This window comes from Leptinotarsa decemlineata, unplaced genomic scaffold (genome assembly GCF_025532065.1).
Source record: "Leptinotarsa decemlineata unplaced genomic scaffold, Ldec_3_MD MMD2_tig00026340_RagTag_RagTag, whole genome shotgun sequence".
NCBI classification, from domain to species: domain Eukaryota; kingdom Metazoa; phylum Arthropoda; class Insecta; order Coleoptera; family Chrysomelidae; genus Leptinotarsa; species Leptinotarsa decemlineata.
The window spans coordinates 364,219-508,397 of NW_027412694.1; the positions used below are offsets into that span (position 1 = coordinate 364,219).

The 144,179-nt window shown below is 34.0% G+C and overlaps 4 protein-coding genes across 4 annotated transcripts; 1 reads left to right on the forward strand and 3 right to left on the reverse strand.

Moving 5' to 3' along the window:
- Positions 1–9,379: 9,379 nt before the first annotated feature.
- On the reverse strand, positions 9,380–98,283 carry LOC111506814 (midasin). Its single transcript, XM_023162020.2, is given in 39 exon segments — positions 9,380–10,512; positions 10,571–10,778; positions 15,122–15,502; positions 15,556–16,202; positions 16,410–16,560; positions 16,932–17,174; positions 19,441–20,460; positions 20,514–20,676; positions 21,357–21,571; positions 21,637–21,822; positions 21,907–22,492; positions 24,399–24,625; positions 24,711–24,877; positions 24,935–25,359; positions 25,411–25,599; positions 33,983–34,482; positions 36,243–36,810; positions 38,916–40,904; positions 41,314–41,525; positions 42,188–42,411; positions 53,158–53,302; positions 60,833–60,961; positions 61,017–61,645; positions 61,740–61,968; positions 71,986–72,346; positions 76,300–76,446; positions 77,543–77,876; positions 77,944–78,079; positions 80,566–80,861; positions 82,302–82,554; positions 82,616–83,128; positions 83,182–83,407; positions 84,781–86,454; positions 86,505–86,535; positions 86,538–86,667; positions 86,777–87,311; positions 87,423–87,647; positions 97,785–98,029; positions 98,090–98,283. Coding segments are annotated over 39 exon segments (15,678 nt in total). The 5' UTR covers positions 98,168–98,283; the 3' UTR covers positions 9,380–9,451.
- A 22,289-nt stretch (positions 98,284–120,572) lies between these two features.
- Positions 120,573–124,100, forward strand: LOC141485964 (uncharacterized). Its single transcript, XM_074183727.1, has 2 exons — positions 120,573–122,714; positions 122,784–124,100. Exon 2 carries the CDS (start codon positions 122,835–122,837, stop codon positions 123,786–123,788), a length of 954 nt encoding a protein of 317 aa, XP_074039828.1. The 5' UTR covers positions 120,573–122,714; positions 122,784–122,834; the 3' UTR covers positions 123,789–124,100.
- A 15,807-nt stretch (positions 124,101–139,907) lies between these two features.
- Positions 139,908–142,014, reverse strand: LOC111513724 (trypsin). Its single transcript, XM_023169954.2, has 2 exons — positions 141,281–142,014; positions 139,908–140,264 (listed from the first exon to the last, which is right to left on the reverse strand). The coding sequence occupies exons 1-2, from the start codon at positions 141,794–141,796 to the stop codon at positions 139,920–139,922; spliced, it is 861 nt and encodes a 286-aa protein (XP_023025722.1). The 5' UTR covers positions 141,797–142,014; the 3' UTR covers positions 139,908–139,919.
- Positions 142,015–142,521: 507 nt separating this feature from the next.
- LOC111513725 (trypsin-4-like) lies at positions 142,522–143,877 on the reverse strand. Its single transcript, XM_023169955.2, has one exon. It carries the CDS (start codon positions 143,862–143,864, stop codon positions 143,025–143,027), a length of 840 nt encoding a protein of 279 aa, XP_023025723.1. The 5' UTR covers positions 143,865–143,877; the 3' UTR covers positions 142,522–143,024.
- Between the last annotated feature and the right edge of the window lie 302 nt (positions 143,878–144,179).

Below are 144,179 nucleotides of genomic sequence, written 5' to 3' on the forward strand. Positions count from 1 at the left end.
GAACCAAGGCAATTCATATTTTTTAGATCTACGTGCGTAGAGCAGATGGAAAATTATTCAGTTTGCTTTATTTTAAAACTTGAATGGTCCATGTGAATTATTCAATTGTTCTTCAATCATAAAAATATAAGTTTGAGACTAGTTAACAATGTTTCATGGTGAATTTTATTAATTCGAACCCAAGTTACTTCACGTTTCGAGTGTTAGTATCCATAATCGTCTTCGGGTGATAACTGGATTATTCCTCCGAAAGATGACTATTTACAGGTCATTCGAGCTTTTTCACCTATCCCCTCTTCCTTCCCTGTGCTTCACCGCTTTAACGAGAGTTAACCGATTTTCCGCTTTTTTTAAGGACAAAACACAAGCACTACAGAAAAATCCTTAAGGCGCTCAAAGAGCGGTGCTTGTGCGAATGTGGCGATTCATATTGGATTTGAATAGCTGGAGATTAAATCAATTTGGATTTATGAAATGAAAGATTTCTCAAACAGTAAGTTCGAAGTGTACTGAGTTGAATCTCAAAACGATGAGCAGACACAGTCCGTCACGTATTTCTGATATGTAACGCTCTTGGAGGAATCAAATGTGCCAAGTCACTTGAATACATCTCGTGAAAGTATCTATAGAAGAGAGACAAAGCACCAACCGTTCTTCAATGTTTCAGAGTATCAAGGTTGCAGGTGATGTTCCTGTTTCCAATCAGGCACATGGCGCTTTTCTGGTTTCTTGGTTTTATCGATGAGTCATTGATATGCAAAAAATAGGGTTGGAGAGTGTTCTGTTTGCTAATGATAAAGAAAATATCTCTCATTTTAAAGGATTTTATTTCATAAAATGTTCCTGAAATCACATATTGGCTCGAAGTCGAGGTACTCCATAAAAACAGTAGTTTTTTTTATATTTACGGTCGAGTAGCCAAACAGAGTGGTAGTCGACAAATATGCCAATATACAGGCTGATTCACGGTGGATGGCACATTAGACGTTTCTGGTGAACCAGACAACGGATCACTTTGAAAATTTAATGGAGGGCATATTCGGACATTCTCTAGCCAACTAAAATATTTTCGACAATGCGGTGTTGCCGCTTCTATTAGAAAGCAGTAGCAACTTTGATTTTTCAAATGGAACACTCTGTATATAATATTATTTTTAGAATCTCCAACAATTGCCCGACAACTTTTCTTGATATTTCCCTATACCTATCTGTTACCGTTTTTTAAATAAAAATCAATTTCAATTTTTTTCTTCGAAAATAATGATTTCTAAAAATGCCGATATCTTTTAGTTAAGAAGTACTATGATATCGAAATTTGCTTTGGAGTTAGGTGATACTTGGACACTTCCCACACGTCAGCCTAATCTCCGTTACTTCAATACAGGGTGGTGAAAAAATACAGTTTTTTCGTTTGCTTGAAAAAGTTGCTGAAATTTGATTATTTTAAATGGAACACCCTGTATATTATTGAAAATTCGGAAAGCTGCTGAAACTTGCTTTCTTTCTATGTATATCATACCTATACCTAACTAGTCAAGTTTCGGACTTATGAACATTTATTTGTGAAAATGTCCCTTCAGAATGGTATTTCCATTCGGTATTTGGTAAGCAGGCCATGATTACTATTTGACAGTAGCGTTGTGACATTCTCCTAATAATATCGACATTTTCGTCACTTCAGAAGTTGCAAATACCTTCAAAACGATGGAACAAAACTATTCAAACGAAATTCTTATGAATTTGTTTATTATTTTTGGACAGTGTGACAAAATTATCAGCAGAACATGTAGAAAGTTCAATGAAATGTATCCGAATCTACCGCCAATGAACCTCAAGAAATTTATACGAATTCAGAACAATTTCAATATGTTTGGATAAACTTTAAAAAAGCACCAAGGAACTTGAAATTGGAAATATTGATATGAATAATTATAAAAAAGTAAAACAATCATGTGGAATATTTCAAAATATGTTCGAATCGCTGGCCGTTCACTTCCAAGCACTTTAAAATGCGGGTGTTGACTGCTTTCGTGGTGGCAGATCTGATTTCATTGGGATCCAAATCTTCAAATGTTTGGGCAATCCTTTCTAACAATTCATCTTTCGAACGCACGGGTATTTTGTAAACTTTTTCTTTAAACATTCCCCACAAATAAAAATCTAATGGATTAAGATCGGGTGATCTCGCTGGCCAATTCCATGGTTCCAAGCGCCTCATCCACCGATCGTCAAATAGTCTATCCAGTTCTGCGCTCACTTCTCTTGTGCAATGTGCAGGAGCTCCGTCTAGTTGGTACCAACAGTTTCGATAATCTTCGAGTGGCAGATTATCCACGAAACTGTCTACAGTATTCTCCAAAATATTCAGGTAGCTTCTGGATGTTAATGACTCCTCGTATATCACGTACCTCAATTTGTTGTCCATCAACATGCAGAAGACATTAAAACTAAATTTTTCTTGAAATCCGGCTTTTTTTGTGACGTGAGGATTTTCACTGGACCAATAATGACGATTTTTTCTATTGAAAATACCTTCGCTCGAAAATTTCGATTCATTAGTCCAAATAATTTTATTTAAAAAAAGTGGATCTTCTTGAATGCGTGTCAACAACATTTCACAAAATTCTACTCTCTGTTGAGGATCTTGAGGCTTCATTGCTTGAATTTTGGTGAATTTATAATCATGCATTTTATGTCTTCGCAAGATTCTTTGAACCAATGAATATTTTATACTCAAATCTTCTTCAGCACTTCTTATCGATGACTTGGGAAATGCGTGAAAATATGCTAAGACATTAATCTGGTTGTCTTCTAAAGTTACGGGTCGAGGCAAGTTTCTTGGTGCTTTTAAAGTTGATCCAAATGCATTGAAATTGTTCTGAATTCGTATAAATTTCTTGAGGTTCATTGGCGGTAGATTCGGATACATTTCATTGAACTTTCTACATGTTCTGCTGATAATTTTGTCACACTGTCCAAAAATAATAAACAAATTCATAAGAACTTCGTTTGAATAGTTTTGTTCCATCGTTTTGAAGGTATTTGCAATTTCTGAAGTGACGAAAATGTCGATATTATTAGGAGAATGTCACAAGGCTACTGTAAAATAGTAATCGTGGCCTGCTTACCAAATACCGAATGGAAATACCATTCTGAAGGGACATTTTCACAAATAAATGTTCATAAGTCCGAAACTTGACTAGTTAGGTATAGGTATGATATACATAGAAAGAAAGCAAATTTCAGCAGCTTTCTGAATTTTCAATAATATACAGGGTGTTCCATTTAAAATAATCAAATTTCAACAACTTTTTCAAGCAAACGAAAAAACTGTATTTTTTTACCACCCTGTATTGAAGTAACGGAGATTAGGCTGACGTGTGGGAAGTGTCCAAGTATCACCTAACTCCAAACCAAATTTCGATATCATAGTACTTCTTAACTAAAAGATATAGGCATTTTTAGAAGTCATGATTTTCGAATAAAAAAATTGAAATTAATTTTTATTTCGAAAACGGTAACAGATAGGTATAGGGAAATATCAAGAAAAGTTGTCGGGCAATTGTTGGAGATTCCAAAAATAATATTATATACAGAGTGTTCCATTTGAAAAATCAAAGTTGCTACTGCTTTCTAATAGAAGCGGCAACACCGCATTGTCGAAAATATTTTAGTTGGCTAGAGAATGTCCGAATATGCCCTCCATTAAATTTTCAAAGTGATCCGTTGTCTGGTTCACCAGAAACGTCTAATGTGCCATCCACCGTGAATCAGCCTGTAAAACACCTCTTCCCTAAATTTTACAGATATTTACAAAAATTATTTCTCACCAATGAAACACAAAATAAAAAATATGTGCCAAATATGACTGGTTTTTTTATTTGACTACGACGCCTTAAAGTTTTTGGTGAAAATGTGTTCGTATTAGTCATTTCACAATTTTCATTATTACAAATTCCACTAGCTAAATTATCACTCATCATAATGTAACTATTTACATTTCCATTATTTACAAATTCATTACTTGGTCGAAAATCTCTCACCCATACCTTATCGTTTTCCTCGAAAAATGTATCTTTCTTTGTCTTATAATATTGTTTTTGCCTATTGTTTTTCCCTGACTATACCTTTTACTGAGGGCATTATCAAATCTAATTTTGAACGTAATGTGTGGCCCAATAATAATCTTGACGGTGTTTCTCCCGTGGTAGTATGAGGTGTATTACGGTATTGAAAAAGAAATTGGTTCAAAATCAAATGTATATCAGCATTTTGATCATCATTTTTAGCCTTGAGAATACCATTTTTCATTATTTTCACCCCACTCTCTCCCAAACCGTTCGTGGCCGGATGGTAGGGAGCTGCAGTGGAATGTTTGATTCCGCTGGCTCGCAAAAAATTCTGACTCTTCCGATGTGAAAGTTTTTGCATTAGCTGTGCATATTCCAAAGGGTAACCCAAACCTGGAAATCATTTACTAAAAATTTTTATGGTTGTGGAAGTGGTAATATCATGAACTTCCACATACTCAATCCACTTGGAAGTTGCATCTTCCACAACCAAAAAATTATTATTGAACAACAGCCCAAAAAAATCCGCATGCAACCTTGTCTATGATTCTACTACAGGATTACGTTTTTGCCTTCATTTCGATTTCACTATCAAGTGAGAGCCACCACACATAGGATCGAGCCAAGGTTTTCATTTTCACCATACCCAGTTGCCTACTGAGTAACTCATCTGATATATTTCCGGCATTTTTGGGGAACTATTAATCGATATCCCCACATGACACAGTCCCGTTTAATTGCAATCTCGTTTTTCCGTAAAAAGTACGGCTTGAAGGGCAAACAATAGGCCAGCCAGTCCTAACATAAAAAATAACCTTGCTTAAAATAGCATCTGTGGTATTTTTGAAATTTATTGGTAAATTTGAGTCTTTTACAAATTCAATATACGAGGTGTCTGAATCTGAATTCAAATAATTATTCTTCCTAATCTCGTCTTCTGGATTATGTACCGGGTTTCTAGATAAAAAATCTGCAGAATTATTTTCGGATTTAACATATTTTATATCATACATGAAGGCTGAAAGAATATGAGCCCACCTTTGCAATCGATTAGCAACAAATATTGGTAAACCCCTTTTATCCCCGAATATAGTCAACAACGGTTTGTGAGCCGTATACAAATGAAATTTTTTTTCACGCCGAAAATTATTGCTGCTGCTTCTTTTTTGAATTGAGAATAATTAAGTTCGGCTTTGTTAAGTAATCGTGAGGCGAAAGCAATTGGTTTTTTTAAATTATCATCAAATATGTGACTCAATGTTGCTCCAAATGCGTATTGTGACGCGTCCACAGTTAATTTAATTTTTTTGGGGGGTCAAAATGTGCTAGTACGGAAGAGGATATTAACATGATTTTAGCTTTATCGAAACTTTTTTCTGACACTCTTTTGACCAAAACCACTTCGTATTTTTTTTCAAGACACTATACAAAGGCTTCATTAAATCTGATGCATTTTGAATGAACTTGCCATAAAAATTAATCATTCCCAAAAATGATTTCAATTCTGTGACCGTTTTGGGAGACGAAACATTTTTGATAGCTAACACACGTTCATTCGAAGTGTGTAAGCCATATTCATCGATTATATGACCTAAATATTTCACTGATTTCTGAAAAAAGCTACATTTATCTTTTTTTACCTTCAACCCACAATATTGAAGCCGTTTCAGAAATTTTTCGAGTTTTTCAAGATGTAATTGATCATTTTCTGGAGTTATCAAAATGTCGTCTAGAAAACAGACAACTCCTGGCATTACAAACAACTGTTCCATAATATTCTGAAACAACGATGGAGCTGATGTGATACCATAAGGAAATATTGGTAAAAGTATTCGAGAGATATCCATCGACGGCCACTTGGAGGTAACGTTCTTTTAGGAAGCTGGACAGCTATATACAAAAATGATCCGACAAGCCATAGCATGGAAGTTTGTCCAGCAAACCCTCATGCTGCACACGGTCAATGGCCTTAGAAATATCAAATATGGGTGACATACGATAGAAGGTCGCTTGTTGACCCTTGTTTCCGGAAGCCATATTGATGATCGCTCAAGATGTTGAATAGTTATTTGAGAGACTTTCCTTGCCCTTATTGTGAATAGGCTACATGCCATTCAAAGTCTGCAAAATACTGGTGGGAGTTCATTTGCGCACTTTTTAAGTACGAAGACGAGTAGGTACTTCATTAGGACCGGACGCCTGGTTGATATTGAGCTGTTTCAAAATTCGCCTGATTAGATGTTGTCGAAAAGTAATTTCCAGCATTGTGGATTCTAGTGTGGAAATGGGTGGTGCCTTTCACAGAAAATCGACTTTGGAGTGGGACGCAAATTGTCCAGCTAGTAGATTTGCTTTTTCTATGGCTGTTGTTGCAATTGAACCATACGCTTGTGTTAGTGATGGAATTGTGGATTTTGTAAAGTTTTGATTACAAGCTTTAGCTACCGTTTTCGTTTATTCTCAAGTTTGCAGCTATTGCGAGCATTAATAAACCTAGTTGGTTTTTGGCACTGGGATTTTTGCGCCACTGTCGGTAGGCGAGATTTTTGGAGGCCACAGCTTGCTCACAATTTTTGTTGAACCAAAGTGCGTAGTTGTTGAACCAGGAGTTCGTTTCATTGAAAAAGGAATATATGCATCCATGGATGATAGAATAACTTCCGTGACTTTAGAAGCACAAGTTGTGGTTCATTAGAGCCAAAACAAACATCTAGCCAGGGGAAATTTCGGAAATGGTCTTGAAGATGCTCCCACTCAGCAGATCTGTAATGCCAAACTTTGCGCGGCTTAGATTGTTCCCCAACGATTAGTTATCGCTAATTCACTCAACAATGAAATGATCTTGTGGTCGGAAGTTCCCAATGGAGATCTTACGGTGACTGTGTAAATTTCGGGATTGGTTGTTGGGTATAGATCCAGAAGATTAAGCATATTCTCCATCACGGACAGGAATACTGGTTGGCTCATTTATAATCTGAGAAAGTCCGCTGCTTATTGCAAAAGCCTCAGCTTCGCGACCTTGTTCGTCGTTGATATTTCAAAATTTGAGCCATTCACTATTGTAGACATTGAAGTCATCGGATATGGAAATTTCGGCACTGGGATAATTGATTTGCAGAATGTCAATAATATTTGCAAGTGAAGAAAATAGTGCCCTATATTGTGAATCACTTGGTGGTCGACAAAGCATATGAATTTAGTGATCTTTTGTGATATTATTTTAAACCACATAATATCAAAGTTTTGGGCTTCCTGCATTTCCTCTCTTGACAGGAGAGATCGCTTATGATAAAAAGAGATAGTCCAAAGTAATGTCTGAATCGGGAGTGGAAATCATAGCCGGGATATAGAAAATTGACGGGATTTGTTGAAGCACTGACTGGTTTCTTTAAATGCAAGAATATAAGGACTATTTGTTTGCAGATGTTGGTGTAATGGTTGTAATTTGAGTTGTCCTCTGATGTTGCAGAAATTGAAGTTGCAACTGCAGTTGCTAAGAATTGTCAGAAATAGTGGTTTTCGAATAACTCCTGTAGGATGATGCCCTCGAATCAGCTTCCACCCGGAGATCCGATTGGGGCGCTACGAAGGATATTAAATGTTTGTTTCGTAATCAACTTATTATGTCTGAAGGATACCCATTACTTTCAGGTATTTCTTCAATAATTTTCTTCCTTATGTTGTATCTTTGTTTAAGGGAAGAATGATCAACCGACCAATGTACAAGAAAATGTAGTATTGCTTTTTTCTTGTTGACAATTGTGATAGCTGTCAGGGATATATCTGATATATAAATCATATTATAAACCCTCATCATCATTTTATAACCAAAATATCCAGGAATAGTAGCTCTTCATTGTTTTCAATTGCATTCATAAACTTTGTATTGTACATATTGTTTTCAAAAATGCGAATCAAGGTGGGTCGTGAAATCGATAGGGTTTTGAACAGTTTTTCCAGCTATATCCGGCCATTTTACATGTAGGAAAATCTATAGCAGAGATCTGTCTGTTTAAAAAAATCTGTTTTTCCGTTAACCAGCTGTCGCACCCCTACGAACGACAACCCTCAGAAGTCGAAACTTGTGCGAGCTAAGGATTAACGAGGTCTTACCTTTTAACGTGTGATTCCTAACACGTTGTCTTCACCAAATCGCCTGGAGTGTGAATTTTTGGCAGATTGAGGATTTATATATTCTGAATGTATTGTTTGCTTCTAAGACCATCTTGAGCAGCGAATTTGATATTTTATTTCAAGGGCCGTTTTCAATGTCACATAGAAGACATCTTTCTCCTTTGATTTCTTGATAATATAGCTGTTTTCATTGTTTTGTTGTAAGCTTTGCGACAAAAATTAAATATTACTCTCAAAACAAACCATATCTTTTGATATTTCTTTCAGAGAGACCCAATCAAATTTCAAAACCCAGTTCAGGAGATGGGTGGAGAACTTTGCATCAAGTATCAACAACAGATCTATGAATACAAAGTATAAATTGAAAAATAAGGATATCTCAGTAAAAAAAAACATCAATGAGGGTTCAGTATTTGATGGATATAGAAAGAATACTAACACTTTTGGATATATTTCTGACAACACCCTCCATCATCCACGACAAAAAATGGCGAGACTACATTTTCGTATTTGTAGGTTGATCACGTTTCCTGTAATGAAAGAAGCGGGTTTCAACAAAACAAAGTCTGATCACCAACACATAATACCTAAATTTGTCTGATTAGCCAAACCAGTAGGATCGGAGATGACTTTAGAGATATATCTGAAAGTGATAGTATTCTTCGTGTTGTTTCTGTTGAGCATGGGCTCACCAGTGAAGTGATAAAACTGAAGACCCAAACCTTGCACAATGTAGTATGTGCTGTGAAGACAACTAGAGTCCATCATCTGTTGGCACATTATTTTTGATAATGCCTAGCATAGTTTTAAACAAACCGTCAGGAATAAAAAATCTGCAGACCAAGGTCAACAAACCTAGAAAATAACTCCTGACACAATTATTTCTGGGCGTCAAAGCTTACATTCTTTGAAACTATCGACTCGAATATGACATAAGGCAAATTGTTGAAATCATCACAGATACATCTTTATTGGGGGAAATGCCCAATTGAATGAATATCTATTCTTTTATTTAGTAGTACAACATATATTTTATAAAACACATTGAAACTTCAATGTTCAGGTTGTCCAAATGAAGCATCATTCAAAAATTATATACTTCTGACCATTACATTTCGGAATATTCATCAAATCTCTTTCCTCTTCCTCTCAAACTTGTTTAATTTATATCAAAATTATAAATTTTCAACGTTTATTTAAAATGTTATATTAAAAACAACTTGATAAAAGTAAAATACATTAAATAACTAATATAAATTTGAAACAACTTCAAACCATTGCCTCAATGCGTCACTTAAGACATTAGGCAATGAATTTATGTCTCTTAAAATAATATAAAATGAAAATGGGAACACATCCATATAACTCTGAATTCTAAGCAACTTCCCATCTTTAAAAACTGGCATTTTTATATCTAGCACAGAGTTCTTGTTCTCAGGATTATCAATAATCACAAACACCATGAAAATATTGGAAAGCTTTGCTCGACGCACGGCTTGTTTTACGTAAAATTCTCCTTGTGAAAAAACGCCTCTCCCATCACTGACAATGACCAATAGTTTAGCATTCATAGCAGTAGAATGGATTTGTGATTGATTGAACATTTCTGTAGCAAAATCCACTAGATCAGCAATGCAAGTTTTATTTTGAATAAATTGAAATTTTTGCAATAACTTGATACCACTTTTGTCAGTAAATTGATCTGTTAATTTATGGACAACTTCAGTTTTCTCTCCGAAGCTCAAAACCGATAATTGTCCACTTTCTAAAAGTGTTAATGCCTTTGAAATCAAGGCAACACTCTCAAAAGCCAGCTCTTTAGAGTGATTATCTGCCATACTGGATGAGTCATCTATAGCCATAACAATCTGATATTCTCTTTTGGAAGGTTTAGTTCGCCTCAGCCAGATTTTGTCTTTACGAAATTGTGAGGCGATATAAGGAATGACCTTTCTCATGTTGATTCGTCTACCTGTTCTGAAATCGCCCTTCAGCCTACTTGCTTGAGTAGGTTCCAGAACTAATCTTAACTGTTCAGAAAGATCCTGAGCCAGAGATGATGTAATGGAGGATATTTTATGCCAAGCTTGTTCTGCTTCAGCTGTGCTCGGAGGCTCGTTCCATGCAAGTAGTTGCTTTTCAACATCTAATCTTAGATTATCTATTTCCTCTATTGATAGTCTAGTGAAAGTGGTTTCTGGGATTTGGAACCGTGTATGATGGAATGATTCTGAACTACGGGGAACTGTGAGCGTTTCAACAACTTCACCTTCTATATCTATATCTTCTATATCTTCCAAAATATCACCTGTAATAAAATAAGAGTTATAATTGAATATCTCCAATTTTCAATTGAGAGTTTTTACCTTCAGGATGATGTTTCTTGTTAGATTTGCTTTCTTTGGTTTTTTTCATCTTTTCGGGTTTATCTATCGGTACATCTTCGACTTCTAAAGAATCTTCTTCCTCTTCACTCGGCAATTCTTTGACAGATTTCGTTTGTTCTTCTTTTTCTTCCTTACTTTGGGCTTCTTTCTGACTTTCTGCTTGTTCTTTGGTGGCTACGTCCAGTATCTGTAAGTGAATATAACCTATTTTTAGTTTTCATTTTCAGGTTAGCATTATTATACCACTTTCATTTGCTATAAGCATATCAATCAAATTTGAAAAATAGCGTCATCGTACCATTTCTATATCAAATTTAATGAAAGTTGCTAAAGTAATTGCATTGTTTGACGATTTCTTAAAACTTCAAATATAAGAAATGAATGAATCTATTTAATTCTATATTTTTTTCTGATTTTCATATCTCAGAAGTAATTTAATCAAAGTCCAATAAAAATATGTTCCTTACTTTGTCTTTTCTTCAATAACACAGGTCAACAGTGTTTTTGTCAAATGAACTTTGTGATGTGTTTTGTTTATGTTGGCTTACCCCGATTATAAATATATAATAATTTTGTTTCAATCACATCCAGTTTTTTGTGACAGCTGTATATTCATTTCTGAGATAATATACGTCATTTAGACGGCTGTATAGCTATTGCATCAACTAACATACATTTTATTTTCGTTAGGTACATCGCAAATATGCAACGAAAGTGTTCTACTAACCCTGACTGTTTTGTTGTGTGTGAAGAATCAGCTTTTACATTCCAGCATCAAAATTTCACCCCATTAATTGAACAGTGCTTTTAAAAATATTTTGGATTTACTGTGAAGCATCAAGATAAATTCTGGGTCTCAGATAAATTTTGTGTAACGTGTGTGAGACTCCTATTAGGTTGGGCTTTCATTTGAGTCAAACAAAAATAAAAGGCATTACAGCGAAGTCCAAACATACTATCCAATATCCAAACTCCGGCCAACAGACTCATCCTACATAGTGTCGAACTGCTTGTGCCGAAGCCTACAAATCGACCAGAAAGTCGGAATTCTAGTCCGGCAGAACTTGTTCGCATGAGGAATATGAAGATAGTGACCCAAGTTATGAACCGCAAACTTCAAAAGAACCGCACTTATTGACACAAAGTGATTTAAACGATTTAGTACGTGATTTGAATTTGTCTAAATAAATAGGCTGAGCTTTTGGGGTCTAGATTAAAGGACTGGAATTTACTTTCTCCTTATACAAAAGTTTCTTATTTTCGACATTGTGACAATGAAATAAAACCTTACTTTTCTAAAGTCCATTATAATAATATTTATGTTGTGATGAATTTATTGAATTTTGAATGTGATCCAAGTCACTGGCGACTGTTCATTGACTCCTCAAAAACTAGTTCGAAAGCAGTGTTGCTGCATAATCAAAACGAACTCACTTCAGTGCCGGTTGCTCATGGTTCTGATATGAAAGAGACTTACGAAATATGAGATTTCTTCTTGAAAAAATTAAATACAGTGAACACACTTGGAAAATTTGTGGCGATTTGAAAATTATTTATTATTTGCTTGGACTATATGTTGATTACACAAAATTTTGCTGTTTTATTTGCGAATGGGACAGCAGAGACAGAAGTCACTAATAAGATAAAATGTGGCTCATACATGATTCACTTAGTCCAGGCCGTAAAAATCTTAAAAGTGAACCTTTAGTGAACCCTGATGACATACTTTTACCACCGTTGCACTCGGTCTGATGAAAAAATTTGTAAAAGCTATTCGCAAAGATGTCAGTGGATTTTTATATCTGAAAGAGAAATTCCACAAACTCAGCGACGCGAAAATTGAAGGGAGAATATTTGTAGGCTAACAAATACGACAACTTATGAAGGATAAGAGCTCTGAAAGAGAACTAAATGACAAAGAAAAAATCACCTGGAAATGTTTTGTGAGTGGAAATCATAAAGCGGAAAACACAAAGACTTAGTAGAGGAACTAATAATGTCAGATAAAGCTTTGGGGTGTAATGTGTCCTGAAAAATACGTATGTTTGCCTCTCATCTAGATTTGGATGCTGTGAATGACGAACAAGGGAAGAGATTCCATCAGGACATTTACTTAATAGAGAAGCTTTATTAATGGAAATGGAGCCCAGGAATTCTAGCAGATTATTGTTGGAAAGTCAGGAGGGACCTACTAGAAGACAAGTTTCGCGAAAAACATAAATATTTATTGTACAGTGAGTAATAATTTCTCAGAGTATAGTTGATTTTTGTAATTACCACCATAATATTATGCTCTGATGTCAAGACAAAAACCTGTTGTGTCAATTTTTTTCATTGATACAATATTGGTTAGTGACTAGAGTCGATTGAAAGTTTGATATAAGTTTTTATGTGACAAAAACAGTTAAAATTTTGTTGTCCAGTGTAATTATTAAAAAAGTATTTCATGTCGTCAAAATATATGAAATGAAACATAACTATACAAATTATTTTTCATCAATTAATGATACTTTATCGTGAGATTTTCACAAAACAATAAAAGGTACACTGTACAATAGCCTCTTCAAGAGCGTTTAATAGAGTACTAAACATCTTCGAGGAAGCTATGCTAGTAATAGAATACGCCAGTCAAATGGTACAAACAATATACATCGCAACATTCAATATTTTCGACTGATTTTTTATTATGAGTGATTTAACTGAGTGATTATTTTTACCAGCAAATCTGGAGTAAGACGAATGCCTTGAAAAATCACAAGAGATCGCGACCATTCATTGTTGAATTTCCTAATATACATCTGGGATATACTGAATTTTATTCAATGTGATATTTTGCAAACTATTTCATATTGCCAAAGCTGCATCTATGCACCTCTCATTCCTATATGTTATGAAACTCAAAAAAAAAGTAAAAATGTACAGTACGGGTATGTGTACAAATTGGATGATTATATCAAACGCATTCACTTGCATTCAAGTATTCAAAAAAATTGAAAAACTTAAGCTCAGTTTCGAAAAATCCTTCAATTCAATTGCTCTAACAATACATTTCAAAAATACACCATGTAACTATTGATGAATCTAACACAGACCACAAAAGTTGAACAATTTTTTATCAATTTGGTGCCGTCAGTAAACTATCAAAAACAGTTACAGATAATCTTTTATGAATTTCATTAGTTCGGACTTTTATTGTCTGATATATAAAATGATTTGAAATCCCTGAAAGAACTAATAAAAATAATTAAAAATCACTCGCTGAAAATAAAAATTATATTAAACAAAGAAACCTGAAATGAAAAGATAGTGAATTAAAATTCAAGTAAAAATAGAACAATTGAACAAAGAATAAAAAGTTAGAGATTTCAAGCCAAGTTACTTCACGACGTTTCGATTGTTAGTATCCGCAATCGTCTTTGGGTGATGACTGGGCTAATTCCTCCAAGAGATGACTATTTATGGATCATTTGAGTACTTTCACTTTTATCTCCGCTTTTCTTTTTCCGCTTTACCGGTTTAGTGGGAGATGAACATTTGGGGGGACTTGGCCATTTTTCGATATAGGATTTTTTTTCTATATCGGTGAAACTAAGAGGCCATTAAATGTTCGCATTGCCGAGCACAAGAAACACACACAGCAAATCAGGAATAGCAGAGAATGTTTGGACCCATCAACATAACATCCAACAATGTATTCAGCCAAGCTAGCGTAGAGATACGCAACATATGGAAACCCATAATCAAGCGAAAAATGGCCAACTCCTGCCAAACGGTCATCTCCCACTAAACCGATGAAACGGGAAAAGGAAAGCGGAGATAAGTGAAAGTACTCGAATGACCCGTAAATAGTCATCTCTCGGAGGAATCAGTCCAGTCATCACCTGAAGACGATTGTAGATACTAACAATCGAAACATCGTGGAGTAACTTGGCTTGGAATCTATTAACTTTTTTGTTCAATTGTTCTATTTTTAATTTTATTTCAATTCATTATCATTTCATTTTAATTATCTTTGCTTAATATAATTGTTATTTTCAGATATTGATTTTCAATTCTTCTTTCTTATTAGTTCTTTCAGGAATTTCAAATCGTTTTATATAATATCAAACAATGGAAGTCCGTATTAATGAAATTCATCATGAAACATCTGTATCAACACCGCAAGAATGTTGCGGTTCGGTGTATTTGTTAAAGCAAAAATGAATTTGTGATACAGATTCAAGATTGTAGAAATAAAAACAAAGAGGCTCCGAAATAAGTGAGGTATGCTAAAGGAAAATAAAAATTCCCTGAACATGATTTCAGTATTCTGTTGTGTTGAGAATGTGTTAAAATAAATAATTATTAGTTAACAGGAAACAGGGCCACTTTGCGCTCAATCTAAAATTCTTTTTTTGTGTGAGGATATGTCTTTTTTTCATATCACTTTATATTTTTTTCGTTTTTTAGGTTATTTTGGAAAAAGATAAATAATTGGAGACCTAAGTCAGAACATGATCAAAACTTTTTTAATACCATTCAACTAAGTACCTGAGTTTCAGCTTCATTTGCATCTTTAATGTGTTGGAATATTTCAGAAGATTCTTCTTGCCTGTTTTCTTCATTTTCTGTGATATCTTCTACATCTTTTTTGATATCCACAGTTTTGAGTTTTTTCCTAAGTCGTTCTTCGGTGTCACCCAAACTTCTTTTCGAATTAGATTCACCAGGTTTTTGTTTTCTATATTCTTTTTCCTCTGGTTCTTGTCTAGTACTCTTTGTTTCTGGAAGAGCTGTAGTTTGGGCAGTGTGACCCGAGGTACTTTCCTCCATCTGTGATTGCCCAACACCTTCTTGATCTGGTCTATCTTCTTGACAAAGTTCCTCAATTGGTTGGTTAGATTGCTGATTTTCCGACTGATTGGATCGAGTCTAAAATAAAACAAATATTAATATATTTCCAATATTAGACTTTTGAAACATACATTATCTGTGGCTTCAGCATCATCTACTACCATGGCTTCAACATTTTCTTGACGACTTTGTGTATGATCCATAGCAGTTTCCTCATTATTTTGTTCCTCAGAGTCTTGCTCATCTGTATCTTCATTTTTGTCAATATTTTCTTTAGTTTTGTCCTCTTTTTCCTCACTGCTCCCTTCGTCTAGCTCTGAAATATCTGGTTGTTCCTTATTAACATCTTCATCGTCACTGCTAAAATCTTTTTCATCATCATTTTTAGGCTCTTTATTATAATCATCACCATCTTCTTTCTCGTGCTTATCTTCAAGTAGATTGTCTTCTTTCATCTTGTCTATATCGAAAGGATTTTCTTCTTGTGTGTCATTATCCTTTTCTTCACCATCGTCTAGCTGCAAATCATCTGGTAGGTCCATAGGTTCTGGCTCGGGCAATTCAGGTTGTTTTCCATGATGACTGTCCAATTGGTCATCATCAATTTCAGACTCATCTAGTTCATTGATATCCTTCTTGTTTTTTTCTTTCTCCTCAGAATACGCTGAATTTTCTCTCATATCTTTATCTCGATTAGTGGTATCATCTTTCGCATCAAGTTGATCTTCTCCTTCTTTTTCTCCGTGTTCACCTTTTTCATCTTTTTGCTCTGAACCACCTTAAATGATTACAGTTAGGGTATGAATTGCAGTTCAATTTCTTGACAAATGAAAAATCGAAATTTTTGTTATGTTTTGTTATTATAAATATGTGATAATTTTATAATTATAAAAGAACTGTTCAGTACATTCTTCTTGATCTTCGTTATTATGATTATGTAATAAATTTGTAATTATCAGAGAATAATAAAAGAACTGTTCAGTACCTTCTTCTTGATCTTCGTTAACATCCTCTTGGTCAGAACCCCATATTTCCTGATCTAATTGATTTGCCCCCTTTTCAGTATCTCCCATCTGATCATCTGCATCTGAATCTCCAGAGCTGTTTTCACTATCATCTTCCTTCTTTTCTTTATCCTAAAGTTATCGAAAGATTCATATTGTATTAATAAATCAACAAAGTTCGTATTGATTATTGAAAAAGGTCAGAACATGTCGAATATATTTGTTTCCTTTCATATAAAGAAATATTAAATGGTGTTGAATCCGAAACACAATGAATTTTTGTAATGTTGGAAGACAACCAGGTAATAAGTGAATGCTTCTAATAAAAATTCACAATAATTGCTCTGACTCATAGAGGGTGTAATTGTAAAAAAAAATTTTCACATTCTCGAAAATTAAAAAAATTATATTCTCTGAAAAATGTTAAAAATTGGCATACATTAAATAAGTGATTACTTCCATTGGAATAAACATGATCAATTTCTTCTTCTTTATTTTCATACCTGTAGTTTGCTTTCAAAGTCTTCACTCATTTCAATACCCTTATCCTCTTCTTTGCAGTCTTTTTCCTCATCTTTTTCCTTTTCTTGGCCGGCCGGTTGAGCATCATCGAGTTGATCTTCTGATTCAATCCTGTCTGAAACGTCTTTCTTTCCTTCACCATCTCCCAAACCAAGGCCGTCTGAAGGCTTACCGACTCCCTCACCTTCAATCTCATCTGAAAACTCTGGAGGAATGCAGAATCCCTTAAAAAGAAAAACACTCTTTAACTGAAACATACAATAATAGACTAATTGAATATTTTTGATTCAAAACTCATTGTGAATTCTATTGGAAGCTAAAATACTGTAGTGAATTTAAAGAATTAACTGTCTTAAACAAATTTATTCCCAACAATATTTCAATAATCAAAAACTAATTTATTACAACACTTAGCAACTGACACTTAATTTATTTCCACTATTTGAATTTCTTGTTTAGCCGCTCGATTCACTTTCTGAACTGCCCTCTTGGGTCGAGAAGACGGGCTTATATTGGTAAATGTCCTTTCGAGAATATTGCAGACGATTCGGTACTCGACTAGAGTTTTACCTGATAACTTTTGACGCCTTTCTGATAAATTCTAGGTGGACGAATTCTCAGAACGAATCCCAATAGAAGTGAACAGGGATTATGATGGATTATGGCAAACATTATTGCATATTCCTCGATGAGAGTTTCAGAAATGATCTTATTTAAAAGATACTCAAGAAAAATTATTGTAATGCAGTGATATTCTGGTTACATCATCTATTCTGCATATTCATGTAATATCCACATTTGCAGTAGGGATCTAGTATATCTGAAGAAAAATTTGACATGTAGAGGCAGAAAGACTAATTTATATTTACATCAAGCTTGGGAGCAAACTATTGTAGGATAGGATACACCTAAAGAGATTGTGGATAATTGGCAATTCACTAACAATCTTGGAACTCATGTGAATTGTTCCAAATCTAATCCAAAGCTTAACTGCAAAGGCAGGACTCAGTATCAATTCTAGCAAAATAATGCAGGTTTCATTCATCACGAGACAAAAATATGGACCTGAAGCTCTCAGTTCAAATGGAACTCAGATTTTATTTTTCAAAGATGTTACAACTCAGGCCTGATAACCAATCAAAAACTGATTTCGAATTATAGTAGACTATTTGAAAAGGCCTTTGGTTTGAACTGAGTGAAGACAACTGGACATACCAAATGGTCAACAAACTCATTCATTCATGGTGTCAAAAATATGAAACATCCATCAACACAGATCTCACAGGAAACATGTCTACATACTCCACACAGCTTTAGATGTAATGCTTTTTTCACCATTACACTATTACAATAATCAAGTTTTTTGAAGGGAACAATTTCATCATCTTGGAGCACAAATAAGGGAGGGTGGATTGTGAGTCTCAAGAAATGTAAACAGAAGGATCATTAATTTTCAATGGCAGCATACGTGCACAAGCTTAGATAATATTATATATATACTTTCTAATATTATGTGTACCAGTTAAAAGTGTTTAGTGGTAACAAATGAAAAACATGAATTCTCCTGTCTTAAAACTTGTGACATATGACTTAATACATTACATTTTTAAATCTGTTTAAAATATGTTTTTTCTTTAACCAGCTGTCGCACCCCTACGAACGACAATCCTCAGCAGTCAAAACTTGTGCGAGCTAAGGACTAACTAGGTCTTACCTTTTAACGTGTGACTCCTAACACGGGTTGGACGATAGCAAGTGAAAATCGATCATTCAGTCTGGGGTTTGAACCACCGACCAACACGGCGGTCGATTTGAGTGAGTGAACAAAGCACCCACGTCGAACCGACCGGCTACCGGCATACATACATTACAATTTACTATCTTATGAAAAGAGAAAATGTAAATAAAAAGCAAATAAATAAAATATAGTTCAGTCAGATAAGCACACATCATAACAATAACTTCTTTCTTGAAAGGATTATGAATCTCAATTTGGTAATGGAAGAATTTGATAGCTTCAAAATGATCAAAAACTGAAAATATTATAAAAGACAATTTATATTTATAAAAATAATTTCAATTATAGGAGATATTTTGTGTTTTCAAACTAATAATACATTTCTTGAAATTTTATCCAAAGTTAATTCAATGATATCTAATGTTGAGTTTCCAGTAAATGTCTAAAATTTAGATGTTTCACTGTTTTTGCAATTTGACCTTTTTAGCTTTCTTTGGCAGACAATCAATTCCACTCAGTAGTGTTATTAATTTTCATCAAATAACAGGTCTGTGTATTAAGAAGTTAAATTTTTATGTCAATGCAAGCACAATTATCAAATTGTGATGGGCTATCTGATTCAGCTGAGAGAATGTATACATTATAAATGATAATTTTTATTTGAGTATTAAATTAGATCTCATAAACTTGAAAAATAGTGGAAGTGAAGTTTTCTTAATGTTTTTAACTTTTTCTCAAGAAGGAATACTTACTTTTGATGCCAAATCAATAAAAATGTTCAACAAAACACAGTTCATTTTACAAGTCACCCGATAGACAGAAACTTGTTGCGTGATGAAGTACTGGTAAAGATGAACTAGTTGCTCCAATAGTGGTAATGATTGCGACACGATGGTTTTGAGAGTATCAACACATTTAGGGGATGTAGTCAACAGAATTCTTGCTATTTTATGTGTTTTTCTTAGAATATTTTTCATTTCCAATGTAGCAATGTCAGAAGATAAATTTTCTACTAACAACTTCTTCAGTTGTTCTTCCTTCAACTGATCTTCTTTTGCTTCATCTACCAATGCTATCTCATCGGTTGAGCTACTTTCCTCATATTTTTTGTAAATATTCTGCATCACAACTAAAATTTGTTCTATGAAATTCTCAACATACTTCTTGAATTGGTCTATATCAACGTTTTCTACAGGGTTTTCTTCAAAGAGCTGTTGTTTGATCAGATCAATTTCAGTATTTAGCCAAGAGATACTACAAGTAACTGCACTATTGCCAAAAATGCGTTTGAGGTTATTCATATCTTTAGATAGGCCAGTCAGCTCATTTTCTACCAGATTAATATCTGATACCGAGATGTATTTGGGCAACAATAATTCAAAATCTACTGCCGGAACACACCCTTTACACTTGAGGAGATATGTATTGAGTTTATTTGATGAATTCAAAATAGTGTTTATCAGATTCGAAGCCTTAGTCCACAATGTATCATATTTGTGCTTTATGAATTCTTCCATATCAGATATCAGAATAGGAATCTCACTAGTTTCGCTGCTGAAGTTTTGTTCTGCTGGGCAAGTATTCAGAATAATTTTGTATTGGTTCATAATAATTGTCAACTTCTTCAACAGATCTAATAGGTTGTTAACAATTGATACACACAAAAACTGTTTTGATTCACACAAGTCGTTCATTTGTTTTGCATAATATCGTAAATAATAATATAAGCGGCTGGATTCTACCAAGTCGTGCTTCTGCTTCTGAGTAAACATCTGAAAACCTTCTAGTCAATAAAAGTGTTCAATATTGGAATTGACTTTCTTACCATCAGGTTCATAGTAAAACCTTTACATCTTTCTATATTTGGCAAACCAAGATCTTTTGCGGGATTATTCATTGCTGCTTCTAAAACGTCTCCCCTCATCATTGACCTCACATAGTAGATTTCACATGAATCCCATATTGTCAGAATTTTTTCTTCCTTCGACCTAAAATACAAATCAACAAAAAAATCAATTTTAGAATTGACATATAATATCCCAGCAAGAATAGTGTCCCAATTATAAAGCAGAAATTTGAATTATTGTTAGTCTTTGAGAAATACAAAAATATTTGAAATATATAATATAGGAAGGTAAATCAATTGCTCAATAACAAAGGTACATCTTGTCAAATGTACTGATTTCTTTGAGAATTTTGATATGGTCCTGCCCACTAGATGCCAAGAAGGTAAGAGTGCCCAATTTGTAACGGCTAGTTTAGCGTTACAACAAAATGAGCATGGCTATTCAGGAACACCCTGTACTAGCCATTGAACAAAATGAATTTGTGGTTGTCTACCGACAGTTAAAGATTGTAGGAAGTTCGGCAAGCAAAACATTCTACGTACTCCACAAAAAGTGGAGTGCGTAGAAATATATATATATATATATATATATATATATATATATATATATATATATATATATATATATATATATATATATATATATATATATATTAAGAAACAACAATAACAATATTAAGAAACTTCAATTTCTTTGTTTTGAAGAATTAGTGTTTTGAGTTGTAACACATTATTCTTGCCGGAGTGCGATATTATTCTTTAGACAGAGTTTATAGTTACACAGAACAATATATTGAATGAATAAGTATCCATTATGCCTACCCGTAATTTATGTGACTGAAGTTGGCATTCAAATCCAAAGGTTTCAACAAGAAATCAGAAGTAGGATTTTTTATTTTACTTTCTATTATTCCACTCCTGAAAGATAGTCCTATTTTTGCAAGTGCTTTAAACAGATCCGCTAAAGCCCTGTGTTTTTGTTGCAAAATACTCCTAGCTTGAGATTTTTGTTTTTCTTTTGATAGGCTAGTATCAACCTGAAAAGTATGAAAATGTAGGAAATTTATATAATTTTCACAACAAAATGAAAGCAACAACTTACTTCAAGTTTCTGTAAATGGGAACTAGTTTCAATGATTTCTGTCACAAATCCATCAAGGCTACGCACTAAACTTGGATATTGTGTAGCTAAAATAGTTTGTTTACACAGTTTTCTAGATTTCAAGAAATATGATTCAGCTTTGCTCAATATCGTCTCATCTGTTGGAACTTCACTCGATGAAAATTTCTGAAAACAAATTTCAATAAAATAATAGATTCAACTTTTACTTATTATTCATTCATTTATTTTTTATTTTAATTTGATACACACCTTCACTAACGAAAGTTTGGCCATATAAGCCTCTGGATCTAATGTATAATGATAATTCTTAGGACTGTGTCTTTGAGGCCTGTCCCATATTCCAACATTTTCCCCGTCGTTATTGGAATTTGTATTGCTTAGACATGACAATACAGGTTGCTGTAATACCTCTTTGAATTCTCTCATATATTTATGCAGAGTTTTATGTGATTTATCTACAGTTTCTTTGATTGCCCAGTAATTAATATCTTTCCAGCGAACAATTTTCACATAATCCTTCAATTTTTTTTCTATAGGAGATCTCAAGTCTTTGATTTTATTTGAAACTGCGAGAGTAAACTGTTGGAAATAAATATATATATTCCAAAGAATGCTTATGAATTGCTCCGACTTTTTTGTTTTATCCAAATAAGTGGCGTGACAATGGAAAGTGAAAATTAGATCAAGTCTGCCGTGGAATTCTGCAAGATTCGATTTGGTGATGAAAGTTTGCAGAGTTTCGATGAGTTCTCGTTCTGTGAAATCTTTTTCTAGTACGAATTGTTTCATTATGTTGAATAAATATAGCCACCACTTCGGTAGAGGTTCATTCAAACTGAAATAAAAAATTATATTTTATTAATCTCAGTAGTGTTATTCTTTGGATACTTCTCAATATGTCTACCTCAAAATAATATTTATTAAACAGTGGACACTTGAAGTAAGGAACAAATTCATTATCTGGCACATGTCAATCTATGTGACGACATATGTTACGACCTTGTGATTCACTGTTTGGAACCTTTGGTATAGTACAGATTAAACTCAGTTTAATCATCCTCTTGAAACTCACTTTGATCTTCACCTTGAAGATGATCATTTGGTGATCGAAACACGTGTCGAGGTGTTGTAAATAACGATTTGGTGTTGGGATAAAAGTCCAGTAATATTCACATATGTTATGGTTGTAAACTGAAACTTTCATGGTCAGAAATGAAATTTGAACTTTTTCTATCTGGGCTGGGTAGCTGTGTTCCAAGAGAAATTAACCCCAACAGTTTCATCCATGAGTACGCTGGGCATCTTCAGCAGTGGTTGGCAGCAATTTGTTGTTACTTCGTTATTGATATTACAGAAAGAGTAGTGAGCAGGGCCCTACTGATTGGCTCTGGTGGTGTCGGATTTGTTCGAACATCCGATTATAGTTGTAAAGTTGTAAAGTTATATCTCTTTATTAGCAAATAATACTCTTCATAGTACAATCAGTCACTTATAAAATACAAAACAAATAAATATAGTTTGAAAAAACTAAAAAACACGATTTTAAAGAACATCGAACTAAAAAGTTAATTTTTTTTTTGAATAAGCTTAAAACAATAACGATCAAAAAATACTAGTATTATTGTGAAAAAACCTGGGCGCTAGATATACCGAAAATATGGCACAAAGCGCCCACGCTTTTGTCACAATAATACTAGTATTTTTCGAACTTGTTTCAAGTTTATTTAAAAGAAATTATTTTCAACTTTTTAGTTCGATGTCCCTTAAAAGCGTGTTTTTTAGTTTTTTTCAAACTATATTGATTTTTTACTTTTAAGTTTCATATGCTATAAAAGCGTGTTTTTCAGTTTTTTCAAACTATATTTATTATTTTGATTTTCTTTTGAACTTATCAAGGAGGTTACATACAGCGCCATCTGCCCGCGAATAGAGCAAGCACAAATGCCGATAATTCTGTCAATACAGATCCCGAGCTTGAGAGTTACAAGCAAACATGCATACAAACAATCATACATACATACAGGTGAAGCCAATATCAAGCGTGTAATGTAAAAATAGAGACAAGTCACATTGTAAAAACAAGAAACTAGAAAACAACATAAATTATTGATCACTATCACTTGAAATATATTCAATAAATTTTTTTAACCGAATTTAACGAATAACAGCTTTTTATGACTAGGCAAATTATTGAATTTATTAAATAATGTTTGAATAAAAAAACCCAATAATAATTGATATAGTAGATAGTACAAACACAATAAGAAGTAGTTGAACAGTTGAATATTAGATACCCAGATGGGCCCTTCAGCTGTAAGCAGAGTAGAGAGAGTTTTGAAAAAATAATAACATTAGAGAAGCTTAATTAAATGTTTTGCTACCTATGGAAAAAATCTACACAACATCCTCAGAACAATTAGTTGAAATCAAGATGTCCCACTTAAGAGCTGCATATAAAATTCTCAAATTGTGAAACTAATTCTAACCTAAAAATAATAATTCACATACTTATCTAATTTGTTTATGATTTTTCTTTTCCAGATAATGAATTCATTCCTTGGTTAACGAACATAATTCATAACTTCCATACCAAATTTTGAATCTATTCAAAAATCTAAGTTTATCCTATTGAATAATATATTAGACAGATGATCCTACTCAATAATATATTAGACATTAGGGATATAATTCTCAAGTATTTGATTTTTATTCCATTGTTAACACGATCCTATCAAATTTACCTATCATAAGTTCTATTCAGAAGATCCTTCCACATGGTTAGTTCTAGTTTCCTCCATGATATGATTTGAGCAGTTAAACCATGATAGTGTTGGCTTAAACTAACACCTGAATGAGCAACCTGTTCCCATTCATGACACTTAGTGAGTAATATTTCAAAACCAGTAAGAAATCTGGATATTGGACTTTTTATATCAAAGTTGGATATTCTTTCTATAACAAGGATTATCTGAAATGAAAATAATTATTAAAACTATAACATACTTGATGAAACAAACACGGGAAAACTTTCAAGAGAAGGTAAAAACAACTACCGTTTTTAGAGTTGGTTGTTCAGGCCACTCATTCAAAAGTTCATTTACTCTCATCCTCAATTCTTCCAGTATGTGATAACAAGATTTGACTTCTTCCACATTTGGATCTTTATAAAAATCACTGGTTTTCTTATTGACCATTCTAGAGGGAGATGAAGTTTGATCAGCTGAAAATTATTAATATTAATCATCATTTTCCAGACATAACTTCTGAAAGTACTTACATAATTCATGTGTATCACCATACTGTTTAGTTATAGCTAAAAGCACATTCAAACTTCCAATTAGTCTATCGTCCATAGTGTAATCTAAACTGTGTACTGATCGATCTAGAATTTGGGTAAATGATTTGAATTTTTCCATGAAAGGAACCAAAAAGTCATGAGTGACTTGTTTATTTTTAGAAGGATTTAACCACTCATTTCGGGTAAAGTTCCTCATTAACGTAATATGTAACTTTACGACTTCAGCTAAATCTTTATAAGAAATGATTTCGTCAAATTTCATATCTGATCGTAACTCCTCAGGAGGTTCACTCAGATTTGGGTTCTCCTGGAAATCTGTAAAGTCTATGCTGTGGTAATTTGGGAAGAGATCTTTCAGGTCTTCCTCAATTTGTTCTTCTTCTGTTCGATCCTCAAGTTTTGTTCTGAAATAATAATATAATAACTGAAAGTTACCTCAAACAAAAATAACTTACTTTAGTTTATAAAGGCTTTCTGCTTCCTTCTTCTCTAGTTCTTTCTTTTGCTGTTGTTTGTTATAGGCATTGACAAATGTGTTGATTATATTACTGAATTGCAGGAATGGGTTTTTATTCAGTCCGTCTGCACTCTTTGCTTCTATTAAACAGTAGTTGAAAGTTTCTTGGATACCACATTTGAGAAGTCTAAAAAATGAAAACATTAAATATAAGTAACAGAAACACCTGAAGTAACTTTATTACTTCCGGTATTGCCAACAATAGTTTACAAACTAATAGTAAAGTATTCTGGGAATATCACAGGACTCATCAAATGAACATTTCAAAAAAGGTTACATTGAATTTGAAATAAAATTCAGCTTACTTATTATTGTATAGTTTCTGTTAACCAAAAACTGGAACGAGCGACATCAACAAAAATGTTCATGAAGTCAAATTGGCAGACTAGATATTAGTCAATTGTCCGTTTGAAGTCTAAAATTTCAGTCCAAATTGATATATTTCGAAGTAGAACCCATGTATATTCACTGAATGCATACCTCGAAATATCATATGGTTGTAAGAGGTCACTTGGAAGCATTATAATCCAGATAGTTTTTAAAATTCCAGTTGACGTTAACATGTATAATTCTCTATCATAAACATGTTATGTTTCTTGAGAATAAAGCATCTTTATGAGTACCGAAATCTTTGGAATTTTGTTTAACAAAAAAGCGACGAATTAATTGTATACATTTATATTTTTCAATTTAATGATTCTATGGTTTTATGTTGATATAGTGTCAAATTCAATCGTTATGTTTTGCTGAAAATAAAAATAGTTATAAAAGTCTCCATAAATTATTATATTAAAATAAAGTATCTTTGAACAGGTTATGGGCCCAGATATGTATGCGACATTGTCAACATTGTCAGGTTGAACAGTAGTAATTATCAAATATGGAAATACAAGATTGAAATGTTTCTACTGAAGGAAGAACTACTTAGCACAGTTACTGAAAACCCACCTGAACCAAGAAACAATGATTGGGAGGCAGATGATGGAAAAGGGAGAGCTACGATTGGTTTCTTATCAAAGATTCTCAAGTAATTCATGTGAAGAATTGTGAAACATCCAAAAAAGCTTGGGAATGTTTGAGGAAACGATATGAAAATCCAACTCACACCAACAAAGTTTTTCGCTGAAGCGTTTTTGTAAAATAACATTACCCGAAAATGGTGACATGGCTAATATGATGAGCATTGTCGATCAGTTAGTCACATTGGGAGAAAATCTAGCAGATAATCTAGAAGTAGCAATACTTTTATGCAGTCTTCCAGAAAGCTATGAGAAATGGTAACAGCATTAGAAGCAAGGCCAGAGTGTGATCTAACTCTAGAAATGGTAAAAGGAAAATTGATGCAGGAGTATCATAGACGAAAGCAAAATTCCACATCAAGTGAAATGGCTCTAAAAGTTTACAAGAAAGGGCCTGTTAAAAAGGAATTCGAGCACTGCAACTCCAAAAGTATGATATGTCATTTCTGTAAGAAAATGGGACATATGAAGAAAGATTATTTTCATTTTAGAAATGAAAAAGAAATTGAAATATAGCAAATGTAGTTTCTACAATGAAGAAACTAACGGAAACACCCATGTGTGCTTTAAAGTAGGTGATAAAGCTCAAGCTCACGAATGGTATATAGACTCTGGAGCAAGTAGTCATATGACAAACAACGAGGACTTTTCGAGCATTTCAAAGATTCGCTAAGTGAAGTTGAACTAACTGACCATAGAAAAGTTCGTGCTTATGGTGTAGGAAGTGGTCAGTTAACTTGTATTCTTGATGACAATAGGAAAACAGAAATCACAGTGAAGGACACCCTTTATTTACCCGAGCTCTGTACAAATTTACTTTTGATCAACAAATTAACACTTCTCGGACTCAAAGTAGAATTTGAGAAACATCATTGTTTCATCACATCAAATAATAAAGTTGTTGCTCAAGCAACGCTGGTTTGATATTTATACAAACCCAATCAGTATAATTCAGCGATAACTGTATGGAAAGGCTGTAGTGACGGCTGCATTCATTTATGGCACAAAAGGTTTGGCCACCGTGATTCCACCATTATACGAGAAATTACAAATGAAAATATGGTGAATTGAATATAAATTGAAAATAGTGGACGTTTACTGACATGTGAAATTTGAATTAAGGTAAACTGTCGAGGAAACAATTTCCAAAGAAACTTCTGACAAAATCTACTATTGTACTGAACTTAGTTCATACTGATGAGTGTGGTCCTATGTGTACTATACACATAGTGTATAACACTAAACAAAGATGTGATTATGAATGTCAAAATGACAACAGTGAAGTTGAAATATTCATGTATTCCAGCACAAAATATTGAATACTCTGTAGAAATGACTGATGAAGAGACTGATATCCAGTTGAGTAAAGTATAATTTTAAAAGAAAGTAATGCAGAAATCAAAAATGAAGTTCACAATTTGGGAAGGTCACAAAGAATAAATAAAGGTGTTCTAGCCAAAAAATATTCTGAAGAATTTTCAATGAAAAACATTCAAACCGAGCCTAAGGGTAGAAATGAAGCTTTACAGAGGAGAGATGCGAACAAATGGATCGAGGCTATGGACGAGGAAATATGTTCCATGAAAGATAACAATATTTGCACATTGACTGAATTATCATCAGAAAAAACGGCAAATGGAAGCAAATGGATTTCTATATTTAAAACCGATAATCAAGGCAATATATCCAGATATAAAGCAAGGACTGTTGCTCAGGGTTTTTCTCAAAAATATGGCTTGATTATGATGAAGTTTTTGTTACAGTCATCAAACAAACATCATTCCTAAACGATGAGATTGGAACCTTTGGTGTGAAAGTTGAATAACTTTTTTCGAGATCAATTGCCCTAACACCAAACTGAAAATAGTTATTAAACATCATTCCGTCTTCTCTTAACCATTGCTGGAAGAAAGTGCACGTTCATCATTATGATTTCAAAACGGCTTTCCTTAAACGCGGGTTTGAATGAAAAATATATCTGAAACAACCCCAAGGCTATATAAAGAAGGACAAGAACATTTGGTCTACAAATTGAATAAAACTATATATGGATCAAAACAATCAGCCAGAGTGTGGAATTAAACAATAAATAACTTTCTTACTGATATTGGTTTCAGAGGGGGTGATTATGATCACTGTCTCTATACTAAAAAAAAAGAAAATTTCATATACATGCTGATATATGTGGATGATATTCTGATAGTTTGTGAAAGCATCACCATTATCGAGAAAACCGCCGAAGTGGTACAGAAAACTTTCAAAATGACAAGTTTGGGACACATTGAAAATTATCTTGGAATACAAGTGGAAAGAGATAGTGATGGACTTTATTATACTCATTAACAGAAATACATTTCAAAATTATTGAAAAATCTCAAAATGAAATCTGCCAAACCAGCTAGCATTCCTTTGGATACAGGATACTACAAAAAATATTTCATAATGAACATGTTTACAGAAGCATAACAGGAGCACTATTATATCTGTCTGTGAATACAAGGCAAGATATATGTACTGCTATGTCAATTCTTGAAAGAAATGTTTGTATACCTCACAAATACGACTGGACAAAAGTAAAACGCATCATAAAATATCCTAACGCAACTCTGAACATAGAAAGCCAGTTGGGAAATCTTTCCAAGGAAGTAATATTTTATACGGTTTTACTGACGCTGACTGGGCTGGACACAAGACTGACAGTGGGTCAAATAGTGGATATTTATTCAAGTACATGGGAGCGATGTTCGATTGGCAATGTAATAAGTGAACTTGCTTAGCACTTTAACACGGTAAAGTGCTACCAAGGTAGAATTCATTCCCCGGTCAGAAGCTTGTCAACAGGCCATATATTTGACAGGACTTCTTCAATATTTTCAAATCGAGATCTCAGAGACAATTATTGTCGAAGATAATCAATCATGCCTTAAAATGATTAACAGCGGCAAAATGAGTGACAGGACAAAACATATGAAAACGAAATACAATTTTATCAAAGATCTAAAGCAGAAAAACAAAATTAGTTTTCAGTATTGCCTGACCAGTTTGATGTTGGCTGATTTTCTGACAAAAGTACTTGGTCCTGAAAAGTTGTCGACATCAAGAAGATTGATTGAACTGAAGACAGAAAATTCATTATTGTTGAGAAGGGGTGTTGCGAAATTAATAACAGAAATGAATTTAGTTGAGCCATATTATGTTTATGTTCTTCAATTTAATGTTTCTAAGGTTTTATGTTGATATATATTGTCAAGTTCACTTGCCATATTTTGCTGAAAATAAAATTAGTTATAGTCTCCATAAATTATTATATTAAAATAAAGTATCTTCGAACATTGACAGTTAGCTATATTTTATATGCGGCTGTAAAATGTAACAAGACTAACCCCACTGTGGGCAGAGGTAATGGTTAACTTTCCACCATTACAAAAGTGGGCCAATTCAGAATAGAAAACTCATTGGGCTACAGGAGATCGGTCACAACAGAAATTTTCAGAATAGGTGCAGGAATAAACAATAAATAAGTTTATGGATCACATGGCATAAAATTACAATTTCGACAAAACTTTACAGTTGAAATCAAAAACTAGTGGATTAAGAACAATGACAATGTGACAGGAGCTGAAATTAACTAGTTTGGTAGAAATTTACATTATAGATACTGCTTGGTCAATTATACATTTGCCTTCCAGTCAGAAGTGTATAAAAATAACAATTTGAGGCATTGGCTGAAAGAGTAGACCAAAAGTTTTGAAAGCAGCTATGCTTCATCGAAAATCTCATAATTGACAATTGGGTTGGTCTGGGAGTGAAAAAACTGGTAAGTGTGTTAGATATACATGGATTAATAACAAGAAACTTGGGTAGTACTTGGAAAATATACACGGCAAAATCACAATCAAAAGAAACTGAGAACATATCAACATATTGGGAATCGACTCAGAACAACCAGAGGACTTTGTCAAACCATTTAAAAGACATTTGAACAAAACTGAACGGTAAACAGAGATTTTGACTGAATAAAGGGACAGATAAAGCTTGCCACGATTACTGAGAATGTGAAGTATTGGCTTGCAGGAGGTAAACAGGCTAATTCAAATTTTATTATCCTATTTAGATACTATTTGAGACAATGATGGATTTAAATTTAGTTCTAGTCAAATTTCAATGGAGTTGTTCTGTTTTGGATTATTGAAGTTGATTATGAGTTCAAGTATTTTAATTTTGTTATAAAATTATTTAATGAATATAACTGGAGTTTTTTCTTGACACCAAACTATTATTCAACACCTCGACACGTGTCTCGATCACCAAGTGATCATCTTCAAGAGGATGATCAAACTAAACATACTTAAAATGTTATCATAATTTATAACATAAATACCTCTTCTAGGTACCTGCGTATTACACGTCTTAAATTGATTTCACAATATTGCCTTATTTACTAGTCTTTTTGCAATGTGTCCTTGTGTAATACTCAGGTGAATCTAATATTCAAAATATTATTTTAACAAGCTATATAGTATAGAATTAGGTATTGGTCCTCCATCGTTATTTATTTCTACACTCTCATAGGCATCTAGATGCCTATTGTTGTTAACTTGTCCAATGAATCTTAACAAACTAAAGTCTTTGCAATGATTTTGTTGCAAAATATGATGGGCGACTGCTGATTTTTCAGATCTTCCATATTTCAAGTGTGCTTCGTGTTCCTTATATCTTATTTTAATAGATCTTTTCGTCTGTCCATAATATTTTGCATCGCAGTCCTTACATTAAATCTCGTAAATTCTAGACTTTTACGAATTCTCGACTTTGCCTTTTGGATTTCCTAAGAGGCTCTCTAGTGTATGACTTGTTTTAAAAACTACTTCCATACCTAGTTCCTTGAAAATCTTTCCAAAGTTCTTCGTGTATTGGTGGTATGGAAATTAGATATATTTATCTTGGTTTTCGTCGTTTTTAATAGTCGAGATTTCGTTCATTCTTAACCTATACTTTTTCTTCCTTATTATATCATTTAAAATACCCCTCGAGAAACCGTTAGTGGCTGCTATTTCCTGTTTTGTATGTTTTTCTTTTGTGAACCTCTCATGTGTGAGAGGAAAAGTAAAAAGATGCACTGAAAAATTCAGTCCAGCACATTTGTGCTGCCCACAGTGATGTGAACTGTCAGGAATACACCTGTACGTGCTTGTTTCCTTTCTAAATACATTGTATTCTAGCCCTCTATATTGGCTCCTCATTACCAAAACGTCAAGAAATGGAAGTTGTCCTTTATTTTCTTACTAATACATGAATTTTATTGATGAAAATATGTTAAAAGCAGATAGTTATTGGTTCACAGATGGATCTAAAACACCAACCGGTTCTGGTGCAGGTGTTTTCAGTCGCAGATCCAGGAGAGAGATATCAACCTGCCTACGCGACTAAATTTCAAGGGGAAATTTACGCTATTGAATTGTGTGCCGAGAGATTGGTAGAATCCAACCTCATACACAAGTCAATAAAAATATTCTCGGACAGTCAAGCGGCGTTGGAAGCTCTTGGCTCCTACCGAGCAATGTCTAAATTGGTAGCAAGTTGCCAAAAACAACTCTTCTCGAGAGGAAGACTTGACAGATTGTTTCTGGTGTGGATTCCCGGCCACACTGGTCTGGAAGGCAATGCGGCTGCTGACTCCCTTGCAAAGGAGGGTGCTGCAAGCAGCTTCATCTGACCTGAACCCATCATTGGCATCGCTTTAAGCTTCACCAAACAAAAATTGAACACCTGGATGGCAAGAAGATTTATGGACTTCTGGCAGAATCTTCCAAGATTGATTCACTTCAAGGCATTTATTCACCCTTAGAAGCTTGATACCAAACAGTTGTTGGACTACAGTAGGGATGAACTACAATGTCTAATAGGCATTCTTACAAGTCACTGTCATATGAATCATTATATGCAGAAACTCGGACTTTTGGAAGACAGTGTGTGTCGCCTCTGTTTAGAAAATGATGAAACAGCAGAGCACATACTTTGTGTCTGCCCCGCTGGGGACCGAATCAGGTTTTTAGAGTTTGGCAGAGCCGTACTCTCACCATCTGACCTGAAAGACCACCCACCATATAAACTAATCGGCTTCGTTAAGAAGCTGAGTTTACTTGGTCGAGTGTGACTAGGTGTGAGCTACAATAAACCCTTGCGGGTTGCGGTGGAGTTCAAATAGACCTCACTTTGGATCTAACCTAACCTAACCTAACCTACACAAGAGTGTAGAAATAAGTAAATATTATGAATAACGATAGTGGATCAATATCTAATAGTATACTAAATAGCTTGTTAAAATAATATTTTATTTGTTAGATTTACCTGACTATTAGGCACATTGTAAAATTTATTTAATACTAGTAGATAAGGCAATATTGTGAAATTAATTTAAGACACTTAAGACGCAGGTACCTAGAAGATATATAAATAGAGATAACATTGAAAGTATGTTCAGTTTGATCTTCCTCTTGCAGATGATCACTTGGTAATCGAAACACGTGTCGAGGTGTTAAAATAACGGTTTGGTGTTGGGAAAAAACTCCAGTAATATTCATTACTACACCAAAGTTTCCAAACAGTGCACCACAAGTAGAAAATTATTTTTGAACATTTGATGTAGTTCATATAAAAACAGTTATAAAATTATTTAGAAAGAATGAAGATTTTCCGAACAAAATTGAAAATATTTTTGAATTAATTTTTGCTAAATTTTTGTGACCATTATGTTTCTTCATATCATGTGGATATTGATATGCTTGAAAGCGTCCAAAATATTTTTTAAGGTACTCTGCATATAAACTGGAATATCATATTGGTAAATATGACTATAAAATTATATTGGACATTCTTAACTTGCATACTCTGGCTCATAGAAGATTAGAATCAGATCTTACACTAATTCATAAAACCCCGGAACTTGTCGAACTTATAACTTTAAATGTGAATCCAAGGAGAAAAAAAATTCGGAAATCTTCAAAGTACCTTTTGTCGCACCAACTATGGCCGGAATGAATCTGTATGTAGAATTTTGAGACTTGCAAATACATACAATGTAGATTTAGAATTTTTTAATCCTTATTTGGAAACATTTAAAAAGACTGAAAAGATTGCAATTCATTATTTTTCGATTTTTTTTAATTTATTTTATATGTTTTCCTTAAACCCAGCTTAGATTACTGTTAAATACGTATGTGTGAACTTGTTAATTATTTTGTAAAAAATAGGCATTTCCGAAAATAAATAAATAAAACTGTCACTGCTCGCACTTAACTAGTCCAATACAAGCTCAAGTTTGCATTAGTTTATTACATAATGTCAAATTTGGGAAACAGCATTTTTATGAGTTTCACGGAGCATGAACATTTCCTGTAAGGAGTTTCAGATTATTTTATTCAATGAATTCAGAAAGGATTTAGTGAATACTTACAGGAATCCTAACAAATTGAATTTTAAAAGACCTACCTGTAATTTTCTTGATCCTTAATATACGGTTGATCGGCATCTTCAAGGACACAGTCGAGGAAATTATTGATTCTTTTGTTGGTGAATTTCTCAAGGTAAGAAGTGTATTCGCTTTGTTTTTCGTCTATAATCGGTAACTTGACCAAGTTGAGAAGGTCTTCATTGATGTTGATACCACATTTCATGTACTTGTATTCAGCCAAACATTTCTTCAATAATGACAGTTTCATTTTCAGCCCATAAAAAAATTCGGCTATACTGCTCAAGAGTGGTTCTATGATGTCAGGGTAACTACTTTCATAAAGACTCCATTCATGAATAAGATTTTCATAAATTACAACTGAGGTTTCTTGTCGAGCTAAATCACTGACAACTTTATAATCAATATCAGCTTTCTCTGAATGAGCTGTCAATATTTTGAGAATTGAATGGTTCAGTGAAGAAATTGTTTTGGTCACATTATCTTCACTCAAAATTGTATTAAATGCGTGTTTCACAACCTGAAATTGGGATAAATTATTAAAATATTTGGTCAATACATTTAATTTGTTTTCTAATGATTTCTATGAAACTGTAGATACAGTTTCAATAACTGTGCAGAACTGATTAGTGAATGTTTGTCTGAAGGTGACTGACAATGTTTCATGATGAATTTCATTAGTTAAAAAAGAATAGCTGAAAAATAACAATTATATTAAGCAAAAAAAAAAACAAAAAAACCCTGAGATAAAATAACAGTGAAATAAAATACAAGTGAAAATAGAAGAAAAAATAAAAAAATTAAGAGATTCCAAGCCAAGTTACTCGAAAACGTTTCGATTGTCAGTATCCACAATCGTCTTCAATTGTTCTATTTTTACTTGTATTTTATTTCAGTTATTTGATTTCAGGGTTTTTTAGTTTTTTGCCTAGTATAATTGTTATTGTTCACCTACTCTTTTTTTAATTTTCTTCTTTTTCATTAGTTCTATCAGGGATTTCAAATCATTTTATATATCAGACAACGGAAGTCCGACTAATGAAATTCCTTATTAGTGAATGTTTTCGTATGCCTATTTTCTGACTTATTAAGAAAAATCAGAATATAGTAAATATGATTGACGAAGTATGAGATTTAACTTGCGTTTCTGCACTATCACATGATGAAATCAGTATCTACTTGTGCATGCCTTATAAATAAAGAATATTTGATGTCGAAATCACTTACTTCTTTTCAATAGTTCTAGAACTTTTAGAAAATTGTTCAAATGTTAAAATGTCAAATTAGGAAAATCAATTCCGGAAATGGTGGAATATTTTGAACATTTAAAAAAAATAATGAATGTGGAACTTGGGTTGTTGAGCTATTTAACCAATCACATCCTAAGAGACATCTTCCTTGGAACATTTTTTGGGTATTGATGGCACAATTTTAGGAAACTAGATCAGCTCAAAATAAAAAAGCATGGTGGAAATTTGGTACATAAAGGAACCATAGGGAATAGTATTGGGAACCAGTATTGGAATAAATTGCAATGGATAGTAAGCTAAGTATAAGAAAAATTGACCAATGCGATGGATATTATTCATAAAAGCTATCGACCTATCATTATCATTAGGAAAGATCTTGTATAAACCGAAGAAGAAATTATGTTTCAAAAAGACAGTGCACATTACTTACAATGACGGCTTTTAAGGTCGCTAGATAAGATCTAATCGTTTTGTGGAGACACATAAAAAAGTATATCTCACCCCGCCTGACTCATTTGAAAATCTGCCAGGATGGAACATTGATGTATGCCATGAAATGTTGCCGCAAGTGCTCCAAAATATATGACTTGAACTGGAATTATTGTATGGAGGTTGGCAAACAATATTTCCAGCATTTATTTGATTAAGGCAGTAAATTCTTACTGAAACGTATTTGATTTTTGCATTTTCTAGTCAACATATTGTTGGTATTTTGAAGAGAAGCCGAAATGGATAAACAATCGAAAGCTTTTTCCAATAAGCTATAACTCTTTCCCATTTAAAACAAATTTGACACCCCCCCATTTAGAGGGTTGAAGACTTTACAAACGAGTTTTTGATTTTTTTCTGAAAATTCTTCTCCAAAAAAATTATGAGTTGTGATACAAAAATATGGAAAAGAACTAAATTGTACCTATGAGGTGATTACACTATTAGTTTTTATTGTATTTATATCTGATGTCATAGAATAATGATTTCTTATTGATATGAAGTGGAATTCATACTTTTTTATTAATAGGATAGGACTTACCCTAAAAATTGATTCATATGCAACACTTTCTGGTCGCACTGCAACATATTCACTCAATTTTTCATTTTTAATTTCCAATTCTCCGATCATTGCCTTCAATGGCTCGCAATAAGCATGTATTGTTTCAACAGAATTACTATAAATTTCATTCTGCCATTCATAACATTTTTTCATAGATTCGAAAACCTCTGTTGCTTTCGTACAGTACTGTCTTTTCAAAATTTTCTTCACCAGGGGGTCAATCGGAGATAATTTTGAATTGAGGATAGCTTTGAGAAAGCCCATTTCCATGTAAAGATCAGAAACTGTCAATATTTTTTCATTGTTGCTGATGCTGTTTTCAAGCTTCTTGAGATTCATGCAACAGTTTTGTAAGTGATTTGTAAATTTATACATTTCCTTGTGATCAGAAGGTTTATTCATGCCTTCCATTTTCTTGAGGGATTCAATCAGTTTTAAGGTTGAACTATGTGAAGTATCATCCTGGGCAAGGCCAATTTTGAGAGTTCTCGATACTTCTTGAATGAAATGGTTGTGAACTCTTGTGATATTAGTTATCTCACAGCGTCTGAAAAAGTAAAATAATGTAGCTAAAGTGTCAAACAGAATATAAAGAATAGTTTAGTTGAGAAAAAAGTTTTTTGGATTTCTACTTCATCTTTAAACAAATATTTTGGGAAACTTTTGAAGAAAGTTCAAAATAAACTCTCTACAAAGATACAATGTTTTTTTCAGGTACAAACAGGAAGAAAAGGCCTACTTGAAACAAATACGTTGGTGTTAGAGGCCCGTGTTTGGAATGGATACATTCATATCTGTCAAATAGAAATCAACAAGTAGAAATCAACGGGGTCCGATCCGAGCCGATTGAAACTAGAATAGGCATTCCTCAAGGATCATGTTTGTCACCAACCTTATTCAATATATTTATAACTGATCTACCCATGGAGGTAAATAAAACAAGCTATCCAATTATTTATGCAGATGACACTAATTTAATCATCACTGGACAATCAAGGGGGGAAATACAGGACAAAGCTGACAAATCTATCAAAAACATAACCCAATGGTGTGGTAATAATAACATATCTCTGAATATAGACAAGTCAATAGCTGTTTACTTCAATACAAAAAATGCCACTGTGAACCAGAGCATACTACTTAAAACTGAAGAAACATCATTAGAAAACTCGACCTGTACAAAATTTTTAGGGGTCCACTTGGATCAAAAACTCACATGGAACGATCATGTTGAACATACATCCTCAAAACTGAGCTCATATTGCTTCATTATTAGAAACTTGCGTAACACAGTGTCAATGGAAGTACTGAAACTACTATATTTTGGCCTTATTCAGTCATGCCTGTCATATGGTCTGATTTTCTGGGGAAAAGCCCATAATAGTGGTCAATTATTTATCACTCAAAAAAAAATTATAAGGTGCATGCTGAATTTATCTAGCAAAACATCTTGTAAAAACCACTTTGTTGAGCTGGGTATTATGTCATTACCAAGCTTGTACATTTACTCAATAATTGTTCACATCATAAATAAACATAACTCTCTCAAAACAAGAAAGGATGTTCACAATCACAATCGGCAGAAGGACACCATCAATTTATGTTTCTCTAGATTATCAATCGGACAGGAGAATCCCAATTATATAGGAATCAAATGCTACAATAAAATATGTGAAATTAAGAAATTTAGAGAACTCAGCACAAGTTTATCTAAAAATTATCTAAAAAAGTTTTTAGTACAGAAATGCTATTATTCAGTTCAGGAGTTTTTGAATGAAAATTTTGACTCGGACTACATGAAACAGTAGTCTATTGATTCAAATTTTTAATAAATAATCCTAATTAGTATTGATAAACTTATATTTCATTTATTAATTTTTAAAGTGTGTACATGTACCTATTTATTTATATTAATTTATTTTATTTTATGACCAAAAAGTGAAATTGTAATATCATTATATCCTATTTATTAGTGACGATTCCCATAATGTATGGTACTTGTATTGTAACATTCAGTGGAAAATAAATTGTCTTGTCTTGTCTAAATATAACTCTATACTGCGGCTAAAAGGTGGTTGTATGAAGTCAAAACTTTTGTCCATTATAAACAATGTGTTTCTGAATTTTTTAAATGATTTTAATTTTTTTGTAAAACAGACAACAATTTAAAGAAATTGATGGTAGTAAAAGCTGTACACAATGTGTGTAGTAGAAGCTTTGTGTAGATATTTATTGTATTTTGTATATTTTTGTCCAGATTTTTTACTTTGTCAATGATATATATATATATATATATATATATATATATATATATCATGATGAAATCTCTATTTGTATATATATATATATATATATATATATATATATATATATATATATATATATATATATATATATATATATATATATATATCAATCAATTTATTCATTGTAAATGAAAATTTGTTTTTCTTATAACTCAATATGTTGGAAAGTACTTGTTATAAATGGACTTTCTTCTTTTTTCTGAAATTTTTCAATTTTTAGGTATGAACATGGAGAAGTACAAGGCCGAAAAGTTTTTTCCCAAAAACTAATCTCCCGTAAAAAATATAATCTTATCAATTAAGTTTATTTTCTTTCAAGTTTTTGTAACAAAATGAAAATACTTACAGATAGTCATATTTCTTCTCAGAGAATTGGTGAAAGTTTCTCCATAAAATAAAACTCAGTGTGTCATGCTGCTTCATTAGTGCTCTAAAGTTTCCCAGTGTTATACTGCCTGAATTCTCAGTCTTCTGAATGTCAACTAATAAAGTGGTTATGAAATATGTCACTTTTGGATTGAAACCACTCAAAGTAATTTCTTTGCCATCAGTTCTGCTCAAGTATTGATTTGGTCTGGCACTGGCAGAATTTATCAGATACAAATAATACAACTTTGTTAGATCATGAAGAAGTCTAGTATCTTTTGTGTGCTGGTACAATGCTACTGTTCCACAAAAATCTGTAGGAACTAAAATATTATTTTCAAATGTATTTGCATGATTGCCTATTTCTTCAGATTTGATTTCCAGTTGTGTGAGCACATCCAAGACTGGAACAAGTTCCAATTCAAATCTGGAAATTTCCTTTATATTCTCCGATATACATTTCTCATGCTCCATTTTCAATAGATCAATGTCCTCAGAAACATCAGTGAAGTTGTACTTTAACTTTGATCTGATACCGACAAGAAAATTTCGAAGTTTTTTATTAGATTTAAAAATAGCCAGAATATTGGCAACATCATTTCCTTTTTGACCCAAATCATAGCACCGTTTTAAATTATTATATTTCGATACTAACTCAAGCTGGTAATGGCTTATGAAGGGTGGGGTTCTACTGGTATTTTTCTGGTAATACCTGCCGAATTTTTGCAATACTGAAAAATGCTGATCTAGTTTAGAATTAATTGCTTCTACAATTTCCTCCAGGTCGTTTGGCAAATCAACATTAGTTATCTTCACAAGTTGTCGAATGGAATATTTATAAAACCATTTGTAATGAATAGACAAGTTTACCAGGACACCATGCTGTTTGGTAGGGGATAGTTTTTTGATATTCTTCAAGGAACATTTATGGAATATAAATCTCCAAAAGATTAGATGCATTATGCGAATTACTTTTTCATCAGTAATGTCAGATATTCTAGACGGAAGGTTCCATAAATAAGTATCAAATCGTTTGATTAACGTAAGATAATTGTTGACAATTATATCGTTGAATTTGTCTTCAATTGTTTTTTGTTCCTTTTCGAGCATGTAATCTAGTAAAGCTACTGCCTTCTTATTTGATTTTCTTCCTTCAACTTCAGTCCTTTCCAAAAAACTATGTGCAGCCATTAAAAGCATTAAATTTAATTTATTACTGAACAACGAATTGTTTCGTTGGTACGATGTATATGGAAGCCAATTATGATCTAGTGGAAGCGATGAATTGCTCTCGTTCTTTAATTCAGATATAATATGACAGAAATTTTCAATCAGATGTAAATAATTTTTATCGACTAACTTGGATTTAATGTAAACAAGTCTGGTATCCAAATCTTCAAGAGAAGTAATTGAAAAGAAATTCAGTAGTGAATGTACTTTATCAAAATCAGTGCATGAACTGTTTGACAAATAAGTCAAAATCATTGTCGACTGCTGCTTAACTTTTTCGATTGTGGAGCAAGTTTCAATGTTCTGCGTTTTCAAAGTTATGGCATTATCAAACATATCTGTATGTGCCACTTTAGTAGAAGACCCCATGATATTGTACTCAACAAAATTCTTCTCAATTTCTTCTTTGATAGCAGTGACTGGATCATTGGAATCAAATTCCGTGGGAGATCTCGTTTTAAAATATACATCTATAAAGGTGCCAAAGAAAGTTTCAAACAAACTTATGTTACAAGTCTGTTGTTGGGCAATCAAAGACGAAACTTGCAGTAGTTCTTTGATAGTAGGTTTTTCTCCTAAAATCAATTGAGAAATGAAAGTGTGGATATTCATCAGGATCATTATCTGGTTCGTTGACTGTAATCCTTCGTGATTAATTAGACTCATTATGTCAAATTTAGAGTTGCTTGATTCATTTATGTCGAACATATAAATTTCAATGCCTCTGTTCCTCATAGCCCTGTGAATGGAATAAATTTTTTCAGTAGCGTGCAAAATAGATATAAGAGTAATGAAATTTAAAACAAAATTACATGTTTGTTTAAAATATAATTGAAAATGTTTTGGTGATTAAGACCCCCACTACAAAAAGAGTAAATCATTTGAAAACTGAAAGTGTAAAAGAAAAAAAGTAAGACTTGCGAATATACAAATATTGTCAAATCTTAAAAATACATAAATTATGTTGTGAGGACGAAAAAAAATTGATAGTATTCAAAAAACCCAAAAATGAAAAAAACACATTTTGAAACTCCTCGATTATTTGTACCTATACTCGTCAGCGATATGGCATTTTGGTACTATGAATGAATTTCGGAAATTTCGAAAACCTTCATAAACATAATATGAGAAAAAAAATTCATATATACCTAGATATCTCTCCATTTTTGGGATCCATGGTGAAAAACATTCGGAAATCTTTGTGGGGCCTTATTTCAATGATGTTTCCACTGGAATCGACGCCTCTTTCAGAAACGGCCAGAACGCCGTTAGGCTCTAAGAGAGCATTCAAACGATCTAGTACAGCTGAACTGCACAAATTTACATTATCCACCAGTAACCAAGAACCATTTTGGAGACACTGAAAAAATATTATATTTCCAATTATATTGAAATAACTGATTGGCAAAGAGGCAGAAAAATACCCTATCCTATTTACTAAATGCATCATGAGGTGTTGTGATTATGTAGAAGGCACTTTGTTAAATTGGCTATATATCAGTATTATTTCAGTATTATTAATTTTTTGGTGAAGGTGTATTGGCAAATCTCATCCTTCGCCATAATTTACAACATGATTGGCCGACTGATAACTGATTTGTTTCAAGATTAATCAGAGCCCCACTTGCTCATTTGTAAAATTATTTTTATGGAAGTCAGAAATAGTGATTTTCGTCATGAAATGTTAAGTTGAAGATTCAATTCCAATTATTATAAATACAGATAGTACTTGTTTTAAATAAGTTGAGGTATCCTAAGTTACTACTTTTTCATTAGCAGATTCAATTGTAATAAATGCAACATATATGAATTAACAAAAAACTATTAATTTCATTTGGTTCTGACACTATAAAACAATCTAATATTGTGTTTTCTTCTATAATCAACAATTTACTGAATGCAACTATTCAAATATTCATAACAATCGATTAATGAAACAGAAATCATTAGAAAAAAAAGAGTGCTTTTCTATGGAAATTTCAAAGTTTAACTTGTAATTCACTAACAAAATTTATATTTTACCTTTACGAGTACCGAATCGACCCATTCAAATTTTCCTCCAGCATTCAGAGATCCTTCGCCCTTAACTGCCTTTGTGACTTCAGTCAAGTTTCCTTGCAAATACTCATATGTAGTTATGGTTTCCAGTGAAGCGGTTTTTTTAAGAATTTCGAATATATCCTGCAATTTTTCAGATTTTCTGTGGAATAGTTTCGTTTCCTCTTCCAAGGTATAATTTTTGGTATCTGAAAATAAATAAATATCAATACACTCTTGGACCGATAAATGGGTTAGGGCTTTCGTGGCCGAGGTTTTCAGTGTCACTATTTTTCGGGTTCGAAGGCCGTGGATTTTTGGAATTTCTTCCTGACGTTTCGCTGGCGCGAGTGGCTAGCTTCTTCAGAGGTTTATACATTCTGGATTACTATCCGATTACTGGAACTTACGGTTTCTTAACACGTATTTATGCTGTATCATGTAGTTTAGAGTGCTAATACCTGAACCTGGATCAGGTAATTTCTCGTTAACATTCATTGACTCTTTTCTACCTGCCGTCATGCTGATTGCTATCCTTGAACTTCTTAGAATGGGATTCCATATTCGATTGAGGTTCAGCGTTTCTTCTTTTCTGTTGAAATTATCCGTGTGTTTGTGGATCTCTATTGCCTTCTGTACCACTCGGCTATGAGATCCCTGGTTGGGGGCAATGAGTTCTGTGTTTTCAAACAGAATCTTGTGGTTTCCTTCACTGAATACGTGTTCTGCCACAGCTGACTTTTCTGTTTGACCCAGTCTGCAGTTTCTTTCATGCTCCTTCAGCCTTGTTCCCATGGATCGTTTGGTGGTTCCGATATATACCTTTCCATAAGTGCACGGTATGCAATATACTATACTATAATTACTATAAAGTGTTTAATCGTCCACCAATGCAGGCTGCCGTTTTTTCAACAGTCTGCCGAATGAAATAAAAGATATGAATTTTAATGTTGTTATGAATCGTCTTACATTTTTTTATTGGAATAATATTGGATCATTCCGTATAATTATTAGTGTTAATATGTCATATTGAATATTTTGTAACGTCAAGATAAACGTCATAACAAACCAGAACGTTTTAATTGATCCTAGTCTCAGAAGCTATTCCATCCCCATATTAGACTTTTTCACTCACCAGTTAGGTGTTTTTCGAAAACGAACATTTTGATGACCTTGACAGGACAAAGTTTTTGCTGAATATGGAGATGGTGAAGAAAATGCTAGAGGCTCAGAAAGGGTCCTTTACTCGAATTTATGATGCTGTGAGTAAACTACTGAAGGATGGAAGCCCGAATGTTATTGAAGTTAGAGAAAAAGTACGGTTATTAAATCAAAAAGTTAAAACAATGAGTGATTTCGACAAGCAGTTATTTGATTTATTGTTAAAAGAAGATCCCGATTCTTTAAGTGAGGAGATTGGATTGGCTGATGAATACATGACCAGATATCATGAACTGAAGTGTATTATTGAAAGTAATTTAGTGAATCTTTCGATGAAACTGACAGCATAACGTCCAACTGTTCTCACTCCAAACCTAAGTTGAAGCTACCAACTATTGAATTCCAGAAATTTGGAGGTGATGTGAAATACTGGCTTCCATTTTGGAGTCAATTCAAACGTATACACGATGATATAGATCTTGCAAAGAAAGACAAATTTCAATATCTTCTTCATGCAACCATTCCTGAGTCTCGTGCTCGTCAGTTGGTAGAGAATTACCCACCCAGTGCAGATAACTATTCTAAGGTAATAGAAAGCCTTGAAGGCAGGTTTGGAAGAACATATCTCTTAGTGGAGGTGTAAGTACGAGAACTGCTAAAATTGGTTATTAATGGCATTAAGAATAAAACAAAACTGACTTTCTTATATGATATGTTAGAATCATAGTTGAGATCGTTGGAAACTTTGGATGTTAAATCAGATACGTGTGCAGCCATGTTGTATCCACTCGTGGAATCCTGCCTTCCTGAAGATCTTATCAGAGTTTGGCAGAGAAGCAGTGGCTATGATGTCGATTCTACTTTGAAAGCTCGTTTGGAGAACCTAATGACCTTTTTTAGAAAAGAAGTACAAAATGATGAGCGAGTATCGTTGGCAGTCTCTGGTTTTGATATAAATGTAAAAACGAAAAAACACTTTGACTTTACTTCAAAATCTATGATTTCTACTGATTCAGGATTATTGAACAGCAGAGACCAAAAGAAATGTAAATTTTGTAATGACAGACATAAAACTGAAGACTGTTCGGAAGTGAAAAAGTGGACTCTATCAGAGCGAAAGAAGAGATTGATTGATCACTGTTGTTGCTATCTATGTCTCAAATTTGGACATATTGCTAAGAAATGCAGAGTCAATTCTATATGCTCGATTTGCAATGGCAGACATGTTGATATTATGTGTTCGAAAACTGAAGCACTTGTATCATAGTCTAAAGAAATAAATGTTTAGAATGTTTTGTTAAATAATACCTACTCCGAAGTATTTTTACAAACATTAAATGTGAAAGTCAAAGGATCCAGTAAATCACGGGTGGCACGAGTTATTATCGAGACAGGTTCACAAAGATCATATATAACTCAATCTGCTGCTGCTGAGATGCTATATGAAGCTGTTAAACGTGAAGAAATGGTGCATGCTTTGCACAGTTAATCACTTCTGTTACCGAGTTCGAGTGAGCAATCTCAATGATGAATATGCTTGTAACTTTGAGGCTTTGGATCAAGCGATAATCTGTAATAATGTCACCTCCGTTAGACAAGGATTCTAGATGAATGAATTTCAGTCGTTGTGAATAGAAATTACAGATTTGAAAGGAGGTACCATTGATATTCTTAATATTTGAATATTACTGGAGTTTTTTCCCAACACCAAATCGTTATTTTTACACCTCGACACGTGTTTCGATCACCAAGTGATCATCTTCAAGAGGAAGTTTTATCTTCCTCTTGAAACTCCTCTCGAAGCGAAGCAGTAACTCGTCTTGATAATGCCATCTGAGATGATGGCGAAACGTCGACTATCGAATAGTACACAACGGATGAACACCCGGAAAAACAACACATCATATTCTACCATCCGTGAAAACCTACATTGTAATATATATATATATATATATATATATATATATATATATATATATATATATATATATATATATATATATATATATAGAATATAGAACAGAAAATAGAATATAGAAACAGAAGGTAATAATCGGACATAGCACTCAAGAAAGTGGCAAACCATAGACACGTGTTTAGGGCTTTTGTCCCATCATTAGTATCGAGCAGCCAAGTGTAAGGATGGGCAACACTTGGTTATCAACAGATAGAAATACAAATGCACAGAGCCACCAGCAGGAGCCAACCGCACATTTGTGGTTTCAGTTGATAGATCTTGTGTTTACAAGAAAACTATCAAAATAACCACGGAGGCAGCTATAGCTACCTGTGTGACATCCGGGTCCAGGAAATTATACGAATATGATATAGAAACAGAAGTTAATAATCGGACATAGAACTCAAGAAAGTGGCAAACCATAGACACGTGTTTCGGGCTTTTGGCCCATCATCAGTATGGTGCAGCCAAGTAAGGATGGGCAACACTTGTTTATCAAAAGATAGAAATACAAATGCACGGAGCCACCAGCAGGAGCCAACCGCACATTTGTGGTTTCAGTTGATAGATCTTGTGTTTACAAGAAATCACAAATGTGCGGTTGGCTCCTGCTGGTGGCTCCGTGTATTTGTATTTCTATCTTTTGATAACCAAGTGTTGCCCATCCTTACACTTGGCTGCACCATACTGATGATGGGTCAAAAGCCCGAAACACGTGTCTATGGTTTGCTACTTTCTTGAGTGCTATGTCCGATTATTAATATCTGTTTATTTATGTATATATATATATATATATATATATATATATATATATATATATATATATATATATATACAGAGTGACCCATTTGAAAGCGGGCCACCTCTCTAAAACTGTTATTTATTATCCGATTCAGAAGTTTTTTTTTTCAATAGATAGAGCGTCAATAGTTCTATTAGAGTGCTGTGAAGTCGAAATATAAATAAAATTTTCAAGGCCTACTTCGAATTTTTTTCAAGGTCAAAAATCCAAAAAACATACTAGCGATTTTTTTATATGAAATTTGACGACGCCACTGGATTTGTGATGCTTTCAAATGGTTGTGACTGAAATTTCAAGATAAAATAATGTTTTTTAACAGAAATATGGCATAAGTAAAATATACCAATCACTGTCAAAATAATTCAAATAGTTGTATATTAAATAACAATTTTGTAAATAATATGGTTTGAAATACTTCTTCAGAACATAACAACTTTATGTGCGATATAGTTATCTTTATTAGCACACTGCAGTTTGTTGTCAAAGAATAGAAATACACATCTTTATATCATAATATAATTATCAATATTAAAACCATAAATGAACCACTACAAAAGAATGTATTAACATGACAATGCCCACACATTAAATTTTGGACTGTTCCACCAAATCTCCATTCAATTCGATACATTTATCATATCGTTTTCTAATGTTAACCAAAACATTCAATAATTGATTTGGGGTGATATCTCTGCAAGCCTGTCTTATTCTTTCACGCAGTTCCTCTTTGCTCGTTGGGCGAGTTTTGTATACTGTTTCCTTAACGGTGCCCCATAAAAAAAAATCAAGTGGAGTCAAGTCCGGGGATCTGGGGGGAAACTCAATCAGTGAACTATTTCGCCCTATCCACCGATTAGGAAAATTTTCTTCCAGCCAATCTCTAACAATCCTGCTATTGTGGATGGAACAGCCATCTAATTGAAATAGAATATGGGCCTCTTCTGCTAGTGGAAGTTCATCCATAGCGTTGGAAAACTCGTTTTTCAAAAAATTCAAAAAAATTTGACCATTCAAATTGTTTTCAAAAAAAAAGGGGCCAATTATTCTGGTATGTAATATTCCGCACCAAACATTTATTTTTTGGGAGTACTGTCTTCTGCAATTTATTATCCAATGTGGATTTTCTTCCGTCCAGTACCTTGAATTTTGAGAATTAACTGTTCCATTGGTTGTGAATGTTGCCTCGTCACTGAACAAAATTTTTTTCAGAAAATTCCTGTTATTTAGATATTCTCCTTGAGCCCATAAACTATACTCCATCCTCTTTTCATTATCGCCTTCTTCTAAGGTGTGAAGAAACTTTGGTTTAAAGGGCTCTTCATATTATTATATTTCCTAAGATTTCTCCTTATTGTTTCACGCGGTAAGTTGATGTCCAAACTTGCAATTCTCACACTTGTTTTCGGATTATTATTAAAATAATTTCGAATTCGTTCAGAATTATTTCGTCTCTGCCTTTGTACAGTATTAATATTCTTCAGGATATGTTTACTAACAGCTCCATACTGATTGAAAATTTTGTTTACTCTTCCAACTGTAGCTCTGCTAATATTTCGACGCTCCGGATGCATGTTATTGAAAATTCTACATACTTCCCTTTCGGATCTGTCGTTGTTACCACGAAGTTTTACTATTTCAATTTTCTCCTGCAAAGTCAAATTATCTGCCATACTTCTTTATTAGTGTAGGTACTTGAAGAGTTATAAACTTCACTATTAATACTGACAAATTTGTGTCTTTTCGTCTTTTATTTTAATGACTTGTCATCTCCACGGCAACTTAACTTTCAAAGCCTTCTAATAAAAATAATATTTTCGAAATGTGGCATCCCAAACATGTTTGAATGAAACCAAGATATGTAGATATTCGGAATAACTGACAACCACCAAAGAGGAACTGCGTGAAAGAATAAGACCAGGCTTGCATAAATGTTACCCCAAACCAATGATCGAATTTTGATCGAATCTTATGATTAGTTAGCATTAGAAAATGGTAGAATAAACGTATCGAATTAAATCGGAAATTAGTTACAAAGTACGGAAATTAATGTCTGGGCACTCTCATCTCAATCCATTTTTTTGTTGTAGTTCATTTATTTCATCAGTATTGGTTATTATTGATTATTGAATATTGATTACTATTTGATGTATAGATGTATATTTCATTTCTCTGATGACAAAAAAACTGCAGTGTTTTGATGGACATAACTATCTTCTATACTTTATGGAGTTGAAAGAAACATAATTTGACACCATTTTGAATAACTGCTGTTTACAAGCTCGACTGCTAACGACGTGAAAGAGCATTTTAAACGATATTATTAATAATATTGTGATTTAATATGACGACAATTCGAAATATTTAGATAAAGTGATAAAAATTTTACTTATGCTATATTTCTGTTAAAAAAACATATTTCATCTTGAAATTTCAGTCACAACCATTTGAAAGCATCACAAATCCAGTGGCGTCGTCAAATTTCATATAAAAAAATCGCTAGTATGTTTTTTGGATTTTTGACCTTGAAAAAAATTCGAAGTAGGCCTTGAAAATTTTATTTATATTTCGACTTCACAGCACTCTAATAGAACTATTGACGCTCTATCTATTGAAAAAAAAAACTTCTGAATCGGATAATAAATAACAGTTTTAGAGAGGTGGCCCGCTTTCAAATGGGTCACTCTGTATATATATATATATATATATATAAATTAACGGGGTCTCTCAGACAAAAAATTAAGAATCAAAACTCTGCTTTACTTTGCCAAGCTTTCGCTTCTAATGGGAAGCTTCTTCAGGGCCTATAATTTATTGAGTTGTGCGTTTTTTTTGCCAATGAATAACATTACAATTCATACTTTTAGTAAAAATGAGTGAAAAACAATGATTCGAACATATAAATCGACGAAAGAGAGTTAAATATTGATGGATTTTTCTTTGGTTTGACAAATGTCATACCTTCACATAAATGCCATTTTTCAATGGGCATGATGATTTGATAATCTTTGACTCTAAAGGGAGAGTTGATTGATACAATTTTCATTATTATCATTGTGTTTTTTGGTGTAGTTCCAATAAGTTACTGTATATACTGCTGAGATTATCAATGTCATTCTCTTATTCATATAATCAGAAGACTTATTGATTTCAACCATTTCAAGGAAAAGGCGTTTGGAAATGTTTTTTTCTGAATGTAAAACTTTGATATTGGAGTAATTTGGTTTATGTCCTGTTTCAATAGAATGTTGCGCTAATGCACATGATCACTTTTATGTGAAGTTATTCTATCTTTAATAATTCTAAATGTTGTTCCAATATAATCCAAATTACAATTGTTACAAGGAATCTTATAAATCACATTTGACTTTTTTGTAGTATCCGTTTCATCTTTCAATTTGGTATTCAAATTCTTGATAGTTTTGATATTTTTTTGGCATATTTTGATATTTTGTTCATTATGAAAAAAGTTTTATTATATTTGAAGATAAATTTACAAGATTAGGTATAGATTTATGAGAAAAATTGATAGGGGAAATATTATTACATAAATTTCTGTTGATTATATCGGAATTTGTATTACTGCCAGTATTGAAGAAGCTTCCCATTAGAAGCGAAAGCTTGGCAGAGTAAAGCAGAGTTTTGATTTTTTGACTGAGAGACCCTGTTAATTTATTTTACTGTACATATCTCCAGTCGCTAAGATTCTCAAACTTCATGTCATGTCATATTTCTCTATTTTCAAAAAAAATATATATATACGATTTCTTCACTTTCAAGTGGATTTTGCTTCCTTTTGCTTCACTATCTATATTGATTCCTTCCTGTACATTTTGTTCACATGTCCAGCACTTTTTTGCATCCGCAAATGTACCTATATTATTTGTACATAACAATTATTTTGCATCCGCGATGTTGCCAAAGAATCAAATCGTAAGATACCAATTGAAATTTAGATTTCACCACTCTCATTCATGTTATGTCTTTCCCGACATATGTTAAGACGAAAATGAGCAGCTTTTATGAAAATTTTGTGAAAAAGTTATGAACAGAGATGAAGCATAATTTTTAAAAAGCAATCCAACTTCCAAATTCAGTACAAAATTTTATCTAATTGAGTGAGCAAAATTCTTAATAGTCATGTCAATAGTTAAGTTATTTGGATCAATGAAGGAAGTGGTCCAAAATATTCAGCTGAGATAGTTACAAAGAAATACTTATCAAAAATGGGAAGAGAAATGAAATTAAATGAACAATTAGAAGGGAATTGAAAAAATATCAGAACACTCAAATACGTATGTTTAAAATAAGTTTTACCGTTATATAAAAAATTAAAATGAAATACTCATCAGTGTTCATTTGAGGACGATTGCAGATAATAATAATTGAAACGTGTCGTGAAGTAGCTTGGTTTGAAATCTCTGCTTTCATTTTTTCGTATTTTTAGTTTTTCATCTAAAATGTAAATTAAACGTAAGGAAGGAATAGCGATAAAAATTAAAGTAATTGTAGGTAAGACAGTTCGAATAATTTCAATAGTTTGCCCTTCTAATAAGTATGGATTTGAAAATTTATTTAAAAATAATATTATAATTAACTGGGCTACTAATGCAGTAATAATAATTGAATTTTCAAGTCATCATTTCTAAAGAAAGTTTAAACTTTATAAATGGGGTTTGAATCCAGTGCACTAATCTGCCATATTAGAATTTAGAAGTTAGATAAGGTAGTTCTGAGTAATCATGTTTGACAGGAGGAAAATTCTGTAATCATTCAAGAGATGATCCATAAATTATATAAGCCCCCAAATTTTTTCGTTAAAGGGTAAATGATTCTCATAAACTTCTGCACCTTGGTCTGATTTCCTCTCCAACTAAAGATTTTGAATTTATTCCTCATTTAAAATATTCAAACAACGACGATATACAAACTAAGAAAAAAAGTAATTTGAATCGAGGATTACCAATTACAGAACAGGTTCCTCTGAATAGACTAGAATACCACCAAAATTTTTAATTTTCAAGAACTTAACTATTACTAATTTAATTTTTATTTTCTACATTTAAAATAGTAGGGTATCTAATCCTAGTCTGTTCATTGAATTTTCTAACTTCATTATAACAAATAAATTTCAATAAAATTTAAAATTTCACCTTATAAATTTATTTTCAAAAATTTTTTTACACCAATTCATTATTACTAATTAAATCATATTATTTGTATAACCGCAACTGCTGGCACAAAATTTGTTAACATTATTTTTATTATCAAATCAAAATTTCTTCAATATTTAATATTATTTATTGCAAATTATTTTTATTTAAAAAAATTATCCACTTCACATTTCAGAAATTTCTATTTTTTCATAAATTTAATATTGAATTCAGCCCTTCTATTGAAAATTGGAATAGCAAAAATGGCAATTACTCTATTAACTTGGCAAAAATTAAGTCCTATAGTTATTTTAACATATAATCTTAATACAATTTATTTTTTTGTTTTTATTATCATTATTTCTGCTATAGTAAGAAGAATTTTAGGATTAAATCAAATTAGATTACGAAAAATTTTAGCGAATTCAGCCCTTCTATTGAAAATTGGAATAGCAAAAATGGCAATTACTCTATTAACTTGGCAAAAATTAAGTTCTATAGTTATTTTAACATATAATCTTAATACAATTTATTTTTTTGTTTTTATTATCATTATTTCTGCTATAGTACGAAGAAATTTAGGATTAAATCAAATTAGATTACGAAAAATTTTAGCGAATATTAGCAAGAATTTTATTTATATAAATAATTTGATTTTGATATTTTTGTATTTACTTTCTAATTTTAATAGACATTATTATTGAAAATAATTTTTTTAGTAACTTTTATTCTAATTACTTTTACATTAATTCCTTTGTCCTTTTATATTCGAATAACTTCCTCAATGTTAACTTTTTAGGAATGAATTAATTTTGATTAACTCCTCGAAATTTAATTTTTGAATTATTTTATTAAATAGATTTACTTTAGTTGAATTATTTAAGGTAGTACAAACTTTTAACCTTCAAAGCCGACAATAGATTTTTATCTAAGCCTTAAAAATTAATTTTACCTTTAAATTTGCAATTTAAAATCATTTTTGACTATAAGACTGGCAGACATTTTCATTTAGAAAATAAATTAACAATTTATTGCTTATTCTCAGCCATTCCACCGAACAAATGGTTATTCTTGACTTATCATAAAGATATTGGAACTTTATATTTTATTTTTGGAGTATGAGCAGGAATATTAGGTACTTCATTAAGAATTTTAATTCGAGCAGAACTGAGAAACCCTGGAACTTTAATCCGTAATGATCAAATTTATAATGTTATCGTAACTGCTAATGCTTTCGTTATAATTTTTTTATAGTTTATCAACTTCAACTTTTCAGACTTCAATACAAATATATGGAAATTCTGATCTGGGAGTCCCGAAGTCACGTTTAATGGGTATTACAGGGTTGCCACGACTTTTGGACAAATAGGAGTCAATTTAATGCGTGAAGTGAAATGAAAATATACATTATGTATATATGCTTGCGCTCCCAATCGGATTTATGATGAACTAAAAATGAATATTTACTTTCATTTTTGGCACTAACTTACTTCCATTGAATTGTCTATTACTGACATCTGGTAAGGAAAGAAGGAAAATTAACTGAACCAGAAACAAGCCATGAATATATCCGTTGGGAATCTGTAATATGGTTGGTTTCAGTCGTTTATCTAGAGAGATATTTACGATGACTATTTTGCGTCCGATATACGAACGTAAAATACTCACGAAAGGAAAATGTAATGTACCGAGCCTATTGATGGACGCAAAATGATGCTTCCTGTGAAAAGCCGTGTCAAATCGCTAGTAAAAAATAAAAATATCACGGTGCGACGCCTTTTAGGCTAGGGCCCAATTAGCTTATGTATTAATCTGGTTCTGATCATAATTAGCAACGTGCTCCGAACACAAACAAATTAAAATTACTTCATGAAATACCACTCACCTTTCAAGTCTCGATAAGCCTCCCATTGAGAGATCAGACCTATCGCCTCTTCCGTCCTCTTGCCTATAAGTAATTCCTGAATGGCCTCAAACGATAGTCTTTCTGCTTCTTTGGCGATTTCATCCAAGTGTCGACTGTAATTGGTCTGAAATGGCGATAAAAAAAATAAATCATTATTTTTCAGCATTTCGCTGAGCGAGAGATATGTAAAAGTAATTGATTGGTATGTTGGAACTGGCTGGGAAGGTGCCCAAGAGAAGATGGTCTAATTGATATCAAATATTTTTTTTAACTATCTAGTTGATCTGAATTGGAAAACACGGAAATCGCACGTTATTGAACACGATTTTTTTTCAAAACGATATTACTAGGATTGGAGTGAAAATACACAAGATGCTTTCACTTTTGGGTTATTTTTCGTTTTGAATACATTTTAATACATATAACAAATGTGTATTTGACTGCTGCCACTGTCTGTACTTGAAAGATATTTGAGAAAAACTATTATTGGGGACTTTTTATTAACGTCATAGAACTTAAAATAATAATTTTTTGTCTGTTTGTTTATCTGAACGAATTTGCGGACAACAGCTAGTCACTACATAGTATTAAACAAAGTCACTTTCCGCTGTCTGTCCCTATGTATGCTTAGATCTTTAAGACTAAGCAACGGATTTTGATGCGGGTTATTTTATTAGATAGTGATTCAAGAGGTAGGTTTATATGTATATAAAATGTATAATAGAGTAGAGAAACACCGATCATTTTAAAGGTTTCTAATGTGATGTCATAATCAAAACACTTTTTTGCGCTTACATTGCAAACGCTGGTTGAGTCCTACGAAATAGATCAAAATATTATACTACAGTAGGAGTAGCGCGGCGGTACGCGTACCACTGGTGGTACGTTACAGGTGGTACGCCTGAGTGGGTGCTTCAGGTGGTACGCGTGAGGAGTGACGGCTCCGGGGGTGGGGCGACCGAGATGTCTTCCCCGTCTTCCGCCACGCCAACATTCTTCCGCCTCACAATATTGTCACACTGTCAAAAAACGCAATAAAGAAACGAATTGCCGATATGTCTAATAATATTGAACTACAACTCGCTTTAAAACTCAAAAAATGCACTTATTTTGCACTTCAAGTGGACGAAAGCACCAAGATGTTACAAACATGGCGCGGCTACTTATTTTCATGCGATTTGATTATAATGAAGAGGTGATGGCAGAATTTTTGTTCTGCAAACCACTTGAGCCAAATACCACAGCGGAACTCATTTTCAAGGTAATTGATGAATATGTTCTCAAAGTAGAATTCCTTGATCCAAGTGTATTGGCTTGTGTACAGATGGGGCTAAGGCTATGTCAGGAAGATTGACGACAGGGCTAGCAGCAAAAATGAATGGAGTTGCTCCTAAATGCAACAGTACGCATTGTGTCATCCATCGAGAAGCGTTAGCTGCTCAAAGTATGCCGGGAAATCTTAACTCAGTTCTATCAGGTGCTGTGAAAGTTATTAACTTCATAAAGGCATTAAACACAAGATTCTTCTCCATAATGTTTGAAGAGGTGGATGGCAAGGTCCAAACTTTACTCCTGCATACAGAAATGAGGTGGTTATCTCGGGGGAAAATTTTGATCCGTCTCTTCGAACTGAGATCAGAAGTTTTTGTTTTCAAATGAAAAAAAAACATGACATAAAAAAATTGTTTGCTGATGAAGAATGGTTGTCAAGATTGGCTTATCCAGCCGACATTTTTGACAAACTCAACACACTGAACTTGGGACTTCTGGGACCAAACACAACAGCCTTCACAGACAGTTAGAAAATAAACTCCTTCAAGAGAAAGTTAGTCCTGTTTTGTTCACAAATACAGGAGGAGAATGTATCTGCATTTCCCACTCCATCATCATTTTTTGAAGAAAATGAAATATTTCCAACGCCAGATATCGATGCTCCTTCGGAAGGCCTTCAAAAAAGTATTTATCTGAAGAATATTCAAAAGTTGACTGAATCAAATCTTTTTTCGGGAGCCTCACTTATTGAATTGGAACTGAAAAAAGTTTTATTGATCTTACAGAAGATAGTTCCATGAAAGATTATTTTGAAGATAAATCTTGATGTACTTGTGAAGCACTGTTTGGAACCTTTGGTGTAGTAATGAATATTACTGAAGTTTCTTCCCAACACCAAACCGTTATTTTAACACCTCGACACATGTTTCGATCACCAAGCGATCATCTCCAAGAGGAAGTTTAATCTCAATAAGTTCCATTACTCCTAATGTTGATATTTTAATTACAAGCAAACAACAAGTTTCGCAGTGAACACTATAAAAGTATATTTTGTATGATTAATTTTTTGTTGAGATTGCATTAATTTTTTATTTGTATGTTTTTAGATCTGTAGGTAATAGATGGTAGATGCTGGTCCCACCCGGCATCGCCTGGTGAGATACAATCGCAAAGGCTTAGGCAGTGTGAACTTGCTTTCAGACTAACGTTTCGTTGCTGTGCCGCTGTTTCCGATTTCACGGGTTACAAAATACATATATCTCAAAAATTGCATCCAGGTGATCCCAAAAGGCGATTAGAATTTTGTAATGGGCTAATAACAACTGATTTTCCTGTTTTCCTGGAAAATGTAATTTGGACAGATAAAAGCACTTTTACGAATAGTGGGATATTCAACGGAAATAACGAACACATTTATAGTAAAACCAATAATGATTGAGAGTAAAGCGCGTTGTCATATCTAAATTATACGTTACCAGTTTATAGCAGAATCAAAATATAGTAAGCAGTAGAGTTGTAGGTTGTGGCAAATTATAGATAATACACAATACTATTACGATTAAAAGGTATCATTTATGACAAAAATCAGTAATGAGCTTGTAATGAGTAATACTTATACATTTCCTGATTACTGATCAGTTAAAATTCATTATTTTCTGTATAGTGTTAGATATTTATTACAACTAGTGGCAACGCTGTACGCAACGATATTTCTGTCTTTGTCACTTTACCGTAACTTCCATCTCATCATTGCAGTCCTCACTAATGTACTTGCAGCCATGAGCGTATCATTGGTTTGTGAATTATACAGCGTGAATTGTACGTTTTACAGTTAAGTTAGTCAGCAATCGACGTGTTGTGATAACAATTGGTGAAAATAATAGTGCTAATAAGTGTTTAAGCGTTACATAATTATATTTCTACACCGTTCTCAAACTACTCAAAAAATGGGAGACATGGTCGGGCCTTCCACGTCGAAAAAGGTAAAACGGTCGGAGTCTCGGTCAGTAAGAGAAAAACAAATTGTACTGCGAGTATTTCACTGTCTTGAAAGAGATCATCAGCCACCAAAAGATGACTTTGTGCATATGTGCTGTAATTCGACGTGTGTACCTCCGAATAACCAACCGGGCATTTCTACATCATTAAGTTCCACAATTACAAAAGATAAATTAGTTGATATGTGTTCTGATGATACCGGTGTACCAAAATCATCAATATACAAAATACTAAGAGAAGCAGAAATTCATGGGGCCGTACAAACGCCAAAAACTAGTAGCGGACGAAAAAAAATCACAGTTGATGAAGAAGCCAAAACCAGTATACACAGAACTATTCACAGTTTCTTTTTCAGAAATGAGCTACAAACAGTTCTGGAGGCACTTAGCGATCATGAATTGGTCCCAAAAATGGGTAAAGAAACGTTTAGGAAACTTGTACACGAAATGAAATTTACGCACGGAAAAGTTGACAGGAAAAGCATTCTCATTGAACGTCAAGAAATAATAGCATGGAGAAGAAACTATCTAAGAAAAATTGACGAATTTCGGAAGCTCAAAAAAAAATTGTACTTCATGGTCGAGACATGGGTTAACCAAGGACATACGGTCAAAAAAGTATGGCAGGATGGTAATATAACAAGTGCACGACAAGCCTTTATTGAAGGTTTGTTAGTTGGGTTAAAACAGCCATCTGGAAAAGGTAGTCGTCTGATAGTTACGCATATAGGAAGCGACAGTGGATTTTTACCAAATGGTGAATTAATATTTAAATCTAAGAAAACAGGCGACTATCATGAAGAGACGAAGGCGAATGTGTTTGAAAAATGAGTTGAAGGCATCATTCAACTTGTGGAACCTGGGTCTGTCATCGTCATGGACAATGCCCCATACCATAGTCGACATTTAGAACCATTACCGAAACAATCATGGAAAAAAGCAGCAAATCAAGAATGGTTAATTAATAAGAACATCCAATATAACAAAGATAGTTTGAAGGCAGAACTACTTCAGCTAACAAAATTACACACAAACAAATATACAAAATTCGCAGTGGATGAAATGGCTTTAAGTCTTGGAATTACAGTTTTAAGGTTACCACCATACCACTGCGAATTAAACCCAATAGAATTAATCTGGGCGCAAGTAAAAGGATATGTGGCACGAGAAAACAGAACATTTAAATTTGTGGACGTGCACCATCACCTACAAGAAGCTATTCGAACTGTTTCTGCAGAAGACTGGAAGAAATGCATGCAGCATGTTTTGAAAGAGGAGCAAAAAATGTGGGACGTAGACAATTGTAGACACTTAGACACTTAGACACTTATCAATTGCTGCAACCCAATAGTGAAAAAAAGTTTATATATATATATATATATATATATATATATATATATATATATATATATATATATATATATATATATATCGCTATGGACCATCAGTTCCCTCACACCCCCCTACGACTGAGAGGAATGAAATTTGAACTGGCTAACCCAATAACCATTGAGGTTATCCGGGTATACATCCAGTGGGGTCCAATAACTAATTATATATTGTGTTTTTTATTAATATTGTTAATTTATTTGGTACCTACTATAATTACCACGATTATTACTCCGATTTCATAAGCCCCACCTAATGACTACAACGATTAGGTAAATTACGATATTGCAAAGTTTTAATGAAATAAATGAAAAATGTGTATGAATATTTTAACTAATTGTACTAAGAATTTTTCTTTCATTCTTAACCCTCTCAAAAATTAATAAGCACGCCACCGATTTGCTGTCAACTGGGCTTACCTTCTACTCTCAATCATTATTGGTTTTAGTATAGGGCATAAACAACCCCAGGCAGTTCCGAGAAATTCGACCTCAAGGGCGATTTATTACTAACGCATGGGTAGGAATTTACAAAGATAAAATTTTGGGTCCTCATTTATATGATGGAATTCTGAATGGAGAAACCTATCAGCAGTTTTTAATGTCGATTTTCGAAGAATATTTGAATGATCTACCTTTGGCTAACTATAACAACATCTGGTTTCAACATGATGGTGCTTTACCACACACTACCAGATGAGTATCTAATTACGTGACTGACAGGTTTGGTGATAAATGTATAGGGAATAATGGGCTGGTGAGGTGGCCAGTAAGGTAACGATCTTCGTATCTCTCATAGTTTCCGAGATCCCAATGGTGAGGCTTGAATGTGAATATATATAATTTTCAATTAATACTCGTAACAACGTGAAATTGAAAGTAGATATTATCTATGGTCTTTTCGGATATAAGATTAATGAAATCGAGACTGAAATTATTGTGCCCAAATGTATGTTTGCCAATAAAATAAATATTGTACATAATATAAGATTACCATTTTATGTAAATGAAATCAAACTAATGTAAAAAAGATATATATAAAAAAAGGAAATTATATTTGATATTTTATGCATTTCAATAACTTGCACAAAAGTCAGTTCAATTTGGAAAAAAGATATATATATATATATATATATATATATATATATATATATATATATATATATATATATATATATCTATATATCTATATATATATATATATATATATATATATATATATATATATATATATATATATGATGTTTATTAAAAAGACATTTTTGTTTTATTTTTCCTTTTAGAACTTATACCACAGGAAAACTTTAATGAAATGGGCATTCCAATAATGTAGATGAAGTTTCTTTATTTGCTTTCTGAAATTATTGAAGAAATAACTAACTGTGTTCCAATATATTCAAGAAGAAACTAAATATATTCAATGAAAAAAACGTAGAAAATACATAGCAGTGTCTCCAATGGTACTGACAACCTCTCTAATCTACCACAATCTGAAACTTAATATAGTTTTGTTCTTACCGTCAAAGAGAAAGACATAAGTTTGCCCTCAATGTATTTTTTTTTATTAATTTCATTCGGTAGACAATTTTTATAAAATACAAATTACTAACTGAGTGAAATTTTCATGAAGCCTTTATTACACTACAGATTTTCTGTTGATCTGCAGAAAAATTTAAAAAATTGACAAAATCATTTCCCAAGAAATATCCATAGTACACGGATTGTTATAAAGCTATCTGTAAAGTTTTTTTGAACTATATTATATACTGTGTTATGTCGAATTATAAATACTTTGTGTGACTGTTAAACAGTTTTCAGAGTGGGTATTTTTTTGGTAGTAATTTTTGGTGTAAAATTTATCATTTGGTTAACTCATTTAATATAATAGAGCAAAGCCGCATTTAGATACTTTTATTTGTATTCTGTATTTATTGAATAAGTAATTATTCAATTATTTTATTTTGTTACTCAGAATAAACTTATTGAGGAAACTGATATCTTTTTCTGTTCGATTTTGCATTTCATTAAGGGTTAATTCAGGTGTTTATTGAAAATATAGAAGTTTCTTTGAATATACGTGAACGGAAAATAATATATTCCCAAACCATGATGAGCTAATTTTTCGTTTTATAAAGATATAGTATTGGAAATTTGGACAGATTCAGATAGTCTACGTGCTGTCAGAGAATATTTTTCATATTATGTAAAACCAAGGAATTATGTAATTTTGAGCTGAATTGAGACACCATCAATTCTATATTAATCATAGGCTGAAAAATTACATTTGTCAAATTTAACAAATAATGAAGCTAGAATGATGCACCCTGGTGTAGCTCAAAAAGAAATCATGTCTTTTTACAACTGTCAAGGTAAGTTTGTCGTTTCTGTATTTATTTGTAATTGACACAAAAATATGTGTAGTCGAGTGATTTGCAAGTCACAAGTTTTGCCATAAATGATAATTTCTTGAAAGCACCAGAATGTAGTGGACTGTAAACTGTATTATTACTCTTGAGTTTCTTGCTCTTAACACATACTAGCTGAGTGTTGACATAAAAAGATTGAAATATAATTACTATACACTCCTTATACTAATTATTTTGACACTGAATGTACCATAACTAAATGCATCATTAGTACGATAATAAGTTCATGTTTGCCAGATTGTGAAAACTACATCTGTGTAAATGTTTTTGGGTCAAGTTTGACATTTCTGAATTAAATTATGAGATCAATCCAATGTATAAACAATTCAAATTAGAGGTAGAAATACATGTTCGTGAAAAATAATAAAAATTAAACAAAAAGGTCTGTTCTTTATGGTATCAAATTCAACCAATATTCACTAAAAATCAAGCCATAATAGAAATAAAATATCTGCTTTCAATATGTTGTTACTTTCTTCCAAAATTACTACTGAATAACAAGAAAATAACTGAAAAATAATGTACACAATAAATGAAAAGGAAAACGAATATTTTTAACAAAAAAAAATACCTGTTCAAAACCTCCAAGAATATCAGTAGTGTCCATTGCTGATGTAACTGGAAGTGTTTTCAACGTCTTGCCAGCAAGAACTGCTAAAGTTTTTACCACACTACTTTTACCACATCCGGAGTTGCCAACCTACAAGAATATTCAAAATCAAATACCCTACAAACATTATACAATATCAACTCACCAATATTGTCATCCAATTTAAATTAACACAATATGCCAAACTTCTCAAAACACTCAACTGAGACCTCAAAACCAAACCAGTTTTTTCCTGCTTCAAAACATTAACGTTTACCCCCCTGTTAGACCGTTCTAAACAGACGTCCCCAATGTACAGATCACGTTTACTGACATACAGTATGGGACATGATCCGCGTACTTTACAACTGAAAACTTCCATGAATAATTCTTCCACTCTAGTTTTATCCAAAACAGTCCTCATTCGGTTACCATATATCAAATTCATTACACTTTCTGGTTGATATTGTCTATTAGAGGTAGAATTCAATTTGAAGTGATAAATCATCGCTTCACACCATCTTGTTAAATCACGTAAATTACATTCCCACGGTGCCCCTTTGTTACCGAAAGAATGACTATTGAGTTCATTGGCAATTCTTGTGTTAAATTCGATCATCTTCGTGATGATTTCCGATGGCAAGTGATTGAACTGATTCGAGAGAATATGATGAAGGTCTCGGTCTGTCAAAGAATTGACATAGACTTGGATGAATCTATTGAGAAATGATTGAGGCAGACCTCTACGACAGCCTCCTTGTTTCAGGGGGTTTTGGCACCCAAAGAATTTCGTACCTAAAAAAAAAAAGCTTTGTGAATATCGATACTTTTGGTAAGAGTCATAGAAAAAACTTATTGACGCAAGTCATGAGTTCTATGAAATATGTACCTGGTTGAACGAAAAATGTTTTCCCAAGTTCAGGAATATAAATTTCTCCTCGATGATCTAAACAAGCATTAAGGCCCTCCAAAACCGATTGTGAAGCTAGATTCAGTTCATCTAGTAAAATCCAACTTCCATTCTTCAATGCTTGAAGAAGGGGACCATCCCTCCATGAAAAGTGGCCACCAGTTCCACCTTCCGCTGGCAAATCAGCACCAAATAGGTCGGAGATGTCCTAAAAAGATTGAAAGTTTTGTATTAATGAATGTGATACCAAATATGTGATTTCTTATGTACTTGTCAGATTATCATTTGATGAATTTAGGCAATAATTTCAATTCACCATTCAATTTAATTAGAGTAACATTTTATTGTGATTTCCACTAAACAGTTTATAAAACTGCAACACATGTTTCGCTATACAATAGCTTCATCAAGCTTATTATGATAATAACGATTTATCTTCCCAAGAAACAAACAATGTTTATTGCAGGGAAAAAACAATAATTCAAAAACTAACTATAACACAACTAAGTACGAACAAAGCACCAAAAAAAAAGACGAATCAGAATTGAAACATGAACATCAACATCAACTTGATAGTCAACATGCAAATAAATGCACTTTATCAGAGAATACATCTATTTAAACAATAAATATTTTTTCAAAGTGATCGGGAATGTTTGTTTATTAACATTTTTTAAAGCATTCAGTAACTCATTGTAAAACTTGATATCTTTAAAATAAATCGAATTTTGCCCAATACTTGTTTTCTTTTTAATTGATTTTAGATTGCCTGAATATTTTGTAAAATGGTTGTGTTGGTCACTTTTGTGCTCATTGTACTTTTGGATCAGTTTTTTCTTGGTTTGGCCGATATAGAATTTGTTGCAGTCCGAGCATTGTATACTCTATATTCCGTTTTGGTCTTTGTCGTCGTCTTTTTCATAGTTGTTTATTTTTTGTGTTATCTTCGTGTTTGGCTTGTATGTGATGTTGATGTTCAGTGGTTTGAAGACATTTGTTAGATTTTTGGTTTGGTGTCCTACGTACGTAAATGCTGTCCATCTTTGTGTTGTTTTGTCTGTTGGGGTGGCTTGATCCTTGTTCTGTATATTTAGTTCAGTTTGAGGAATGTCTAGAAGATGACAGTACTACCAACTGTCGAAAGCGCTCGCAGATAATTAATAGAAGATATAAAGCTTCAAATCCTTTTTGTAAAATTTAATATTGAAATACTGGAAATAGGAAAATTAGTTGCAATTTTCAATATATATATATATATATATATATATATATATATATATATATATATATATATATATATATATATATATTCTGGCCTCTAGTATTGTATGTGCGGATTTGGTTTACAGTTATAATAAACTTACCTATGTATGTTGGAGTCAGTTCATGTATCATTTTATAGATATAGATCATAGTTAAGTACGTCAGTCTTCGCTCCACAGTAAATAACTGTAAAGTTTCCAGCATCAATGATATAGGAGTTGACCTACTACATCGCAATACTGTTCTCATTGCTCGATTTTGTAGCTTTTGTAATTGGGATATTTTATTCAGATCAAAGCAGTATAGAAATGTAGGGCAATATTCAAAATGAGGTTGAATGATAGTCTTATACATAGTTATTCTGGAATTCAGACTTAAGTTTTGGGACACTCTAGAAAAGAAATATAGTTTTTTCAAATTTTTTTTTTATATATTCAAAGTGGCTACTGAATAATAAATGATTATCCAACATAAATCCCAAATGTTTTAATTCCTATACAATTCTAATTTTTTCGTTGTTTATTTCTATGTTAATGTAACTACTATTTACTTGTTTATATTTATAAGGTCTACTAATTATCATTGCCTTACTTTTACTTACATTTAACTTCAATTTATTCATTTTCAAATATCAATCCATATTTTTCAGCACATCATTTATTTTGATCACTGCTCTATTGATATTCCCATCACTTACTGATATCAGATTATCATCTTCGAATATATGAATGAAGTCACATTCAACATATTTTTTCATATCATTAATATACATTAAAACAATAGAGGGCCCAAAATACTACCCTGAGGAACTCCATGATTTACTGTAATAGCTGACGACATTACATCACAAATTTTTGTTGTCTGTTTTCTATTTGTAAGGTATCCTCTGATCCAATTGAATACTCTACCCTCTACACCATATTTATTTAGTTTTTTTTAATAATATCTCTCTATTTACTGTTGTAAAAGCCCGTTTTAGATCTAGTGATATTGATATAGTGTACAGATGACTACTCATTTTTCCTTTCATTTAGTGACAGTGAGTTGTATAGCTGATTCACATGAGTGCTTTGATCTAAAGCCAGTCTGATTAATGAATAGCAAATTATTTGAGTTAATATATTCTAATAACTGTTGATAAACTACTGTCTCTAATAGCTTTTCTTCAAATGGCGAAGAATTGATTGGTCTAAACTCACCACTTTTAGTAGTATTTGCAACCTTTTCGATAGGTGTAACACTGCTGGTTTTTAATTCCTCGGGAAATGTGCCATTTTCCGACGATACATTCACAAAGTGAAAACACACTTGACCAATAACATCAAAGCTATTTTTCACAACTTTACTGTTTAGTTCATAAATTTGACTTCCTTTATTTTCTAGATTTTTCATAATTATACCTAACTCATGTATAGATATTAATTTAAAATTATTGAATTTTTTTCACTCCACTGTATATTACAAGAAAACTCCATATCTTCAATACTAGACACCATATCATCAATACTATTGACAAAGAACTCATTAAAATGCCCAGAAATCTCTCCTTTATCTCTTACACAAAAAATCTGACATTTTTTTTCGAATTGCACGCCATTGCAGAAATCATTATCAATTTGTTTAGGGTTTATTAATTTTTTTAGCGTTTTCCACATTAAACGTGAATCGAATACCGCGAAAATATCATCCACATACCTTAGCCAAATCCTAGGAAAGTACTTTGACTTTTCTTTAGTTTCCATCGAATATCGAGGACTTTGTTTCCTTTTTAAATAATAGATGTCCATCAATAAAATTCACGTATGAATTAGAAAATAAGGGACAATTACCATTTCTTGACGTTTTGGTAATGAGGAGCAAAGATGGAGGGTTAGAATACGATATATTTAGAAAAGAAACAAGCACGTACAGGTATATTCCTGACAGTTCACATCACTGTGGACAGCACAAACGTGCTGGGTTGAATTTTTTAGTGCATCGTCTTTTGACTTTCCCTCTAACACATGATAGGTTCACAAAAGAAAAACGCACAATACAGGAAATAGCAGCCACTAACGGTTTCCCGAGGGGTATTGTAGATGACATAATTAAGAAAAAGAAGTTTAGGTTAAGAATGAACGAAATCTCGACTTCCAGAAAGGACAAAAACCAAGATAAACATCTTAGTTCCATACCACCATTATACGAAGAACTTTGGAAAGATTTTCAAGGAACTAAGTATGAAGGTGGTTTTTAAAACAAGTCATACACTGCAGATCCTTTTGAGAAGTCTAAAAGACAAAGTCGAGAATTCGGAAAAGTCTGGAATTTACGAAACTGAATGTAAGGACTGCGATGCAAAATATTATGGACAGACAAAAAGATCTATTAAAGTGAGATATAAGGAACACATAGCACACTTAAAATATGGAAGACCTGAAAAACCAGCAGTCGCCCATCATATTTTGCAACAAAACCATTCCATAGACTTCAGTTCTATAAGATTAGTTAGACACGTTAAGAACAACAGGTAACTAGATGCCTATGAGAGTGTAGAAATAAGTAAACATAATAATATTATGAACAACGATAAAGGACCAATACCAAATACCATACTATATAGCTTGTTGAAATAATATTGTTGGGTTTACTGATTACTACAAAAAAGACACATTGTAAATATATTTAGATAGGCAATATTGTGAAAATAACTTTATATAGCTGAAAATTGTTCTATATATAGCTGTAACATTTAAACATACATAAGGACATATTGTAAAATAATAGAAAGGCCAATTGTAAAATTAATTTAGGGTGATACACTTGTATGGGTGGTATTACTGATTACCTACCTGTATTATGTACCTGAATAGCATAAATAGCTTTAGTTTTGAGAAGTTTCTAGTTTTATCTTCCTCTTGAAGATGATCACTTGGTGATCGAAACACGTGTCAAGGTATAAAAATAACGATTTGGTGTTTGGAAAAAACTCCAGTAATATTTTTTCTTTTTTTGTTAATGAAATTTTTATTTTTTTCAATTTTTCACAGCTTTTATTAATATTTCAATTTCTATTTGTTTGGTTGTTGTTGTATGTTATTTCTTTGTAATTTCAGTTTTTTGTTTATATTTATATCATACCAAGGTAGGTCGTTTTCGCCATATATTATTGTTTTCACGGGTGCGATCTTATTAACAATTTTGCCTACCATGTCCTTAATACTGTTGTAAATGTCGTTAACATCTATACTATTCAGTAGGAATTGACTATTAATTAAATTTAAATTTGTGGTATGCAGGTTTTCATATGTTAACTTTCTAATCATTTTAGTGCACCTCCCTGCTGTAGTAGGTCTCACATTTTGAAAACATTTAACAGTTATTATGGAGTGATCAGTGATCTTGGGCTCATCCAATACTTTAACTTCCAAATTATCCTGATTTATCAATACATAGTCTATTAAACTCTTACTGGTGTTAGTTATTCTAGTATATGTTTCCACATTTTGATGTATACCATAAGCATTGAAAAGATCTTTAATTTTTTTAACATAAAATTCATTAGACAAGAAGTCTAAACTAAAATCACCAGCTAAAATCACTCGAGGATTCCTGCAAAATATTTCTTCACATATTATTTCCATTTGATCGAGAAAAGCTGCATGACTTCCACTGGGTGAATGATATAAACTTCCTATTATCCATTTTGTGCTGCCGCTGGTTACAGATATTAATTTACACCAATAATTTCCATTTTGCACATAGGTTTTACCGTTTGTAAATTTAATATCTTTTCTAATATAAGTAATTACACCTCCTGTGTGTCTTGAGTTGGAGTCGCATCTTATAGTTGAATAGCCTGATATTTCAATTTCATGGTTATTTATTTCGCTTGTGGTTCGGGCTTCACTAAGTAAAATAATGACAGGATGGTAACAAACAATGTTATCTATCAATTGAGTTTTGTGAGCTAATAAACTTTCTATGATTAAATAAACAATATCGACATTGAACTCAATTGACGTAAATTCTCTCTTTTCTGTGGAATGATTTAGTTTTTTGTATTGTGCTTATTCACTATTTTTGGAATTCCATTAGGATATTTTATAGTTTTAGAATTATCACCTTCAGCTATGATGTTATTCAGCTTTAATTTTTTATTTTTTGTAGTACTCTCGTTGAGCAATCGTTTGATCTGCAAATATTCTGATAGAAGGAATATTATCATGGATTTTTTACGGTTTCTTAGTATATTTACTGCTGCATCATTAGATTCCAAGATAACTTTTATAGGATATGTTTTTCTTCCATCATATTTTCCTATCCTAATTACTTTAAACTCATTAAGAGCAATGTCTGCATGCTTCAAAACTTCTTTCACCGTTTTTTTTTTCATCTTCTATTCTATCATTCCTATTTACAGCATTCGATTCATTAATATTTAACATCATTATGTTGTTTGATCTCTTTTTTCTTTCCGCTATTTAATTCATGAACTCCTCCATATCAAAGTTGGTTTCACTACTCTCAATTTTCATTAAGTTTTCTTTTAGGAAATTATTTTCATTTTTTAGAGCTTTAACTTCTTCTTTCAATTCTTTAACATAATTTCTGATATCCTCCATTCGTCTTATTAGTAGTGGAACTTTCTTAAATGCCATACGACATTCATTATAAAAGTATATTAGTGATCTGTTTTGCAATATAACAGCCTTAAGTTCAGATGCTGCCAAATTAGTACAGCTTTCATTAGCATGTGAAATAGTATGGCAACTAGCACATTTTACCAATTTATCCTTATCACTCACATTATTTTTGCAACTTCCACATTTTTCTCCAATTTTTATATTTAATCCAGAACGCCTCCGTATCCTCTTAATGTGATTCTCAAGCTTACCCCTATCCTCTTAATATTGAAAATCACATTTTGAATGTTTGAGCTTATTTTTGACCAAATGAATGAAGGTACATAATTTGCATTTATGTAAGGATGACAAATATAATAGTTTTTTTAGTTTATAAAAGTTGACTATAGGCTCTTTGTGGTTCAACTTGAATATACACCTTATAATTTTGTTATGAAGTTTCAATAAGGAATTTGTAGCCATTCCCCGTACTTATATTAGATATTAAAATTTTGGAATTTACTAATGAAAAATTTTAAAGGTATTGTAGGGGCACAAAATTTCTTATTCTGAATAAAATTCCAATTATGTGATATACGGAAATTTTTGTTGTGGGTTCTCTGTAAAACAATTCAAAAAATTATGAAATTCTGAAGAAACGAACTATGATGCATTATCAGAAATTAAAATGTGAGGAATACCAAATCGTGCAAAAAAACTCCTTAAAATTTTTATTGTACCAGTTGAAGTTATTTTCACTCACCATGAAAGCCTCACACCATTTTGAAAAAGCATCTGTTGCCACAAAAATATGTTTTATTTTTATTGGGCCTTGATAATCTATATGGATTCTTTCTCAACAATCATTTGGGTATTTCCAATTTATCAATTTGGCTTTAGGGGGATTATTTTTTAAACATGAACACGATTTCCAATTTTTTACCATTTTTTTCAATATCGATATTTAGTCCTGGCCACCAAACATAGTTTCGTGCTAGACTCTTCATTTTGACCATTCCTAATTGTGATCTATGAATTTCAGCCAAAATTTTATAGGAATATTTTCGTGTTGTGAAATATATTAAATCATAAAGGTTCAGGTTCTGCCGAATTTGTTGGAAGCGATAATCGTGAAAGACAATCCTCATAAGTATTTTCAGATTTCACATATTTGATTTCAAATTGAAAATTAGCCAATATGAGAGCCCATCTCTGTAGTCTGTTTGCAGTAAATATGGGAATTTCCTATTTAGTGTCAAAAATAGCTACTAATGGCTTATGATCGGTCAACAAAGTAAATTTTTTTGCAAAAAATAGCCAACGCCTCTTTTTATATCTGACTGAATTTTTCTTCGCTTTTAGTTGAATTCCGGGAAGCATAAGCTATTGGACGTTGAACTCCTTTCATACAGTGCGTTTTCATTGCCCCTATTCATGTTTGAGATGCATCTACTGCCAGTTGTATAGGTAACTTTGGATCAAAGTGAACTAGAACTTCAGCGGATGCTAATATTTTTATATCAAATGAAGTCTTTTTTTGTATTAAATTATAAAGAGGTTTCAACACCATTGAACTGCTCAGTACGAATTTATGATAATAATTAACAAGACCTAAAAATGATTTCAATTGTTTGACGTTTGTTGGAAGCGGTGCATTCAATACTACTTCCACTTTATCTTCCATTGTATGGAGACCCTCTTTGTCAATTTTGAATCCCAAATAAGTAACACTTCCTATGAAAAATTCACATTTTCTTTTTTTCTAATGTAAAACCGACCTCTGCAAAATTTTTCATAACTGATTTTACTCTAAGTATGTGTTCCTCTTTGATGGCTCCAATAATGAGCACATCATCAAGAAATTAAGCAACACTCTCTAACAAACGTGACATAATTTTCTGAAATATCATGGGACCTGAATGTATACCGTATGGTAATCTGTTATAACAAAAAAGACCTTTAAATGTTGTTATTGTTGTTAATATTGAATATTGAAAAATTAGCATTTTTGAATTCTTTTGAAATCGCACTTATGATGCACTGTTTGGAACCTTTGTTGTAGTAATGAATATTACTGGAGTTTTTTTCCCCAACACCAAATCATTATTTTAACACCTCGACACGTGTTTCGATCACTAAGTGATCATCTTCAAGAGGAAAATGAAATCGCAGGCACAGAGGCACCAGTATCTAACTCAAATTCAAAATAAATAAAATTTATAATAAAATCTACCATAATGGATTCAAATTTCTTCAAATTCTGATTGAGATTGTACAAATCAAATACTTCTTCAGATGATTCTAAATAAATATTTCCATTATTTCTAAATCCAGATATAGAACTACTTTTAAATTCATTTTACTGCAATATGACCCTTAACACCACTTTTTGACAAAAACAATTTTTGTATCTGCATGGTGGTGTATGTACTTTACCACAAACTTCACATGATGTTCTTCTTTTGGTAATCCACATATGAATCTATCACGCTTTACAACTGTGAGTTCATCTTTTTAATCGCATTTTCCTGCTAACTGTCGTATTAGTGCTGCCCATTCTGGTACCGTTTCATATTTATTTTTCGAAGCAGAATAAAATATTTCTCAATCTGGAAAAACTAACTTAGCTGCTGTGAAATGCTTGTCAAAAAGCGCTATCAATTCTTAGAATGGTTTCTCTGACGGTTTGTTCGGCAAACATGTACTTATTAGCTGATATGCCGTTTCGTTGCACATATTTAACAATAGCCCGCGTTGTTTTTCTTCCTTCTTTATTCCGTTTAATACAAATATATTGTAGATTATTATAGATATTATAGATTCTTCAATCACATTCACTTGGATTAAAAACCATCAAACAGACTATATATGACATCGCCAATTTATGTGTAAACAGACGTCTTGTTCAATTATTTTCTGTTTTAACCAATTCTGTGATTCCTATCAGTTTATTATTACACACGTTGTCGCTACTGTGATGAATGGAACTTTCTGTCGTGGGTTCTGTATAACAATAAAGAAAGTAGTCCGAATACCCGGCACTCGTTCCATATCCGAGTGTTGAAACTCCCTCTTAACCAATACATGCGCATGATATTCATATATTTATTTATTTACGGGCAAGCCCATTTCAAGTATAAATTACAATGTTAAATTATAATTGAAATAAAATCAGATAAGGTACTGAATTACAAATTCCAACTAAGAATAGCTTGAAAGGGGTAAATTTAAAGTTTGAAAAGGGTTAATTTTAGAGTATAAAATGACAAAAAACAATGAACGACAATAAAACATATACTACATATACTACCATAAACTATGCACTAAAACATTAAAGCACAGTATTCCGTAATTCAGTTTTAATATGATGCAATAAGATGTTAAACATCTCAAAATGAACGTTACTATTGGCTAATCGCAAGATTCTTGGAATGCAGTTATTGAATTTGTGGTTCAAACGATAAAACGGTACGTAAAATGTTTGTTGCTGTTGAGTTGAGCGGTTTTGAACATGTAGATACATTTTTTCTAGGAGTTTAGCACCACTGAATTTACTGTTAATATTATTGAAAAGTAGTGTCAGATCTCTCTGTTTCCTCCTAGTTTCCAGGGAGGACATGCTCAGAGATTGCAGTAGCAACTCATACTCCTAACGAACACCTGATTTATATGCTATGTATCTGAGGAAGTTGTGTTGGACATTTTCGATGTTCTTAATATAAGTTACACAATGAGGGGACCAGACAGAAGGAACAATACACCAGGTTTGGACGGACCAGGCATATATACAGGGTATATAGGTACATATATATTACAAATTATGAAAGCTTTTTTTTCTTATTTGTAACAAGCATAAGAGAATGTTGAATTGCGATAATTTTACTTCAATGTATGAATTTTCAGGATCTATTATGACATTTTCATATTCCATATTTCCTTCCAAAAATATTCCTACACCACCCCCACGTTTCAGCTTCGAGGTATAAATAGACTTGAAATTCTTGGAATTATAAAAGAGTTCTTTGCCTTCACACTCAATAAAGCATTTGTTTTGATAGTTTTCTAAACTGTCTAGTGGAAATCTTACAATAAAGTGTCACCAAAATAAGTTATGGATTTTCATCAAATATCGTAGAATTCCATCAAATACATTCAAATTTAGTTTTAATATTGATGGATGTAAATGAAAAAAATTGGATGTCCAAGGATACATTCTCGAGGTGGACCATATAAAATATTTCTCATCAGAGATATGAAAAATTTCAAAAAACTCTCTTTTCTTATTGCTTGATATTAAGCTAAATATTTTCTCTGTTACAAACCTTTTTGAAAAAACTTTGAAAAATAAATTTACTTACTGTCTGATCAGACAAGTTCACTCTGTATAATTGATGTCCTGTGAACTTAGCCAAAGCAGTCACCAAGCTCGTTTTCCCTACTCCTGGGCTTCCTTCTAGTAATATTGCTTTATTCAGTTGCATTCCTCTTAGCAATCTCAACAAATTGAACAATGTGGTAGGTGCATTGAAGGAAAATTCTATTGTAGTTGGACTTTCAGGGCCAATGTCTACATAAAATGGATTGATGCCAAACTTATTTCCAATTTTCTCAACAGTCAATTCAGTTTTCAGGGAAGTACTTTGAGTTAAACCAAGATGGGACACTTGGTTGGTAAGAAATTGTTGGCAATTGTTTCTAAATAATTCCAAATGCTTCAAACTGAAAAAAATAATTTTATCAAGTCATCACTTATCACCTAAATTTGATAATAAGTTATAATATCACTAGTATCTGTTCAACTATTAAAAAACACTTTCATTCTGAAAATTATACTTCACAAATATGGCAACATGAGTGAAGACGAAGTAATGGCTCGTGAATTAGATAAACTAAAAGAGAGTGACTTGATAGAAATTCTCACTAAAAAAAAAGTGCTCAGTGATTTGAAACTTAGTGAGGAAGTTAAAAAAATCATCGGATATGGAAACGGCGAACCTTTTGACCCAAAAGATTATCCCCAAATGTACGATGACGAAGCTAGGTTAGGTTCTCTTCAATCACTTAAAGAGAACAAAAGTGTATGAAAACTGAACTATCCTATCTAAAACGACTCAATCAAGAACTTGAGAAGGCGATATTAGACAAAGATTTCAAAATTAAATTGCTGAACGACAAATATAACCAAAACTCAGTAAACTACAACGTTGCCACTATAACCTCGCAGGCAGAAAATAGCAGATTTTCAGAGTATGAACATTCAACATAAAAAAATGCTAATGGAAACAAAAATATACCTCAACCATGTCCTACGAAAGCAAATACTACTAATAAAGATTCATTGAAAGACACAGCCAAACTGAGTGCCTCAAAATCTATCACCAAGGAACAATTAGCCCCAAAATCTATCACCAAGGAACAATTAGCTAACGGCATGAAAGAGGCACAAAAGCAAGTGAGCGATTCGACCATCATACATCCTTCCACAAACTCTGTAAATGATGCACATAATCCAAGATGGAACCATGTTAGCTACAATAGAAAGAAAAATCCGATTGTAGGGAGCAAAACTAGTGAAACCAATACATCGGTGAGAGGAGTTCCTAAGCCAGCAGTGCTTCATATCTCAAGATTAAGCCCAAGCACTACCCCTGAAAAATTTAGTGAATATCTAGCATTTCAGTTCCCAGAAGTCATTTGGTCATCCTGTCCTTTCCAGGAAGGTGGACAGGTCACTGGGAGACATCTCCTTTATATCGGCAGGACTCGCCAACACACACTCTCTTATCGACGATAACTCCGGGCACTCGCACAGGACATGCCTGACAGTCTCATCTTCCTGTTCACAGATCCTGCATAGAGGTGTGTCCACTATCCCCATATTATGGAGGTGTTTCCTTAGTTGACAGTGGCCAGTCAGAAATCCTACTATTAGGCGTAGATTTTTCCTGGTCATCGCCAGATATTTCTTTGGCGCCAGATATTTCTTCGGCGCCAGATATTTCTTCGGCGCCAGCTTCCCAGGGTCGCCCAAGGTGATCCTGGCAAGATTACATCCTTTGATTGGCTAATAGGGCTTGTCTGCTGTCAGTGCAGATTGTTATGTTTTTGCCAGAAATTCCTTTAGTGAATGATAGGAGGTTATTAGTGTTTGGGTGCTCAGAACTTTCCTCAGCCTACGAAGTAGATAAAGTTGGCTGGATAGTTTTTTACGCAACATTTCAATGTTATTTTCTCATTTGAGTGAATCATCGACAGTTATGCCAAGAAGTTTAACATGATTGTTATTTGTTAAGCGATTATTTGATGATATAATAATATTTTGGTTTTATCCCTATTGAGCTTCAACTTGTTTCGTGAGAATCATTTTTCCGCCCTTTCTTCCAGTTCTTGGTTTACTTTTAATTAACATTAACGCAACCTCCTTAAAGTACAGATCCAGAGGGGCCAGATCGGTGATTAATAATTCGATTGCCGCGGTTGTTGTTGTTCTCATGGCTCCTGTGATGTTTAAACAAGCCAGTCGCTGTATTTGATATAATGTTAACATAGGTATTATTATTGCAGTGTAGATCCAGGTGACCACACAGGGTGAAAGATCCCATGCGCGTCCCACTGTCCTCCGACATTGCTCATAAGCCACGTATGCTCTTTTTGCTCTACTCTGTAGATGAGAGTTACATGTTAGCTTCCTGTCGAGGATAGTACCAAGGTATTTCACCTCTTCAGAGAAGTTTATTTTGAAGATTTTGGGAGGTTTTAAGCCCGTTAAACTTCTTTTCCTGGTGAAAAGAAAAATCTCAGTCTTCTTGGGATTGATCCACAGTGAGTGTTCCTTACACCATGTTTCTTTAATTTGAGCCCATCCTGCGCTTTATCGCACAGTGTGTTTACAATTTTGCCAGTCTGCAAGATAACTATGTCATCTGCATATGCAATTGTGTAGAATCCATTTTTGTTAAGGTAATTAATCAGGGTATCCCTACACGGCGACAAATTAACCTCCTTGCCGTATGTGGACGCTCAAATGCTTCTACTAGACTATTACATGTCAATATTCAATGTCTATCGAACAAGACGGAGCCTCTAGAACTATTTTTGAACAAAATCATTTCAGTGTTACCTATATGTTTTGTGGCATTGTGTTGAAACCTCTTAACGTAGCTATAATCATGGTGTACAGCTCTTGCAGCCTTGGTAAGTTCGAAACTTTCATTAACACATTCATTGACATGATGGACTTTGTGACAGATATATATAGTAACATAGTTGTGACAGGAGACTTCAATATAGACTTGAATAAAGAATCTTTGCACTCTCAAATTTGGAATAAAGTTATAATTTTCTACGATCTCAAAATTAATATTTCAGATGCTACTAGAATATCTTCCAAGTCATCTAGTTGCATTGACAATATCCTGAGTGCTCTCACCTTTGACGTGAGAAATGCCGGAGTGATAGACCTTTACATCTCGGACCATTTAGGTCAATACATAGATATTACGTGTGAAAGAGATAACCAGGATTCCCCTCGAGTTACTAGACCAGTAACCAAAAGTGGTATTCAGAAACTTCATCGAAGTCTCATGGAAACTGATTTGGATTTTTCCTCAAATACAGCAAAAAAGTCAGCAAATTATCACACCAGATTATCTCATCAACACTTTACACACTTTGGTATGCAAACACTTTCCAGAAAAAAAAACGAAAAATAGTGAATAAACCACCTATACAATTTTTCAATGACCATCTCAGGGAGCTAAAGAGACAAGTTCAGGCCATAAAAGTTGTTTAAGATTGCACAGGCACTGATTGCTTGCTTATAGGAAAATTAAAAATCACTATCTTTCAGAAATTACTGCAGCAGAAAGAAATGTGTGAAATGATGAATTAAAGTGGAATAGCCAAATAAACCATCTATGCAATAAACTGTCTAGCTAACTATTTTTGCTGTGTAAACTGAAAAATATTGTGAACAAAGATGTGCTATTGACTACATACCACTCCCTCTTCCATTCGCATATAAGCTATGGTACCATTTTATGGGGAAATTCTAGTCAGGCAACAAGAGTATTCAAGTTGCAAAAAAGGGCATTGACAATAACTGAAGGTACGCGCTACGACCAACCTTGTAGGCCACTTTTCATCAAAAATCGAATAATGTCCCTTCCTTTCTATATACATCAAACCCTTATTGAATTGCACAGAAATAAGGGAAATCTAAAGTTGAACTCAGACTTCCACAACTATCCCACCCGAAATACTGAAGACTGAAAATGTCTTCTTCTAAATCTCCCAACTTGAATTTGTACAATAAACTTAATGAAGGCCTAACAAAGCTCAGCATGTATCTTTTTAAGAAAAAAAATTTAAAAAAACATTGACTGAACATTGCTTCTATTCAATAGAATAATACAAGAAGCTATTGTATAGCGAAACACGTGTCGCGGTTTTTGTAAAATCCTTATAGTGAAAATCATAGAATAAACTCTGTTGATTAGTTTTTTTTTAAATATGGATTTTCATCAAGTATCGGCCAGTTCAATTCAGATACTTTTGTGTAGGAAACCTGAGAAAGATGTTTCATTTTGAATCTCAATTCAAAATATGCATTTTCTTGGCGTGTACATTTCTCCTTGAGACAGTCATCAGACTAATTTGATTTTCTTTCTTACCTTTCTATGCTCGTTGTTCCGGAACCCAAACTATCCAAGAATGTTAAATATGCTCCATGAATATATGCTTCTGAGATGTCCATTTTGTCAACACAAGTATTCAAAAATGTCACCCAAGTCAATATGTCTCGAATACTTATTGTTAATCTGTAAGAAAATATTAAATGATTGAAAAGTGCAGTTTTGTCAAAAATTCTTCAATAAAACCTGATGTGTTTGATAAAATCTCATTTTATAACCTTCAATCGATATGTGAAATGAGAATATAAATTTAAAAGAAACTCAGCTAAAAACTAATTGGTTAACACTTTAAATAATAAACTTATTTCATGATTGTAAAATTATTTCATAAAAATTAAATTATTGATGGAGTAAAATAACTTCAAATATAACAGCCAAACATGCTTCATGCAGTTTCTAACGAAAAATCTGAATAGGAATTCTAATTTATCAATAAGAGTAAATCATAGTAGCATTGAGCAGATTGATGTTGCTCGCTTTCAGTTATATTGGATAATAAAATGACATGGAAACATTATATAAACGAAACAATCACCAAGCTGAGTATCTGTTTTGTAATAAGACAACTGAAATTGGCATCCTATGGATTGGTTCAATCAGCACTCAGTTATGGCCTAATGTTTTGGGGTAGCTCAAGCTACCTAAATCAAATATTTATAATACAAAAAAAAATCATCAGAAGTATGATTGGAGTCAAGCCTAACACATCTTGTAAATCAATTTTTCCAAAGATAGGTATTCTCACAGTGTATTCACTATATATATTTCAAATTACTGTGAATATTAAAACACAAGAAAATTCCATTATTGAAAATGGCAGTTTACACAAGTACGATACAAGAACATACTCAAGATTAATCATTGGGCAAAACTCGCACATATATAAAGGTATTCTCTGCTATAATAGATTTATAGATTTGTTTAATAGGAAAATTGATCTTGCCGATCTGAGAATTTTCAAAAACTCTCTGTACAAGTATTTACAATCCAGGGCATTCTACTCGTTAGAGGAATTTCTGGAGACATGAACTAATGTGTCGTAATTAGGTATAATTTTATATATGTCTTTATTTTATTTTTTATACTTCTTAACGTGCTGATTTTTATATGTAGAGTAAATTCTAAATTTATATCATATTTTGTGATGACTCCAATAAGTTATACATTCTGTACTCCTTCTTGTAATAACTTCAGTGACGAATAAAGTTCTATTCTATTCTACCTCTTTCCAACCTCGGTTTTCTCAAACCATTCAATAAAATCCATTATAGCATTCCCGACTCCGCTAGAACCATCTTGCTGATTACCCATGGATATTCCAGATCTAACATTCTGTTCGACAATGGCCACCAAATCCACTCGGATCCTGCAAGACTCACACCAAATCTCTGTGAAGCGATTCCTAAGTGCAGGAGACAATTCTTTTTTACCAAAGTCACCACCTGGATTCATAGTTCCGATAAAGTGAAAGTTTGCATTAGCAGTGATCAATTCCGAGTTTTCTGGATTGTTTAGATCAATGCCTTTTTCAGCAAGCAACAAAGATCTCTCAGGTTCTGAAAATAATTTCAAATGGATTGAAAAAATTATCTATTCAGTTAATAATTTATAGCCCTTCTTTACCTAGTAGTGAGTTTAGTCTTTCTAATACACTATCATCTGCCAATGAAATTTCATCTACCAAAAAGACCTCTCCCTGTATCAGAGCATGTATCAAAGGACCATCAACCCATTCAAATAGTTTTTTTGACGCTTCATCCTGAAATAGATAATTTTGCAGTTGAAACAGGTAAATAATATACAAAGTGAATCTTGATTAATTATGTTGGTCGTTCCTGCTTTCTGTAGATGTAGATGACTATATAACCCCAAAAAATAACAAAAACATATTTACATAACGTCAACATAAGTTCATTATTTTTCTGCCTCTCATTTCTATAATGAGCAAACATTTCTCTACGATTTTTGTTGAGAAATTTTGGATGTAGCTCAACCGAAAAAAATACTTTGCTTGCAAAGTAATATTTTCATTTCCCTTCAGTAATGGTGAAAATAACTGGGTAAGTTTATGGGGTAATGTAGACAGTTAAAGTAATTCAAAAAGATCAAAATTATTTTTTCTATTGCGTTTTTTCAAAGATATTATTATCTACCATCGTTGTAGGATTCTTAAAAATGATACTGTTTTATCCATTGAATGTTAGAGCATACTTCAATATAAAAATTTGTATTTCACAAATCTTTATGTAATTTCTTTTGGACGACACGTGATGTGACGAATGTCTTTGATTGTTTCATTGTGTAATTTTATAAATGTAATTTTACAAATGTCATGCTCAGGTTTGAAACATGAAGTATTTCGGGTAGGGAGAATTCTTTAGCTGTGCGTTCCACTAAGCGTTCACAACGCCTAAAATACTCATTCAGGCGTTCCACATGGCGACCGCGATCGTTGTGGTCGCGGCGAAAACGTCATTAATGACGTCATTTATGCTCACGCCTAGCTCACGACGACCCATCTCAAGAGGTGGGTCGATGTGAACGTTTTGAGAAACTGAGCGCAATTTTTAAAACTAAAAGCAGCAAACATGGCGACAACAACAATATCGTTCTATTGTGCCGAACGAGATGGTGTTGTGGATCTCAAACTTTCTCCTGCAGACGCTGAACGTGCGTTAAATAAAAAAAGGGTTTAATTTTATACTTATGAATTATGGTATATAATACTAAAATGGTTAATTTAAAAAAAAATTAGCCCATAAGAATCTGATGTGGCCATTTTCCAGAGAGCTATCATCAATTGATGACGGGAAGGAATTGTAGGACATCCGGGAACACGTCGGACTAAATCTTCTTGTATTAGCTCATGTAAATAATTTAATGTACATCTTGAAAGTCTAAAGAGATCAATAAAGAATTCCATGAGTAAAATTTTCAAAATCTATAGTGTATTAAGTAATAAAAAATAATTTACCTGAAATGACTTTTAAACTCTTCATCTGAATAACGAGTAATTACATTATCGTAATCAATAATACGTGGTCTAAAGTTTTCGTTTTTCACGATTATATTTTTGTAAAATTGTATTCCATTCTTCATCTGAGCTGGACGAACTAGTACTTTGTGGAGCATTATTTCGACGCACCAACAAATTTCCAACTGCCGCCGTAAAAGGCATTTTTATTATATATGAACATGAATTAGTTGAATACTCCTCTAAAATTAAAGTATATACATAATTTTTGTTTAATAAATCATGTTAACCAACAATTAATAGAACTTATTGATACCACTTACAAATTGTAACATGACCTCATCAACTTTTTGTTTTTTTAAACGCGCCATGTGAATTATTTAAATGAACGCTCAAAACGCTCCAAAATCCATTCCACTCGAGTAAATGATTGTGACGCCCAGAACCAAGTGGAACGGCAAAAACTGTGGTCGTGTGAGTGCTTAGTGGAATGCACTGTAAGACAATCAATCCCAGTGATGTCATAAACGTCAAACCCGCCAGTACCACTGAATATTAACACTTTGACCGTCATAACATTGAAACCTATGTTAATTCCCCCCAAGGTCTGTTCTGCTGGATGGATAAAAACATTTACCATTCAGATCACGGTAGACAAAGATACTTTTATAAGTGCGGTAATGACTCTCATTAACAACTTATCAAAATATCTCATTTTTAATAAATTATTCACAAAAAAATGTCTCGATCACACATACTGAGCCGGAATTTTTCAATACTTTTCAATACTGAAAACTTACAACCCTTCATTTTTGCCAGCTCAGTCAGTCTGTATTGATAAATACATGGCAGACCGAGCAATGGGTGTGTAAGATGTGATTTAAATATCTGAATCCCAATAACCCCAAACACAACCCTCTGGTTTTATCCCTATTGAGGAAAGACTACCGATACTTACTCAGAAGTTTGTTGGAAAAGACGACAATGTAGAAATCATTAGAAAGCATGATGTGACAAGAAACCCTAAAGTATGACATCGCCACCCAACAGAAACATTGTTGGAAAAACTAACACAGATTTATCAATGACATTGTTTTATTATTTTTATATTCATATAAGATTTTTTTGGTGTAATATTGTAAAATAATCTTTGAAATTTTAAAGCAATTTTGTTACACGAACGGAAGGACTTCGGTCAATAGCCAGTTGAGCAAATTGTAATTGTTTCATTTAACTACAATTATTATTCATTTACAAAATACACCACTTACCGAGTGATCTCGGACAGGCCTGAGTCCACCAATAAAGTCACTACTTTCTGTATGCATATGACAATTCACAGTTATGAGTTGCTGACCATTGTTTTCAGCAATGAGTTTACAGATTGTAGTTTTACCTCCGCCTGTCTCTCCAACTAACAGAACAGGTTCCTTGAATTCCATTGCCTTTGAAACCATAACAGCCAGTTGTCTCATATTGTATGTCCACACAATATTTCCATACTCGGCTTTTTTCTGGTCTATCTTTTCCAGAATATGTTTGGTTACAGTGGAAGTTGTAGAGGATACTGGAAACAAGTAAAAGGTTCAAAATCATACAAAAAAAACAGTATTATGCAATGAAAGAAATACAAATTTAATCAATACTAAGAACATTTCTTTCATTTAGTTTCTTTCTCCCTTAGTGGGGTATTTTTGAAAGGTTAAACAAAACATATTTCATAATAGCGAACTTTTGTCGTTCAATATTTTATGTGTATAAGTTGATTGTCAATTGTGAAATGTTTTAAAAACATGGTTTCAAGATTATTTTCTACGAGGAAAGCAATACATTATAATATTTAGAGTATACTAATCGATCAGTTGATCAAAATATACTTCAGTGGTTCGAAATTTGAAAATACTTAGGAAATAAGACTGCTAACAAACAGCACACTACAAATTCAGTAATTATGATAAAAAATCTCGGTCGAATTACATTAACAAAAACATCAAAATAAGTAGGTATTCAGGTCTTTAAAAAGCGCGATTTTTCGGGTAGCCGGAGAGCTTGAGTCTCAATAAGTTATTTATGAATATGTTACATATTTTTTATTTTTCAATTGATTGGTCCTCTCTTATTTGATAACATATATCAAAGCATGGTGAAAAAATTATATGGTGGCTGCAACAGTAAGCTTTGAAATCATCATGTATTATTACTACAAAAAAATAAGAAATTATGTAAAATGATTGAATTGGTGATGGTCAGTATAACTTTCTTGTCAAAGATATGCAAAAAACAAAAATTAAGTTGCAATCTGTTGCAATATTGTTTACTTAAATAGTAAAAGTAAAATCGTGTTTAATAGATAAAAAAATCAAAGAATGCAATAAACTAAAAGTTCATCGAATGGATGGAACAGCAAAAGGTAACAGACACAGTACTTGCTAACCGGCAGAAAATATCGGAATAGTACATGGCGGTAACTATCCATTCGAAATTGTAATGATTATTGAGGATAAGTAAAAGGGTCGATTTAAAATTATTTTGTAAAAGACATGCGTTCATGAAGGCATAATTTGTATTCAAGAAAGACGATTTGCAAAAGTTTTTCACTGATTTCCCGGACATTACATTATATTATTTTTGAAGGTGGTAGCCAGTTTATGCTTATATGATATCAAGGAAAAAGGAAGCATATTGTTCATTACAATTTTACTATCTAAGACAGTGAAGGTTCAATAATTTACTGTTGACGACAGTGATGCAATTATGTGCATTTGGTGAAGCAAAATGTTAAGTACAAATTGAGTTTAACAACGATGAATGCACCAATAAAGTGTTTGGCATTAATACTTTTGTAATATGCTCCTTGCATGGGATATGTGTTTCCACTTATGTTTCCTACCAGTGTGCGGCCATTTAATAACTCATTGAATGTTGTTAGTACAAAACGAAACTATCAAACGATCCAAAACATGGAATAGATACTCATTAGTATCAAATTAATAGAAATAATACTTACATGTAAAGAGATTGTCAGGTACAACCTTCCTCTTCAAATGCTTTTGCAGAACTTCAATTATCTCGTGTTTCTCTTCAGTTTTTCGCACCCTTCCAGCTAAAACCAGATAGCCCTCATCAGCAATATGTTGATCCCAATCATATAAATTGTTTTTGTTTTGAGCAAGACGATACCTCTCACCCCACCTGAAAAGATCCCTCAAAGTTATAAAACCCTGTTTTCCTGCAAAGGCAACAGATCCTCTTCGTCTCATCTGAAACATGCCAAAAATATAGTTTTTACCATAAAATGTAAGTTTCTACAATATAACCAACCTGAAGATCAGTCATTACATTAATCATCTTTTTGGCATGGCTGGAACCCATATGACACCTTTTATGCAATATAAACTCCAGTTCTTCAGGAGGTATCTCATTGAAATGTAACTCAACAAATCTATTTCTGAATGCTCTGGACAACATTTTCCTGCCTCCATATGATCCAGGTGGGTTCTGAGTAGCAAACAACATGAAGTTAGGGTTAGCCTTAACAGTTTCCTGTGTTTCTGGAATGAACAGCTCACGATTATCATCAAGAACTCTGTTAAGAGCTTCAAGAACATCTGAGGGGGCTAGATTGAGCTCATCTAAGATGATCCAGTGCCCCTTTCTCATGGCCTCTACTAGCAGACCTTCTCTAAAGACCAGCTTTCCTTCAATATCTGCTACGTAGGAGCCAATGTATTCCTGGAGATCAGTATGTTCATGATTGTTGATTCGGACACACTTATTGCCACTGGCTTTAGCTAAATAACTTATCAGACTTGTTTTTCCAACTGAGGTGTCACCCTAAAGAGAATCAGATTTGTTCAAATAAGTATATTCAATTTCATCAAACTCACCTGCAAGAGGACAGGTAGTTTTCCAATAGATACAACTCGAACTAAATCTTTCAAATTTCTTCTAACTAACTTAGTCAAAATGTAGTCCTCGGGAGAAGATGGTTCATAAGATCCGGTTTTCACCCAATAACCCTCGAACTGAAGGAATTCATTATTTTTACTATTTGGTTCTGGGATTGGTTGATTTAGAACAGCTTTGATAGTCTTGTCATCTCCAAGTAGATAACTATAAAAAAGCAAATGAAATCAGTTTCCAATAATACATAGACTCTTTTTATATTAATTTAGTGATGAAAAGTATAATTCAATTTATTAACATATCATAATGTGTTGGTAACATACAATTTTTAGTCACATCTGAATGCATTACCTTGAAGCACTTTTCATTGCGGGTGAACAATTAGCAAAAATTTTACTATAATGAATAAAATATATAAAACCAATTTAAAATAATATAAGACTATTTCATAATGTTGAAGATAGGTTGAGCACTGTTGGTTTTTACAATAGAAATTATATCACCTCTTACTATAATCCTATATTACTAATAAATAAGTGTAGTTTTCCAACAAATATGATGCACTATTTTGTATTATCAATTATATTTGATAATACATATTAAAAATATTTTCGAGGGTTTCACCAAACAAACTACAAAAAATACTAGAATAAGTCGTGAAAGAAGTGTGAAAGTGAAAGTATTAAAAATCAATTGATATTTTGAAGTATGCTTTTTGAATTTTCTCTTAACAAATAATTATATTTGAAGTTGAATTTTGACTTTTGAATATATTTTTCAAACAATTAATTTTTATTATCGTGTTTCAGTATCTACTGGTATTTAAATTATGTGACTTTTTTAACTTTTTGTTTAATGTTTAAATTTGGCTCTGAACTGTATAGTTGAAAATGTTCAGGAAGTAGTAGATCATATGTACTTTTCTCTTCTATGCATTCACTTTTCATATTTTTATGCTTTATAGTTTTCATACTCTTATATCTATATTTATATGTTGCATGAGAATATTCATTATTATTTATTTCAATGTGTAGCATATATATTTTTACTTTCTGACTACTTTTTCACCCCAAAATTCTGAAATCACCAAATGTTCCTCCTTTTAATTAGTATAACTTATATTCTTTAAAATAGTAACACTTTGACAATTAGATTTTATCTTCGACAATATCTTTTAAGTTGTGATTTTATATTCTTAGAATAGTAACACTTTGTCAATGAGATGTCATCTTCGAAAATAAAGTACATTTTGATTTGATTTAAAATTATATTTTATATTCACATTCATAAATGTTACTGGTAATATTCAAATCATTAAAATTTATCTAATGATTGTTTAAAAGACATCAGAAATTTTGAAGAGAAAAACAATTGCTAAGTGATTATTTGAATGCTTTTTTCTGTTAACTAAAAGTCCAGACTTTTGATTATTTAATAATTCAAACAAAGCCTTAACATTTTGTCCAATGATGAATGCTTTCATAATAAAAATATTACGTGATGGCTGAACTATTTTAATAGTAGTCATTACTTTTGTAGCACTTAAAGAATTAACCAAGAATTTATCCACATGCACTTACCTGGAAATCATTTTTTCCACAACTTGATATGACCTGCTATCTAGTTGAGTCAGAAAGCTGAGAGAAAAAGCTTCATAAAGACTTCTCTTGAACATTCCACAAGGATTTTTCGATGCTATCATCAATGCTCTGCACAAAGACCTCAGAGAAAAATGAGGCCTATGTCCTAAACCATCAGAAAGATTTGTTACCATTTCTCTTCTTACCTTCAAATAAAAGTTGACAATATCTTCCTGTTGCCTTTCCTTCAATGACATGGCATCTAAGTAATTATTAACAAGAAGGAGCAAATCATTTTTTTCATTCAATTCGTCCACAAAAAATTCTGTGAATCGGTTCCTCAATCCCGCCGGTAAATCTTTTTTACCAACATCAGTGGAAGGGTTCATACAAGCAAACAAAGTGAAGTTGTTATGACGTTTAACTGGTTGTTTGTCACCCCTTTCCAGCAAGCAAAGTGAACCTTGCGATCCATCCAAAAGACCAGAAAGGCATTCAAGAGTCTCAGCATTGGCTAAATTAATTTCATCCAATAAAACCCAATATCCATTTTCAACAGCTGTAACAAGGCTTCCTTTAATGAAAGCAAAGGCAAGGGCAGTTTTGTGTTTGAGCTGGATGTCAAGTTTCAGAAGTTTCTGGCCCACTTTCTGCCAACGGTCTAAGAATTTTGTATCTTTATCAATTTTCTGTGCTGAAATATCATTAATAATTCCACTTTTGAAATCGTATATGGATTTGGAAAGCCGTCTAATAGCTGCTCGGTAACTTTTTATCATAAGCCTAACTACATCTGACCACTTTTGATTGCTGAATGAAGCAGCAATGTTATTGAGGTACTTTCTGTTCAGATCCAATCTGAAATAGTCAACAAACACTTCTTCAAACTCTTTGCGAACAGGTGATATAATTATCTTCAAATCGATAGGTTTAAACCCACCTAGTAGGTCTGCAGAGTCAGATTGCTGGTTCATGTTAATAACAATCAATTTCTGACCAACAGTGTGGGCTAAATACTGTACGCAAGATGTTTTTCCAGTACCAGTCTCTCCAACAAGTAAAACAGGCTCTCGTAAGTGAATGCAACACATTATGCGTTCTAATAAGACAGCAGATGGTCTAGTAAAGGAGTACTTCTCCATTTTTGTATACTGATTGTTTTCTCGTTTTAAAATTGCACGACCAGCAATGAAACTGTCAGTTGTAAGTTTCATAGTTGGTTTATAACTCCTAAAAAAGTATTCAGCTTTTTGATTGATTATTCCCAAGTTGGTACTTATTTGTTTGGCTAGATTTAAAGCTTCTTCAGAGTTTGAATAAGAACAGCAAAATACGTCTATTGCATCTTGGAGTACTTTAAGGGCACTTGCTTGGCTTTTAATATCAAAGTCTATAATAGCTCGTGAGCACCATTTAAAGAAATCACGAGTAGATATTAGTCGACCACTGCTGGGTATACAAATTTGGGAGGAATCAGATGAGTTTTTGTGAAAAAGTAAAAAGACGTTCAGCATTCTGTCAGTTATAGTTCGCAATTCTTTGAAATTACTTTCTAATATTTGTTTAAGCTCCTCAACGGTTAAAGGATCCACATTGATTTGCAACATTTTCTTTTCCAAAAGCAACATAGAGTTGGAATTCTTCTTGTGATGCCCAGTTATTGTTGAAAGGAATCTGTAAAAAAAGAGTGTTTAAATAATTATACTTGCTATATTCATAGCTACCTTTGAGTAAGGAATAACTGAAAACCAGGGTGATTGGCACTGCATCTCTGTAACCTGGTATTGTTAGATTGCCATTTTCTAGTAAACTGGATAATAGTGAAGCTATATCCATGCTAGCAGAATCTATATCTTCAAGCAGAAGCCAGTTTCCCTCAAGTACGGCCTGGAAAAATGTTTACATTTCATTAATGAACTTTGAATTATAATTGTCATAAAATCGAGAATTTCAACGAAAAATATATTACTTAAATTCTTTTCAAATTGATTCTTACTTGTGTCAGAACACCGGGTTGCCAAATAAACTCTCCAGGAATATCTGTACATCTATATGTTCCCAGTAGCATCTTACTGTCTGTTTCATCTCCCAACTGCAATTTTATGAAATTTTCACCCAACTTTCTACCTGTTTTTAGAGCCAAATATTCCAAAAGGCTTGTTTTGCCTGACCCGACAGGCCCTTGCAAACAAACAGCCCTATTTAAAGTAAGCCCTAGAGCTATTTTACGGAGATTGTTGCACGTAGATGGTACCTCGATTAAAGATGTATTTATGATAGAGCTTGCTCTCACGACAGGAATATATACACCAGAAATATTGATTAAGTCATCATATCTTTCTTCTGGTCTTGGAAGCCACGGCATTTTGTTAAGGGGAGGAGGTTCAAGTGGACTTTCAAAAACTGAAAGTTGAGATGCCAGAGCACAGTCAAATTTTGTAGCCAAATTGGGGGACACCCTACTCTGAATTAGTTTTTCAGCACGTCCTTCATTCATACCATAAAGAATTGCAACTGTTTGACAAGTTAACCTGCATAAAAAAGTATTAAATAGTATTGGTATTCCAGTTATATCAAAATTCACAACATACTTTCAAACAAGGAATTACTAATTACCAAATTAATTAATTTTTAATACTCACCACCTTACTTGAGCTTCTTCATGTTCAAGATATTTTCCAATAAAAACGGACCAATTCCATTTGATTCGGTAGAAATCTGGATTACTTTTCAATAGGGAATAAGAGAAGTCAACAATTTCCAAATCACCAACAGTTATCTCCAAAGGTGATATTCGTTTCTTAATAAGATCAGAGTATTCATTTTCGAAACCAGATGGATGTGAATTAAAATATTTTAAAGCATATCTGCAAAAAATGAATTAAAGCCATAATTGTTGGGAAAAAACATCTTCAGATGTCTGAATAACTCAGAATACAAAACTGCTGCTGGGAAATAAAATATAGAGGTTTCTGCAAATATTCCCTGCATTATGAAGTAATGAGAGACATTATATATACTTACTACTCAATGAAAGTGTTTTTATATGATATTATATTATCTAATTGTAGGTTCCATGTGAACATATATATTTTAATGAAGACAATACAATTTACCTCAAATTACAGTGCTTTGTCTGATTTTCTATCTACTACAGAGGAAATAAGTACATATTTATCTTGTTTCACTGATGACCTATTTATTTTATAGAAATTCAAATTGAATATAGGATAAAGAAAATAACTTTTGTCTAATTTCTACTAAGATTTTTATTTTTTATGACAGGTTTCACTTTGTTAAACCCTTTTCAAGTATTTATCCATGATTACGTAAGTACTGAACCCAGAAGAGAAGAATTGTGTACATGCAAAAGGTCAGAATAAAATATGAAAAGCACCATTATATCCAAGGTATTTGGTACTTTCAAGTTAATTTGGCTTACCACTTTTTGTGAAATGATCATGAGTCAAACTAAGAATTTCTCTTTAAAAAATATTTGTAACTGTATAACTATTGTTGCCATTGTAATTGGTAAAATGGTGAAGAGCTGATGAATATGTATACTCCTCTCCAACAGAAAGAAAGTAAGTCGAATTATTATAATTGCCGATGAATTATCTTAAAACGTACTGTTATACGCTTATCAAACTATTAAGAAAAGACCTTTCCTGTGAGGTATAAATAAAATTTGTCTTCACTAGGTTCAAATTAAAAATTTTTTAATGCCATACTTCAATGATTGTTAATTTCTTCTTTCACCTCAATGAATATCTGCCAGAAAGAGTTAGTTACCAATAGCAAATATCTTTATATAACCTAAACATCAATAATGAACAAATTGAAATTGTATCGAATATCAAGTATTTGGGCTTCCAGTTGGATAACTTTCTGAACTTCAATACCCATTTCAATTATATTCATAAAAAAATTTCAAAAAAACTTTATTTTTTCTCTCGTATAGCCCAGGAATTATCAACCGAAACAAAAATCACAGTATATAATTCAATTATTCAGCCGCATTTTGATTATTGCTCATCAGCCCTGTTTTTGTTTGATCTTACTAAGCTGAATATGCTACAAAAACTTCAAAATCGTAGCATGAGAATAATTCTGAGAACTAATCGTCTCACCCCCATAAGATCTATGTTAGCAACGCTTAATTGGTTCTCAGTCGAAAAAAGATTGTATTATTTCGCAATGATTTTTGTATATAAAATATTGAATAACCTGGCTCCTGTTTACTTTCATACATTTATAATATTGAATAGAGACATTCACACTTATAACACTCGGGGTAAAAATGACATTCACATTAGCAGCACTGCTTATCACAGTACTATGAACTCTTTATTTTTCAAAGGTTTCCAAGAATTTAATGAACTACCAGACTTCATTAAAACATCATCATCGTTGAATTTGTTTAAAAAACAATTGAAAGAACTTATTAAGATGAAATAGATAACGTATTGAAAGCAATTCTTGTAATTTTTGTAATTCTATTAATTCTATTAATTCTATTTTTAAAATTGTGATTTTCGTATATTATTGCTGCATTGTATTTCTTTTTTTTGTGTTTGTCTAATGTTGTATATATACACCGTTGATTTAATTGGGATATATATGTATATTAGGGTTACCTATTGTTGAAATAAAGATCTATCTATATTATCTCCAGTAATAGATATACAGTGTCATCATGCACCATATGGGAAACTTATTTATTAAGGGTTTTTCGACAAAATGTTACTCTTGATAAAAGTTTGTGCATCCCCTGAAACTAAACATGCACCAATAAAATACAGTAAAACACACGTAATATTCGAGGAGCCTTCAAATATTTGATTTTGAGACAAGAATACAGTACTCTCATTTTGAAAAATTTCGGAAAATGTTATTCAAAAAAGTTGTTCAGCATAAAAAAAATATATCTATAGTCTATTTCAAAAGAGTGTAGAGTAATAAATCATGAAGTGTCATAAAATTTGCCTGAATTTCGTTGTCGTCCATGGGCGTAGGCAAATCTTAGGATTATTAAACTTAATAATTAAAGTAAATTAAAAATTACAGACATAGATAATAATAAAAGGCCATTTTTGGGAAGTAATTTGGTCTAAAACTAAGTACCTACATGTATTTAGGTAAGTAAAATTTCTTAAAAAAAGATTAAGATTAATTTTAGTGGTTCTTGTAAACTTATTTAATATGCAATTTGGGTTCATATACTTGAGCATGATTTCTCAAAAAAGGGTTAACACTTAGTTCCGAGGTGCCATGTCATTATAATAATCCCTTTTTGACCCTGCCCACCAATCATGCAATACCTATTAAACCCAGGTAATTAAGAAAAAGGGTTTAAATATATTGTAATGGTGTCTTAAACATTCGAGTTATAATAGTAATTGTTACTACACCAATTAAACGTACAGTGATATTGTGATATAGAAATAGTGAAAAAGTTATAAAATGGGGACATTTACTCCAAAGAAAAGAAGTGTAAAAAATTATCCGCTATCTGTTTGCGAAAAAGTTATAATTTTAAATGTATATGATTGCATAAAACACGATCACCCTAGTTTGTCTGTGCAAGAAAGTGTTGAGCGATGTGCCCGAATGACTGGAATTGGACAGTCCACGATTTTTAAATTATTGCGAGAAAGAAAGATATCAGGCCAGGTAAGTCCATGCAAGAGAAAATCAGGAAGACCAATAAAAATCTTAGATGAAGACACCAAATGTGACATTCGAAGAATGTCACATTTGGTGTCACATCAGAATGATGTCACATCAGAATGTTTTCTGATGTGATTTCCATTATGGAAATCACATCAGAAAACTGGCAAAAAGCAATCCAGCATGTTTTAAAAGAGGAAGATAAAATGTGGGAACTGGACAACTTGGTCGATCAGGTGGTTGACCCTATAATTATAACACCAGGGGATGATGACAGTTCTTCGGATGAAGACTATACTGATGTAGAATAATTTAATTGAATTGTAAATATACTGTAGCGGGATAAGCAATCTGGACAGAGACCAGTGTATCAGTGACAGTGACACTTTTGCTTAGGTTAGGGTTTAGAATTAAGGGTAGTCTGAATAATTATTTTCTCGGAAGGTTCTCGAAAATTGTACCTAGTAATCTCTAGAACATTCAATTAGGGTATAAATAGAGTGTTGTTAAACGTTAAGGGAAGTTCACAGTTTTAGTATTGTTCAAGTGTCAAATTGTAATAACGTATCCAGTAAAGTTCTTGTCGTTTTTGTGAATAAATTGATTTAAAGTCCCCACAAGTGTTTCAATACGTAAAGTTCGTTCGTGTGTGTTTGTGAGTATTTCCCGATTTCGGTTCGTATATATTTTATTGTTACATTTTTTATTTTTTTAATAACACTGTTCTGCTGTATTAAATTTTTAATTCCTTTAATATAATTTTTATGAATGCATATTCTTTTGGCAATTATCCCACTAGCGCGCCTCTGGCTCAGTATTTATCCGTCGATAACAATGGACAAATCCCTTAAAACAGGGTGATACCTACCTGCTCTTTATGAAACGACATAATTTTGCAATGCGGACTAGGGAAGTGACAGAATTTATTGACGGATCACCCTGTAGCGCTTTTGAATACTTAATGAGATTTTATTACTCTACACTCTTTTGAAATAGACTATAGATTTATAGTCATGGCCATCTAAGCGGAGTTTAATTTTTTTACCCATTTATTTAAATGGGGACTACGAAAAAATTTTTGCTAAAATGATAAATAGACAGTATATAAATAAACATAACATAACCGCCTGTATATGGCGGTTATGTTATGGCTATGATGTTAACCACGGTGAATTTTTTTAAAGAGTAAAATAATTTTCAAAGTTTTTGGTGCAAAGTTATTTTTACTTTTTGTTAACACCGAAAATTACTCAAAATTATACAGTATTGTAACAAGAACTTGATATATAATAATATAAAATCACAAAACATCCAAATTAAATAGGTATTCCGGAAAGAACTCATTGATTTTCTGGAGATTTTCTTGTCCAAAATAGTTCTCCAAAATAAATTCCAGAAAATCAATACCTATTTTATTTTCTAAAACAAAATTCAAAAATAATACATGACCAAACTTTTATCGAAAGTTTTGAAACATGTAAGAAAATTTTATGTAACGGCCCTATACTTCAATACCTCGATTTTGAACGAGAATTTATAGTGATCACAGACGCTTCAAATGTAGCCCTAGGCGCAATCCTTTCACAAGGTAATATTGGCCAAGACAAACCTATCGCTTATGCTTCGCGAACATTAAATGAGACTGAACAACGTTATAGCACTATCGAAAGAGAGATTCTTGCGATAGTTTGGGTTTGTAAACAATTCAGACCTTACATTTCTGGACGACCCTTTGCAATTGTATGTGACCACCGCCCACTAACATGGTTTTTTAATATTCGAGAACCAAATTCCAAACTATTCCGTTGGCGTTTGAATTGGCTGACGACACCACATTAGTGTGGCATGACAAGGACAAAAACAGATTGCATAACAAAATGTGCCAAGACATGAAAAAAGTGAAGAATTGGTTTGAGTCGAATCTTCTATCACTGAATACTAGCAAAACAAATATATTGGCATTCAAGTGTAATATATCTGATATTCCTCTAAATAACACAATAAAAAATAACTCCACTTTGAAATTTTTGGGAATTTATTTAGATGAAAATTTAAAATTCTCTCAGCATATTGCATACATCAACAAAAAATTGGCATCAGGATGTTTCGCACTGAGAAACATCTCGAAGGAACTGGGGTTCGCTGCAGCGAAAGTAGTGTACAATGCCTTAATAGACTCTCATCTATGGTATGGTATACCCTTTTGGGGTGTTTGCAGTAAACAACTTATGCAGTCGGTTTTTGTCTTGCAGAAAAGGGCTATCAGGTACTTATGTAAAGCGAAATGACAGGATTCATGTAAACCCCTTTTTCGAGAACATAGAATCCTTACGGTTATTTCAATATTTATATTGGAAACCGTTTCAATTATACATAAAAATAGGGAGAACTATGAATCTACAGCTACAGCTACAGCCACATACCACACAAGGCGGCCAAATGAACTGAGTCTACCAATTCCAAAAACATGTTTGGTTCAAAACTCGTTGATATATAATGGAATCAGGATATACAATAAACTTCCCAATGAAATCAAAGAGACTCCTTTCATCATATTTAGAAAGAAATGTACAAAACTATCAAGTGATAAAGCCTATTATGACCTACACCTACAAGAATATTTTAACAATGCTCTGTAATTTAGAATGTGATGAAACTGCGATTGAACTGTGTGTGAAACATATATTTTTATTCGTTGTCCTAGTTCTTGTCAAGTAACCTCTGCATATGTATGTATATATAGTTTATTTTAATCATTTATATTTTATACACTTATACTTCATGTTTAGATTGATATTTATTTATGACAATGTGTTTGTAACAAGAATTTATTCAACGAAAGTCATTTTTTTGTGGAGGAAAAAATCAGTTTTTTCATCAACCTTTACCCAAAAAAGGTCGATAAAAAAAAAGAATTTATTCTTAAACAATAAACATAATATCAATCAATCAATCAAGTATACGACTACAAAAATGTTTATAAGAAAGGACTTTTAAACTTCAATGTGGACTCACTTTCACGTATTCAACTTAACATGCACGAAACTGACTCCATTGCTAACAATCCAGGTGACATTAACCAAGAAACAGAGAACCAGCAGAAAATCTAATAGACAACCCAAAACCAGATATATCTAATGATATTTCTGAAAAACAATCAAAAATTAATATTATTTCAGATATCCAAATCAATCCCCCCAATGAAGTACCTATCTCTCAAACCGACGAAACTCTCCATTCTTTATCCATCACAATGATGCAATTACTATTCGAGATGATATAATCGATAATAAAATATATCAAACTCACGTTTTAAAAAATAAACAAAACAAAATATCTGTTCAACAAGAAACATATGGTATTCATAATCTTTCAACAGTAAAACTCCGGTCAGAAGAAAATGAACTCTTGATTTTTAATTTCATAAAAGATTATTTGAAACCAAATATTATTTACTTCATATATTATAAAAACAACTCATGAAACATTTCACAAAAGTGTACTCAGAAAATTTTAGTAAACAGACTCTGAAATTAATCAGGTGTACAAAACTTGTTAACACTATAAAGGGTCATGACGAACAAATCCTCTTGATATTTAGTTTTGACATAAAACTCCTTCAAAACCTTGTGATGCACTGTTCGGAACCTTTGGTGTAGTAATGAATATTACTGGAGTTTTTCCAACACCAAATCGTTATTTTTAACACCTCGACACGTGTTTCGATCACCAAGTGATCATCTTCAAGAGAAAGATTAAGCCTCCTTCCTCCTTCTTGAAGATGATCACTTAGTGATCAAAACACGTGTCGAGTTGTTAAAAATAACGATTTGGTGTTGGGAAAAAAATCCAGTAACATTCCTTCAAAACCTTTTCAAAATTCACATTGATGCTTTCTTTTTCGACGCCCAAATATATTTGACAATTATTGTATTTCGTCAGTTCCGACTTCCATTGTCTAATATAATATAAGTTGATTTGAAATCCCTGAAAAAAATTTATCCGAGATCTGACTATTTATAGGTCATTCGAGTGCTTTCACCTATCCCCTCTTCCCGCCCTCCGCTTCTTTGGTTTTAGCGGGAGATTACCGTTTGGCGTGAGTTGGTCGTTTTTCGCTTGATTAGAGGTTTCCATATGTTACAAATCTCTATGCTGGCTTGAACATATACGCGGCTTATTTGAATTTTCTCCTAAACCAGTGTACCTCTTTGTGGATGATTTCAGCTTGAGCCCACTTGATATTATGTTGATGAGTCCACCGGATTTGGTGGTTTCTCCTCGCTGTGTATGTTTCTTGTGCTCAGCAATGCGAACTTTCAATGGCCTCTTAGTTCATACATCGGTGTAGCTTGTATGCTATTTCTTTGTAATTTCAGTTTATTGTTTAATAAAATTGTTATTTTCGGTTGATCTTTTTCATTTTTTCAGGGATTTTGAATCAATTTATATTGTATTAGACAATGGTAGTCCGAACTGATGAAATACACCACGAAACATTGTCAACCACCTTTAAACAAATATTTGACAATTAGTGACTCTTTTTCCAAATTCGCTCAAGCGATACCAATAGCTGGCAAATCAGCCATTTACATTTGTAATGCTTTAGTAAGGTATTTTACTTCTTTTGGCATCCCTGGATACCATGAATCCAACGGCCCTGTAGAAAGACTTCATTCCACCTTAATCGAACATCTACGAATTTTGAAAGAAATACACCCTAACGAGACAGATCTTATTTGATTCATATTAGACTACAATACTTCAATTCACAGTTCAACTGGTTTTACCCCATTTGAATTAATATTTGGTCATACAAATTCAAGAAGTCCAGAAGACATTTTCAGCCCCAAAGAATGTTTTACAACATATGTACAAATACACAATGGAAAACTAACCCCTGTTTATGAAAAAGTTTTGGAAAAAACAAACATTAAAGGTAAGACAAACAAGGAATTTAAAATCAATCAGAAAGTTTTCAAGAAAAATCCCAAAAACAGAAATAAAAAGAACAATAAATTTTTAGGACCATTGACCATTACAAAAATCTTAGAACATAACAACGTAGAAATGAAAAATAAAAAAAGGAAAGGTTAAATAATTCACATAAAAGAATTAAGAAAGCCGCCTTTGTTACAGGCTCAAAATGATGAACCTGAGAATCCTGAACCACCTGATCTTAAAAGCAATGGTCAGGGCAAATCCAGAAATTGAAATAAAAACAATAAGTCTTTCCCCCAGAATCCTTTCATTAAAACTTGGTTTTTCAAAAATTGTAAAAAAAAAATATATTTTTCTCAACGATGTTGATTTAAGTATCCTTGAACTTGAAATAAAAAATTTAATAAAGAACTGTAATAAATTAAATGAGATATCAAGCAATGAACAGATGTACTTTAGGAGTTTGGCAAATAAATACGAACATTTAAAGCCACTGATTTTCGAAATTTCATATAAACTCAAACATATTTGGAATACCCCCACGATTTGACAAAAACGAAGATTAATAAATGTTGGAAGAACAATCAAAAAATGGCTTTTTGGTTACTTAGACGCATCCGATGGAGAGCGATATCACAAGGCAATCAAAACTTTGAAGAGCAATCAACAGAAAATTCTAAAAGAAGTTAATTCACAAATTTCTCTTTTCAAAAAAAGAATTATAAAAAATCAGAAAGATTTCTAAATACAGTGAAACCTATAAACCACCTTTGATCAATCTAACTGATCAATTTTATAAATATAATGTGTATTCAAGTATGCTAGATCAAATATTTTTAAATGCAAATGTAATCATCACCTTTCTTGATAACATTGAAAACGCAATCACTTTTGCAAAATTACATACAGTTCATCCTTATATTTTTACAAGTCAAAATTTGGAAGAAATCATTATTGAGCTTCACAATCACTATAGTCCTCATGAAATACTTCAGTTAGATGTCCATTCATTCAGTCATTTTTCAAAAAATGTAATTATCTTTGCTATAGATTTTCCTATAGTTTATCCCAAAATCTTTCAATATTTCCATTTGTTTCCTATCCCAATTGAAACAAATACCATAATAATCCCAAAAAAACCTTACTTGGCTCTCGGAGAAGAAACATTCCAATATATGGACCAACCCTGTACACAAATCTTGGACATATACCTCTGCAATCAAGAAAACTTGAATTTCCACCCAGAAAAATACTGAATTGCCGCCCTTATTCACGACAAGGATGCTAGGTGCCCCCAGATGCCGATACAACCGCCCACCCAAATAATCAATAAAATTAATGAGGAATATATTATCGTTATCACCCCAGAAGAAATAAAAATAAAATCAAAATTCCCAAAGAATCATTCTTCACAGTCTATGAATTCCAACCTATTGCAATTTCGAATTCAAACGATATAAATTCGAAAACCGCCAAAATTCATATTTTGGAAAACTATTTGTCTTGCCAAAAATCAACAATGAAGTGTTAAGGATTGAGACACTCGAAAGAAAGCTTTAAGGATAAAAAATATATCACTGGAAAATATCCATCAACTTCAGAGACATATTGATGCGACAAATCAACTATCAATAGAAGGCATATCAACCGATTTGATTCTATGGACAATTATCTGCTTTATTTTACTTATTTTGGCCTACTACACCTTCAGGAAAATTCAAAATCCACGGAAGAAACCAAACTACGAATTGAAAGTGAAATTTGAAGGAAAAGAACTTAAAAATTCGCCTTGGACCTTGTTCCAGCCGAAGTCAAAATTTGAGGAGGGAGGAGTTATATCAGGAACTGATAGTACAACGGTATCATTACAGATGCATGTTCCCAGACCAGGTTGTTAGCCGATCCAGCCTGCTTACTTAGCATTGCATCATATGCGAAATTATTTATACACCTTGTTTTCTTATTTAATTCATTCAATTGTAGTCAATTGCCTGAAATGTACAAATATGTTTTTTTCTTTAAAAGAAAATCCTTCGAATTAATTGTAGACAAATTTTAGATACCTTGTGTTACATTAATGTAATCATTACAGGAATCTCCAATTTTGTTGAAAATAAAATACAGCCCAAATTACTTGTTGATAATGTAGTTTTCCATAGGTGTAAGAATTTATAAAATCAGTTGAGTAGTTTTAGAGTTCAATATTCTTCCTTCATATTAGTTCAAATTTTAAATGAAAACATTCTTGCAATATGGTAAACTTTTCAGTCTAAGAAAGTTTGGCAGCATGAACAATGAGGAGTGAAATAAATTCACCTTAAGCTGTCCTCGAACAATTCCTGGAAAATTGTTGTGCAGTGGAAGAATTACCATACACAGGTTGATTAACTTACCCTTCTAAATCCCTTCTTTTCCTCAGAATATTTCCAAGTAGAACACAATTCAAAATGTGTCTGTGGTTATCCACTTGATCTTCCTTATTGAATAGAGCAGTGTTAAGCAGCTTTGGAAGTTCTGTTGAGAATTCTTCAGCAATTTGCTCAAAATATTGGGGATAGAGAAACAGCTCCAACGAGAGATAATGGAATAGGTTCTCATACTTTTCACTTTCACTCAAATTTTGGTTTTTCTCGGCATTCTGGAAATATTAAAATCAAAATGAACACAAAGTGAGGTTAACTTAGAACTCAAATTTTACCTCGAAAGCAACGCGAAATTGTTCGTTGATTTTTGAAAAGTTTTGCATATTACGACACAAATCCTCGCTTATTTTCATTTTGGAGCAAGCTACTACAATAAACCAGTTCAAAAACAATTATTTTCCAATATACAAAAGCACGTGTATATTTTAAATCGTTGTCAACGAAAACACACCAATAGACTGAGTAGGTAGTAGACTTGTAGACTATGCAACCATGCATTTGATTGACACTAACAGTCCTGACCAGTGCTGCCAACGTCAATTCAAAAAGTAAAGTACCGAAATTTACAAGAAAATAGTACCCAAAATGTACCACGCAAGCCTAGGCATGGCACATGCGCATAAGTCATTTCAGTTTCTATATTTTTATTTGATCAAATTCAAATCAGAAAAAATTCTTTCTGCTACAGCACTACTGTGAGGCAATGTTACGATTACTTTTAGTAAAAGTAATAAATTATTAAAAGGTGGTTCACCAAGCCCATTTTTCTGTTTATTCAAATAATTCATTAATTGTTCTATATCTTCTAATTTATCCGATTTGAATTAATCGAGTAGTTGCCACTCTAAACCTGAGTCATTTTTGTCAATATTGATGAATGAAAATCTATTCACAATAGGTAGTATTGATGGTCTGACTGACAGATGACAGAACCACAGTTCACAGACACAACACGGAACACAAGATTAAATAACGCAGAGTTGTGATGACAGCTCGCAATTTTGACACAAGTACCATAGTATACTATACAAGTATAATCTGCAAATACGGTATTTGCTGATCTGGAACTTGAAACACGGAATTGCATTGTTGCCACACATATTGTGGTTATTTTTTATTGTACTCGATAAGAGTCAACGTGAAAATGTAAAAAAATGAGATTATAGTAAATAGTACCGAATAGTCTACATACTGATCCGGGTAGTACCTTCGTATCAAAATAATGGAATAGTACTGAATGCGGTATAATAGTACCTTAACGGCAGCACTGGCCCTGACACAGAGTATTCTATGGTAATGACCACCGTTATGTCGATGGTATCAGTACCATTAGTCAGCTAATTGACATAGTTCACTACACAGCACACTTACTGTTTAAATCTGAAATATTATGATGATTTGCTGAAAAAATCAAAGAATGGGTGGGTATAAAATGTATAACTTTGAAAAAACTAATTTTTAAGAAAGTTAATTCAATGAAATTGGAAATGAAAATGAATTGATATTATCGGTTTGAAAAGTATTGTGATATAATGAGAAATAAATGATGGTCAACAAGGCAAGAGACGTAGAAAAGAAAATAATTTGAAATCAAATTAATTCTCGGACCTTTTTAGTGTAAGCATTCATTATCGTTCTCTGGTTAATCTTTCTTCTTTGCCTTCCTTTCCTCACCATATTTCTATAAATATTTTATCAATAACGATGTTTTGGTTTGAATGTGAGGTTTTACTTATATCTTTTGTATCGTGTATAGTTAAGTTCATTTTCATTTCTAATTTTTCCCTTCTTTTACGTTTTATATTTTTTCTTATTATTTTGGTATTATTTCCAATGTTTTCAACTAACATCCGAATATTTCGGTCAAAGTATTTTTAATAGTTCATTCTCTTTTGTTTTCTCTTCTTTAAGGGTTAGGTTAAAAGAAATGAAAACAAATAATAATGGTACGGCATGTAAAAAAGCTGGTTAAAACAATGTAGCAACTGCTTTGAATATTTCAAACAAACTGAAAAATGAAATCCGTTGTCTCAATATTCATCAAATTATAACAATGTGACATATATTCGAGCACGGTAGGATCTTGAAACTCGAGTTGAAATTATATCAGTGAATGACGTAGTATTCGAGTAATTTATCATTCAAATTATAATTCGATTTTTTCAGATCACACGAATACACATTATTCGAATATCAAATTAATTCGATCGTGCCCATCACTAATCTCAGCGATATCACATCGTCGTGTAGACGTTGACAGTTATCTATCAGGCACGTTTTCCTGAGGAAGGTTGCAGGTGTCTCTGCGATATCGCAATAAATTTTTAATGTTAACAAGATGTTATTTCCAAGGTCTTCTAGAGGAATTTACGATATGGTTCGAAGGTAATCAATTATGAATCGGTACTCACCTGCGTTTGAGTGGGATAAACTTCCTGAGAACGATTTACAAATGAATTTAATTGGCAGCGATTCAAATCCACTATGAATCGCTACTTTCGCTCAGGCCCCGCTCTTGGAGCTCCTAAAGGATTTTCCTGTAGTGCTTGTGTTTTGACCTTAAAGAACAAAGGTTGTCTAATGAAACAATAATATATTTCAATATTTCAATTTGAAAATCAAATCATTGTTGAAATCAGTACTTTTTTAGCTTGAATTATAAATAACTTTTCTCAAGAAAGATGATAGTAGAATGCTGAGGCCGCTTGAGGACCTCCCCCCATCAATTGATCTCGACCTTGAATGACGTCATATGACCTAGAGATATGTGTCAGACGATAGGACCTCGAACATGGGTGTTGACCTTGAAATTTGGGTCTACCCCCAGTTGGTGACCTTGAAGTCTAACCTCGAAAACAAATTCATACTTTACCACCTTGATCTATACACGTTCAATATGTCATCGAACATGCGGTTTGACCTTGAGATTCAACATTGATCGATACGTGACCTCTATGTTTGACCTTGAATCGAACATGCGGTTCAACCTTGAGATTCAACCTTGCTCGATAAGTGACCTCTATATTTGACCTTGATTGATATCACATCATATGATCTCAACCTTATACATTATGTTCTCGACACATGGCCTCATACTTGTGCTTCGATTGACCTCGAGAATTCAGACTACTCCTGGTACGTAGCCTTGAGGTTCGACCTTGGAGGGTGTCCCACGACCTCGAGATATATACATGTCATATAACCTTGAACATGTAGTTTAAGATTCGACTCCGTCATTTTCATCTTGTCGGAGTGGAGGGGTGGGGGAATGTACTTTTATTAGGAGTGTGGTGTGAATGTATCACTCAGTTCGCATTCTACTCATAATCTTACGGTTTATATAATTTCAAACAAAATGTATATGTGCAATGACTGGGAAAAGTTTCACACGTAATGACAACCTGCGTCGTCATCAGTGCGATTCCTGTACATTGATGAATTTTGAAGGACCATCAACCGAGAATAATGGAGAAGCACCAACCTCGAAGAGGCTTAGGTTGAATCCCCCAGCACTTCCGCCAATGCAGACTTGCCAGTGCTGCAATTTGACAATTTCAAGTGATCAGATGAATGTACATCGGAGAACCTTGCAGCATAGAACGAATGCATGTGAGCATTATGGAGAGGGGGTTAAAATCGTAGGCACAGCTTTCAAGTGTAGAATTGTGAGCTACAGGGTGGATAGTCAAAACCACCATATGAATTACACCACATTCTTCAATGAATTGAAGCAGTGTTGCGTCTTTATTTGTAATTTTCTATTTTTATTAGTATTATTATTGTTGGCATGGAGCGACTTCTAAGGGCGCATGCTCAAAACTCAATTGAAGTATGCTCATCTATCTAAACCACATGAATAGAGACCTACCTACTATCTCATGCTAAGTACGCTACGTGAATCGCTATTATTTTTGCTAATTACTTATTTCACCGTGTGTGCTCTAGACTCTGTGTCATCTTCGACTGTTTGGTAACTCATTTTAACTTCCCGTTTTGTTGTACAATCCAGTGAAGCTGAAGAAAGAACACTCCAAGAAGGGGCCCTTTCAGAAGCAGGGATTTGTGCTAGGAATTCGGTGAGTTCGCTTTATGCCACAATTCTTACAGTCCACTCTTGTTTTCATTTTTATTATTTTTTAAGTATTCGAAGACGCGACATTGGTCCATCGAACCGAGATTACTTTGAAAATATATTTTTTTATCAATCCAATTTTTTGTTTTGATAACGCTCACAGTTCCATTCCATTCATTCAGTCAGGCGCAAAGGAGAGTTGAGAGATCGTAGTGGGGATATCGCAGTATACAAATCAGGTGTCAGTTGTTTCTTTATCACGAACAGTGAATCTATAAAAAAAAAACATTTGTTTTTCTCTTCATTTTATCGCATTCGCTCAGATTGTTTACAATTTGTACTGGCTTAGAGTTCAATAATGGCAGATAAATTGAAAAGGTACAAGGCTTGGCGGACTAGCGCACTTAACGAAATTTATTCCTTGCAGGGAATCGCAAATTTGGCAAAGACTAATAAATCTCAACATACTTTGTTCAAAATTAGATATGCTGAGATAGAAACTCTCAGAGATGAATTCATGAAACACCATAATAATATTTTGGTTAGTTTATCTAGCGATCCAAACTTTGAGCTGGATCAGGAAAATACTTCAAAGGAAACATTTTTAGAATCATATTATGATATTCGCACAATATACGCAGATCTATTTGAAAATAGTTTACAATTGAATCAGACTGTTGAAAATACGAATTCAATTTTCGATAATTCGCGCATAAGGTTACCTAAGATGGAACTTAGGACATTTTCTGGTGATTACAAAGAATTTCCATTGTTTATTGATCTTTTCAACAATACGGTTCATAATAACGGATCACTGAATGATTCTGAAAAAATCAATTATTTAGTATCATGTTTAGACGGACCTCCTTTAGCATTAGTAAAGATGCATCCTTTAGAAGGACCCAGTTATGCAACTGCATATGCAAGTCTTGTGAAGAAATATACTAATGAAAGATTCAGAGCTACGGCTCACTGGAATGATTTAGAAAATTGTCTAGAAGTTGATTGTGAAAATCCAATTTCGTTTCGACATCTGTTGGATGTTTTTTCCGAAAATTTATCCGAGTTAAGGAAGATGAGTCTTCCTATTGATGAGTGGAGTTTTATTTTGGTTCAAATGTTGATTAAGCGTATTAATCCAGAAATGATGAGAGATTTTGAGCGAATTCATTGTTCTACCTCTATTCCAAAATACATGGATTTATATAGTTTTTTGGATAAAAAATGTACCGCCATTGAAGCTTCAGCTTTTTCATTCACTTCAAAATCAAATAAAAGTTCAGATACCAGTAATAAGTCAAGTATGAATTTCCGCTCTAAAGGGAAAGGTAATTTTTCAAAAAATGCTTCATTTTTTGCTAAAACTGAAAAACGCATTTCAAATAATCAGTGTCCACTTTGCCAGAGCAAACATTTACTATATACCTGCCCTAACTTTCTTGAGAAAACTGTTACAGATCGCTATAATCTTTGTAAATCGTTACATCGATGTTTTAATTGTCTGAGCAATATGCATGATATTCGGACCTGCAAGTCAAATGTCTGTTGTCGGTGGTGTAATAAAAGACATCATTCCTTGTTATGTTTGATGGAAAAATCAACTTCATCAACGTCTCAAACCCAAACATCTACATCTAATTCTACTGTTGGCAACACGCCTGCTGCTCAAGAAGTTGCCACTGTCAACTGTGGGTGTGGATTTACGAAGCGCAATTCAGTGGTAATGTTAGCAACAACACGCGTTGAAATTTTGAGTAATCGGGGAAATTATCACAAATTTCGTGCTTTATTAGACCCAGGCAGTCAAAGTACATTCATTACTCAAAAAGCTTTCAACAATTTAGGCTTGCCAAAATATCATTTGTCTTTGGCTGTGCAAGGATTAGGTGAAACTAAAACTGTTACTAGTTCAGGTGGGGTAACATTGTGTATCAAACCATATAGAAAAACTTCACCTGTATTTACAACTGATGCTGTTATTTTACCAAAAATATGTGAAAAACTTCCCTCCACCAATATTTCTATTACAAAATGGCCACATATCTCCAATATTGAGTTGGCAGATCCTAACTTTAACTGTCCAGGTCAAATTGATCTCCTTTTAGGCGCAGATATAATTCCAAAAATTTTGTTAGGAAATCATTTGAAGGGTGGATATGGGGAACCGTACGCTTTGGAAACAGTATTTGGTTATGTTGTAATGGGTCAACTCAACTGTGACGCTTCGCTTCACTAAATTCATTTTTTTGTAAGATCAATTATACATCTCTAGAAAACAATATTAAAAAATTTTGGGAGCTTGAATCTTTTCCTGATGTAACCTGTTTATCACTAGAAGATAAGATGGCTGAAAATTTATATAAAATGTCAATTACAAGGGATCAGTCTGGACGCTTCATTGTTTCATTACCTTTTCGAGACTCAACCCCTGTATTTTCCCGAAGTAGATGTCTTGCAATCAAGAGTTTTTTAGCCCTTGAAAAACGTTTACAAAAACAACCACATATATATATATATAAAGATTATTGTTCATTTATGCGAGAATACTTAGACCTTAATCACATGGAATTAATTTCGGAAAACAAAGTACCAATGAGAAGTTATTATATACCGTACCATTGCGTAATTAAAAGTTCAACAACAAAGTTGAGAGTAGTGTTCAATGCGTCTGCCCGTGATCCAAATGAATTATCACTCAATGATTATTTATTAACTGGTCCCAAATTACAACGTGATATTGTCACGATCCTGTTAAATTTTCGCATACATAAATATACCCTATGTGCAGACGTGCAAAAAATGTACAGGATGATTTTAATCACTCCAGATGATCAAGATTATCAACGCATTATATGGCGTTTCTCGCCATCTGAACCTCTTCAAGATTATAGACTGCGCACCCTCACTTATGGAATTTCAGCCTCGCCATATCTGTCACTGAAGACTATTCAGCAATTGGTGGCTGAAGGTGGTGCCAATTTTCCGCTCGCATCTGATTCTTTGTTGTCCGATTGTTATATTGATGACATCGTAACAGGTCATGCGACGTTTGAAGGTGCTTTACGTCTTCAAAAAGAGTTGATAACTCTATTGAAGAAAGGAGGCTTCGATCTACGTAAGTGGTCGAGCAATGAGCCCTCCCTACTGTCTCATTTACCCAAATCATATTTAGACACATCTCCAATTTCTTTTGATCAATGCCAAGAAAGTTTCCATAAAATTTTAGGATTATTTTGGAATTGTTCTGAAGATAACTTTTCATTTTCAGTTGAAGTATTGAATAGACCTTGCACGAAGCGAAATTTACTGTCCAAACTTGCTCGTGTATTCGATCCATTGGGAATTCTTGCCCCTATAACGTTTTCAACAAAATATCTTATTCAACAGTTATGGGTTTCAGGTTTGGACTGGGACGAAACTCCCAATGAACGATTTATTCAATATTGGTCACGCTATAAAGAAGAATTGAATTCACTGTCAGGAATTCAATTACCCCGCAGATTATTACACAATATTCATTTAGAATGTGAACTACATGGTTTTTGTGACGCTTCCGAAAAAGGTTATGCTGCTGTCATTTATTTTCGTGAAATACAAAATCAGAAATCGAAGCTATAATTTGTCTGTGCGTAATCTAAAATGGCCCTGCTCAAGCGCATATCTATTCCATGTCTGGAGTTGTGTGCTGCTGTACTCCTCTCTTCTTTAATGTCATTTGTCCTTAGTGTATATCAAGGTAAACTTAAATTCAGTTCTGTTTGGGCATGGACAGATTCGGAAATTACTCTTGCATGGATTAAAGCTTCTCCACACAGATGGAAAACTTTTGTGAGTAATAGAGTCACATATATTCAGGATAAAGTGTCGCCTGAATTATGGCATCATGTTGATTCGAACGAGAATCCTGCTGATATAGCATCTCGTGGTCTTCTTCCATCTGAGTTGCTAAATCATCGTCTATGGTTTCAAGGACCCACTTTTTTGCAAAATTTTCAGAATAAGTGGCACAAGTCAGATTTGAAAATGTATACCACGCATGAAGAGGAACGCAAACTTGGTTTGTTATTAGTAAATCGATCACACTATTTGAGCGAAATATTAGAAGATATATCATCATTCGGAAAATTACAAAGAATTTTAGCATATTGCCAACGATTCATTTTCAATTCGAAAAATCCGAGAAGCAAATTGTCTGGTTCTCTTTCCTCTAAAGAGCTTCAAAACGCAACGAAACTTCTTGTTAAACATACTCAACAACTAGCATTCTCAAAAGAAATTGAATCACATAATTTTTCGAAGCCGCTCAAAAAATTGAATATATTTATAGACAATGAGGGACTTCTCAGAGTGGGAGGTAGATTTACAAATTCTAACCTATCTTACGATAAGAAACATCCGATTCTTTTACCTAGTAACTCAGATTTCACTTATTTAATTATTGAACACTTTCATAAAAAGTATTTCCATGCAGGTATACGAACTGTACAGTTCTTACTATCTCAACAATATTGGATTTTGGCATCAAAAGAGGAAGATTCCCCTCCCATGGGGAATCTTCCTCTACCACGCATTTCCCAAATTAAGCCCTTTTCTAACGTTGGTGTGGATTATGGTGGTCCACTTTTTATAACTATGAATAAACGTAGGGGATCAAAAACTATCAAGGCATACATATGTCTATTTGTATGTCTCGCTACAAAGGCGATTCACATCGAACTCGCTTCATATCTTTCGAGTGACGCATTTTTAGCAGCTCTTTGCCGTTTTGTAGCTCGTCGAGGACGATGTTCTTCGATAAGCAGTGATTGCGGAACAAATTTCATTGGAGCTTGTAGTCAACTTAAACTTTTACAAAAGTCCGTGTCCTCTGAGAATATTGAATTTCACTTCAACCCCCCTTCAGCACCGCACTTCGAAGGTATTTGGGAGGCGGGAATCAAATCAGTAAAAAGTCATTTGAATAAAACAATCGGAGAACAGGTTCTGACATATGAAGAACTTTATACGGTGCTGGTTCAAATTGAATCATTATTGAACTCTCGTTCATTAACACCTTTAAGTTCAGATCCTAATGATATTTCAGTTCTAACTCCCGGCCATTTTTTAACTTTAGAACCCCTATCTGCCGTTCCTGACTCCGATCTCACGTCAACTCCTTTGAACCGTTTATCGCGGTGGCAATTACTCCAACGAATCCATCAAGATTTCTGGCGTCGATGGAAAATTGAGTATTTGCATACATTACATCAACGTAGCAAGTGGATTAAACCGATGACTCCGGTTGCACCGGGTACATTAGTTTTGATAAAAGATGTTACGCCCCCACTCCAGTGGACTTTAGGTCGAATCACTACTTTGAAACCGGGTAGTGACGGAATTTCCCGTGTTGCTGTGGTCAAAACAAAAAATGGTACATTAACACGACCTTTGGTCAAATTGTGTCCTCTACCAATTGAGGAGACAAATTGATTGAAATTCATTATTTTCTTTCAACTTGAATATATTTAGTTTTTTGACATTAATATTGCTTTTTTTATTTTAGAAAATTATAATTTTGTTTCGAATTGGAAAATACATATTTAATCATATGCATTTAGGGGGCCGGTAATGTTGCGTCTTTATTTGTAATTTTCTATTTTTATTAGTATTATTATTGTTGGCATGGAGCGACTTCTAAGGGCGCATGCTCAAAACTCAATTGAAGTATGCTTATCAATCTAAACCACATGAATAGAGACCTACCTACGATCTCATGCTAAGTACGCTACGTGAATCGCTATTATTTTTGCTAATTACTTATTTCACCGTGTGTGCTCTAGACTCTGTGTCATCTTCGACTGTTTGGTAACTCATTTTAACTTCCCGTTTTGTTGTACAATCCAGTGAAGCTGAAGAAAGAACACTCCAAGAAAGGGCCCTTTCAGAAGCAGGGATTTGTGCTAGGAATTCGGTGAGTTCGCTTTATGCCACAATTCTTACAGTCCACTCTTGTTTTCATTTTTATTATTTTTTAAGTATTCGAAGACGCGACAAGCAGAATGTATTAGAACTACTTGAAGAAGTGTTGGTCATTCATAAAATTGTGAAAGTTAATATGGAGATGTTTGGGCGGTATGCTCTACAAACTGAAGAGTGCTGTGATGTTAAAGCATTCAATAGTTTCAATCAAGTTATTGTTCAATCGAATGATTCAAATGCTGATAGTTTGACTGCCCAAGCGATAGAATTTCAAGATCGGGATTCAGGTATATGATCTATTCACAACATAATCAATTGAGTGTGTGAAAAAATGAACTTTATATTTTTAGGTTGGACAATTGAGAAAATTTTGTGTTTGGAGATGAATGTTGATAAGTATAGCCTCCTTGGTGGATCCTCTTACATCAAACTTCCCAAGTTCATCGAATCCAAGAAAAGTGTGGTGAATGTTGTGAATCAGGACCATTACTGCTTTGCATGGGCTGTAACTTCATCTTTGTATCCTGCCAGTGCGAGAGTCTGTGAAATTTCGTCATACCCCCATTTCTCAACCGTATTGAATGTACAAGGTATGGATTTTCCAGTTAAATTGAAAGATATCCCTAAATTTGAGGTTATGAATGATTGCTCTATCAATGTTTATGGCTTGGAAAACACTTTCAAAATGGAAAAATCTAATATGAAGTTGTAGGCCCAATAAACTATTCAAAATCTAGGCTTAACAGTCACGTGAATCTGTTGAATATCACAGGCGAATCCGGTAAAAGTCACTATTGTTGGGTGAAGGATTTATCGAGACTAGTATCATTCCAAATATCTACACACCATCAGAAAAATATTTTTGTGATGGTTTTTTATTGTACTTCAGTGATGAACGGGCTCTATTGCGACATCAGTTGAATAATTGTAATCACATTTTAACAACAACGCCAAACACAAGTTTCAGAATTGACAAATTTGGTGAATGTGTACCTGAAAATATTTTGAAATTTGAGAATTTCGAAAAACAATTGAAAGTTCCATTCGTTGTGTATGCTGATTTTGCCGATTTCATTCCAATCATTTTCCAAAATCTCAGCGGGTATGACTCTCACCTATTCATAAAAGAATTATGTACTAATAAAAATAAAGTTGATGTCATCGCTCAACTGAAGAAAAATATGTTTCTCTCACGAAACATCTATTCATGGAAAATATACTGTATCGAAATGGGCAAATAAAAAAAAAATTGAAATTGAGATTTGTGGAGAGTTTCAAATTTTTGGCTGCATCTCTACAAGAGTTGAACGATAATTTGGATGAAAAACATTCCAGAAAATATTTTCCAGTGTAATAAATGACCGTCTGGTCTGAATTGGCGATCCCTATATAAGTACTACTATGAATATATAATAATCATCTCAGTATTTACTCGCACCAGAAATATTCACCCCCCTGTATATGGGATCGTTCAGCCGAAGGTATTTATTTTCTTAATTTAGTTTGGTAGCGTAAGAGTTGCTGCCACCAGATCAGAAAAAGTTTGAAATCCGTCCTGATCACACGGATTGAGAATTAGTAGGCAACTTGGTCAACAGTTGACTTTTTCCTACCTTCTAATCTTCGTGGAGAAATGGCTTGGTTATGCCACCAATTATATCCTCAGAGGCTGGATTCGGCCACGGCTTAAATGCGTGGTCTATTAGGGGTTTGAGGAAATGAAATAATATTAGCAAAGTTTTCACAAACCAACTTTATTGATGAGTAAAGTTGGCAGAATAATCGGATTAACAATAGAATAAAATTAAATGAACAAAAATTAATACTGAACGTTATTTACACTATATAAAAGAGAAAGAAATAAATAATTATAACCATGAACAAACTGACAGGAGTATTCCTTTGAAAATTGAGGTAACTTCACTTATACCAATTAAAATACAACTCTGAGAAGTTATCAAGAGACCCACTTAATCGCTCCTCTCTGTATAACGTAGGAAATTACTATGACCTATAATAATCTAATAAAATGAAAAGGGAACCCGATTCGTAGCTATATTATTATGGTAAATGTTCAGTAATACTCTAGGTGCCAAGTCGGAAATATAGTCCACATAAGCATGCAATAACATCTACACTATATATCAGAATTGTTTAAAATACGCTCACCAAAATTATCGTAGACGGACTCCCCTGAAAACTCCAACGAAAGCCACCAATTAGTGTCACTTCTCTAAACAGTGACTTGAAATATCTCAATATTTCAATTCACTCAAAATTTCCAGCTACCGTAGGAAATTCAACTGGATTCACCAAATCTCCGCGCACCACTGACTTAAATCTTTCCAAAAAAACCTCACCACCTTTACTATGTTAGGGGATGTAAGTAATGTTATCCCAGAAAATTCTAACCAATCAGAAAGTTTGAAATTGTTTCTAAGACTGGTACTCTTTTCGCCACCTCATGGTCCGGCGAATAAGTCCTCAAGAATTCACGTCTAGTTCCCGACATTTCTAATGTCGTGAGTCTACTACTGATATATAGATGTCACTGCAAGGGTCATTTTTGGATATTTTCTTTGCTGTCTCGAATAAAACATATGTAGATTAGCCACTTGGGTGGCTTCATTTTATCTTGTCGTTAAATTTAGAGCTCATAAGATAAATTGCGATATTTATTATACGTTTGAGTGTTTTCTGACTTTTATTCTAAATGGGGTATACAGACTGGATGACATATTTTCGACCCTTAACGAAAGATAATGAAATGAATTATGGGGTTGAATGTTACAAAATATCGAATTTCTTAGTATCAAGCAGTTAATTTTAACGACTTTTTTTCTTTAAATGGCTTGGTTCTGTTGGCCTTAAGGTTATTTCTGAAAGATGATAAGGTTCCCTTTTCATACGAAAACACATGTGTTTTGGTATTTAAAATTCAACTAAAAATATAATAAATCCAACTTATTACAATACTCCCCCTTTTGAAAAAGTTTTGGCTTAATTGCCATAACTTTTCTCGCTTCATGCTTACTGACAAATGCAACAACGCCACCTCATGTCGAATTCAAATATGAAAACAGAATAGGTATCACCTCAAGTTACGCGACTTTCAGTGGGGTTGTCTCGCATGCTATGATTAGGGGTTCCCTAACGAAATATTCCAAATTTTACAAAAAAAAGTCATTGAAATAGGAGTGAACGTATCTCCTTGTATACTACAGTTCGCGTTATCACATCACAACAGAGGCCATATTCACTCACGATTCACTGTAGTCTTTTACGCCTTGGTGAATTTCCATCTCAATAACTTCCATATGATATGCTACTCTTTATTGGTCAACGGCACATTATTCTAGATACGATTCGAATAGATTGAACTCAGATTGAATTCAATCTACACAGATCCTAAGTTCGTCCTACAACTTTGTACCGCACTGATTGAAAAGTCTTTTGGTCAGTCACTCAAGCTGCTTCGTTAATGTCTTTGTTCACAGTCCAGTGTGTCTGGGGCAAAACAGGGTAACCGCCAGTGGTATGATGGGCAGTCTGCTGGGGTTCTGCGATGATTGGCAATGACGTCGTCGGTTTATCTGGTTGGGCTTCTCTGGAACGCTCCAGTTGAATTACACACCAGGTCAGGGTATCGCCTATAGAGTAGGTACTTCGCAACTCGAAATGTATAATAACCGCCAATTAGTCTCTCGCTCGGATCCTCACGTCGACTAAGAAAGCCATATTCTTCCAGGTTCGTCCATTTTCATGGTAGGTTGTTCCTTCGCAGGTGCAGGTACTATCCACTGATCCCAATATTATTAATGTGGCGCTGATTGAACAATTCAAGGTTATTTGTTCAATAACTAACAGGATCCCAACAGGTATAGTTTCAACGTTCCGTAACTGTCTACATAACTCGACAGTCCTTTTTCCACCAAATAAGTCTGACTATGCATCTCACGGTGATGCATCAATCTGAAGTCGCTCAAGTACGCGGATTCTCGTTCTGGACACTAACGTCTCTGAGAGATACAGTCGAAATGTTCACTCTCTCATCCCTGCAACCGTACGCGATCATCCTGATTACCGATACAAAATAATGCCTGACCAGCAAGATAGCAATCATTAGGAAAATCGAGATCGTGCTGCCTTTTTCCATCTCATTGCCAGGGATTGACGAAGGGTGTATAGACGCTCCAATTTAGATTAAACCATCGATCGTTTATAATATGGTAAAATAAAAATCATTACATTCATTAAGAAAAGTTGAGACTACAATAAACTATACAATAAACTAAAAGGAAGTGAAAACAAAATTCACTTGATACGTCATCTAATGTCAATCCGGGTCAAAGATAGACACTAGTTCGACGAACACATCAATAACTTAGCTTGAAGAGAGTTTACCCCGGGCTCTTCAAGTAACGGCACTCCTCTGATTTGCTCAAATGCATTCTCATCATTATAGTTTCTTTCCTGCCCACCCCTAATCGTTCATCTACTCGTATCATACATTCATCTCACTCATTAATTTCACTCTCCATCATCCAGTTCTCATTCACTCAGTTACATTCTCTTACAGGTTCAGTCGATCCGGTTCTCTCCGAATCCGAGCGGATCTCCTTAAGGGTTGGGGTTCCTCTATACCTTCCTCTACATCAACATCTTCCTCCTCAGTCACTGCTTCTTCCGAGTGACCTTCGAATTCTATCCACTGGGGGAGAATTGTGATTTTTTTCTCGTTTTCCTCTTCTTTACGTCCATTCTTAGACGTCCTCCCAGAGCTATTCATCCTCTCCTCTTCATAGTCGCTATTATTATTTTCCTCGGAATCATCCCCTTCGACAGTATAGGTTGAGTATGACTTCAGCCGATTCACGTGTACTACCTGTTCGTCTGTTCCACCAACCTTCTTCACTCGATAGGTCACTGGACCTATTATCTCTACAACCTTGTATGGCCCTATCCAGGGCTTCACGAGTTTCTTTGATATACCGGGCTTAACGTGCATTCGCAAGAGATACACTTGATCTCCGAGCTCATACGTCCTCTCCCTCGTTTTTTTGTTGTAATGCTTTGCTCTTTCTTCTTTGGCCTTTTCCGATGTTTTCAATACTCGCGAGTACACTTCTTTCAGTCTGGCAGCTAGCTCCGAAGCGTAGTTTTCTGCACAGTCGTATCTGATTCGCTGCGGTCGAATGAAGTCTTCCACAGGCAACACTTGCTCACGTCCATGCAGAAGGAAGAACGGGGTGTATCCGGTGGAAATATGAACGTTCCCGCGGTAAGCCATCAGTACCACCGGAATCCATGTGTCCCAGTCGCGTTGATTATCTGCTATATAATGTGATAGCATATCTTTCAACACTCGGTGCATCCGTTCAATTTGACCATTCGATGTTGGTGCGTAGCTCGAAGTTTGGATCTTCTTGATATCCAACATTTGACATACAGCCTTAAATAGGCCAGACGTAAAGTTTGCTCCTTTGTCAGTTAAGAGCATCCTAGGCGCTCCATGTCGGTACACGATGTGTTCCACGAAGGCTCGTGCGATTGTGTCCGTCTTTTGGTCTGGAAGGGGAATAGCTTCCACGTACTTCGTAAAATAATCTTGGAACGTTAATAGGTAGCGATTTCCATCCCAAGATGTCACTAAGGGTCCCACTATGTCCATAGACGTCAGTTCCCAGGGTTCATAAGCCGTCGTGAACTTTTGAAGAGGTGCCTTTCTATGATGTGGTGAAGTTTTTCGCTTATTACAAGATTCGCAAGCTGCCACGTAATTTGATATTACCGCCCGCATATTAGGCCAATAAAATCTCCTCTTGATACTCCACAACGTTTTTTGTTGCCCCTGATGTCCGGCCATAGGCATATTATGAAAATCTTCAAGTACCTTCTTCATCATTTCCTTGGGGACTACTAGCTTTTCTTCTCCATCTTCTTCAATTCTATACAGTATTCCGTCTTTATCTGTATAGAATTCTTGTTTTCCTTCCTCTGCATCTTTCAGTTGGGCTATCACGGATTGGCAAAATTTATCACGACTTTGTGCCCTCTCCACAGTTTCTCGATCCCAAACTGGTTCTATAACTATATTTTCTTCTACAATCCAGATAGGTTTGTCTATAGTGCCCCTGTCGTCGTACACTCTGATTTCCATGTCAGATCCGTACCAAATGAATTCAATCATTTCCACGACTTTTTCCCATTCCAGTCCGTCCAAACCACATCCCAGCTTAGGTATGGCCAGAAATTTATCCTGGTTTCTTTCGCAACATTCTCGGAGTTCTTTAAGACACTCCCATAATGTATGGTAGGTGGGTTTCTCATAGTAGGCACTCTCCGTGACCAGGTAATAAATGTTCCTTTCCGGAAGCGCTAACGTCGCTACTTCCCCTACACCTTTTCCTTGTCCTTTCAGGGACTCCACGCCTCCATATCTCTCCTTGAAAATCTTGGCGAGCCCCGCTCCCATAGCTAGATCCTTCGACACGCAGTGAGCTAACGCCCAATTTTCTGGTGAAGTGAACAAATCTTCTTTCCGATACGTCAGGTTTTGGAACCGTGGTATCTTATGTTTCTTCCTATACTCTTCGAATTCCACGTACTTCACGTCTATGAAGTTTTCTTCTTCATTATACATTCGACTAAGAGCATCGGCATTTCCGTGAAGTTTTCCGGGTCGATGGATAATTTCAAAATCGTACTCCGCCAAGGTTAGTGCCCATCTAGTCAACCTCGAACTCGGGTCTTTCAGAGTCAGCAACCATTTCAACGGTCGGTGGTCGGTGATTACCGAGAATTTCTTCCCGTATACATAACAACGGAAAGTTTGTATTCCATACATAACTCCAAGTAACTCCTTTTCTGTCGTAGTGTAGTTCAATTCTGCCTTCTTCAACTTACGGCTCGCATAGGCAATGGGTCTTTCATACCCATCTCGTAGTTGGCTCAACACTGCTCCCACACCTAGTCCTGACGCATCGGTCGCCAAAATAAACGGTTGCTCGAAGTCAGGAAAAATCAAAATCGAATCTGACTTCAACACATTCTTCAGTTTCCTTATGGCTTCTAGCACTTCTTCTGTAATTTCAAATTTGACGTTCTTTTTCGTCAAATTGACCAATGGTGCAGATATCTCCGTAATATTGGGTATGAATCGGCGATACCAATTTACTATTCCCAAAAAGGACCTCACTCCCCTGATATTCTTTGGTAGTGGAAAGTTGGCAATTGTCTCTATGGTCTCCGGGTCGGGTAATATACCCTCCTGGGAAAGGACATGGCCCAAATATTTCACTTTCTCTGACATGAAATTACATTTCTTTGGTTTCAGCTTCACATTAGCCTCGCTCAATCTTTCGAAAACCCTTTCAATTTTTCCAATGTGGTCTTTTCCACCCTCAGTATTGAAAATGATGATATCATCCAAATAGACCATACATGTCTCTGGAGTCAACCCTGTGAGTGTCATGTTCATAAACCTCTGGAAGGTCGAAGGCGCATTCACAAGACCGAATGGCATTTTCATATACTCGTAGTGACCTTGAAACGTACTGAATCCTGTCAACGGTATCGCCTGCTCGTCCATATCTATCTGATGATAGGCTTCGGCTACATCAATAACCGAGAAGAGCATGTTTGTACCTGCTTTGTGTCCTTGAATCAAATCCGATATGTTAGGAAGGGGATAGTATTCCTTCTTGGTTACGTTATTGAGTCCTCGGTAGTCGATGCACATTCTCACTTTCTCTTCTCCATTAGGCAGGCGTTTTGTTACCAGTACTACGGGTGCAGACCACGTACTACATGATGGTCTTATAACTTTCAAGTCCAATAATCTTTTTATTTCCCCTTCGAGTACTTCTCGTTGACGATAAGGTATGCGGTATGGAGCTTTACAAATGGGCTGTGCGCCTGGTACCAAAGTCAAGCTATGCTTTACCTTTGTCGTACTAGTCAACTCTTCATCTTCATCCCGAAACAGATGCTTGTATTTTCGAATTAACTTATATAGCTCTTCTTTGTTCATTTCATCCAAATGATGTAGGTCAAATCCATTTCTCATCCAATCATCGTTTGAAAAATCCAATTTACAAACATTGCTATTAGAGGTGTTAATTTGAGGTGATTCCTCTCCCACAATAGCTCTACTAAGTTTCTGTCCTCTCTTCAGAATAACCTCTTTCCACGATAAGTTTATGATTTTCACTGGGATTTCTTTTTCATTCCTTACAACAGTACGGGCTACGTGTGCTTGAGGATTTCCTATTTCGAAGGGCTCACAAACTAGGATATCACCTTCTACAGGTACTTTCAGGCTTCCTCGTATATACGCCTCTGTCCTTGGGGAAATTACCAGATCCTCCATTGCTACCAGGTCCGATTCTGATACTGGCTCATCTGATGTCTGATTTTCGTCTGGACTGATATCAGACTTACTCTGTTTCGCGTGCGATGGACGCGCTCCTGAATCTGTCTTGGAAGTACCGACACTTTCTCTAAGTTTGGATAACTCTGGTACTCTGACGATTTCATTTTCTAATTCCTGAGGAAAAATTCTGCCAGCATCGTTGATTCTGATGATGCCTTCAGTTTTATTTTCGTCATCTTCTGTGTCCGTCGTATTCTTCCTTGTCTCGGCTGCTGCCTCTTCTGTTGTGATAACTTGTACCGCCAAAGGTACCTCGGTTATCGCTTCAGTCTCCTCTGCATCGCCTTGCTTGTTATTTCCTCTTCTTTCAAAATTTTCTGATATTTGTTGATGTCTATTTGTCTCCCATCGATCTGTCCGCTGGACTTGTCTTCTGTAACTATCGAAGAAGATTTTCACTTTTTGAAGCCAACCAGCCCAGTTATTCTCTGATCCCCGGTGCTGAAAAGATGCGGTTTCCCTGTGCGTTGCGTCTATGCTTCTTCCATTACTTTTGTTTTGTGCACTGCCTATTAGATTTTTGTCGTTTCTTCTCCTGGTGATTTGTCCTATCCTTGATGGTAATGGACATCCAATATTTCCGTCCATGTCCTTTTTGTGCAGAAATGGGATGACCTTTCCCCACATGGCGACTGATGGTACTTGCTCGTAGGAGATACGTGCTCGATTGGCATATAGGAAATCCCTTCCCAATAAGGCTTGAACCGTTCCCAATGTTTCATCCTCACAAACGATTGCGGTACATCTTGTGTTAACATCTCCATCCTCAGGTCCTATTGTCATACTCGTAGTACCCCACGTCCGCAAAGGATGTCCTGTGACACTGGTCAACTGATATTTATCCGCTCCTCTCACATCTACTTCATTCTCCAGCACTCGCTTTTTTTGAATAAGCGTTACCGCTGCTCCTGTATCTACTAAACAATAACTCAATACTCCATTCACACTCACTCTTATAATATGGGGTATATCCGGTATATCTCCTGAATTTACCTCCGGTATTACCATAACCCGTTTACTTTCCCTTTTATTATGATTTTGTACACCCGAATTTCCCAATTTCCCTGTATTATATATTTGATTCTGCCTTCTTGTTTGTCGATGGCCTCCATCCTGGCAGGGGGAATTCAGCCTCAGAAGTTTAAATTGACATTGTCCCCATCTTCCTGTCGTGGCCCTGAAAAAGAAGTCGACTGTGATGCTTGTCTAGGTATGGCTCCCGTATTCTGCTTTGCCTCTCTGCTGTTCTCAGCTTCCGCATTTGGTTTTCCATCTCTATTGTATCCAACTACGTTTCTGACCGGCTTCCATGTACGTGGTTGAAATTCTGCAACCCTAGCTCCCCTATGAGACCTACGAAAATCTGATCGACCCCTACTCTGATTGTTTCTTGGACAATCCCTTGCCCAATGATCTGCTTGTTGGCACACATAACATCCATTACTGTATTCGGGTTGAACTCTGCGACAGTCTCTGGAGAAATGACCTGGTTTTCCGCATGAATAACAATTCTTTCCTAGAAGTGGATTATTTTTGTTCCTATAATCTCTGGAGCCTCTATATTCATCTCTATTGTTATCCGTGGTATCGATCCTCAATTCCCTAGACCAATGTTCAGACTTTCCACCACAAGCCTGGCACTCGCCCTGCTTATCTACTGCCGAAATTTTCAAGTTCGCACATCTTCCTTGGACCATCATAAGGGTTGTTTCCTGTAACTTAACTAACTCCTCAGCCTTCTCCAAATCCAAATTTTTCTCACTCAACAATAAAACGCCAGTTTCTTTCATAAGGTCCTTTCGCAGCCCCACCTTGAATTGATTCAGGATAAGTTCTCGATTTTTCCTTTTTATCCCAGCTTCCTCGCCAGCGTCAGCTCCTGCTAAATCTTCCTTTAGTAAGGCAGACCCTAAAATTCTTAACCTAGTACAAAATGACGACACATCTTCGTCATGTCGTTGAAAACATTTACTTAAATTCCACTGATTTTCGCCTGGTAATTGGAATGGGGTAAATTTTTTTATGAATTTATTCTTAAGATCAGTAAAATTTAACGTGTCCAACTGCGCATCCGATTTAAAATAATTATAGGCGTCACCAACAAGCTTGAATTTAAATAACTGAAGGGTTTCGTCCTCCGACCAATTATCCAGTCTTGCACGCAACTGTAATTTCTCAAAATACCTTACAACCTCTTTTCCTGAAAAATCATCTAAAGTTGCCGCGATCATACCTAGCGAATAGTGGGTTGCCACTCTAACAGGTGTTGGCGTGGGTGTAACCCCTGATACACCTTCTTTATTATTCATTTCGATAATCGGAATGAGTATCGAACTAGAAACTATATATTTTTTGGACTCCTTGCCAAACTTCGAGTAAAATATATATGTATAGGCACAAGTCGGGTTATTTGTAGGGTTCCCTTTTCTATGTTGATAAACCTAACTGACTTCTACTGTATCTTATCAACCAAAAAAAATTAACGCAAAATATTATTATTTTTTCTTTCTGGACCTCCTTCTTTCACCCTCTCAAATAAAATCTACCATTCAAATAAAATAATATATCTTTCTGATAAAGTTAATCCTACCGATCTTTTTCTTTCACTCCCTCAAATAAAATAATCCCCTTCAAATTAAATAATATCCCACCGCTAGGCCACCACTGTAATAAATGACCGTCTGGTCTGAATTGGCGATCCCTATATAAGTACTACTATGAATATATAATAATCATCTCAGTATTTACTCGCACCAGAAATATTCACCCCCCTGTATATGGGATCGTTCAGCCGAAGGTATTTATTTTCTTAATTTAGTTTGGTAGCGTAAGAGTTGCTGCCACCAGATCAGAAAAAGTTTGAAATCCGTCCTGATCACACGGATTGAGAATTAGTAGGCAACTTGGTCAACAGTTGACTTTTTCCTACCTTCTAATCTTCGTGGAGAAATGGCTTGGTTATGCCACCAATTATATCCTCAGAGGCTGGATTCGGCCACGGCTTAAATGCGTGGTCTATTAGGGGTTTGAGGAAATGAAATAATATTAGCAAAGTTTTCACAAACCAACTTTATTGATGAGTAAAGTTGGCAGAATAATCGGATTAACAATAGAATAAAATTAAATGAACAAAAATTAATACTGAACGTTATTTACACTATATAAAAGAGAAAGAAATAAATAATTATAACCATGAACAAACTGACAGGAGTATTCCTTTGAAAATTGAGGTAACTTCACTTATACCAATTAAAATACAACTCTGAGAAGTTATCAAGAGACCCACTTAATCGCTCCTCTCTGTATAACGTAGGAAATTACTATGACCTATAATAATCTAATAAAATGAAAAGGGAACCCGATTCGTAGCTATATTATTATGGTAAATGTTCAGTAATACTCTAGGTGCCAAGTCGGAAATATAGTCCACATAAGCATGCAATAACATCTACACTATATATCAGAATTGTTTAAAATACGCTCACCAAAATTATCGTAGACGGACTCCCCTGAAAACTCCAACGAAAGCCACCAATTAGTGTCACTTCTCTAAACAGTGACTTGAAATATCTCAATATTTCAATTCACTCAAAATTTCCAGCTACCGTAGGAAATTCAACTGGATTCACCAAATCTCCGCGCACCACTGACTTAAATCTTTCCAAAAAAACCTCACCACCTTTACTATGTTAGGGGATGTAAGTAATGTTATCCCAGAAAATTCTAACCAATCAGAAAGTTTGAAATTGTTTCTAAGACTGGTACTCTTTTCGCCACCTCATGGTCCGGCGAATAAGTCCTCAAGAATTCACGTCTAGTTCCCGACATTTCTAATGTCGTGAGTCTACTACTGATATATAGATGTCACTGCAAGGGTCATTTTTGGATATTTTCTTTGCTGTCTCGAATAAAACATATGTAGATTAGCCACTTGGGTGGCTTCATTTTATCTTGTCGTTAAATTTAGAGCTCATAAGATAAATTGCGATATTTATTATACGTTTGAGTGTTTTCTGACTTTTATTCTAAATGGGGTATACAGACTGGATGACATATTTTCGACCCTTAACGAAAGATAATGAAATGAATTATGGGGTTGAATGTTACAAAATATCGAATTTCTTAGTATCAAGCAGTTAATTTTAACGACTTTTTTTCTTTAAATGGCTTGGTTCTGTTGGCCTTAAGGTTATTTCTGAAAGATGATAAGGTTCCCTTTTCATACGAAAACACATGTGTTTTGGTATTTAAAATTCAACTAAAAATATAATAAATCCAACTTATTACACCAGAAAATGATACATTTCAGCTAATGAGGCACAGAAAGGTGTTTTTTCATACAACTTTATCGATTGTTTGGATAAATTGAGTTATTCAAGTATACCATTGAAGGTGGACTTTTATGATAAACTAAATAAGAAGAATATTTCTGATGTGGATTATGATAGAGTAAAACAGGTATGGGGCATGTTCAATTGTCGAAATTTAGGTGAATATTCTGACATTTACTTGAAATTTGATGTTCTGTTGTTGTGTGATATTTTTGAAAATTTCAGAAATATGAGTTAGGACACATATAAATTGGATCCTGCCCATTATTTCACATCTCCAGGTCTATCTTGGCATGCTATGTTGAAGTTTACAGGTATCGAGTTAGAATTACTAACTGATATCGATATGGTGCATTTTTTCCAAACTGGTGTACGCGGTGGTGTTAGCCAATGTTCGGAAAGGAAGCATATTGCAAATAATCAATTTCTTCTTCATCATTCTTCATGTAATTGGATGCAACCAATCTGTATGGTCATAGTATGTGTCAATCGCTACCTGTTGGTGGATTTACTTGGTTGACCACCGATGAAATCAGTCAACTAGACATAAATAGCGTCCTGGATGATGGCCCTCAAGGATACATTCTTGAAGTAGATGTGCACTATCCTATAGAATTGCATGATTTACATTTCAGATTTTGGTGGGAAGTATTTTACCACCTGGTTCAAAGTCTAAAATTCCCAAACTGATACCAAATTTGAATGATAAAAAAAATATTTTTCACTATAGAAATTTGGAACAGGCGGTTTGTAATGGTTTAATGGAGATGAGAACTCATAGAATTCTCAGATTCAATCAATCACCATGGTTGAAAAAATATTTCGACTTGAACACGACTCTGATAAATAATGCTAAGAATAAATTTGAGAAGAACTATTTCAAACTGAACGTGAATTCCATATATGGTAAAACAATGGAGAATGTTGATAATAGAAGAGACATTCGGCTTGTTACACATTGGGAATATATCAGAAGAGGTATGGTGGTCTTACAGCTCGTCCCAATTTCAAAACGTTATCCATATTTTCGAAAGATTTCGTCGCTATTCATGTGGGTAGAGTTAGGGTTTGCCACAATAAACCGTTGTAATTGGGATTTTGCATATTGGATATATCGAAAACTGTTCTATAACTTTTTCTATGACGTTATCAAAAAGCATTACGGATCCCAAGCTTCTCTTCTCTTTACCGATACGGATTCTTTGATATTGAAAATAATGACGAATAACTTCTATGATTTCATGACTGGGAACATTGATGAATTTGACACTTCCAATTATTCGATGGATAATACATTCAATGTGCCAGTAAGGAAATCGATACTAGGAAAGATGAAGGATGAACTCCCGAATGATCCCATCATTAGTTTTCACGGCACAGGTGCCAAAGCTTGTCATGTTCAAAGTGCATCAGATGAAATAAAGAAGGCAAAAGGTATCAAAAAATATGTTATAAGAAATCAAATATCAGTTGACGAATACATAAGGATTGTTGAAAGAGGTGGTGCAATATTGCGAAAGATGAATTTATTTCGAAGCGATTTACATGAGGTATATACACTGATGTGCAACGAAGTTGTTTTATCATATAAGGATGATAAAAGATTCATAATGCCTAATGCCACCAAGACATTACCTTGGGGGCATAACGACATCGAGTTTTATCAAAGGAGCCCCAATCAAAATTTTAGAATTCTTTTGGAAGTGTTGAAAGATGAAAGCAATGTTGATAATGGAAGATTAGATCTCCCAATCGAATTATTGGAAGAGCAATTGACTAATTGAGTAATGAAATCATGTTCCCATTTTTTTTAATGTTCAAAAAAAATCGGAAAATTGATACCAATTGAATATTGTTATCAAATGTTACCTTTCTCTCCCACTTCATCCCCACCACACCCCCACACCGCATAACAACTGATATTGGGGGTTGTAGAGGGAGAAGTGGGTTGGAGCTTATCCTTTTAAAAATAGGAGAGGAGGCCAGAGCACATCATTCGCTTGCAGTATTCTTCCGAATCAACTTACCTCCAGTGCCTAATCGAGCCAACTTGCTTCCAGCAACAAGTGTCATCTAGTTTTTCAGGTGAAAATCTTCAATTTAATGTAAGTTCATACTTTCAATAACTATTTATATGTATATTGTATTGACTTATATTTTGAATTTTTTTTCAGAAGCATGTCTCTTTTACGGTCTGCCCTAACTGAAGCCCAGCGGGAGAGGCCATGAGGGTGGTTGTCCATCAGGACGTGGTGATCCAGCCACCTAGGACCCAGATGGCAACGATGGCTCCGACGACGACGACTTCCAACGTTAAGTCCCTCTTCCGTGACTTCAACCCAGATCAGGAAGAGGAATCAATGATGGACCTATCCGACGTCTCAGAGTTTGGGAGGATTGTTGGAGACGTTGAATCCAAACTTGGAGGAGCCACTGCCAGACCTTCTGGGATTATTGGATGTGGAAGAGGTGACGTTGACACCGCTACCTGGGATGTTATCTCAGATAAGGACGAGTTTGAAAACCCGAAGAAGCGGATACGGGGCAACAACAAAACAAAACCACCATCCGCAAAGTCGAAGTCGAAGCCATCAACCAGGAGGAAGGGCGATAAGTTGAGCGTCTTCAGAAAAAGATGCGAAAAAAACACGACCATTAGAGCTTGGCCGGAAGCAACCCGTCCTTCGGAAGGATCAAATGCTGGACCATCCTCCCCTGCAGCACCCGTCTACCAGGTGCAAGTGGTCGTAGATGTCCACCGCGAAGCTAGTCGAACTCCCTCACCACATCGGGATGGGACATCAACCTCATCAGCCCTTCTTGAGGAAAACATTCCTTCGCCCACTCGAGAGGTTGCTGCGGAAGTTCCTCTGTCACAGAGCGCATGTGAGGACCAGAAAGTTTTTGATTCTTTGTCATATATGCGATCTGTGATGGATGAATTAAGCAATAAGCGACAGTGCCGAGGTGAGTGCGGTTCCTGCCGTAGAGCCATGACTGCAAAAATTGAAGGCATTCAGGCTCAGAAGCTGGAATTAGATAAGCAACTGTCTCGCATTGAAGCGGATCTTCGCAAGGAAGATCAGCTTGAAGGCGAGCCAGTGGCTTACACTGAGAAGTACGAGCCTCGGGTGCGGCGATGGAAGCACATGATTGCCGGCTTACCAACGGATTTGTAAATATATGTATATATGTAGTGCATGTTAATTTTAAGATATATTTAAGTTGTATATAAAAAATGTTTGGCATGTTAATTTTAAGATTGTAATTTCTTTTCATGATAAAATTAAATAGGAAATATACAAGGAATTGAAAGGAGTGCATATATACTTCGGTTGTTGCACACAGAATACTGCGAGGTTGGGGCAGTATTTATTCCTTTAATCTAGTCATGTTCTAGCCATATTTAGCATGTAGAAATTAATCACAGAAATAGTACAATATATTTAGGTATTCATTTGCAATATGAGTTAGTCCAAAATAAGATCAAAATGTCAAAACAATAAAAAAAAAAGAAATAAAGGTTATTTTATCTTGGAGCAATAAACTTTGTATGGTAAGACTGATGAGTTTGACTGATAATAAATAAGCTAAAAACCTTGTTCCATCTCTCAGCATTATTCAATTCGAATATGACGTTTCCATATATAAATAATGAAAGATATTATCCATTAGAGTGGTTCAACAAGTAGACGTTATCATTCGTTAGTGTGTTTGAAAAACAAAGTTATCACTAAAATGACGGCTCATAAAAATATCAATGAGTGATATTAATAAATTCTATATAACATGGAGGATTCATTTATATGAAGATAATAGAATTTTTTCTTTTTTTAATCGGGATTCGAACTATTAATGTTAACATTTCAAATTCAATATAAATAACAAAGGATTTATTTATAAAAAAAATTGGTTTCCGGGGTTCGAACCCGGATCATCCTCGTGGTAGGCAAAACTCTTATCCATTACACTACCATAGGCTTACTAACATTAACGTTTCAAATTCTACATGAATTACAAAGGATTTATTTATATGAAAAATCCATTTTTTGTTGCAAATGTAACGGGATAGAGTTATGAAACTTCAAACCCTAAAATTGTTACTTCAAGATTACCGGTATTTAAATATTTATTGGACTGTTTCCGCAAGGTTTGCTATCTTTTCAAAATTCCCTAAAAACTTATAAATACTTATAAAGTTTCAGTTTACTTTATTGTATTTTCATCCTTACTGCTCTTGGGTTCTTGGCTAATCAGGAATTTCCATTCATTGTTTGATACGAACTTGAAGATATTCACTCTGGTATGGACGAGTCATCAATATGTTGAGCAAACACAAGCGAACATGAGCTTTTTTGGTGAATACGCACCTTAACTGGAAAATGAAGAGCTATCATTCAAAAAAATTATCCCGTCTCGCAGCACCAAAGATTTTAGAAGAAAATCAGGAAGTCTTCGAATTATTCATACAGAAAGGATTGATTAGAGCAAACATCGGATTATTGAAGGGATTGAGGAAGGTATAATGAAGTACGAGGGAAGTTCGTCAACTATTACTCAAAATCTTTAATTTTCATGATTGCAAAAATAAATTGCTGAAGTATTTATCAATATATTGTAGTAGAAAAAATCTTAGCATGAGTAGAGATACAAGGCGGAAGCTGCCTCAATTGTTGCACATAACCTAAAATTTGTTTTTGCATAAGAGTGTGTGTGTGTGAGAGCGAGAGGCGCGTGTGACGTAATCGAGGCAAAGAGAGATGGAGATGGTATCGAGGATTTTAAGTTCCTAGCGCAGTAGGTGTTGTCAGTTGTTGAATTAATGATTGTTTATGGGGCAATGTAGCGTTGCCGGTTTTGAAATTAATCGTGAACGACTCAATGTTTGCACATAACCTCAAATTTGTTTTTGCATAAGAGTGTGTGTGTCAGAGCGTGAGTGTAGAAGTGAGAGGGGTCGGTTTGTCATATGAGTGTAGAGAGTGTGGCGAGCTGATCTGTTTCAAAGATAGCAGCGCAAACAGTTCGGTGTTGTCGGATGTAAAATAAAGCGTTGTTTATGGGAGCGATGTGGCTTGTGAGGCGTTGCCGGTTTTTTCAAATTGAGCGTGGGAAAAATGACGTCGTCAACTGCGATGATTAGCAGGGTCTAATGTTTCAACGTGCGATCCGACATGTTAGAAGGGCAGTGAGAGCTGTTGAAGTTGGCGCGTAAAAAATTAAGCGTGATAGCGACACGGTTGAATTATAAAAATAATGATATAATGATAATAATGAAGAAAAAATCGACTTTAAGAAAAAAACATGACGGCAGGCATTCAGTACAGCGTTAAAGAAAAAAACATGGCTACTAACGTAAAAAAAAATGGCTGTCATCGAGGTATACAAGGTGTATCATTTAAGGAAAAACATGCCAGTTTAACGGGGTTCTATCGTTTAAGCCTGCGATCCAACATGCTAGAAGGATACTGAGTAGCATTTTCGTTAACCAAGTTGACATCATCTGGAGCTTACGTATAAACACAGATGACGTGACGTGTAGCACATGAAAATGACGAAAATTATTGTGTAGATGGAGAAAAAAGTATATACAGGGTGTATTTCAATAGATTTTTTTTTGAAAATACAAATAGTCATACAGTTTTTCATATTAATAATAATAATAATTATTCAACAACATTGGAGACCTTGGCTTATCAAAGCGCCTGATCTTCACTATTCTCAGGTCGAGTAGGGTATAGAGGTTCCTGACACAAGGTGCAGGGCCTGCCACGAGGCGCCCGAGACCCTAATGTACTTGCTATCAGCATATCCAGCATATGCGGTCTCGGCCTATATCCAGCGACATAACGCAGCCCTAAGAGTGCTATATAACCATCTACGGCACTCTTACGGTATTGACGAGTCACCGGTGTTGCCCTACGCTCCCGAGGATATTGAATCCGTTGTGAGGAACGAGAAGTGCCGAATTTATTGGATCTATTCGTTCCCCTCCCTCAGGCTCATACACGCTAATAAGCCTGATGTGGTCCTTCTCGACCACTAGACCAAAACGATATTTGTCGTGGAGTTATCAGCTCCTGGCGAGACGAATATCGTCAGAAAAGAGGAGGAAAAACGTATAAAATATCGAGATTTTCTCTTCGAACTCCGCAGACTCTATCCAGATCACTCTGTCAAGATGGTTGTTCTGATTATTGGAGTCCTTGGTGGAATGATGTCCTCTCTACTCTCGAATCTTAAAATCATACCGGCTTGCCGCACTAAGGCAGAAATCTTAGCCGCACAGATGCAGAACGCTGTCATTCTTGGCTCACTGCGCTTGCTCGGGGCACATGATTCTCGGACCCAATGATCACTTACCCCACGGTGTGGGGGGTGGTCATTGGTTGATAATGCGCGCCCTCCCGAATGTATCGGGGGATAGGGCCTGACCAGCGCACACTACGGATAATAATAATAATAATGTTGTTTACAAGCATCTCATACACACGAATACTCACCGCAGTTGACCGACTGTTCGAACGGATATATGAGCAGAGAGGGTCGAAGAGAGGAGTCGCTGGACGTAAAGAGAACCTACTCATCGATAGATGTGTAACGCAGGACTCGATACGATATAAGCGTAACCTCTTTATGGCCTGGATAGATTACCGTAAGGCATTTGATACAATTTCTCATGCTCATTTGCTCAGATGCCTTGCGGTACCCGACAAAATAGTGAGATGCGTTGAACAACTGATACCACTTTGGCGAACTCGCTTTACCATAACATCAGGTCAAGCAAGAGTCCAAACAGGGTGGGTCACTTTCAGAAGGGGTGTATTTCAGGGTGATTTCCTCAGTCCCCTTCTCTTCTGCATCTCACTATTGCCATTATCCGGTTGCGCTCAGGAACACTCGAGTGTATAACTGTGGCACCCCCGGAAACCGGAGGCACAAGGTCACTCATCGGTTTTATATGAATAATCTTAAACTTTATGTCTCTGGAGAGAAGGATCTCCATCAGTCCTTGAGGGTGGTGGAAGAGTACACGCATGCTATCGGTATGAAATTCGGGATAGACAAATGTGCAATGGTCCATCTCAAAAGAGGACGATGCGGGGACTACGGAGAGAATGTGCAGCTCGTAGATGGAAGCATCTCACACCATCTGGATGCCGGAGAGACGTATACTTACCTCGGGGTGAAACAACGCCACTCACAAGAGGTAACAGCAGTGAAAAACTCTTTTCGCGGTAAGTATCAGCACAAACTTCGACAGATCTCGTCATCGGAACTATCGGAGAAGAACAAAGTTGCTGCAACAGATATGTTTGCCGTTCCAATCTTACTCTACTCGTTTAGAGTAGTGAAATGGACTCGGGAGGAGCTGTATCAACTCGACGTAAAGACCCGAAAAATGATGCATCTCTATAGAAGTTTGCATCCCAAATCGTCCGTTCCACGGTTGTACTTCCCCCGACAACAGGGAGGCCGTGGACTTTTGAGTTTGGAGTGTCTACATGACAGAATGGTACTGGATACAGCTTTAAAGTCGTCAGGAGTTCAGATTCCCTTCTCTGCATGGTCCGTGACCATGAGAGAGCAGGAATTGGCGCATTTCTCTTCAGGGCAGCTGCTCGAGCAGCTGATGAACTGGGTATAGTTTTCGACCCTGAACGAGGTGACCACAACTCTGTCACCGAGTTGGAACCTGTTCAGCAAAAAGCTCAGATGAAAGCCGCAGAGATCACCTTACTTCTGTGGAAACACAAGGATAAGCCAATGCATGGGGTCTTATTCAATAACATCGAACTCCGCAGACTCTATTCAGATCACTCTGTCAAGATGGTTGTTCTTGGTGGAATGATGTTCTCTCTATTCTCGAATCTTGAAATCATACCGGCTTGCCGCACTAAGGCAGAAATCTTAGCCGCACAGATGCAGAACGCTGTCATTCTTGGCTCACAGCGCTTGCTCAGGGCACATGATTCTCGGACCCAATTATTCGGGAGGGCGCTGGCGCGCCCTCCCGAATGTATTGGGGGATAGGGCCTGACCAGCGCACACTACGGTGTTGATAATATCATTTTGATTCTATTATATATCGAAATATGAATGCGCATTCACATGTATCAGGACCGCATTGGGTATTGGGATTCGACCATGGGCAACTTTTGTAGTGTTCACCATATTTAGTTGTAGACGTTTCAGCGGTATTTATGAAATTAATCAGTATCTTTTTTCCATTGGTCCATTTTTCTATAATCTCCGCATATATATCATAGCGATCGATGTGTTTATCGATGAAATCATCGATTTTTTTTACAAGCGGATGATATATCTGAAGCTGTCGGAAGCATATTGGTAACTAATGATTTTGCATAGTCTCCCCATGCCAAATCACAAAGGTAATATCGTGTTCAAAATATAGACATTCCACATTTCTTTAAGTACACCAAAATTGTCCAGTAGCATGACATGGATTCAAAGTTTCCAGTTGCATAAGGTGTTCCATCAAATTTGCAAACATCAGTGATTATAGGATAAACTCCGGAAGTTATACATTGCTGCTCACCACGAACGTAAATGTAGTCGGCAGCATTCAGCAACTTGTATTGAAGTATTTTGTTTAGTTTGAAATAGTCGATATCCCCATCAGAGTACCGAATACCATGGACATTTCTTTCCAGATAAGATGCGGTTTTCTTGTCTTGATTATTAAATGCGGCAAACGGTTGTGGAGGCATGAAAATGTGATGGCTCCGTTTAAACCCAATTTAGATGGTGAGTTCTTTAGGGATGAACAGTACATTTACAATAAATCCCTGAATATCTACGAATGTAACTCTCATAATGACAACTTGTACAGTAATAACACCCCTGACAACTAATTTTGAAGTTTTAATATTTTTCATTGAGGTGTGGGAGTGAATTTCAGTTCCACTTTTTGATAATTTCGCTGAGTGGGAGGTGCTCGATGACAGTGTCGTGCACAATGATGCAATAGGCTCGTATATTTTTGTGGAAATCCCTCAGATGCTTCGATTTCAAGTTTTACATCAACACTGGAACTTTTGATGATTTCGTCTCTTCTGAAACAATCGATGACAAAGAGAATTTTTTGTATAAAGTCAGCGGTGTTGATGAGAGGATTATGTTGATTGGTCATTTTGTAGCTGAGACCGAATTGTGCGTAGTTGAAATATGCTTGCAAAAAATTCATATTTCGTTATACTGGTGATATTTATATGGTCTTGGATCATTGTTGACTTTGGTGTAATCACGATCTTTTTGGATCACAATCACATAGCGAGGGCTTTCGAGAAACGCGGACGTCTTGATGGCCCATATTTCATTTTTTGCACCTTGTGTGAGAGCAGGCAGCATATGGAATTCCTATTTTCTGAACGGTATGAGAATAGGAGTGTTGGCTTGGATAGCTTTTAAAAGTTGCAATTCGATTTGATCATGAGGAAAGGTTCGTTTAACTTTCAGTTCGATATTTTCAATTTCCAGTTCAACTTCAGTCTTTGATGCTACTTTATCAGTAATCTCATCTATTTTGGAACAGTTGCTATCATCTCCAGCTCGTACTAATCGGATGGTGTGTTTACCATAGAAAATACATTGATAATCATTGAAAATATTCAAGAATTGCTTGATAGGTAAGAGTATGTTGAACGTTGAAGATTTAGTTTAAATGATACCGAAGCTCTTGAGGTATGTCCATCCTGAGATTGCCAAGTGTTTGATATCTTCATCGGTGTAGGTGAAGAAGCCTCTGACAGTACTAACAATTCCAACTTCACGAACTGCTTTTGATTCTTTACCATTCTGCTCATAGGTAGCAGATTGAAACATGAAACCACTAGCATTGTTCACGAAGGTCACATGACCATCTCCCTTGGTCCTCCCAACTTTTCCGCTGATGAATAGCAAGCTATCGTACAAAGCATCATAGGCGTCGGTTTGATTAATGTTGATTTCAATGACGTCATTGTTGTGAAAATATTTGACGTAAGAGTAGTTTGTCCGCCACTCTACCTTTTGTATGAACTCATCGTTTTGCAGTTTTCGGAAAATGTTGAACACTTGATTGGATAACATGATAACCCAGAGAATTCAGAAATAATTTATTTTCTGTTGTTGATAGTTGTCGACTATCGAAAGTTTTGATGAAGACTGGCGAAGCATATGATGATGAGTTATTCTTATAGATAGTCAGTACCATACTTTCGTTTCAATTCCAAACGAATTATTATTTCTTCGTTACGAAAATCAATGAGCCTGGAATATTGGTCGAGCACTTGCAGCGTAATATTGTTTATTTCGTCTCTATGTGCAATAGGTAGGTATATGAGGTGATTAGGCGTTTCGTCAATTGCGTATCCTGGATCTACATTAACAGCAAATTCGTATATCGTATGAGACGGTGTGTCGTTGTAGAATGCTCCAAACGTAATGTTGCTATCTATGTGTATGGTACGTACTTCAATGATATCTACAGGTAGATCGGATGCGTAATGTAAGTTAGGTTTGAGAAGAGTAGATGAAAACCCCAAAATGCGAGCCAAACTATTTGCAGGTCGGAAATCAATTGAATGTTTCAGACAGAATATTTCACTTTTTAGCGTATTATTATTCGGTTTAAGATAAAAAAATTCCTCAGGGTTTTCCTTATACGTTTTAGGTACAATATGTTTGCTTATCAAATTTTCGATATCATCAATTTCGTAAGATACAGCAGGAATATCGACTTTTTCGTTTACTCTTGTCACCGTTTTCGTAATAATGAAATTTTGTACCTTCTTCAATGTTTGATATAGTGTTATACGAATGGAAATTGAGCAAAGCTAAACTGTATTCGGAATCGGATTCCAATCGAATGTGTGAATTGAAATCGATGGAAAGCGTCGAAGAACGATTCGTTAGCGTTAATATTGTAATGAATCTGAAGCCGGCCCTGACCGATATATCAGTCAGAAAACGCATGACTCTTCGCGAAACATCGCGAAAGGTGTAGATGAGTCTCGAAATCCCTAGCGAGATCCGGAGCGATCGTTGCCGATATAAAAGGGCGCCACTTTTAGTTGGCCAGGCAGTCTGTACCTAGAATTCGAACTGTAAAGATAAATTATGTTAGTTGCTAAGTGTTGTACATAAATTAGGTGTGATGGTGAAATATTGTTAAAAATAAATTTGTTTGAAACATTTAATTCTTCAATTCGTTACAATATCATAGACATGACTGATATAATGTCAATACGATATTTCCTTCAATAATGATTGAAACAACAAAATTTTGAATGAAAATATCATTTATTTCCACAATAATAACTAATAAACTTTTTTGTGTAAGCTTTATCAACAAAAGGCCCATAATTTTTGTAGGTATTTTGTAGTAGAAACTGTAGGCACAGATGTCCACAATTACTTTGATAAAAATTTTGATACCGATCATTGTTATATGTAATCGTTGCACCTTTTCCAAAATATCGTATCAATTCCATTGGAGGTTTGTGATTACCAAAGCTATCGAAATATTGTACAGCATTAACGTTTTAAATGTAAGCTACCCAATGAGTGCCTATATTCAAGTGAGAATCCAAGTTTACAATAGCACATTCTCGTTGACAAGGGCCACAAGTTGGCAACGTATGAAGACACCACGTAAATGCGGGATTTTCCTTTCCTTTCCTTTGCGTTGATGCTGTTTTTTAGGGACAAATCATATTCTCGTGGTGTTTTGCGTAGGTACAAACCAGAACCCAAATGTTCCATAGTTTTATTGTGACGCTGATCTTCTTCGAGTTTCTTTTTGGCATTTTTTGCATCTATTACGGTTTTTGCGATAGCGCCTGCTCCACCTGCCAACGAACCCAAACCCGAATGAAGTCTTCTGTGAATTGCTCTATGACACGTTTTGGAAGCCACACTTTGAAAGAGGTATTACTTACCTCATCCAATAAAACTACCTGAATGGATTTACCATATCGTGTGGAATACATTGTCATTTTTTCAATTTTATATTCTTTATCAATAATCAGAGCTGTTATGGGTTTCTGCTCCAAAGCTTCACTTTGTTGAATTATAGCAAAATTAATTTTTTCAATGTCAAATTTCAAATCACCCATATTCACAAATATAGTGAAATTACGGTTCAAAAATATAAAATATGTTCACCTTTGTGATGATGATGTTCACTTCTTGGATTGGAAAATACTCGCTGCTGTCGTCGCCACAACTCAACAAATACTCACTAACTATTCAATTACGTTAGGAAGTCTGAACTGAAGAAAATATATGAAACACTAACCTTATATAGAAAATCATCAAAAAGAGAGAGGGGTTAGAGGTTATGCATAGATGACAGTCGTATTTCAAGGTCATAGCACAAGTCCAAGGCCATGTTTCGTTGACAGAGTACGAAGAAGTTTTCTCAGTTTTTGAATAATAGTCAAGAATTGAAATTTTTCACTAATCTACGAACTCTTTTCTGACTTTTATTAAATGCCATCTTTACTTCATTCATCTCAAAAATCTGAATAGGAGGTGATATGTGACGTCATGCTATATTCGATAGAAATGGCCACATGTATTATATATGATTTCGTTGATCCCGGTATATAGACAGATAATTCGAACCATGCTTCCAACAGCTAACTATCACAAAGTCAAGCTTCGTTATTGATTATTGAATGAAACATTGCTTTCAGATTGAAGGTGGATTGATTCTACTTTAGAACACGGCTGACGGAACTACGAATAGCCATGATGCTCCTAGGTGGCTGAGAGATTTATTAACACACCCTACTCAGAAGAAGCTATTGACTTTAGTATGCAATGCCAAATACATAAAAATGACAAGCAAAATTTTTTTACAGGTAATTTCAGAGCCATATGGCATATTTTATTATTTGAGAAACAATTTTGTGGATAAAATTGAACATTTTTAAAATTCATTGTAAAAGTCGAAGAAGATTTTACTTGAGCTGAATTTTCCATTGTTTTATTTGCCTACAAAATGAATAGAAATCAGTACAAGGAGTTATGACAACAAATTTAGATCTGAGTTTCTCGAATGTATGATTTTAATCAACTTTTGTTTGATCTGTCTGTATTCATATATACATTTTTATTCAGTTAGCTCTTCATCAAAAGCGATAAAACTAGAAAAATGTATTCTATCAATTATTCAAAACTCAACCATTCTTTGAAGTGAGAAATTCAACATACTCAACTGATGTGAAATATTACAAAAAATTATGGAATATAATGAGCTGAATCAGTGATTTCACATTCATATAAAAGACCATTATTGTTGTCTCCTCAGTTTCACAACCATTGGTATCAATTGTAATCAACCACTGATACGAACGTGAGTATTTCTGAATTCGAGTGAACTTATATACTTACGAAGTCACCGACAAAGCGAGGATAGCACTATGTTGCGACATCTTCGGGTCCCACTTTGGGTGCAGCAATTAAAACAAGATATCAGCAAAGGTCTAAAAAATTCTTATTGGATCGTTAGTTACATGATGTTCATTATCAAATTTTCATATAATATATTTTTATAATGTCTGAATCATTTAAAATTGCTCATTTGAATATAAGATCCGTAATCCCAAAATTTTATGTATTTGAGACTCATGTATCATCACATATTTATTCTGTAATAGGGCTGTCAGAAACCTGGTTGACTTCAGCAGTGAATGATGAGTCATTAGAGATTGAAGGGTACACTCTTGTAAGAAAAGATAAACACTCGGGAAGAGGGGGTGGTGTGTGTTTCTATATTAGTAAATCCCTCAAATATCGCATAATCATAACACCTCATTCAGTAACCGAGATGCAGTCATCACCCGAAGACGATTGTAGATACTAACAATCGAAACGTCGTGAACTAACGTGACTTGGAATCTCTTCACTTTTTATTTTCTTTCTTTCTTCATTTCTTTATTTTTATTCATTCAATTGTTCTATTTTTACTTGTATTTTATTTCACTATTATTTCATTTCATTATATTATATTTTATTTTTATTATATTTTTGGTTGATATAATTATTATTTACAGCTATCTCATTTTTAATTCTTCTTTTTTAGTTGTTTCAGGGAGTTCAAATAATTTTATATAGTAGACAATGGAAGTCCGAACTAGTGAAATTCGAGCAATTGTGGATTGAACTGCACTTAAATACTCAAGTGTTTGAGTTAGTTACTTCGGCACCCAAAAAAACTGGAAACATTTAAAGTTATCAGGGACTTTCGGAATTTCTCTATAGACAATTTCTATTCAAATATCTGGCATGCTTCGTTCCCTTCGATTTACGATCTGAATGGTATGAACGAGAAACTGCAACTTCTAAGCGACTCCATTCTTTCGGTCTTCAACCATCATGCCTCACTGAGAACTAGCAGAATAACAAAACCTTATTCCCCTTGGATTACTGATAATATACGACTATCAATGAAACTAAGAGATAAGGCTCGCGCTAGGTGGAAACGATCGAAAAATGTAGGTCATTATGAGTATTATAAATTTTTGAGAAATTATACCACTCTAGCATGTAAAAATGAAAAAAAAAAACTTACTTTCAACATACGATGCGAACAAATGGTGTGAACAAAGTCTGGAAAGAACTAGGTTTACTTAATATAAATAAAAAAAAACCTACTGATATTCCAGAAGATTTAAGGAAGCCTGATGAACTCAATAACTTTTTCGTGAATTCAAATCCCAACTTGGTAATGCATCCTAAAATTCTGGAATTTTACAAAAATAATAAAAGGCAGAAGAGTCTTGAGTTTCCTTTCCAACAAATAAGCAAAATTGATATATAAAAAATTATATGCACTATAAAAAGCAATGCTGAAGGCTCCGATGGCATAAATATCAGATTATTGATTATGTGTTGTCCTTCCGTAGTACCTTACATAACACACATGATAAATTTCTGCATTCAAACAGGTGATTATCCAAATTGTTGGAAGGAAGCCCTGGTTATACCTCTTCCAAAAAAAAGTAATCCAGAAAGCTTCAAAGATTTGCGTCCAATTAGCATTCTGCCAGCTGTTTCTAAGTTATTTGAAAGAGTTTTTTACAACCAACTTTCTGAATTTGCTTCGACTAAAAACCTTTAACCAGAAACACAACATTACAGATGAAGTTTTCAGCGCACTTGATCTTAAAAAAGCTACAGCACTTGATATGCTTGATTTTTCGAAAGCTTTCGATACGATAAATCACGTTATTCTTCTCACTATCCTCGAATCCATTGGTTTGTCAAATATCGCGGTTCAACTTTTTGAAAACTATTTAAGCGAGCGAGTGCAAAGAATTAAACTAGATAATATAGTTTCCAGTCCATTGAAGATAAATCGCGGTGTTCCACAAGGCTCGATTTTAGGTCCTCTTCTATCTGTATTATATACCTCAAACTTTGTGAACGTAATCAAATACTCCAAAATAAACCTATACGCTGATGATACACAGTTACATTTTTCATTCCACCCTTCGGACATGATTACTGCAATGCAGATGCTAAATGAAGACATAGCCTTATTGATTTCTACCTCTGCGCAGCATTGTCTTCAAGTCAATGCTAGTAAAAGTTCAGTTTTGATCTTTGGGGCTAAGAGAGAACTAAATGGCTTTCAATTAACTGTCGACAAGGATGTGGTTGCACCGACTGAACATGCAAAAAATTTTGGTATCATATCCTGAATCATATTATATCATATCAAATTTAGGTGTATATATATATATATATATATATATATATATATATATATATATATATATATATACAGTGTGACCCATTTAAAATGGAACCACCCCTGTAGAATGTGCATTTTTCAATCAATCTCAATTTTTTTTTATTGAAATATTAAGCATGAAAAACTGTATCTTGACACTAACTTTCACAATTTCATTTCCAAGGCACTCTATGGTTTTTTTTGTTTGTCAAAAACGGCAAAAGTTTATTAGGCAATTTTTGTTTTCAAATTTGACTACACCACTGGATTCGTAGTCGTTATAAATCAAAACTGTCAAATTTTCATTAAAAAATATTTGTTAACAACGAAGTTACAACAACTTCAATTTTGGAAACAAAGTATTTGTTTGTAATTTTTATTCAGATTATAGACATATTTGAGATCTGACAATACTGTCATCACCAAGTAGAACACCAGTGAATTTGTACAGTGAAAATCCGAAGTCAACAGCTCAATGCGTTCTACAGTTATAACTCCTGAAAATATGGTAATGTGAGAGATTTGTGGTGCAAGCGTTTTGTAATAAAAATCTGACTACGCCACTGGATTTGTGGATAATATTCCCTTAATATCATTCATTTGAGTGTAGGTTACGAGAAGTGAAAATTAAAATAAAAATTGAATAATTGAATAACAGAAAATTAAAAGTTCATTTTCAAGTTACGCAGTAGTAGACCAAGTTCAGAATCTCATGTCATGGGATCTCCCAATTGCGCTTTTACCAAATCTTGATAGAATCTTGAAGTATTAATGGTCATACTTGTAAGCTTTTTGGAAGTTTCCCAATAATAAATAATAGTACTTTTGTAACAGCGCACCTGGAAAATCACATTTTATGAGATTCTGAACTTACTCTACCTTCTTCTATAGCTGATGAAAACAAAATGTATACAAACAAGTTTCAAAGTATTTATTCAACAATTAATTGCCATTAAGAAAAAACTGATACTAAAATGAACATTGATTTAAAACTAAACATTCAAATTTTTGTGGCTTCTACCAAACCTCCATTAAGTTCAATACATTTATCGTATCTCTTCCGAATATTGTTTACACTATTTCTTATTTGTTGAACTGTAATTTCGGCACAAGCTTGTCGTATCCTTTGCATGAGTTCAGCTAGATTCGTTGGTCTTGTTCTGTATACTTTTTGTGTCAGAATACCCCACAGAAAAAAGTCTAATATTGTTAGATCAGGCGATCTAGGTCACTACCTCGTCCTATCCAATGATTTGGAAACTGGTTATTTAGCCACTCTTTAACAATCCTCGAATTGTGCACGGAACAGCCGTCGAGCTGAAAATATAAATTTACTTGATTTGAAAGGGTTATATTTTTAGGAGTGATTAATTTTTTGGGAAAGAAAGTTTTTGGCTTTCTACTACTCCATCTGATACAAAAAAATGGATGAGAGAATCTTCTTTAATCCTTCCTTTCTTTGGAAGATTCTCTCATCCATTTTTTTGTATCAGATGGAGTAGTAGAAAGCCAAAAACTTTCTTTCCCAATAAATTTACTTGTTCCGCAAGAGGCATTTCATCTATTTCGTCCGATAATTGGTTATTTAGAAATTCCAAAAAATTTTGCCCGTTTATGTTTCCATCAAAAAAATATGGACCTATTATTCTATTTTGTGCTATACCACACCAAACGTTAACTTTTTCGGAATATTGACTTTTACAATTTATGATCCAGTGCGGATTTTCCGTAGCCCAATACCCAGCATTTTGCGATGAAACTACCCCATTGGTGCTGAAAGAAGCTTCATCACTAAACATTATGCAGTTTAAAAAATTTCTTGTATTCAGGTACTCGCCTTGTGCCCACAAACAAAATTCCATACGTTTCACTTCATCACCTGCCTTCAAAGAGTGAAGAAATTTAGGTTTAAATGCTCTCATTTTGTTTTGTTTAAGACATCGTCGAATAGTCTCTCTCGGTAAGTTTAAATCCAAACTGGCGACTCGTAAACTTCTGTTTGGGTGGTTTCTAAAATAATCTAAAACAGCACCTTCGTTTAAATTTCTTCTTCGGTGATTATTTTTTAAAATATATTTGCTGACTGCACCGGTTTCTTTAAATGTTTTGTTAATTTTACTGACGGTGCTTCTGTCCTAGCTGACCTAGCTGCTTCTCTTTCACTATGATAATTGTCCCCAGAAATTCTCACAATTTCAATTCTTTCTTCTAATGATAATTGCAAAGCCATTATTAAATGCACGTAACTAACAACTATTATTTTATTTATGATTAACTGTCAGAATCACAGCCTACTGTTGATTTATTATAAAACCTTTGCATAATGAGTTCAGCTTCCTCAAATTATTGATATCTCCTCTAAAAGATTGTTTTAGCTGAGTTATGAAGAATTTACAGGGAACAATTTTTGTCCTGCACTCTGTTTTATTATTGAATAAATGATTTCCATGCTTTAAATCTATTTGATTTTAGCGGCTATGCGGAAGAATGTACTAAGTACTGCATAACTTGAAAATGAATTTTTAATTTTCTGTTATTCTAGAATACACTTCTCGTAACCTACACTCAAATGAATGATTTTAAGGGAATATTATCCACAAATCCAGTGGCGTAGTCAGATTTTTATTACAAAACGCTTGCACCACAAATCTCTCACATTACCATATTTTCAGGAGTTATAACTGTAGAACGCATTGAGCTGTTGACTTCGGATTTTCACTGTACAAATTCACTGGTGTTCTACTTGGTGATGACAGAGTTGTCAGATCTCAAATATGTCTATAATCTGAATAAAAATTACAAACAAATACTTTGTTTCCAAAATTGAAGTTGTTGTAACTTCGTTGTTAACAAATATTTTTTAATGAAAATTTGACAGTTTTGATTTATAACGACTACGAATCCAGTGGTGTAGTCAAATTTGAAAACAAAAATTGCCTAATAAACTTTTGCCGTTTTTGACAAACAAAAAAAACCATAGAGTGCCTTGGAAATGAAACTAAAATTGTGAAAGTTAGTGTCAAGATACAGTTTTTCATGCTTATTATTTCAATAAAAAAAAATTGAGATTGATTGAAAAATGCACATTCTACAGGGGTGGTTCCATTTTAAATGGGTCACACTGTATATATATATATATATATATATATATATATATATATATATATATATATATATATAAATAGATGAGTACTTTCTGATATTGATTTCAACTTGAGAGCCACCGGTAGACAGCTGTTTCAGCCAATTGGGCATCGTCAGTACATCTATTTATTTTTTGATTTTCATGGAATTATTTTCCAGCAGCTTGACTGCATTAACCTATATATATATATATATATATATATATATATATATATATATATATATATATATATATTCATGAAATATTCCTGGAATATCTATTGCTATGTGAGCTGATATTGTAGTTCTTTATTATTAGTGAGATGCTGGTCGGCGCTCCTTTGTGTCTGTACACTTAGGATTGCTCGCTGATTGATCGAGGAAAAATCATAGTAAACGACCCTGCATACTGAAAAATAAACAAACCCTGTGAACTTCAAATTCATATATTGCTTAATATCAAGGTTGACACGAATAAAAAAGATGAATCTGATGTCGACAATGTCATCGCTGTGGACTTCGCCCTTTGATAATGTTTCATTGTTTTCTCGATAAAATCCAAGTATCTGTCGATTTTGGTGTAGACGCCAGGATAGTCTCCAGCACAGTCAACCCCCCAAGAAATGATACCGATCTGCTTATCTTCACATATTAACGGTCCCCCCGAATCTCCTTGACAGGCGTCTTCCTCATCCTCGGAGAAAGTGCATATCATATTTTTTGTTATAGTAAAGTTCTTGTACAACTGCGAACATTTGTCGTTTTTTATCAAGGGCAGAAAAAGACACTGTAAAGGAATAATATTTCATGTCTTTATGAATTATTACAACTTTGGAAAAATAAATATATTTAAAAGCGCATGTCATCGCATGTATTAAACCTAAAAAATTCTGTTACGAATTGTCTTCTGATACTCCCCCATCATATTATACCCCGTAAATATAAAATTTTTGATTAGTTCGGACTTCTATTGTCTGACATGATATGATTTGGAATCACTGAAATAACAAATGAAAGTGAAAATTAAAAAAAAGCTGAAAATAACTTCACGACGTTTCAATTGTTAGTATCCAGTGATAACACTTATCACCCGAAGACGATTGTGGATACTAACAATCTAAACGCAGTTGTTGAGTAACTTGGCTTGAAATCTCTTGTTTTTTAATTTTTATTTCATCTTAACTGTTCAATTTTCAATTTTTTGCTCAATTTTTTGCTCAATTTTTCGCTCAATTTTTATTCAATTTTTATTATTATTTTTATTTATTATTGAGGTTTTTTTTCGCTTAATATAATTGTTGTTTTCAGATTTTTTGAATTTACGTTTCAATTTGTATTTCAGAGATTTCAAATCATATCATATTAGACAATGGAAGTTCAAACTAATGAAATTCACCATGAAACATTGTCAACCATCTTCAAACATGAAATTTTTTTCATTCTGAACTCATACAGACCATCATCTTACATGCCTACCTATCTATTACAATAACAAGGTATGTCATGATCGAGGCAAGAAATATTTCAAATTCATTATTATGTGAATAATCCTATTTGAAAAACCCGTAAAATATTAATTTTTTTCACATAATTGACCTTTGGAGTATAGTTTCTTTGAAAGTTGTTCAAATTGATAAATATTTAGACTTCAGGTGCTTGTACAGTGGATCAAAATATGTAAAATAAAGTAGAAAAGTAAGAATGAAGAATGAGAAATGAAAATTTATGTTTTTTACCTACTACTACTTAGTAGGAAATCAAGAATAACCATATTCTGACAATTTCCACCAACTGGAGATATACCTGAAGAGTGAAAGACACCTCCTGGATCATGATGTCCGTAACTCCCCACCCCATCACCAAACATTTTTGCTGCTGCTCATAAATATCTTCTGATTCAGTATTCATTTTCCTAGGTAATTTTACATATTGTATGAAATAGTCGTCTACAGCCAGAGGAGACTCCAGACGAAACAAGGCGATATCGTTATCCATAGTCTTCTTGTTGTATTGCGGATGAGGATACATATCGACTACTCGAGCAGCGATGTATTGCTTGAAACCCGTCAAATAGTTCAGTCCAGCGTGTACTGTAGGATTCATTCTGATGCAGTGTGCAGCAGTCAGAACCCAGAATTCATTCAGTAAGGTTCCTCCACAAACATGATCCAGTTTTTGGTTTCGTATGGAAACAACAAATCTGTGATCTTGTTCCGAGCATACGAAACCTCCGATTATACGAGGAACTCCTTCTTCTCGGGTGTCATCGCTGATTGTACTAACAATCAAATGAAAGCAAATAGTTAGGACAAACTGCATTGTCAAACTTTTACTTGACAAATTCTTGAACTGGCATTTGGAAACCGATATGAAATTGGCAGCTGTCACTAGCTACCACGGTATATGAAATATGAAATGAAGTATTTGAATGATTACTGCTTCAAAACTGGAATTGCTTGAAATTCAACTTATGGGAGGAGTGCACTCTTCAATAGGTTGGAATGAACTATTAAAAAAAGAAATAGCTTCACTTTTAGATTGCCACTATCGAATATCGAGAAAAAACACATGAACAATTGATATTTTTCAGAATTTAAAATAGAGATATTGGAAACTGATCAGGTGATTTGAATAAATTTCACCAAAAATTCATGTGTCTATCAATTCAAAATTGCAGTTTTGATTTACAGGCTTTTGTGATCCCAACAATTTAAACACTAACTATTATATAAAACAAGCCTAATTCGATGGGATTCATTGAAATGGTCAAGGAAATTATGAGACATATTTTACTCCCAATAACAATATTCCCTCTAGGATAGGTTTTGAAAACGTTTGGTTACTGCAGATGCAAAAACTCATTAAACTTGACTTCAAGAAGGATTTACTGTTTTAAAGATGTCTAAAATCTTTAAAGTAAGACGAGAAAAAAATCACTTCTGCACATGGTGTTCCAGATTCCCTTTTGATACCTATCGGAAAATTGATCAATACAGGACGTCATATTGGAGAGGAAGGTCAAAAACAATTTTTTCAAGATCAGAGTAAGTGAAGAAAACGTATGAATTAAAAGTATGAATTAATGAAAATGAATTACTTCTCTTGATGAACCAACCAACCGAATTAGTTCAAAATAACCTATAAACGTACGACAATTCACATACAAATTAATTACAGAACGAAGGCCGACTTAGATCCAACAGACTCATTCGCATGGAGCAAATCAGTATGCGCAAATCCGTATCTAAACATCTTCTGAGTAAAATACCGTTTAATGATTTCCAGACAGTTCTGAATGGTGGACAGAACTGTTTTTTCGTCGATCTAGATATTTGCAGAAATTATCAATATGTTGTTAGGTTTTTTGTGGCAGCGGAGCTGTGTACTCTGAAGACCCTAGATGTAGTCCATTTCACAAAAAAAATCTTTTAGTGGGATTACGATATGTTTTGGTTTTGGAACATAAAGATACTTTGGAGTCGAAGAACAAAATTTTTTATTGATAATTAATTGATAATAAATGAAATAAAATGGAAAATTAATTTTCTCATAAAATTGAGTGAACGATAGTCACCAAGAGCCACAATTGCCAGAAATTATCTCTTGACCAACAGCAGTTCATAGTTTTTTCAATAAATTTCAAGTATTTATCGACTCTCGTATAAACTCCCGGAAACCCGATATCGCACGAGATACCCCAACTAACAATACCATATTGCACGTCGTCGCAGAGTAAAGGCCCTCCCGAATCACCTTTGCATGCATCTTTACCTATAGATAGGGTACATATAACGTTATCCGTTATATTGAAGAATACATAATAATTATAGCATATTTCATAACTAATTGTTTTCATTTCAACGCAGTTCAATACTTTTGACATTTTCTTGCTGATAGAAGTAGTCATCCCGAGTCCCATCACTAGTGCTTTGGGACATTTTCTGCTCACATCACCCTTGTATGCTTCAGTTGGAAGTGCTACGTAAGCAATGACGTGACTTTCGAACATTGGACTGCCAAGTTTCATCAATTCAATATCGTTTGCTAATGTTTCCCTATCGAATCTCGGATGTGGGTATCTTTTTGTCACCTTGGACCAATGAAAATCTCTAGGTTTTTTTGCCATTTCAACCCAAACGTATAAATTGTGGGCATCGCAATGTGCAGCGGTGAGTACCCAATAGGCACTCAATAAAGTTCCTCCACAGATAACGGTGCTGGTCGGAAAATGACGTATCGATACGAAAAAAATATAACTCTGGTTGCATTCCGATCCTCCTATTATTCGTTCTCTCACGTCTGAACTACTCGCCAGGATGTACAAGACAAAGTAATTGAAAATGAGGTAAACTTCCTTGAGAATGATCTTCAAACGCAAAAGTGACATTTGTGCAAGGTAATGTCAATAGTATTGTCAAATTCAGCATTCTTGTCATATTATAGGCGTTTGACACTAATCAGTTGAACATAATATAATATTCACGAATAGTGTTCTTTCGTGAAAATCAAGGTACTCTCTAATCGGGCTTGATGAACTGATCCACCAGATAAGCCACCATGAAAAATATGCACGATTTTGAGTCCTGAACCATCTCTTAACTTTTCATTCGTAAAACGTTTTTGTCCTACGGGTTTCTAAGCATCAAAATGTCTAGAGACCGTAGTGTAGTCGACAATTCGCTGTTGTTTTCTCGAATGCTCT

Coding starts and splice junctions, on each gene's coding strand:
- LOC111513725 (XM_023169955.2), bottom strand. CDS start 143,864: ATGTCACTTTTGCGTTTGAAGATCATTCTCAAGGAAGTTTACCTCATT.
- LOC141485964 (XM_074183727.1), top strand. CDS start 122,835: ATGAGGGTGGTTGTCCATCAGGACGTGGTGATCCAGCCACCTAGGACC.
- LOC111513724 (XM_023169954.2), bottom strand. CDS start 141,796: ATGCAGTTTGTCCTAACTATTTGCTTTCATTTGATTGTTAGTACAATC. Junction 140,265..141,280: donor AGGTGTCTTTCACTCTTCAG/GTATATCTCCAG, acceptor ATTCCTTTACAG/TGTCTTTTTCTGCCCTTGAT.